Source organism: Ranitomeya variabilis, chromosome 4 (assembly GCF_051348905.1).
Source record: "Ranitomeya variabilis isolate aRanVar5 chromosome 4, aRanVar5.hap1, whole genome shotgun sequence".
NCBI classification, from domain to species: Eukaryota; Metazoa; Chordata; class Amphibia; order Anura; family Dendrobatidae; genus Ranitomeya; species Ranitomeya variabilis.
In genome coordinates, this window is record NC_135235.1 from 655208705 (window position 1) to 655352883 (window position 144179).

General features: G+C 45.7%; 2 protein-coding genes across 2 annotated transcripts; both read left to right on the plus strand.

The window, feature by feature from the left end:
- Positions 1-10770: 10770 nt before the first annotated feature.
- Positions 10771-98730, plus strand: LOC143767494 (gastrula zinc finger protein XlCGF66.1-like). Its single transcript, XM_077255883.1, has 7 exons — positions 10771-12052; positions 49517-49666; positions 49796-49972; positions 50046-50169; positions 50272-50369; positions 55058-55148; positions 97582-98730. Exons 2-7 carry the CDS (start codon positions 49589-49591, stop codon positions 98490-98492), a joined length of 1479 nt encoding a protein of 492 aa, XP_077111998.1. The 5' UTR covers positions 10771-12052; positions 49517-49588; the 3' UTR covers positions 98493-98730.
- On the plus strand, positions 72879-74478 carry LOC143767050 (uncharacterized; the record flags this gene model as incomplete). Its single annotated transcript, XM_077255072.1, has 1 exon — positions 72879-74478. A coding segment is annotated over one exon (819 nt), but the record flags the coding sequence as incomplete, so codon positions are not given.
- Positions 98731-144179: the final 45449 nt, after the last annotated feature.

Consider the following 144179-nt stretch of genomic DNA (forward strand, 5'->3'; position numbering starts at 1 on the left):
GCATGTTCAGGCCTCGAACCTCACCCTGCCTCCTGTTACAACCCTAAGCTGAAAACCTCTGCCCTCCACCCAGTGAATGTAATACACCAATACCCACAGTTAGCACAGACAAGGATAAAGGAAAATATACACCACGCCGCAGTCACTCAGGAATACACTATAAATGTGCAGGGCAAAATAAACACAAATATAGGAAGGAGTAAATAAGACAAAGGAAAATACACCACCAGCAACGATTCTCCAACAACCAGCTCTCCACTCCAGACCGAGATAACAACGCAAGACAGAAGCTATAATCGGCAACGCCCAATGATCAGGAAAGCTATTTAAAGGCAATGGGCATGGCCCACCTTCCAATCCGAATATCAGGTAAATTAACCCCAGAACAGCTAGACAAAATCTAGCCGACGCCAATGAGCAAATAGTGGTCAAAAGCGGAACTACCGCTGTCTGTCGGACGACCTGGTCTGAACAGCGTCCGACATGACACGTCAGCAGCGTGATTACATGATCTGATCACGCTGCTCGCGTCGCTCTGACCCAGCAGTCAGAGCCTCATTTGTACTCACTTCTGTAAGATGCGAGTACAATTGATCCCTGTGCAGGGGCAAACACTGACAGCTTAGGGCCCCTGTGCAAGAAATGTGTCTGGGCTATGACTATGAAAATTGTACATTCACGCGGAAGGCATAAAAACTACGAATTAACACATGTGGAATTATATACTTAACAAAAAAGTGTGAAACAACTGAAATTATGTCTTATATTCTAGGTTCTTCAAAGTAGCCACCTTTTGCTTTGATGACTGTTTTGCACACTCTTGGCATTCTTTTAATGAGCTTCAAGAGGTAATCACCGGGAATGTTCTTCCAACAATCTTGAAGGAGTTCCCAGAGATGCTTAGCACTTGTTGGCCCTTTTGCCTTCACTCTGCGGTCCAGCTCACCCCAAACCATCTCGATTGGGTTCAGGTCTGGTGACTGTGGAGTAGCACCCCATCACTTTCCTTCTTGGTCAAATAGCCCTTACACAGCCTGGAGGTGTGCTTGGGGTCATTTTCCTGTTGAAAAATAAATGATGGTCCAACTAAACGCAAACCAGATGGAATAGCATGCCGCTGCAAGATGCTATGGTAGCCATGCTGGTTCAGTATGCCTTCAATTTTGAATAAATCCCAAACAGTGTCACCAGCAAAGCACCCCAACACCATCATACCTCCTCCTCCATGCTTAACGGTTGGAATCAGGCATGTAGAGTCTACCCGTTCACCTTTTCTGCGTCGCTCAAAGACACGGTGGTTGGAACCAAAGATCTCAAATTTGGACTCATCAGACTAAAGCACAGATTTCCACTGGTCTAATGTCCATTCCTTGTGTTCTTTAGCCCAAACAAGTCTCTTCTGCTTGTTGCCTGTCCTTAGCATTGGTTTCCTAGCAGCTATTTTACCATGAAGGCCTGCTGCACAAAGTCTCCTTTTAACAGTTGTTTTAGAGATGTGTCTGCTGCTAGAACTCTGTGTGGCATTGATCTGGACTCTAATCTGAGCTGCTGTTAACCTGCAATTTCTGAGGCTGGTGACTCGGATAAACTTATCCTCAGAAGCAGAGGTGACTCTTTGTCTTCCTTTCCTGGGGCCGGTCCTCATGTGAGTCAGTTTCTTTGTAGCGCTTGATGGTTTTTGCCACTGCACTTGGGGACACTTTCAAAGTTTTCCCAATTTTTCAGACTGACTGACCTTCATTTCTTAAAATAATGATGGCCACTCGTTTTTCTTTACTTAGCTGCTTTTTTCTTGCCATAATACAAATTTTAACAGTCTATTCAGTAGGACTATCAGCTGTGTATCCACCAGACTTCTGCACAACACAACTGATGTTCCCAACACCATTTATAAGGCAAGAAATCCCACTTATTAAACCTGACAGGGCACACCTGTGAAGTGAAAACCATTCCTGGTGACTACCTCTTGAAGCTCATCAAGAGAATGCCAAGAGTGTGCAAAGCAGTCATCAAAGCAAAAGGTGGCTACTTTGAGGAACCTAGAATATAAGACATCATTTCAGTTGTTTCACACTTTTTTGTTAAGTATATAATTCCACATGTGTTAATTCATAGTTTTGATGCCTTCAGTGTGAATGTACAATTTTCATAGTCATGAAAATACAGAAAAATCTTTAAATGAGAATGTGTGTCCAAACTTTTGGTCTGTTATTATGCATATTGCCGTCCCTTATTATACAGTGTGTTGTGATTCGGTTCGTGGGCTCCCCCGGTGGTCTCTTGTGGTACTGGTGTCCTGCAAGCTTTGCCTTCTCAGTTCACCTGTTCCTATCAGGAGGTGGGAGTATCCTATTTAACCTTGCTCCTCAGTCATTCTAATGCTGACCATCAATGTATCCAGAGTGATTCTGTTGCATGTTCCTGCTCCCAGTTTTCTGCTCAGCTAAGTTGGACACTTTAGTCCTTAAGTCTATTTTTGTATGTTTTGTCCAGTTTGCACTTATGTGAATCTCTGCAGCTGGAAGCTCTTGTTGGGCTGAAATTACCACTCCGGTGTCATGAGTTGTCACATGAGTTAAGGTAATTTCAGGATGGTGTTTTGAAGGGTTTTGCAGCTGACCGCGAAGTCCTCTGTTGTATCTTTCTGCTATTTAGTTAGCGGGCCTCTCTGTGCTAAATCTGCTTTCATACTATGTGTGTCTTTTCATCTGCTCTCACCGTTATTATATGTGGGGGGCTGCTATCTCCTGTGGGGACATTCTCTGGAGGCAAGCCAGGACTGTGTTTTCTTCTACCAGGGGTAGTTAGTTCTCCGGCTGGCGCGCGGCATCTAGAGACAATGCAGGAATGCCCCCTGGCTACTTCTAGTGTGGTGTGTAGGTTTAGCATCGCGGTCAGCTCTAGTTTCCATCACCCGAGAGCTTGTCCATTTATTCTATGCTTCTGATGTTTCCTTGCCATTGGAAACCATAACAGTATGGCCAGCCTGAATGTTTAATCTATAGGCTGAAGCAGGAGAGAAAAGGAACTGTGTGAAACCTTTTTTTTTTTTTTTTTTTTTCCCTTCCTCTGAAGTTGCACTCCAGCTCTAAATGCAGTCTCCTGTTTTTCTCTCCTCTTAACCCCTGAATGGCTCAGACTTTATCTGTTGAAATATGGATCCCCAGAGTCTGGCTACCAATTTGAATAATCTTGCCTCTAAAGTTCAGAATATACAAGATTTTTTGTTACATGCTCCTCGGTCTGAACCTAAAATTCCTATACCGGAGTGTTTTTCTGGAGATCGATCTTGTTTTCTAAATTTTAAATACAATTGTAAATTGTTTCTTTCGCTGAGATCTCATTCTGCTGGAGATCCTGCCCAGCAAGTAAAAATTGTTATTTCTTTACTGCGGGGTGACCCCCAAAATTGGGCATTTTCATTGGCACCAGGGGATCCTGCGTTGCTCAATGTGGATGCGTTTTTTCTGGCTTTGGGGTTGCTTTATGAGGAACCAAATTTGGAGATTCAGGCTGAGAAAGCCCTAATGGCCCTCTCTCAGGGGCAAGATGAAGCCAAAATATATTGCCAAAAATTTCGAAAATGGTCTGTGCTTACTCAGTGGAATGAGTGCGCTCTGGCGGCAATTTTCAGAGAAGGTCTCTCTGATGCTGTAAAAGACGTCATGGTGGGGTTTCCTGCGCCTACTGGTCTGAATGAGTCCATGACAATGGCAATTCAGATTGATCGGCGTTTACGGGAACGCAAACCTGTGCACCAGTTGGCGGTGTCTTCTGAAGAGGCACCACAGAGTAGGCAATGTGATAGCTTTCTGTCCAGAAGCGAACAACAGATTTATAGGCGCAAAAATCATTTGTGCTTCTATTGTGGAAATTCTACTCATGTTATATCAGCATGCTCTAAACGAACAAAGAAAGTTGATAAATCCTCTGCTATTGGCACTTTGCAGTCCAAGTTTATTTTGTCTGTAACTCTAATTTGTTCGTTATCTTCTATTGTTGCGGATGCGTATGTGGATTCTGGCGCCGCTTTGAGTCTTATGGATTGGTCCTTTGCCAGGCGCTGTGGGTTTGATCTAGAGCCTCTGGAAGTTCCTATACCTTTAAAGGGTATTGATTCTACACCATTGGCTAGTAATAAACCACAATACTGGACACAAGTGACTATGCGTATGACTCCAGACCATCAAGAGGTGATTCGCTTCCTTGTACTGTATAATCTACATGATGTGTTGGTGCTGGGATTGCCATGGTTGCAAACTCATAACCCAGTCCTTGACTGGAAAACAATGTCTGTACTAAGCTGGGGATGTCAGGGAAATCATGGGGACAAATCTTTGGTCTCCATTGCTTCATCTATTCCCTCTGAAATTCCTGAGTTTTTGTCTGATTATCGTGAGGTTTTTGAGGAATCTACTCTTAATTCTCTTCCTCCTCACAGAGATTGCGATTGCGCCATAGATTTGATCCCTGGCAGTAAATTTCCTAAGGGTCGTCTATTCAATCTGTCTGTACCTGAACATGCTGCCATGCGAGAGTATATTAGGGAGTCCTTGGAAAAGGGACATATTCGTCCTTCTTCGTCTCCTCTTGGAGCGGGGTTCTTTTTCGTAGCTAAAAGCGATGGTTCTTTGAGACCTTGTATTGATTATAGACTCTTGAATAAGATCACAGTCAAGTATCAGTATCCTTTGCCATTGCTGACAGATTTATTTGCTCGCATTGAGGGGGCGAAGTGGTTCTCTAAGATTGATCTTCGCGGTGCGTATAATTTGGTGCGAATTAAGCGGGGGGATGAGTGGAAAACCGCATTTAATACGCCCGAGGGCCATTTTGAGTATTTGGTGATGCCTTTTGGTCTGTCAAATGCCCCTTCGGTCTTTCAGTCTTTTATGCACAATATTTTCCGTGAATATCTGGATAAATTTATGTTTGTGTATTTGGACGATATCTTGATTTTTTCGGATGACTGGGAATCTCATGTTCAACAAGTTAGGAGGGTTTTTCAGGTTTTGCGGACCAATTCTCTGTTTGTTAAAGGTTCAAAGTGTGTTTTTGGGGTTCAGAAGATTTCTTTTTTGGGGTACATTTTTTCCCCCTCTTCTATTGAGATGGATCCTGTGAAGGTTCGGGCTATTTGTGACTGGACGCAACCGACTTCTCTTAAGGGCCTTCAGAAATTTTTGGGCTTTGCTAACTTTTATCGTCGATTCATAACTGGTTTTTCTAGCGTTGTCAGGCCTTTGACTGATTTGACTAAAAAGGGTGCTGATGTTGCAGATTGGTCTCCTGCTGCTGTGGAGGCCTTTCGGGAGCTTAAGCGCCGTTTTTCTTCTGCTCCGGTGTTGTGCCAGCCTGATGTTTCTCTTCCTTTTCAGGTGGAAGTTGATGCTTCCGAGATCGGAGCGGGGGCGGTTTTGTCGCAGAAAAGTTTAGATTGTTCAGTGATGAGACCTTGTGCGTTCTTTTCTCGAAAATTTTCGCCCGCCGAGCGAAATTATGACGTCGGTAATCGGGAGCTTTTGGCGATGAAGTGGGCATTCGAGGAGTGGCGTCATTGGCTTGAGGGTGCTAAACATCAGGTGGTGGTCTTGACTGATCACAAAAATTTGATTTATCTTGAGTCGGCCAGACGTCTGAATCCTAGACAGGCGCGCTGGTCGTTGTTTTTCTCCCGGTTTAATTTTGTGGTTTCGTATCTGACAGGTACTAAGAATGTGAAGGCGGATGCCCTTTCTAGGAGTTTTGAACCTGATTCCCCTGGTGATTCTAAACCTACGGGTATACTTAAGGATGGGGTGATATTGTCTGCTGTCTTCCCAGACCTGCGACGTGCTTTACAAGAGTTTCAGGCGGATCGGCCTGATCGTTGTCCGCCTGGTAGATTGTTTGTGCCGGATGAGTGGACCAATAGAGTCATCTCGGAGGTTCATTCTTCTGCGTTGGCAGGTCATCCGGGAATTTTTGGTACCAGAGATTTGGTGGCTAGGTCCTTCTGGTGGCCTTCCCTGTCTCGGGACGTGCGTACTTTTGTGCAGTCTTGCGATGTTTGTGCTCGGGCCAAGCCTTGTTGTTCTCGGGCTAGTGGGTTGTTGTTGCCCTTGCCTGTTCCTAAGAGGCCTTGGACACACATCTCTATGGATTTTATTTCTGATCTCCCTGTTTCTCAGAAGATGTCCGTCATTTGGGTGGTGTGTGACCGCTTTTCTAAGATGGTTCATTTGGTGCCCTTGCCCAAGTTGCCTTCCTCATCTGAGTTGGTGCCCCTATTTTTTCAGAATGTGTTTCGGCTGCATGGTATTCCGGAGAATATCGTTTCCGACAGGGGATCCCAGTTTGTGTCCAGATTTTGGCGGGTGTTTTGTGCCAGGATGGGCATTGATTTGTCTTTTTCGTCTGCATTTCATCCCCAGACAAATGGCCAGACGGAACGTACTAATCAGACCTCGGAGACTTATTTGAGGTGTTTCGTGTCTGCTGATCAGGATGACTGGGTCTCCTTTTTGCCGTTGGCTGAGTTTGCCCTTAATAATCGGGCCAGTTCTGCCACTTTGGTCTCCCCTTTCTTTTGCAATTCAGGGTTCCATCCCCGTTTTTCATCTGGTCAGGTGGAGTCTTCGGATTGTCCTGGAGTGGATACCATGGTGGATAGGTTGCATCGTATTTGGGGGCAGGTGGTGGACAATTTGGAGTTGTCCCAGGAGAAGACTCAACGTTTTGCTAATCGCCATCGTCGTGTTGGTCCTCGTCTTCGTGTTGGGGACTTGGTGTGGTTGTCCTCCCGTTTTGTCCCTATGAGGGTCTCTTCTCCTAAGTTTAAGCCTCGGTTCATCGGTCCTTATAAGATTTTGGAAATTCTTAACCCTGTGTCTTTTCGTTTGGACCTCCCAGCATCCTTTGCTATCCATAATGTCTTCCATCGGTCATTATTGCGGAGGTATGAGGTACCACTTGTGCCTTCTGTTGAGCCTCCTGCTCCTGTGCTGGTTGAGGGTGAATTGGAGTACGTGGTGGAGAAAATCTTGGACTCCCGTGTTTCCAGACGGAGACTTCAATATCTGGTGAAATGGAAGGGCTACGGTCAAGAGGATAATTCTTGGGTTACAGCTTCTGATGTTCATGCTTCTGATTTGGTCCGTGCCTTTCATAGGGCTCATCCAGATCGCCCTGGTGGTTCTTGTGAGGGTTCGGTGCCCCCTCCTTAAGGGGGGGGTACTGTTGTGATTCGGTTCGTGGGCTCCCCCGGTGGTCTCTTGTGGTACTGGTGTCCTGCAAGCTTTGCCTTCTCAGTTCACCTGTTCCTATCAGGAGGTGGGAGTATCCTATTTAACCTTGCTCCTCAGTCATTCTAATGCTGGCCATCAATGTATCCAGAGTGATTCTGTTGCATGTTCCTGCTCCCAGTTTTCTGCTCAGCTAAGTTGGACACTTTAGTCCTTAAGTCTATTTTTGTATGTTTTGTCCAGTTTGCACTTATGTGAATCTCTGCAGCTGGAAGCTCTTGTTGGGCTGAAATTACCACTCCGGTGTCATGAGTTGTCACATGAGTTAAGGTAATTTCAGGATGGTGTTTTGAAGGGTTTTGCAGCTGACCGCGAAGTCCTCTGTTGTATCTTTCTGCTATTTAGTTAGCGGGCCTCTCTGTGCTAAATCTGCTTTCATACTACGTGTGTCTTTTCATCTGCTCTCACCGTTATTATATGTGGGGGGCTGCTATCTCCTGTGGGGACATTCTCTGGAGGCAAGCCAGGACTGTGTTTTCTTCTACCAGGGGTAGTTAGTTCTCCGGCTGGCGCGCGGCATCTAGAGACAACGCAGGAATGCCCCCTGGCTACTTCTAGTGTGGTGTGTAGGTTTAGCATCGCGGTCAGCTCTAGTTTCCATCACCCGAGAGCTTGTCCGTTTATTCTATGCTTCTGATGTTTCCTTGCCATTGGAAACCATAACAACAGTGCCCTCTCTTGTTATGTACAGTGCCGTCCCTTACATATTGGACTATATAGAGCCCTGTATTTTTATTACATACCGTCCTCTCTTGTTAGCTGTATAATGCAATGATGGCTGCTGGAGCATGGGAAAGCTTCTTTTCAAATGGAGGAGCTGATGGACTGATCGTCAGGTCACCGGCTCCTCCATCAGCAGTCATTTTATATCTAAAAAGAGAGGGGACTTTTTAAAAAAAGAGGGCGCTGTGAATAACAAAATAACAAGACTACACTATGTAAGAGACAGCACTGTACATAACAGCAGAGGAAGCTATATAATAAGGCACCATATATAACTAAAGAGAATGGTCTGTAATAAGGGACAGTGTTATACATGATAAAAGAGGAAACTGTGTAACTAAGGATGGTGTTATACAGAATTAGTGAGTACACTAAATACTAAGGGACTGTGCTATACATAATAAGTATGTACGCTCTATACTAAGGGACTGTTAGACATAATAAGCGATAATGTCTTCCTCCACCTCCTCCTGTTCCTAAGTTTGTTATAAGTCCCCATTCCTCCCATCCTAATCCCCAACACCCCTCATTGTCCTCCTCCTCCCACATCCTATTATTGTCCTCTAGCCCACCCCATCATTGCCCTCTTCACCACCTCCATCATTGCCTTCTCCACCATCATCATTGCTTTCTCCCCCACTACCCCATATCATTGCCCATTCCACCATTTCCTCCTCCCTCACCACCCCATCATTGTCTTTTCCCCCACCACTCCCATCATTGCCCATTCGACCACCTCCACCATTTCCTCCTCCCCCACCATCCCCATTATTGCCTTTTTCCACCACCCCCATAATTGTTCTTTCCACCACCTCCATCATTGCTTTTCCCCCACCACCCCATCACTGCCCTTTCCACACCTCCATCATTGCTTTCTCACCTACCACCCCATCATTGCCCTCTCCATCACCCCCATAATTGCCCTTTCCACCACCTCCATCACAGCCTTCTCCACCATCCCTATCATGGCCTCCTTCCCCAACATTTCCATCATTGTCTTTTCCACTACCACCATCATTACCTTCTCCCCACCTCCATCATTTTCTCCTCCCCCACCATCCCCATCATTGTCCTTTCCACCACATCCATCATTTCCTCCTCCCCCACCATCCCCATCATTGCCCTTTTCACCGCCACCATCATTGTCCTTTCCTCCACCACTACCATCATTTCCCCCCTCCACCATCATCATTGTCCTTTCCACCACCACCATCCTTGCCTATTCCAATACCTCCATCATTTCCTCCCCCCTCCACCCCCATTATAGCCCTTGCCCTTTAGACCACCTCCATCATTTCCTCCTCCCCCACCACCATCATTGCATTCTCCCCTCACGACCATCATTGCCCATTCCACCACCTCCGTCATTTCCCATTCCACCACCTCCATCATTTCCTCCTCCCCATCATTGCCCTTTCCACCACTTCCATCATTTCCTCCTCCCCCACCATCCCCATCATTGCCCATTCCACCACCTCCATCATTGCCATTCTCCTCTCACCCCCATCATTGCCCATTCCACCACCTCCATCATTTCCTCCTCCCCCACCATCCCCATCATTGCCCTCTCCATCACCCCATCATTGCCCTCTCCTCCCCTACACACACACCACTAACCTCTCTGCACATTCCCCTGCAGCGCTACGCATGCACGCACGCACACACACACACACGCAACATGCGTACACACACACACAGCACCTCTCACCTGTCATGCTTTCCCGCAGCTGAAGCATCACCGTCGGCAGCTTGTTGTACTCGGACCACTCCACCTTCTCATTCTCAATCTCACTGTCACATATCTATAGCTGATAGATGCTAGAAAAAAAAGATAAAAAGAGACACCACCCCTCCTAGAGAAACAAAATGGCACAAGATGGAGATATAGAGAGATTGGTGGGTGATGTGATCATCTTCTGGGGCCGTACAATAAAATCTTACCCAATCTCCTTTTTTCTCTCTCATCTCTTCCAAGTTCCTTTGTTACCTCTCTCCACTCATCTTTCTCTGGCTCATTATATCCTTCCCTCCTCTCATCTTTTCTTAGTTTCTTTTCCCTCTGTCCACCCTTCTTTCCCGTGCTCCGTCCTTTGCTTTCTCCACCCATCTTTCTCTGACTCCTTCATTCCCCTCCCTCCACCCATCTTACTCTCATTGCCCCCAACTTTCGCCAAGCCCTTTTATCCCTCTCTGCACCCATCTTTCCCTAGTTCCTTCTTTCCCTCTCTCCACCCATCTTTCCCTTACTCCACCCATCTTTCTCTGGTTCCTTCTTTCCCTCCCTCCACCCATCTGTCCCTGGCTCCTTCCTTCCCTCTCTTCACCCATCTTTCCTTGGTTCTTTCTTTCTCTCTTTCCACACATTTTTCCCTTTTTTTCCCCTACTTCTAACCATCTTTCCCTAGCTCCTTCTTTCCATCTCTCAATTCATCTTTCCCTAGCTCTTTTTTTCCCGGGTTCTTTTTCTCCCTTTTTCCACCCATCTTTCCCCAACTCCTTCTTTCCCTCTATCTCCACCCATCTTTCCCTAATTCCTGCATTCCCCTCCCTCCACCCATCTTACTCTTTCCACGCATCTTTCCCCGGGCCCTTTTTCCCTCTCTCCACCCATCTTTCCTTAGCTCATTTTCACCCAGGTTCCTTTTTTCCCTTCTCTCCGCCCATCTTTCCTTAGTTTCTTCTTTCCCTCTCTCCACCCATGTTTCCCTGGCTCCTTCTTTCCCTCTCTACACTCATCTCTCCCAGGCTCCTTTCCCTCTTTCCACACATTTTCCCTCTCTCCACCCATCTTTCCCTAGCTCATTCTCACCCAGGTTCCTTTTTTCCCTTCTCTCCACCCATCTTTCCCTGGCTTCTTCTTTCCCTCTCTCCACCCATCTTTCCCAGGCTCCTTCTTTCCCTCTTTCCACACATTTTTCCCTGTTTTTTTCCCCCTCTTTCCACAAATCTTTCTCAAGCTCCTTCTTTTCCTCTCATCATTTATCTTTTCCTAGCTCTTTTTTCCTGGGTTCCTTTTTTCCCCTCTTTACCCATCGCACCCAGGCTCACTCTTTCTCTCTCTCTATCCACCCATCTTTCCCTGACTCCTTCATTCCCCTCCCTCCACCCATTTTACTCTTTCCACACATCTTTCCCGGGACCCTTTCTCCTTCTCTTCACCTATCTTTTCATGGCTTCTTTTTTCCCTTCCACCTATCTTTTCCCAAATACTTATTCCCTTTCTCCACACATCTTTCCCTGGCTCCTTCTTTCCCTTTCTCCACCCATCTTTCCCTCTTTCCACCCATCTTTCACTGGGTTTTTTTCCCTCTTTTTTTCACCCATCTTTCTTTTTGTCTTTCCATACATTTCCCCTCTCTCCACCCATCTTTCCCTGTTTCTTTTCTTCTCTCCACCCATTTTTCCTGTTTTTTTTCCCATCTTTACACCCATCTTTCCCTGGCTCCTTCCTTTCCTCTGTTCACCCATCTATTCCGGGCTCCTTAATTTCCTCTCCACCCATCTTTCCCAGGCTCCTTCTTTCCCTCTCTCTACCCATCTTTCCTGGGATCCTTCTTTCTCTCTCTCCACACACCTTTCCCGGGCTCTTTTCTTTCCCTCTCTTCACCCGGCTTTCCTGGGCTCCTTCTTTCCCTCTCTCCACCCATCTTTCCCTGGCTCCTTCTTTTCCTATTTCTAACCAACTTTCCTGGACTCCTTCCTTTCCTCTCCCCTCTTATCTTTCCTGGTCTCACTCTTTTTCATTTTGCACCCACCTTTTCCTGGCTCCTTTTTTCCCTCTTTCCACTGCTTTTTCTTTCCCTCTTTCAATTTATCTTTCCCCAGCTCTCTTTTTCACCCTCACCACCCATCTTTCCCAGCTCATTTCCTCACTTCTTGCAGTCACTATACTGGCTCCTCCCACACACGGGTCTGGTCACATGGGCATGACATCATCAGAAGTCCTTTAGCCTCTAGGGATCAGCCTCCTCCCTTAGGACACCTGTGTGCTGCTGTTAGTTGGGGAGAGCACCTCATCCCTCTCAGGTGCGGCTCTGCAGGTGGAGGTATGTGGAGATTTCCCATTACTGGCCGCAGGCGCTAGTCACTTATTACAGAGCTTTGTTTTTAGGCTATGTGCACACATTGTGGATTAGACTGTGGAATTTTCTGTGCCGATTCTGCATCTCTTGGCAGAAAACGCAGGTCAAAATCCGCACTTTTTTTGCAGATTTTGTGCTGTTTTTTTTTTTTTTGTGGATTTGCTGCTGATTTCATACGTTTTTTACCCCTGCGGATTTCTGTTATGGAATGGGTGCAGAAACGCAGCAGATCCGCAAAAAGAATTGACATGGTCCTTTTTTGAATCTGCCACGTTTTCTGTGCGGATTTTTCCACACCATTAGCACAGCATTTTTTTTTTCCCATTGATTTACATTGTACTAAATCACTTGCGGATCTGCAGCGAATCTGTGCGGAAAAAAACGCTGTGGATCGGCAGGAAATCTGCACTGTGTGCACATAGCCTTGGAGTTTTCTGTCACCACAGATTAAGATGCAGAACTTTTTTCTCACATACAGGATTGTGCAGAAGTTGTAGGCAGGTGTGGTAAAAGTATTTATGTTGTTGCTTTCCATGAGCTGAAACTGTTTTTATTTTTTTTCTGGCTGCCATGACAAATCATCGTCCTTCGATGAGATAACAAGATGCTGATGCCCTGTATAACCGTCTAGATAACACTGTCCCCATTGACCGCAACATCTAAGGGACAAACTGCCTCAACCTCATTATGTATAGTTTGGGTTTGATTCGGGAAGGGTTAAAGGGAATTTTCAGACAATCACTTGGAGCCAGTGCTGGACTGGACATCAGGCAATTCCGGCCATGAGTGACATCGATTGTGGCAGAGCTTTAAGCCACCGGCTCTGCGCTCCGTCACTAATGCAGGACACAAACTACTTCCGTTTTGTGACTGCGATGGACAAGAAGCTGAATATGGTGAGTATAAGTTTTTCTTTCTTGTGGCCTGTGGGAATATCGTCATAGTGTATGGGAGGGGGGGGACCATGTTACTGTGATGGGGCAATCATACTGTATGGGGGGCACGCTGTGGTATGAGGGGCTTTGGTGGCCCATCATACTGTTTGGGGCTGTGGGGGTGCCATAATTCTGTGTGTGGGGTGGCTGTGGGGGAATCGTCATAATGTCTGGGTGGGTTGTGGGGGAACCATTATATTATGTGGTTGGACCATCATACTGTGTGTGAGGAACGTGGATATGGTCATATGGGGAATCGTCATAATGTCTGGGTGGGTTGTGGGGGAACCATTATATTATGTGGTTGGACCATCATACTGTGTGTGAGGAAAGTGGATATGGTGGGGACAATCATACGGTGGTGGTGTAAGCAGGATGCGAGATGCAGTGATGGTCAGGAGGCAGAGCAAGGGTTAACAATTTTACTTAACAGGGGAATACTCCACACAGGGAGGTACAGGGTTAAATGGGGAGCATAACAGTCCAATGGTAAAGGATATGCAGAGTTAGGGTATGTGCACACATTGCGGATATGGCTGCGGATCTGCAGCTGTTTTCCATGCGGTTTACAGTATCATGTAAAGCTATGGAAAACCAAATCCGATGTGCAGATTATTCTCTGCACCAAATGTGAAAGGGTAAGTTCACACCAGGCGTTTTTTCTGCAGCAAAATATGATCTCTTGGCAGGAAAGAAGCTGCCGAAAAAAAAAGTGTGTTTTTTTGGCTGCGTTTTTTAAGAGGTTTTTGCTGCAGTTTTGGCATGCTAGATTTGTCTCTTGTACAGGCTGATAAAGTTTAGCGTTGCAAAAAAAAGTCCTATTCTATAGAATCAGAGTTTTGGCACAAAAAAAAGCAGCAAAACCTGATACCTGAGTGTTTGGTATGTATTGTCAGCGTTTTTTCACCACCCATTCATTTCAGTGGGTGAACAAACAGTGAAAGTAGTGACATGCTCCATTGTGCAAAAAACTGTGCCAACACAAAATCCTGATGACAAAAAAACCAATGTGTGTGCATGAGATTTCTGAAAACTCATAACTTTGCGGATACTGTAAAACGCAGCTGAAAATTTGCATTAAAAAAAGCATCAACATACATTGCAAAAACGCCCTGTGTGAACTTAGCCTAGGTCAAAAATACTCAACACCAGCATGACACTTCAGGTTTCTCATTCACTTTGTGGCATCAGGTTTTGCTTCAGGTTTTGTTAACAAATCCGGTCAGAAAAAACATGGCAAATACACGCAAGTGTGAACATGGCCTTATACTTTGTGTATAGACATGAGATGTTATACAGTATACACACTGTCATGTATACGTATCTACAAATATATGTGCAGTGCCCCAGAGTCCTGGTCGTTGCAGTATTGTCGCTCTTCCACCAGGGGGAGTGATGGTACGTCTGATGGCACTAAGAGTTCACCTGACCAGGTATCAGTCACACACTACACTTCACACTCCAACCACCAGGGGGAGCAAAGGGTTCTATCTATTAGGCCACTCCTCACACTCGGGTAAAACTGGGGGTTGGATAGGAAGTTAGTCAGAAAGCTGCCTGGGTTTGACCCAGAGAAGACCTGTCAGGCAGACAGGGAGAGAAGGAGGAACATCTGAGCTGCAGACAGAGGTCCCTGTCAGGGGTGGGATCCTGACAGAGACTTAGCAAGAGATAGAACATTACGGAGCTGCGCCTGCACCTCATTGCGGCAGCATCCTAAGAAAGGACAAGAAGCGAAGTATATTGTGGAGAGTGAGAAACGAGATCACAGCACAAGGAGATAATACCAGGAGGAGTCCTGCCTTAAGATCGGCAACATCCTACTGAGGCGCGTAGCCGGTGGCTGGAACACCGAGGGAGTAATAGGCTCTACGCATTACTTCAAACAACAGCAGGACAGTTAATTCCAAGTTGGCTGCCTGACCTTTAACCTAATGAAGACAGCGGAGTTCCGGCCGCGCATGTGTGGTCGGAAATGGCGGTCCGTCGGCAGCAAAAAATGTTACATGTAACGTTTTTTGCAGCCGACGGTCCGCCACAACACGGCGCCACGGTCGCACGACCGTTGCGACGTGTGGCAATGCGTCGCAAATGTGGCAGTAATGTTAGTCAATGGGGAAAAACGCATCCTGCAAGCACTTTTGCAGGATGCGTTTTTTCGCCAAAACGACGCATTGCGACGTATTGCAAAAAACGCTAGTGTGAAAGTAGCCTTACTGGGAAGCCCTGGGGACATACTTCACCTGTGGGAAGGTATTCCATCTAGCTGCCATAACATCACCCCAGCGGACCCCTAAGCAGCGTCGGTCACCCTGACCGAACACCACAGGTGGCGTCACGAACATTTGACAAACTACACCTTTAATTGGGCGCCCCTTAGCAGGGCCACGGACTGGGTCGGGCCACTGTGACATCCCCAGAACCGAGACAGAGGGACCCGGTACAGAGTACCCCACTGCCCTGCGCCGATCCATATACATGTGTATACTGTATAACATCTGATGTTTGTATAACAGTGTTTCATGTGCAAGTAATATATTATCCTGTATGTGTAAGGCTATGTTTCCACGTGGTGTAATACATCAGGATTTGCTGCGGATTGGACGCTGCGTACAGCCGCAGTGTCCAATCCGCAGCGTCCAGATGTTACAGCATAGTGGAGGGGATTTTATGAAATACCATCTCCACTATGTGTGCAGGGACACCCGCAGCTTCCCTGTGTATATGCCCATGTGGCGCGTCTTTCTAGACCGCAGCATGTCTATTTATCTTGCGGAGATGCTCATTCTTCGCAACATAAATAACCCGGTCTATGAATACACTGCGGTGATTCCGCATGTGCTCAATGAACACAGGCGGAATCACCGTGCGTACAAAGGGGGGCGGCGCTTTGGGCGGAGCGGGGTATCCGCTGCATACAAAGCGCTATGTTTCCTGACCGTGGAAACGTAGCCTTATACTATGTGTACAGACATCAGATGTTATATAGTAGATAATACTGTATGTGATGGTCAAATATCTAATGTCTGTACTCAGTATAATATATACCAGTCACATACTGTCCTGTATATGACATCTGATGTTTGTGGACATATCACACACCAGTCACATATCCAGGAAAGGCCGTATTGGGCCCCTGGCCCTCAAGGGAGGCCTGCATGACGGGGTCACGGGGAATGGCAGAGCCTCAGGGTGGGCAAGGGCAAGTCAGGGTTAAATAGTTTGCTTGGGCTGTGTACTTTTGAATTTGGACAGAGGGGGGGCGGGGTTTGGATGAGTCAGAGAGGAGCAAGCAGGGGGAGCTTACTGAGGGGGTGATTTGGATAAGAAACTGACAATTTCAACCTCAGCAACTGCCACGCTCACCTGCTGGTCCGGCGGTGGCTGAAATCAATCTCCAGTGATGGATGTGGAGGCCTAATTTCAGAGACTGCGCGAACAGGCCAGCACACAGGGCACCAAATGGCTGCAGCAGTCCATCAGCAGCCTTCTGGACTGAGCGGTGACAGGACCAGCCCAGGTACCTGCAGAGGGATGCCGGCCGCGGAGGTCCAGGCCTCCGGTGCGCTTGAGCCCCGACGTTACCCCTCGGGCCCGGCGCCGTATCAGGAGCCCCTCTAGGGACCCTCCGGCAGGAGACGCGAGGGGTGGTGCAGCAGCGGTCCGCGGCAGAGCCAGGAGGAATCGGAATCCGGCAGCACGGCGGGGCCTGCAGCAGTGGGAAGTGTCGGCCTCCTCCTCGGCGCGTGTGACTCACCAGGTGTCGGGACTAGGGTTGAGCGAAACGGATCGGTCATTTTCATAAGTCGCCGACTTTTTGAAAAGTCGGGTTTCATGAAACCCGACCCGATCCCTGTGTGGGGTCGGCCACGCGGTACGCGACTTTCGCGCCAAAGTCGCGTTTCAATGACGCTAAAAGCGCCATTTCTCAGCCAATGAAGGTGGACGCAGAGTGTGGGCAGCATGATGACATAGATCTCAGTCCCCACCATCTTAGAGAAGGGCATTGCAGTGATTGGCTTGCTTTCTGCGGCGTCACAGGGGCTATAAAGGGGCGTTCCTGCCGACCGCCATCTTACTGCTGCTGATCTGAGCGTAGGGAGAGGTGCCGCTTCGTCAGAAGCAGGGATAGTGTTAGGCAGGGTACATTCACCCCCAAACCGCTTGTGCTGTAGCGATTTCCACTGTCCAACACCACCTTTTGTTTGCAGGGACAGTGGAAGCTACATTTTTTTTTTTCCTCAGCGCTGTAGCTCATTGGGCTGCCCTAGAAGGCTCCCTGATAGCTGTGTTGCTGTGTGTACACCGCTGTGCAAACCAACTGCTTTTTTCAAAGCACAAATCCTGTTGTTCCTTCCTTTCTGCACAGCTATCTTGTTTGTTTGTCCACACTTTTTTGTTTTTTTTTGTGCAGCTGTCCACTCCTTGTTATTGCTGCCTGCCATACCTTGCTGAGATTACTGCAGGGAGATAGTAATTGTAGGACAGTCCCTTTTCTTTTTTTTTTTTTTTTTTTTTTTTTAAATTCTCCCTGAAAACAAAAAAAATAGTGGGAGATTAAGATTGGCATTTCAGCTTGAGTGCCGGTCCTGTGTGTGCCATCTGTCTCAAATTATTGGGGCACAGAAAACCTAGTGTGTAACATTGGGCCTGATTTTCCTTTCAGTGTCAGCCACCTATAAAGGTATATATAAATCCTACAGAAGTTTGAGTTCACCTTATAAGTTGTTTTACAGTAACAAATACCATTACTTTGGTTACGTTTTGCAAACAATGAGGAAGTCTGGTGGAAGAGGTCGTGGGCGGTCATTGTCAGCTGGTAATGATGGTAGTGGTGGTGGAGCATCAGGTGGTCGTGGTAAAAGCAGTACAGCACCTAAAGGCCCCGTCTCACATAGCGAGATCGCTAGCGAGATCGCTGCTGAGTCACAAGTTTTGTGACGCAACAGCGACCTCAGTAGCGATCTCGCTATGTGTGACACGTACCAGCGATCAGGCCCCTGCTGTGAGATCGCTGGTCGTGTCAGAATGGCCTGGACCTTTTTTTGGTCGTTGAGGTCCCGCTGACATCGCTGAATCGGTGTGTGTGACACCGATCCAGCGATGTCTTCTCTGGTAACCAGGGTAAACATGGGGTTACTAAGCGCAGGGCCGCGCTTAGTAACCCGATGTTTACCCTGGTTACCAGCGTAAATGTAAAAAAAGCCAAACAGTACATACTCACCATCTGTTGCCCATCAGGTCCCTTGGCGTCTGCTTCCTGCTCTGACTGCCGCCGTAAAGTGAGAGCACAGCAGTGACGTCACCGCTGCGCTCTGCTCTCACTGTACGGCGGCTCAGTCAGAGCAGGAAGTAGACGCCAAGGGACCTGATGGGCAACAGATGGTGAGTATGTACTGTTTGTTTTTTTTGGTAACCAGGGTAAACATCGGGTTACTAAGCGCGGCCCTGCGCTTAGTAACCCGATGTTTACCCTGGTTACCCGGGTGCTGCAGGGGGACTTCGGCATCGTTGAAGACAGTTTCAACTATGCCGAAGTCGTTCCCCTGATCGTTGGTCGCTGGAGAGAGCTGTCTGTGTGACAGCTCCCCAGCGACAAAACAGCGACGCTGCAGCGATCAGCATCGTTGTCTGTATCGCTGCAGCGTCGCTGTGTGAGACGGGGCCTTAAGTCTCGAGTTGTTGAGCCAGGTTCGTCGTCTGGCTACACAAGGCCTCGAACGCTCCCTTTTCTGGGAGTAGGAAAACCGCTTTTAAAGCCAGAGCAGCAAGAACAAGTTTTGGCTTTCCTTGCTGACTCAGCCTCTAGCTCTTTTGCCTCCTCTTCTGAAAGTGCTAAATGTAAAAGCAGCGCGTCGTTAGTGGATGTTCACCGTCAGGGACAAGTCGCTTCCTTGTCTTCTTCACCCAGAACAAGAGAGAAGGATGCGTCAGGCAACACAACGGGTTACTCCATGGAGCTCTTTACACATACCATTCCTGGGTTAGACAGTGAAACAGTTAACAGGCCATGCCCATTAGAAGTTGAATTGGACATGGAGTGCACAGCCACAGCCAGATTACTATGCTGTTCCTTTGACTCAGACCAGAACATTGCCCTCGCAGTGTACTGAGCCAGAATCAAACCCAGCTGAGACTATGGTGCCCCGTCACGAACGCTATACCCATCGGCTTACACGGTGACACAGACGAAGTTGCACACGAGATAGAAGAGGAGGTCATAGATGACCCAGTTGTTGACCCCGATTGGCAGCCATTGGGGGAACAGGGTGCAGGCGGCAGTAGTTCTGAAGCGGAGGAGCCGCAGCAGGCATCAACATCACAACAGGTTCCATCTGCCGGGCCCGTATCTGGCCAAAAACGCGTGGGAAAACCAAAACCAGTTGGAGGACAGCGTGGCCATCCGGTTAAAGAAGCTCAGTCTGCAATGCCTGAAAAGGTATCCGATAGTAGAAAGAGTGCAGTCTGGCATTTTTTTTAAACAACATCCAAATGATCAGCGCAAAGTCATCTGTCAAAAATGTTCAACTACCTTAAGCAGAGGTCAGAATCTTAAAAGTCTAATTACAAGTTGCATGCATAGACATTTAACCACCATGCATTTGCAAGCCTGGACTAACTACCAAACGTCCCTAAAGGTTGCAGCGCCCTCGGCCAATGAAGCTAGTCAGCAACGCTACATCCCTTCCCTCACTGTAAGCCCACCATTTCCCGCACCACCTGCAGTATCTGTGCAGCTTTCGTCGCCAGGCCAAAGCAGTCAGGGAATCACCAGGTTCGTAGTAGGAAACACTGCATGTAGGGCACCAGCAAGAATACCATCTCCAACCCTCTGTCTGCCATGTCCACCGGCACCACCGCTAGTTCCACGATCTCCAGCTCTCCAGTCCAGCTCACCCTACATGACTCTTGTTAGAAAAAGGAAGTACTCATCCTCGCATCCGTGTACACAGGGTTTGAACACCCACATTGCTAGACTAATCTCATTAGAGATGATGCCCTACCGGTTAGTTGAAAGCGAAGCTTTCAAAGCGCTGATGGACTACGCTGTACCACGCTACGAGCTACCCAGTCGACACTTCTTTTCGAGAAAAGCCATCCTGTCATGATCTCAATGGCAAGAGAACATAGCATCAGCATATATATGAACTAGCTCTTGGAAGATGGGAACTGAGCTGACCATGAGCTAAACCTAACGCACAACTAGCAGTGGCCGGGTAGCATGCCTACGTTGATTCTAGATGCCCAGCACCAGCCGGAGGACTAAATAAAGCTAGCAGAGGAAAATATTAGTCCTAGCTCACCTCTAGAGAAATACCCCGAAAGGAGACAGAGGCCCCCCACATGTATTGGCGGTGAGTTAAGAAGAAATAACAAACGTAGTATGAAAATAGGTTTAGCAAATTTGAGGTCCACTTACTACATAGCAGAAGACAGAAAGGACACTTTCATGGTCAGCTAAAAACCCTATCAAAACACCATCCAGAAATTACTTTAAAACTCTGGCATTAACTCATAACACCAGAGTGGCAATTCCTGTTCACAAGAGCTTTCCAGACACAGTAACGAAACTACAGCTGTGAACTGGAACAAAAATGCAAAAACAAACATGGACAAGAGTCCAACTTATCTAGTAGTTGTCTAGGAGCAGGAACAAGCACAGAGAGGCTTCTGATAACATTGTTGACCGGCAAGCAACTAACAAAGCAGCAAGGTTATATAGCGACTCCCACATCTTGATGGGAACAGGTGAACAGAGAAGATGAAGACACCAGTTCAATTCCACCAGTAGCCACCGGGGGAGCCCAGAATCCAAATTCACAACACCATCCCAGCCCTCCACCACCATGTTAAAGAGCGCATCGTCCATGCACTCAGGCAATCTGTGACTACAAAGGTGCACCTGACAACAGATGCATGGCCAGGGACGTTACGTGTCCATCACGGTACACTGGGTGAATGTGGTGGATGCAGGGTCCACAGGGGACAGCAATATTGGGACAGTTCTTCCTAGCCCACGGTCTAGTAAACAGTTGGCTGTAGGCGTTCGCCCCCCCTCCTCCTCCTCCTCATCCTCCTGCAGAAACGAGAGCTCGTCCACAGACCGCAGTCGCACAACCACTCCATCCGCAGCTGCCACTGTTGCACACCAGGTGTCCCATTATGGGACAGCTAGTGGCAAGCGTCAGCAGGCTGTATTGGCAATGAAGTGTTTGGGCGACAACAGACACACCGCGGAAGTTCTGTCCGAGTTCTTGCAGAAAGAAACTCAGTCATGGCTGGGCACTGTACATCTTGAGGCAGGCAAGGTAGTGAGTGATAACGGAAGGAATTTCATGGCTGCCATAGCCCTTTCCCAACTGAAACACATTCCTTGCCTGGCTCACACCTTAAACCTGGTGGTGCAGTGCTTCCTGAAAAGTTATCCGGGGTTACCCGACCTGCTCCTCAAAGTGCGCAGACTTTGCTCGCATATCCGCCGTTCGCCCGTACACTCCAGCCGTATGCAGAACTATCAGCGGTCTTTGAACCTTCCCCAGCATCGCTTAATCATCGATTTTGCAACAAGGTGGAACTCAACACTGCACATGCTTCAGAGACTGTGCGAACAGAGGCGTGCTGTTTTATGTATTTGTGGGAGGATACACATACACGGGCAGGCAGTTGGATGGCAGACATGGAGTTGTCTGCTGTGCAGTGGTCGAAGCTCCAAGACCTCTGTCAAGTCCTTCAGTGTTTTGAGGAATGCACACGGCTGGTTAGTGCAGACAACGCCATAATAAGCATGAGCATCCCCCTAATGCGTCTGCTGATGCAAAGTTTGACGCACATAAAGGAGCAGGCGTCTGCAGCCGAGGAAGAGGAAAGCCTTGATGAGTCAGCCATTGTCTGGTCAGGGCAGTCTACAGGACGAGGTAGCGGGCGAAGAGGAGGAGGACGAGGAGGATGATGGGGATGAGTATTTTTTAAATGAGGAAGCTTCTCCGGGGCCAATGGAAATTGGTGGCGTGGCAAGGCCGGGTTCAGGTTTTTTGAGGGAGACAAGTGACGTAGATTTGCCTGTAACTGCCCCTCAAACCAGCACAACCGCAGATTTGCCAACTGGAACTTTGGCCCACATGGCGGATTATGCCTTACGTATCCTCAAAAGGGACCCACGCATTATTAAAATGATGACCGATGACGATTACTGGTTGGCCTGCCTCCTTGATCCTCGCTATAAAGGCAAATTGCAAAATATGATGCCACATGAGAACCTCGAACAAATATTAGCAACCAAACAAGCAACTCTTGTAGACCGTTTGATTCAGGCATTCCCAGCACACAGCGCCGGTGATGGTTCTCACACGAGCTGCAGGGGGCTACAGGGCAGAGGTGTTAGAGGTGCACAAATCAGAAGTGGCGTTGGACAGAGGGGTTTTCTGACCAGGTTGTGGAGTGATTTCGCAATGACCGCAGACCGGACAGGTACTGCAGCATCTATTCAAAGTGACAGGAGACAACATTTGTCCAGTATGGTTACTAACTATTTTTCAGCCCTTATCGATGTTCTCCCTCAACTGTCATTCCCATTTGATTACTGGGCATCCAAATTAGACACCTGGCCTGAATTGGCAGAATATGCATTGCAGGAGCTTGCTTGCCCAGCAGCTAGTATGCTATCAGAAAGAGTATTCAGTGCTGCTGGTTCAATATTAACCGAAAAAAGGACTCGTCTGGCTACCCAAAATGTTGATGATCTAACCTTCATTAAAATGAACCACTCCTGGATTTCAAATTATTTTGCCCCACCTTTCCCGGCTGACACCTAGCTTTCCTATAAAAAGGTCTTGCTTGTGGACTGGTCTTACTGAGTGTTCCAATCTCTTAATTTGCAGCAGCTGTTTGTCCAGCATACGACATGTTTACACCTCCCTAAATGGGAAAACTCCCCCCACGGGGCCGTGGTCTCGCCACTTGGCGCAAGCACCCGTTAGAGTGCCGTTTGTCTGAAGAGGTGGGTGTGCCCGCTTTTGGTCGACGGCACTGCCACTGGGTCCCTCATAGTACAATAAAGTGTCTCTGGCGGTGGTGGCGCGCACCCAACGTCAGACACACCGTTGTAACATGAGGGGCCCTGGGCCTGTACCGCCGGCCACAAGAGAGTTCACCCCCCCAGCTCAAACTGTGCTCTACCACGTGCAAAATTATCTCTCACAGCTCCAACAATGTTTATTCTATGCGCTGACATCCTTCAATGCCTGGCACTGACAATACCAATTTCTTGACATGTATGATGCTAGTTAAAATAGTCAGGGTCAGTGTCCTATATTGACACCAGTAAATACTTAGTGCCAAATTACTATGTCTGAAACTCAGCAGAGGAGCCCACCCCTGTACCTAAGTATGCCACACTTTTGTTTTGTTGTTTTGCGAGACATTAACATCTATTTATTTTTTGGGAGTACTAACTGTGTCAGACACTCCTTCCAATCGTCCTCCGCTGACCACACCAATGCTGCCTGTGTGCCCATGTAACCTATTTAAAACTGCATAGAGCCTGCTTTTTTATTTTAGGCCTAGTAAGTCTGTCTGCGGTCCCTCCTTGCAATCGTCCTCCGCTGACCACAACAATGCTGCCTGTGTACCCATGTAACCTATTTAAAACTGCATAGAGCCTATTCTTATTTATTTTAGGCCTAGTAAGTCTGTCTGCGGTCCCTCCTTGCAATCGTCCTCCGCTGATCACACCAATGCTGCCTGTGTACCCATGTAACCTATTTAAAACTGCATAGAGCCTATTCTTATTTATTTTAGGCCTAGTAAGTCTGTCTGCGGTCCCTCCTTGCAATCGTCCTCCGCTGACCACACCAATGCTGCCTGTGTACCCCTGTAACCAATTTAAACTGCATAGAGCCAACTTTTTTAGTTAACACATACTACCTTTGTCTGTCTGCGCCCCTAAATCACGCTGTCCTCCACTGAAAAAGCTGAGCTTCAGGCTCTCATTGAGTATTTTTTTAATGTCACACTGCAGTTGCCCTACTACTTTGGTTGTGGCCTAGTAACGGTGTCTGCCGCTCCTTGGTGTTCTCCTCCAGGTTTCCTTGTCTGAGCTTCAACCTTCAGGCTCTCATTGAGTATTTTTTAATGTCACACTGCAGTTGGCCTACTACTTTGTTTGGGGCCTAGTAACTGTGTCTGCCGCTCCCTGGTGTTGTCCTCCACTGAAAAAGCTGAGCTTCAACCTTCAGGCTCTCATTGAGTATTTTTTAATGTCACACTGCAGTTGGCCTACTACTTTGGTTGGGGCCTAGTAACGGTGTCTGCCGCTCCCTGGTGTTGTCCTCCACTGAAAAAGCTGAGCTTCAACCTTCAGGCTCTCATTGAGTATTTTTTAATGTCACACTGCAGTTGGCCTACTACTTTGGTTGGGGCCTAGTAACGGTGTCTGCCGCTCCCTGGTGTTGTCTCCACTGAAAAAGCTGAGCTTCAACCTTCAGGCTCTCATTGAGTATTTTTTAATGTCACACTGCAGTTGCCCTACTACTTTGGTTGGGGCCTAGTAACGGTGTCTGCCGCTCCTTGGTGTTCTCCTCCACTGAACAAAGCAGTGCCGCCTGTTTACTCCTGTTACCAATTTTGAACTTCATTTGGCCCACTTAATTACTTGGGCCTACTAACTGTGTCAGCCTCTCATTACAGTTGTCCTCCACTGAACAAACCAATGCCGCCTGGTTAGTCCTGTTACCAATTTTGAACTGCATTTAGCCTAGTTTATTCTTTGGCCCTATATCTGTGTTTCCTCCTCATCCTGCCCATTGCCCAGCCACTGCTAGATGAGTCTGCTGGTACATTGACCCAGACCACTACATTCCCCTTGCACTCTACACAGCCAGAATCTGACCCTGTTGAAAGTAAGGTTCCCCTTCCCGCATGCTATACCACCTTACACGGGGACAAAGAGGAAGGTGCAGATGAAAGTGCAGGTTCCTTCATCAGGTGGGGGCATACTCGTTGGCGACGTCACTGGCACAGGGCCCCTCATAGTACGCAAAAGTGCCGCTGCCGGTGGGAGGCGCCCCCGCCGTGCAAGCAAACCGCCGTACGTTGAGGGGCCCTGTGCCAGTGCCAATGCCAAAGAGTGGGCCCCCCCTGCTTGCTCAGGATCACAGCACTTGCAAAGTTGAAATACTTACCTCTCCCTGCGCCACTGCCGTGACGTGGTCCAGATTTCCTGGGCCCACAAAATACTTGAACCAGCCCTACCCCCAACAACTTTAGCCAAATGACCCCCAATTTCCAATGCCTAACTATTATTATAAGTGAAATTAAGATTGACAAGCTTCATTAACAAGAATGGATGTTTTTGCCATTAAAATGGGCACTCTAGGTGTTTTCCTGGCCCCCACTCACTGCCGACTATGCTGCCCCATTGACTTGCATTGGGTTTCGTGTTTCGGCCTTTCCCGACTTTACGAGATAATCGGCCGATTTCACTCGACCCGACTTTTGAGATAGTCGAGTTCCGCGAAACCCGACTCGACCCTAAAAAAAAGTCAAAGTCGCTCAACCCTAGTCGGGACCTGAAGTAGCGGGCTGCGCCAGGTCAGGTGAGCCTGCTCGGCGCGGAGGAGCAGGTGCTTCCAGGAGACGGGGGCCTTATTCCCAGGCCTCTCGGCGTGTGGCATCTAACAGGCGGCGTTCTGCTGGCCCTGTCAGCAGCGCTCTGCCTGGGACGGGGCAGGGAGCTGGAGGGCTGACTTCCTCTAGCCAGCGCAGTCCGGGGCTGAGTCCATCCAGGGGGTCTGGCCATGTGACAGCTGCAGATAGGAGCACTTCCCAGCACGGGCAGCGTTACACTGGCTCAGGCATCTTCACAGCGGCGGCATCAGCAGCAAGGGACCCTGCACCTTCGGATGGGGTGTCACAGGATGGCAGTCGGCCGTCTGACTTACCCGGGGACCAACGGATGGAGAGTTCAGGAGAGGAGCACGTACGTCTGGCTTCAGGATCTTCGGCTGACGGGTCCACAGCGCTCGGGCAGCTAGGTGAGAACAATCCTTTTCTTTCATGTACCCCTGTGTTAGCTCCCTCTGTCAGTGTTAATAGGGATGTATTTTGGGGGGGAGTCGGGGGGTGGTGGTTAGGGCTTATCATGCACGGGCTTAGAGATCTGGCGGCGCTATGGGGATCGGGGGGTTCAAACCTGGGGACTTCTCCTTCTGCGGCATGGCTTGGGAATCCGGGGGAAGTTTCGGGTTTGAGGGGTTCTCTGGGGGGGTTCACTGATATGAGTTCTAGGAGTATGTCGTCAGATAACGTGGGGAATGATGCTGCGGCGACGAGTGCCGCCGTACCTTCAGTTAACGTGTCAGTTGCCAGTCAGGCAGGGGAAGCGGAAAAAGATACCTCAGTGCGTTTGGATGACGCGGCCCGTGGGGAGGTATACGTTTGTTTCGAGGGACCGTTGGGGGCACACTTAAAAAGTGAAACTAGGGATAAAATTTGGAAAGGGGAATACGTGGAAATATTCTCCTTATTACCATTAGACCGTTTTCAGTTGGACAGGCTGCGCAAAGATGATTTAAAAAAAGAGGAGGAAGAAAAGAGGTGTTTTAGGCTGATTCCTAGGACGTTTTCTAATTGGTTACAGGCATTCACCATTTTGGCGAGTGTGATTGGTGAGAGGTCCCCCGAGAACTGCTTGGGGCTTTTTTGTTACATGGATGCGATTGGGGAAGCTTATCGGACTTACGGGGGCCAAGGTTTGCTCAGATATGATGAGTAATTCCGGCAACGGAAGGCCATTAGGCCCAGTATTCGGTGGGATCACAAAGATATAGCTTTGTGGATGAAGGATATGGTCCCATCACGCTTCGGGTCAGGCAGCCAGTTGTTTCTTGGAAGCGCTGGGGGTTCAGGGCAGTCGGGACACTCAGCGGCAATGCAGAGAGGACTGTGCTTTGCATTCAATGAAGGGTCATGTAAATTTGGGGGAAAATGCAAATTCAAGCATGAATGTGCAACTAGCGGGGGACCGCACGGGTCATCCAAATGTTTTAAGGGTGGCAGACAGAGAAGCGGAGACGGTTCTGAGAAAAGGAATGACGCCAATTCGTCTGGACGTGATGGTGCCATTTCTAAATAGGTACCCTGATTCACCAGCTGCAGTTTTGTTAGAAGGAGGTTTTCGGGATGGTTTCCGTATTCCATTCGTGGATGCGGAACACAAATTTTCCACAAAAAATTTGGAATCGTCTTTGCAATTTCCTGATGTGGTTGCTAAAAAGCTGGAAAGCGAAGTTAAATTGGGTAGGATGGCCGGCCCTTTTCCAGTGGCGCCTATGCGCAATCTGAGGGTTTCCCCGTTGGGCGTGGTACCAAAAGAGGAACCCAATAAATTCAGATTGATTCATCATCTGTCCTTTCCGAAAGGGTCTTCAGTAAATGACGGAATTGACCCTCAGTTATGTTCGGTGATTTACACTTCATTTGATGCGGCTATGGATTGTGTGCGGGTATGTGGGGGTGGCGCACTGTTGGCGAAAACGGATATCGAAGCGGCTTTCAGGCTACTACCAGTTCACCCGGAGAGTATGCATCTCCTGGGTTGCTATTAGGATGGAGGTTTTTACGTCGATCGCTGTCTCCCCATGGGTTGTTCCCTTTCCTGCGCGTACTTTGAAACTTTTATCACCTTTTTGGAGTGGGTGGTGAAAGACGTGTCGGGCTTGAAATCCTGCATTCACTACCTGGATGACTTCCTGATTATAGGCCCGGCTCAAAGTACCGATTGCTCGGTGCTATTGCACACTATGGAGAGAGTGTGCAAGATTTTCGGGGTTCCTTTAGCTCCGGACAAAACTGTGGGTCCAGTCACTGTTCTGAGTTTTCTGGGTATAGAAATCGATACCTTAGAAATGGTGTGCAGGTTGCCTGGAGAGAAGGTTAGTGCTCTGAGCGAAGAGGTGTCTAGGGCATGTAGTGCTAAAAAATTGAAGCTGAGGGAGGTACAATCTTTGCTTGGCAAATTGAACTTCGCTTGCCGTATTATGCCGATGGGAAGGGCATTCTGCCGCAGGTTGTCTTTGTCGACCAGGGGCGTTCGATATCTGGTTCATTTTATCAGACTAAAGAAGGAATTGCGTGAAGATTTGGCAGTATGGGCAAATTTTTTGGAGAATTACAACGGAAAGTCTATTTGGATAAAACCGGTTGTGAATTCAGATGATTTGGGTTTCATCACTGCCGTGGTGGATGATCGTGGTTTTGGTTTGTTTTTTCAAGGCAGTTGGTTGTTGGCTGAATGGCCTGGTTTCTGGCGGGAGCAAGGTTGGCTACAAAATCGGGTTCTTCCTCATTTGTTCCCTATCGTTGTTGCGTTGTCGTTATGGGGTAACAGTGTGCGAGACAGGAAGATTCGTTTTCCATGTGGGTCCGATGCGGTTGCCGTGGCGATAAATTCAGTCTGCCGATTCACCGGCGGTAGTAAAAATTTTGCAGCGTTTGGTGTTTTTGGGCTTATCTTTGAATTTGTGGATTGTGGCGGAGGTCAGGTCGATGGCTTCTAACCCTGTCTCTGTTGCTCTTTCTCACTTGCAGGGAGATCGTTTTTGAGAATTGGTACCTCAGGCGGAGTCAACAGGCCGGGAGTGCCCAGCGGAGTTATGGAAACTTCCTGGCGGGCAGTAGATTATCTGTTTCAGAATTCATCGGCTATGTCTTGGAGTCAGTATCAGCAGGCATGTGGTATTTGGGAAGAGTGGGGTGTTTCTTTAGGGGCGGGACTACAGGATGAGAGCAGATTATTGTTGTTGATCGGGCATTTTAAAGAGTCGGGTTGGTCCGTGTCTAGACTGAACAAGTTGTTGGCGGGCATTGCATTTGGTTTCAAGGCTCGGGGCCTTAAGGACGTCACAAAGTCTTTTTTGGTAGTTCAGATGTTAAAGGGATGGAGAAAAGGTTGGGCGGTGAGCGATAAAAGATGCCCGGTATCATACGAGGTATTGTTAATTTTGGGCAATCAGTTGGCTTCGGTCTGTTCATCGCAATGGGAAATAATTATTTCCAGGTCACCACCTGACAGCACACTGGAGGACGTCCTTCTTATCCATGATGGGACAGGAAACACGAGAGGTTAAAAGGACCCTCCCCCTACCACCCTTCAGTGTTTTTCCTGTCCCATTATGGATAGGAACGGCGAGAGGAAGTTACCGTTCTGTGCGGGGGGGTTGTGGATCGGGGGGGCTTTGCCTCACCCTTCCCTCCATGAGGCACCCGCTGGCTGACACCCGCCCGAGGGTCCCTCTGCCTACCAGTGTAGCGCTGCTCCTGGTATGAGGATCGCTTCCCCCTGCCGGGGGCTCTCGATCCTTCCGTCACGCCCCCTGGTGCATGCGATCCCGCCGGTGGCCTCTGCGGATGTCGGCGTCTCCATGCGGCCGGCATGGGGAAGGAAATCCGCGCTGCACCATCCTCTCTTTCCGGCCGCGCATCACTTACGGTTTGCGGCTGAGGGGGGCGGGCGGCGTCTCCGAAACAGGAAGCGGTAGTGAGCGCAGGAGCGCTGTACAGATGAACAGACGAGCAGAAATATAAGGTATGTGCAGTAAGCGATCTCCGGTGCATCATGGAGGACGCAGCTAGAGAAGGGCAGGAGTCCACGGCGCTAGTAAGTAGGCAGGGGGCCGGTACCATGGATACTAAAAAAAAAAAAAAAAAAAATGGGGCATTATCCTAGAGTTTGTTATTTTTCTATAGGCGGCCTCATTGCCAGAAAAATCGCTAAAGAAGCTGGGCAAAAGCAAAAAGTGTCCTATTTGTGCAGCCAAGCTGAAAGATACCTGGCAGAAACCCCTATGTGAAGCGTGCACCTGCAGAATCATAGGAGAGGAGCAGGCTTCTCTTATGTCAAATATGAGAGCCATGATAAGAGAGGAGGTCCAGGCTTCTGTATCAGGTCTGGTGCTACCCCAAGCCTCACCTTCGGAGAGACCGAGCAAAAGACAGAGGGTCGATTACTCTTCAGGAGACTCGTTATCTGCTGTATCGGATATAGAGGAGGAAGAGGAGAGCAGAGACCCTCCAGAGAGAGGGAGAAAATACTTATTCTCCGCAGCAGACACAGGAGAATTATTGGAGGCGGTGAGGCATACTATGCAAATTGAGGATCCACAACCATCTTGTTCGGTTCAAGATGAAATGTTTGGTGGCCTGCGCTCACAGACTGCGAAGGTGTTTCCAGTAAATTCCCATATCAGATCCATGATTTTGGAGGAATGGGAAGAGGCGGAGAAGAGATTGACTATCCCTAAAGATTTCCGACTCCGCTTGCCGTTTGACCCGGATGAAGTTAAAGAATGGGTCGATATTCCTAAAATAGACATTCCATTGGCTAAAGTGTCCAAAAGAACCTCAATCCCTTTTGAGGACTCTTCCAATTTAAAAGAGCCCATGGACAGAAAGGCAGATGGACTTTTAAAACGGGCCTGGGAGAGTTCTTCGGCAGTTATCGGAGCTAATATTGCAGCAACATCAGTGGCTCGCTCCATGGACCTGTGGCTAAATGATCTTCAGGATCAATTAATAGCCAAAACTCCTAGAGATACTATCCTGAAATCTCTGCCTCTGTTAAAATTGGCAACCACCTTTTTGGCAGACGCGTCCGCGGAGACTGTTAGATTTGCGGCTAGAGGTCAATCTCTCTCTAATGCAGCCCGAAGAGCTATCTGGCTCAAAAGCTGGTCGGGTGATATGCACTCCAAAAATAAACTATGTTCCATACCCTTCTCTGGGGGCAGGGTCTTCGGACCGGTCCTCGACGATATCTTAGAGAAAGCCTCAGATGTAAAAAAGGGGTTCCCCGAAGAAAAGCCTAAAAGATTCCAGCCCTTTCGGAGACCCCGCTATAATCAGAAACAGGATTACAGGGGTAAAGGGAAGCAAGGTAGATGGAGCTACCAGAAAGGGGGAGACAGTAGACCCAAAACCAAAGACTCGAGTTACTCAGGTCAGAGGTCTAGCTACCATAGAAAATGACGCCATCAGAGTAGGGGGTCGTCTAGCCGGATTCCTAGAAGGTTGGAGGGAAATAACAACGAGTCCTTGGGTGTTACAGGTGGTGTCCCAGGGGTACAAAATCGAATTTTCCTCCCTTCCGCCCGAAAGATTTCTGGTGTCCAGCACACATCTAAAATCATCTTCCCCCATGTGGTCGGATATACAGGACCTCCTAAAAATGGCGGCAATTGTTCCGGTCCCCTCTCAAGAAGAGTACAGAGGTCATTACTCGAATCTCTTCTCGATAACAAAACCATCGGGAGAGTCGAGAACGATAATAAATCTGAAGCACCTAAACAACTGGGTGGTATACAAAAGATTCAAAATGGAGTCGATTCGATCGACCATTCCTCTGTTGGGAAGGGGTATGGTGATGTGCACTCTAGATCTAAAGAGTGCATATTACCATGTTCCCATTTACTTAAACCACCAAAAGTTCCTGCGGTTCGCGGTAAACATGGAAGGGAAGATCTATCACTTTCAATTTCGCTGTCTCCCCTTCGGCCTGGCGTCGGCTCCCAGGGTTTTTACAAAACTTATGGTAGAGGTAGTTGCATATCTGAGAAATCAGGATTTGATGGTAATCCCTTATCTAGACAACTTTTTGGTAGCGGCAGAGTCAGTAAACCAGCTCAGGATCAACTGTCAGTTCCTCATCTCCACACTAGAGAGTCTCGGATGGATCATAAATTGGAAGAAATCAGATCTAATACCGAAATCCAGAATAAAATTCCTAGGAGTCATGCTCGACTCAGAAACAAGAATGTCCTACCTTCCGGAAGACAGGCTAAAGGGTATAGTAAAAAAGGTCCATCATTTCTCCCGAGGCCGAAATACGATCAGAGACGGGATGATAATACTGGGGCTAATGACGGCTTGCATCCCTTGCGTGAGATGGAGCCAGTTTCATTCCCGACAGCTTCAGCAGGGAGTTCTGAGGAGCTGGAACAGAAGACAAAACTCTCTAAATCAAAGACTGAATCTTTCTTTTCAGATCAAGAGATCTCTGGTGTGGTGGACTCTCTCCAGGAATCTCCGGCTGGGAGTACCATGGCTTCAAACCCCGAGTGTGTCAGTCACGACAGATGCAAGTCAGGAAGGTTGGGGAGGTCATGTCCTGGGAAGATATTTCCAAGGTCGTTGGGAAAGAAAGGACAGCAAGAAGTCATCAAACCACAGGGAGTTGCATGCGGTTTGGAAGGTCTTAACGGCGGCACAACATTTGCTGAAGAACAAGCATGTAAAAATCTTCTCGGACAATACGACGACCGTAGCCTTCCTTCGACATCAGGGGGGCCCAAGACATCTGGCATTACAGGATCTGGCGGAACAGATCTTCAAGTGGGCAGAGAAGTCGGTGCGGTCAATCTCGGCTGTACATCTGGAGGGATCCAAGAACCAGTTGGCGGATTTCTTGAGCAGGAAAAGTGTATCCCCTACAGAGTGGGAACTAAACAGCGAAGTGTTCAGAGATCTTTGTCATCGTTGGGGGAAGCCGACTGTGGATCTATTTGCTACAAAGCAAAACGCAAAAGTCAAAACCTTTTACTCCCTAAACCCCTGGGAAAGCCCAGCTGCGATCGATGCCCTGTCACAACCCTGGAACGACGGTCTTCTGTATGCGTTTCCACCTCTGGCATTGATTCCAAGAACACTCAGGAAAATCTGCGAGGACGGAGCCAAAGTCATCCTCACTGGCCGAAACGAAGTTGGTTTCCATTGTTAAAAAAACTATCGGTGGAAAAACCCCTCCTGTTACCAGAGAGAGAGGATCTTCTTCTACAAGGTCCAGTTCTACACCAGAACCCAGGAGCGCTTCAGTTGGCAGCCTGGATCCTGAACGGAAGGTCTTGAGGGCAAAAGGTCTTTCAGATGACGTCATTTTTACCCTTCAAGCCAGCAGAAAGCCGGTGACATCTGCCATCTACACAAAAATATGGAAAACATTCTGTGGATTCTGTGGGAAGATGACAGTTGATACTGACCATCCAGATATCCCAAAAATTCTTGACTTCTTGCAGTCAGGATTTCAAAAAGGTCTTAGACCAAGTACATTAAGGGTCCAAATAGCGGCCCTAAGTGTATTTTTTTATTTTTCTCTATCTACCCACCCCTGGATTAGTCGATTCTCTAGAGCAGTCCAGAGGCTAAGGCCATTCATTAGGAAATCAGTCCCGCCGTGGGATCTTAATCTGGTCCTGAATTTTCTGTGTGATCAGTCCTGGGATATAACGGGAGACATAGACATTAACAAACTCTCTCTTAAAACCGCATTTTTAGTTGCGATCACATCGGCAAAAAGATTGGGGGAACTACAGGCTCTTTCGGTACAGAACCCGTATTTACAGATCTTTGATGATAAAATAGTACTAAGGCTTGATCCGGCCTTTCTCCCTAAGGTCGTTTCTGATACTAATATGAATCAGGAGATTATTTTACCGTCTTTTTGCCAATTCCCTAAAAATCAAAAAGAAAGATTTTTTTCATAACCTTGATGTAAGAGAGTCAGTACTTAGGTACCTTGATTTATCTAGACCCTGGAGACAGGACAATAACTTGTTCGTTCAGTTCAGGGGTTCAAATAAGGGGAAAAAAGCGTCTAAAGCGACTATTGCACGGTGGATAAAATCTACAATTGATTTAGCCTACAAAGCTAAAGGTCTAAATTCCCTGGTTAATCTTAAAGCCCACTCATCTAGGGCCATGGCCACATCATGGGCGGAGAAAGGGGGGGCTACGGCAGACCAGATCTGTAGAGCTGCATCATGGTCTAATCTTAGTACCTTTTCTAAACACTATAAGTTAGATGTAGTTTCGCCTCAGTTGGCCTTTGGTAGAAAGGTACTTCAAGCAGTGGTCCCACCCTAAATACCATTCTCCTTTGGTATTTCTCCAGTGTGCTGTCAGGTGGTAACCTGGAAAACAGTAATTAGACTTACTGGTAATTGTATTTCCAGGAATCCATCCTGACAGCACTGTTAGTTCCCTCCCTATTGTTTGATCTTTATACTTATGTGATGTAACATTTGTATGATTGATTATTTTGTTGTAATAAAACTTGTTTTTGCATCCATCCAGATGTGTTACTTTGGAAAAACACTGAAGGGTGGTAGGGGGAGGGTCCTTTTAACCTCTCGTGTTTCCTGTCCCATCATGGATAAGAAGGACGTCCTCCAGTGTGCTGTCAGGATGGATTCCTGGAAATACAATTACCAGTAAGTCTAATTACTGTTTTTTAAGGCGGCCTTCGCATTAGCGTTCTTTGGAGCCTTTTTGTTAGGGGAGTTGGTCAGCCCCTCTAAAAGAACCAAAGGGGGTTTGAGGGAAGACGTGGACGTGTATAATGATAGGGTAGTTATTCGGCTTCGATTTTCTAAGACAGACAGTCAAGGTAAAGGCTGTAAAGTGGTGTTATTTAAGGTGGCCGGTTCCCCGTTATGCCCGGTCCTGTGTGTCAATGCTTTCATGGGGATGGGCGGAAGATTGTCCAACCCCCTTTTGGTCCATGAGAACGGTTCCTTTTTATCTCGATTTCAGTTAATAGCTGTTTTTAAGAAATGTTTGATCGCAGGGGGAATTTCACCGGGGGATTACAGTGGTCCCTCATTTAGGATCGGCGCAGCGATGGAAGCTGCCAGGAGGGGCCTGGGCGAGGAGGTGGTAAAAAAGATCGGTCGGTGGGAGTCGAGGAGATTCACTTCCCATATCCGCCCGAACTTGGTCTAATGGTTTAATAGTTGAGTTGTTTTTTTCTTGTTGTGTTATCTATTTCTGGCCGCGAGCATCGGCTGGTGTGGATCATGGGCCACTCTTTCGTTTTTTTGGGCGGCTTTGCGGGCCGCAATTCGGCCGGACGGGCGGCAACTGGGGTTATCAAGAGAGACAGCGATTCTGCGGTGGATCGGGAAACGCGGAATGATATGGAGCCAGCTTTTGCCGGAGTTGCACCAGTTTGTTCGTTTGGATCGAGCTCCGGATGTGGTAGTAATTCATTTGGGCAGCAATGACTTGGGCAAAAGGCCCTGTAGGGAATTGATAAAGGACATAAAGTTCAACATTTTAAGACTTTGGGCGGCGTTTCCGAAGTTGTTGTCTGGTCGGATATTTTCCCAAGGAAGATGTGGCGAGGTGCTCGCTCAATTGAGGGGATAAATAAGGCCAGAATATAAGTAAATAGGGCAGTATCTCAGTTCATGGCGTGGAATGGGGCATTGGTAGTGCCTCATGTAAATTTGGAATCCGGAAAGGGCGAATATTGGAGGGCAGATGGCGTGCATTTAAATGCAATCAGGGTTAACATGTGGTGTCTCGCTGTTCAGGAAGGAATTGAGACGGGTTTGAAGGTTTGGAGGAACACAAATGTTTGAGGTGTCAAAACATTTATGTTGGTGGCGGGGGAGGGAGGTCCTCAAAGTTGGTGGAAAGAGGGGAATGGCGGATTCTAAGGGCGGGGGACCTCTAGTGGTCCTGGACTCCCCCGGAGTGGATTGCGAGTGGATGTGGTAGATCAGCCCGTGGAGGGGCTGATTAAAGGATTTGGTAATCGGTTGGTTTGGCCGGGTTGGTCATTATCTGCCTCCGAGCTGGTGCTTAGCGGCTGTAGGCAAGACTAAGGCCGGCGTCGCACTCAGTGTATGTAAATACGGTCGGTTTATTACGGCCGTAATACGCAGAAATGTTCCCAAAATAGTGATCCGTATGTCATCCGTAGGCAGGGTGTGGCAGCGTATGGCATCCTCCGTATGTAATCCGTATGGCATCCGTACTGCGATATTTTCTCGCAGGCTTGCAAAACCGACATCTAATGGATTTATGTGCTCAAATGTTCGTTAAAACATATATACAGTGTGTATGTGTGTGTGTGTATATATATATATATATATATATATATATTCTGTATTTATATTTCATTTAGCGCGAGATATGTGAAAAGCCGGTAATTCAATTGCCGGCTTTTTCTTTCTTCTTCCCAAAGCCGACAGGATATGAGACATGGTTTACATGCAGTAAACCATCTCATATCCCTTTTTTTTTGCATATTCCACACTACTAATGTTAGTAGTGTGTATGTGCAAAATGTGGGCACTCTAGCTTGTAAAATAAAGGGTTAAATGGCGGAAAAAATTGGCGTGGGCTCCCGCGCAATTTTCTCCGCCAGAGTGGTAAAGCCAGTGACTGAGGGCAGATATTAATAGCCTAGAGAGGGTCCATGGTTATTTGCCCCCCCCTGGCTATAAACTTCTGCCCCCAGCCACCCCAGAAAAGGCACATCTGGAAGATGTGCCTATTCTGGCACTTGGCCACTCTCTTCCCACTCCCGTGTAGCGGTGAGATATGGGGTAATGAAGGGTTAATGTCACCTTGCTATTGTAAGGTGACATTAAGCCAGATTAATAATGGAGAGGCGTCAATTATGACACCTATCCATTATTAATCCAATAGTACGAAATGGTTAATAAAACACACACACATTATTTAAAAGTATTTTAATTAAATAAAGACACAGGTTGTTGTAATATTTTATTATACTGGTAATCCACCTGAAGACCCTCGTTCTGTAACAAAGGAAAAATAAAAAAACAACAATATCTCATACCTTCCGAAGCTCAGGCCAAGTCCCATAAATGGTAAATCCATCTGAAGGGGCTAAATCATTTTACAGCCAGGAGCTGTGCTAAAGCAGTGCTCGTGGCTGTAAAACCTCGTAAAAGTTCCCACGCTCGAGTTCATATGAGGACATCCAGCAGAGGGCGCCTCACCGCAAATCAAGGTAACTACAGGTCATTCCCCTGCAATCCATTCATTCCCGGGGGTTTCACAGCCACGAGCACTGCTTTAGCATATATGCTTTAGCAAATAATGTGTGTGTGTGTGTTTTATTAACCATTTTGTACTATTGGATTAATAATGGATAGGTGTCATAATTGACACCTCTCCATTATTAATCTGGCTTAATGTCACCTTACAATAGCAGGGTGACATTAACCCTTCATTACCCCATATCCCACCGCTAGTAGTGTGGAATATGCAAAAAAAAAAAAAAAAAAAGGGGATATGAGATGGTTTACTGTATGTAAACCGTGTCTCATATCCTGTCGGGTTTGGGAAGGAGAAATGAAAAGCCGGCAATTGAATTAATTTTCTATAGAACACCGCTGCGTATTTCTCGCAAGTCACACTGCTGGTCCGTGTGTAATCCGTATTTTTCTCGCCCCCATAGACTTTCATTGGCGATTTTTATGCGCATTACGGTGACAAACGCAGCATGCTGCGATTTTGTACGGCCGTAGAAGACCGTATAATACGGATCAGTAAAATACCGCTGATAGGAGCTGGGCCATAGAGAATCATTGGGCCGTGTGTTATGCGTATTTTACGGGTGTATTTTCTGCGCTCATACGTCCGTAAACCTCGCCAGTGTGACGCCAGCCTAAGCCTGGAGGCCAAGGTACACAATTTGAATTTCTGCAAGGTTATTTTTGAGGCTTCGAGGACCACCACTCCCTGGGGGGATATTGTTTACATGTTGTGTTTATGTTTAATAAAAGGCTGCTGTGGCCATTTAATCCAAATCTGGTGTAATGTCGTTATTCAGGAGGGGATCTTACGATAAGGCAGTTTACGAGAGATCCGTTGCAGTAAGTAATTAAGGTTAGGCATTTAAGTTAGTAAAGGCTGTCATGAGTCACGTGTACCCCTTACGTCATGTATACTGTATGTAATATTCTACATGCACAGATATCTGTGTATAATATACACCAGTCACATACTATCCTGCATACACAGTGGTACGGAAAGTATTCAGACCCCTTTAAATTTTTCATTTTTTGTTTCATTGCAGCCATTTGGTAAATTCAAAAAAGTTCATTTTTTTTCTCATTAATGTACACTCCGCACCCCATCTTCACTGAAAAAAAACAAAACAGAAATGTAGAAATTTTTGCAAATTTATTAAAAAGAAAACCTGAAATATCACATGGTCATAAGTATTCAGACCCTTTGCTCAGACACTCATATTTAAGTCACATGCTATCCATTTCCTTGTGATCCTCCTTGAGATGATTCTACTCCTTCATTGGAGGCCTGCTGTGTTTAATTAAACTGATAGGACTTGATTTATAAAGGCACACACCTTTCTACATAAGACCTCACAGTGCATGTCAGACCAAATGAGAATCGTGGGGTCAAAAGAACTGGCCAAGGAGCTCAGAGACAGAATTGTGGCAAGGCACAGATCGGGCCAAGGTTACAACAGAATTTCGACAGTACTCAAAGTTCCTAAGAGCACAGTGGCCTCCATAATCCTTAAATGGAAGAAATTTGGGACCACCAGAAGTCTCCCTAGACCTGGCCATCCAGCCAAACTGAGCAATCGTGGGAGAAGAGCCTTGATGAGAGAGGTAAAGAAGAACCCCAAGATCATCTCTGGAGCTCAGCCACAGTGCATTAGGGAGATGGGAGAAAGTTCCACAAAGTCAACTATCACGGCAGCCCTCCACCAGTCGGACCTTTATGGCAGAAGCCTCTCCTCAGTGCATGACCTATGAAAGCCCGCATAATTTGTTAAAAAAAAAAACACATGAAGGACTCCCAGACTTTGAGAAATAAGATTCTCTGGCCTGATGAGATGAAGATAGACCTTTTTGGTGATAATTCTAAGGCTATGTGTACACGTTGCATATTTGACTGTGGAATTTTCTGTGCAGATTCTGCATTTCTTAGCAGAAAACGCAGGTCAGAATCTGTGCCTTTTTTTGGTATGTGCACACATTGCAGATTTTTGTGCAGATTTCTTCCTTTTTTTCCCCCTGCAGATTTCCATTATGAAATGGGTGCAGAAACGCAGCAGATCTGCACAAAGAATTGACATGGTCCTTTTTTGAATCTGCTGCGTTTTCTGTGCAGATTTTTTTGCACCATCAGCACATCATTTTTTTTTGCCATTGATTTACATTGTACTGTAAATCACTTGCAGATATGCAGCATTTCTGCGCGGGGAAAAAAAACCCTGCAGTTCTGCAGGAAATCTGCAGCGTGTGCACGTACCCTTAGTGGTATGTGTGGAGAAAACCAGGCACTGCTCATCACTTGCCCAATACAATCCCAACAGTGAAACATGGTGGTGGCAGCATCATGCTATGGGGGTGTTTTTCAGCTGCAGGGACAGGACGACTGGTTGCCATTGAAGGAAACATGAATGCGGCCAAGTACAGAGATATCCAGAATGAAAACTTCTTCCAGAGTGCTCTGGACCTCAGACTTGGCTGAAGGTTCACCTTCCAACAAGACAATGACCCTAAACACACAGCTCAAATAACTAGAGTGGCTTCAGAACAACTCTGTGACCATTCCTGACTGGCCCAACCAGAGGCCTGACCGAAACCCAACTGAGCATCTCTGGAGAGACCTGAAAATATTTGTCCACCAACGTTCACCATCCAACCTGACAGAACTGGAGAGGATCTGCAAGGAAGAATGGCAGAGGATCCCCAAATCCAGGTGTGAAAAACTTGTTGCATCATTCCCAAGAAGACTCATGGCTGTACTAGCTCAAAAGGTGCTTCTACTCAATACTGAGCAAAGGGTCTGAAGACTTGCAGTACAGACCAAAAGTTTGGACACACCTTCTCATTTAAAGATTTTTCTGTATTTTCATGACTATGAAAATTGTAAATTCACACTGAAGGCATCAAAACTATGAATTAACACGTGGAATTATATACTTAACAAAAAAGTGTGAAACAACTGAAAATGTCTTTTATTCTAGGTTCTTCAAAGTAGCCACCTCTTGTAGTAGTTATGGTAGTGGACATTGTGTAGTCGTATTATTTTAGCACTTTATAGCAGTAATTTTATAATATTGGTCTTCGCATTGTATGTTTTTGGTCAGCAACAGTGGTATACTGTATTATACATGTATAGATGCTATTTTAAATGGCCATAGGTGGGTCGTATGGGGAGACATGCACTTTGGGGCTTGGGTCCCTGATCTTTCATGACCCTAGCAATGCCCCTGCCATACTGTGTGTTTTACATGTCCGTGTTTCTGGAGTTGTATGTATGTTTATAAATAAGCTCAGTTATGGTACCATATGTAAACAGTAACCTTGGTTCTGGTACTGTATCAATGTAGTAATCTAGATTCTGGTACCATATGTTTGCTGTAAGCTTGGTTCTGTTTCCAAATCTATGTAGGAGGCTTGGTTTTGTTGCTCTATCGATGCAGTAGACTTAGTAAGCGAAAGCTTGGCTCTGCTCCCTTATCTCTGTAGTTACCTCCGTTCTTTTCCCATAGCTTTGTAGTAAGCTTGGTTCTGCTCACACATCTCTTTAGTAAGCACCTTTCAGTTCACGTATATATGTAGTAATCTTAGTTCCATTCTCGTGTCTATGCAGTCAGCTTGCTTCTGTTGCAGTATCTATGTAGATAGTAAACTTGCTTCTGTTCCCATATCTATGCAGCAAGCTCCGTTCTGTTCCCATATCTATGTACCATCTTGTTTTTAAAGCTTATCACCTCTGCTGCTTTAAAGGGAATCTGTCACCTACTTTTTTCGTATATAAGCCACCGCCATCAGGGGCTTATCTACAGCATTCTGTAAAGCATTCTGTAATGCTGTAAATAAGCCCCGGATGTAACCTGAAAGATAAGAAAAACAAGTTATATTATACTCACCCATAGGCGGTCCGGTGCTTTCCGGGTCCGGCACCTCCCATCTTCATGTGATGACGTCCTCTTCCTTGCTGCTGTCGTGGCTAATGTGCAGGCGTAATTTATCTGTCCTGTTGAGGGCAGAGCAATGTACTGCAGTGCGCAAGCGCCTGGAAAGGTCCGAGAAGCCCAGCGTCTGCGCACTGCAGTACTTTACGCTGCCCTCAACAGGACAAAGTACGCCTGCGCCGCAGCCGCTACAGAAGCAAGGAGGATGACGTCATCGCATGAAGATGGGAGGCGCCGGACCCGGACCGCAGCAGGAACGCCCCTGGGTGAGTATAATCTAACTTGGTTTTCTTATCTTTCAGTTTACATCAGGGGCTTATCTACAGCATTATCGAATGCATTACAGAATGCTGTAGATAAGCCCCTGATGATGGTGGCCGAAGCTTATGTACGAAAAAGTAGGTGACAGATTCCCTTTTAATGCAGCGACCGGAGATAAGCAGGGCGGGGGTGGCCCACCGCAACTCGTGGGCCACTGCCTTGTGATTGCCCCCCAGGCTGAAAAGTGCCAGCCTGCCCTTGAGCGTGGGCCACGGCACTGTCTGAGCCAGACGTGGCCCGGCAAATATACCCTGGTGAATGGGTGTGCAGATGGCAGTCCTGCACCTGATCTCTCTCTGACAGCACACAGGCAGTACTCCCTAGCCCGGAACATTCAACACCTCACTCCGTGATGACCAATGGGCACACTGCACGTCTCTTCTCAGCGGTGGCGGGGAAGCTCAAGCGCGGGCCAGAGCACTCGCATCCCCCTGCTGCGCAATGTCTCTTCCTGGCAAGTCTCTCTCTAGGCCACTGGGTCTGTCTGCTGCAGTCCATCGCAGCGCTGGCATTTCGAATGCGGACCGCGCGGCCTGCCCTGCTGCTCGCATGCTGACAGCGGGGGCATCTCTGCAGCTTCGTGTGCTTTCCACCTCCGCTTCTGGCTGGGTTCTCTCTCTAAACATGCCCTCTCTTCCTGGGTCATGGAGCCTGTCTGGTACCCTATTCCTTCCCCAAGGAAACAGGGGATGCAGCCTCAACAGTTCCGGACTCGGCTCAATACAGGCACTTGCAGCCTGGTCTTCCTCCTTACAGTGGTAGGGAATTATCATAGAGTGTGTGTGTGTGGAGACCATCATACTGTGGGGGAACCATTACATTGTGTGGTTGGCACTATGGGAGACCTTTTAATATTGTGTGGAAAGCACTGTGGTTGGACCACCATCCTGTGTATGGGGAAAGTGGCTGTGGTGGGACCATCATATTGTGTGGGGATTATTATATTGTGTATGTGTGTGGGAGGACCATCATACTGTGTAGGTGAGTTGTGGGGGAGCCATTAAATTGTGTGGTTGGCATTGTGTTGGACCATCATACTCTATATGAGGAAGGTGGCTATGGGGGGGACCATCTTACTGTGGGGGAATTGTCATAGTGTATGGGGGCACCATCTTACTGTGGGGGAATTATCATAGTGTGTGGGGGGACCATCATACTGTGTGGGGGGAACCACTTATATTGTGTGGTTGGCACTGTAGTGGACCATTATACTTTGTGCGTGGGGGGGAGATCATGCTGTCTAGGTGGAGAAATGTGGGATATGGAAGGGGGGGTATCAGTGGGTGAGAACACTATGGGCCTTCAGTAGTTTTTCATGCTTCCTGGTGTATGGTTTTGACAGAAGTAATGTGCGGGTGGCGTGGTGTTTTTTTGTGGGAGCTTAACCCCTTAACGACCGCCGATACGCCTTTTGACAGTGGTCATTAAGGGTACTTATTCCTCAGCACTGCTTTTTAACGGCGCTGAGGAATAAGAATAGCGATTCACGCAGATGTCAGTTGTACAGCTGACACCCTGCAGTATCGGACCCGACCGGTTTTGAGACCGATCGGGGACGATTAACCGCTTAAATACTACTGTCAATAGTGACAACGGTTTAAGTTGTCACAAGTAAGGTATTTAAGTAAGTCACAAGACTCCCTCAGTAACAATCAGGCCTCCTGCAATGACAATCGCGGGTCCCGATGGTTACCATGGTACTCTGAGGTCACGTGATGACCCCAGGGTACGGTGGCCTGTGAGATCCAGCAATAACTGACTGCTCTCATGTTCTGCTGTACATGGGTACCACATTGTATGAGACCAGTGATCAAAGTAAAAATTATACATGTCCCATAGTGAAAGTGTTAAGTGGAAAAAAAAAACACAAAAATGCGCACACAAAACACAAATTTGTTTTGCCACTCAAAACGCAGTCTTTCTGATGAAGCACTAATAACCCAAAAAAATGAACACAAAATTGTTGTCGCTGCATCCATAACAACTGCCCTATAAAACTGGCACTTTATTTATTCCATTTGGTGAATGCCATAAAAAAAATTAAAAAAAATAAAAAAAATGTTGCTTTTTCATCATAGTGACTCACAAAATAGTGAATAAAAAGTGATCAAAAAGTCATATGTAAAAAAAAATATGATCTAAGTGAAAACGCCAAACCGTTTTGCAAAAAACAAGCACTAATATTGGCAAAAAAAAAAGTTACAGCTCTCAGAATAGTAAGATTCAAATTGCTAAAATATCGTTTTTAATGTGTAAAAATAGCAGATCTGGTATCGCTGTAATTGCACCAACCCAACGAACCAATCGGTCTTAGCACTTTTACGGCCTGGTTAATGGCACAAAAAAAACCATTAACTGAATTGCTGGTTTTTATTCTCTGTGTCTGAAAAATTTTAATAAGAAGCGATTAAAAAATATTATGCTCCCAAAACTGGTACTCAAAAAAATCTGCAACTCGTCCCGCAAAAAATAAGCCCTCATACAACTCAGTTTGCTGGAAAATAAAAAAAAATTACAGCACTTATAATATGGCGACAAAAAAAAACACTTTTTTTTTATAAATAAGCATTTTTATTGTGTGATAGCAGCAAAAAAAGTAAAAAAAAAAAAACTATATAAATCTGGTATCGCTGTAATCGCCCCAAACTGAAGAATAAATCGGCCTCATCACTTATACCGCACGATGAATGGCACAAAAATAAAAATAAGAACTATTCTTGTACTGCGGTCTATTTGATTATTCTACCTCCCAAAAATCGGAATAGGGCTGGGCTCACATTTATCCTGTGCTCCCTCCTTAGCGCTTACATTGGGGTTTCCATGTAAGTTCTCCAAAACCGCGATTCTGCCAAAACCCCTGACAGAACCACTCACTTATGAGGCAGATGGGGTCACTTTGGACTGGTCTAAGTTGCGGCGGTGTCCCATTATTTTAGGCATCTTTTCAAGCACAAGTGTGGGTGACCACAGTTCTGTGCCTGCCTAAAAAGATGTTGACCACCGGAGCAGATGCCAAACCGAGTACAAAGTGTCTCTGCAGCGCACCAGGGTCCTGGTCGTTGCAGTAATGTCGTTTTCCTCTAGGGGGGAGTGATGTTACGTTTGGAGGCAATAAACGAGATCTCTTTACCAGGTACCACAAGCATACAACACATGTCATACTCCAGTCCACCAGGGGGAGCTATGCTCCTATTTATTAGTACCCTCTTCACATTTAGGTAAAACTGGTGGCCTGGAGAGGAAGTCAGGCAGTTGCTGGCTGAGCTTCGCTCAGGTAGTTGGTCCCTGACAGGGGTGGGAGCCTGTCAGAGGCCTAGACAGAGTGTCACGGACCTGCGCCTGCCCTAAGAGCGGCAGTTCCTAAGAAAGGACACGAAAAGAGAACTGTCTTGTAGAAAGTGAGAAGAAGTCATAGCAAAGGAATGGATACCAGAAGGAGTTCTGCTCTGCATAGGCTGCCTCCTTCTGAGGCGCAGGATCCCGGTAGCCGGAACACCGAGGCAGCAACAGTTCTTTATGCCTTGCTCCAGAGACAGGCAGGACAACTAATTGCAAGTTACTGATCCGCCCCATACCCAGGAGGCAAGGTGGCACCCACTAGAGGCCGGGGCATGATAGAGTCCCTGTAAAAAGCCTCAAGCCACCAGTCATACGGGTTTGTTTTATCCATCTGGGGGACAGGGAGAGAGATAACATCTACAACATCTGTGAGGACCTTATGAGAGGCTTAGCAGTAAGGTACTACAACACCAAGGTGCTAGAGGAAGGCTACTAATTTCCACTTGGTTAAGGGGACTCTGGATTTGCCTCCAAACCGGCCGGACTCTGCCTACCCTGTGATCTGGTGCTCTGGGCTGTGGATGCTGAAGCCTTCAGTAAAAGGTAGAGACTGCAACCTTGTGTCCTCGTTCTTCACTGCGCCTCACACCATCTACACACTGGGAAACCCTGGGGACACACCACCTGTGGCAAGGTATACAATCTAGCTGCCATAATTTGCAGCAAATACAAAAATTACACTTTTACCACTAAAATCTAATATTTCCACGTCTCAATGTCATAAAATTCTGAGAGGCACCTATTTGCACAAAAATACTTACTACACCCCTAGATGAATTCCTTTAAGGGGTCTAGTTTCCAAAATGGGGTCATTTGTGGTAGATTTCTTCTGTTTTCACATGTCAGGTGCTCTTCAAACGTGACATAGCATTCACAATCTATCAAAGGCAAAAATGAAAATTTTCAATATGACTACCTAATGTCATCAAATTCTGTAGTACCTGTGGGTTCAAAATGCTCACTGTACCACTGGATAAAATCCTTGAGGGGTGTAGTTTCCAAAATGGGGTCACTTGTGTTTTTTTTTTTCACTGTTTAGGCATATCAGCGGCTCTCCAAACGTGACATGCCTTCAAAAAGTCAAGTGGTGCTCCTTCCCTTCCAAGCCCTGCCGTGCGCCCAAACAGTATATTTCCGCCACATATAGGGTATCTGCATACTCAGGAGAAATTTCACAACAAATTTTAGGGTCCATTTTCTCTTGCTACCCTTGTGAAACTAACAAATTTGGAGCTAAAATAACATTTTTGCGCAAAAAAAGTGGTCTTGAGTACTTTGGGGGGTGCAGTTTTTAGAGTGGTGTTACTTTTGGATATTTTGTCATATAGGCCCCCAAAGTCAATTTAAATGTGAAGTGGTCCCTAAAAAAATGGTTTTGTAAATATTGTTGTAAAAATGAGAAATCGCTAGTCGCCTTCATACAGTATGATAGGCACAAAAAATCCTCCATACAGTACAATGGATCCACATAGTCCTCCATACAGTACAGTGGGCCCCACATATTCCTGTATAAAGAGTAATGGGCCCTAAATAGTGCTCCGTACAGTATCACAGGGCCCTGTATTGACTTCCATACAGTAATGGCCCCAGATAGTGATCCATACAGTATAATAGACCCCCGCATAGTGCTCCATACAATATAATGGCCCCACATAGTGCTCCATGCAGTATAGTGGCCCAACATGGTGCACCATACTGTACAATGGCCCCATATCGTGCTCCATACAGTATAATAGCCCCATATCCTGCTCCATACATTATAATGCATTATGCACCCCACATAGTCCTCCATAAAATGGCCCAATATAGTGTTCCATACAGTAGAATGGCCCGCATGATGCTCTATACTTTATAATGGCCCCACATAGTGATCCATACAGTATAATGCATTATGCACCCCACATAGTGCTCCATACTGTACGCGCCATCTCCTCAATACTAGCGCCGCCACCACTCTCCTCATCCCACGCACTATCCCCCTCATTACTAGTGCCACCAACCTCACCCTCCTCATCACGCGCGCAGACTGATGGGAGGGCACTTTTGCAGAGGAGAGTAGCTGCAGCGCTAGTAATGAGGAGATGGCGAGCGGGCTGTGGAGAGTGGTGGCGGCGCATGTGCCCAGCAGGAGGGCTCTACATGTCTTCTCTGGCACACGTGCCATAGGTTTGCTACCGCTGGACTAGAATGACAGTCCATACAATGAGAATACAACATCTACACATAATATCTAATATATAATTGCCTAGAATACTACTTCCTGCAATTTGTGCCAACTTCCGTGGCTTTGTCCGGAGCTAATGTCCGGAGATAATGTCCGGAGCTAATGTCCGGAGCTAATGTCCGGAGATAAGTGACGTCACCAGTGTCCTACACCCAGGCAGAGCACAGGGGCCCCAGGCAGCATATGGGGCCCCAGGCAGAGCACAGTGGCCCCAGGCAGAGCACAGGGGCCCCAGGCAGCATATGGGGCCCCAGGCAGAGCACAGTGGTCCCAGGCAGAGCACAGGGGCCCCAGGAAGCCTATGGGGCCCCAGGCAGAGCACAGTGGCCCCAGGCAGAGCACAGGGGCCCCAGGCAGCATATGGGGCCCCAGGCAGAGCACAGGGGCCCCAGGCAGCATATGGGGCCCCAGGCAGAGCACAGTGGCCCCAGGCAGAGCACAGGGGCCCCAGGCAGAACATGGGGCCCCAGGCAGAGCACAGGGGCCCCAGGCAGAGCACAGGGGCCCCAGGCAGCATATGGGGCCCCAGGCAGAGCACAGGGGCCTCAGGCAGAGCACAGGGGCCCCAGGCAGCATATGGGGCCCCAGGCAGAGCACAGTGGCCCCTGGCAGAGCACAGGGGCCCCAGGCAGAACATGGGGCCCCAGGCAGAGCACAGGGGCCCCAGGCAGAGCACAGGGGCCCCAGGCAGCATATGGGGCCCCAGGCAGAGCACAGGGGCCCCAGGCAGCATATGGGGCCCCAGGCAGAGCACAGGGGCCTCAGGCAGCATATGGGGCCCCAGGCAGAGCACAGTGGCCCCAGGCAGAGCACAGGGGCCCCAGGCAGCTTATGGGGCCCCAGGCAGAGCACAGTGGCCCCAGGCAGAACATGGGGCCCCAGGGAGAGCACAGTGGCCCCAGGCAGAGCACAGGGGCCCCAGGCAGAACATGGGGCCCCAGGCAGAGCACAGGGGCCCCAGGCAGAGCACAGGGGCCCCAGGCAGCATATGGGGCCCCAGGCAGAGCACAGGGGCCCCAGGCAGCATATGGGGCCCCAGGCAGAGCACAGTGGCCCCAGGCAGAGCACAGGGGCCCCAGGCAGCATATGGGGCCCCAGGCAGAGCACAGTGGTCCCAGGCAGAGCACAGTGGCCCCAGGCAGCCTATGGGACCCCAGGCAGAGCACAGTGGCCCCAGGCAGAACATGGGGCCCCAGGCAGAGCACAGGGGCCCCAGGCAGAGCACAGGGGCCCCAGGCAGCATATGGGGCCCCAGGCAGAGCACAGTGGTCCCAGGCAGAGCACAGGGGCCCCAGGCAGCTTATGGGGCCCCAGGCAGAGCACAGTGGCCCCAGGCAGAACATGGGGCCCCAGGCAGAGCACAGTGGCCCCAGGCAGAGCACAGGGGCCCCAGGAAGAACATGGGGCCCCAGGCAGAGCACAGGGGCCCCAGCCAGCATATGGGGCCCCAGGCAGAGCACAGTGGCCCCAGGTAGAGCACAGGGGCCCCAGGCAGCATATGGGGCCCCAGGCAGAGCACAGTGGTCCCAGGCAGAGCACAGTGGCCCCAGGCAGCCTATGGGGCCCCAGGCAGAGCACAGTGGCCCCAGGCAGAACATGGGGCCCCAGGCAGAGCACAGGGGCCCCAGGCAGAGCACAGGGGCCCCAGGCAGCATATGGGGCCCCAGGCAGAGCACAGTGGTCCCAGGTAGAGCACAGGGGCCCCAGGCAGCCTATGGGGCCCCAGGCAGAGCACAGGGGCCCCAGGCAGCATATGGGGCCCCAGGCAGAGCACAGGGGCCCCAGGCAGCATATGGGGCCCCAGGCAGAGCACAGTGGCCCCAGGCAGAGCACAGGGGCCCCAGGCAGAACATGGGGCCCCAGGCAGAGCACAGGGGCCCCAGGCAGAGCACAGGGGCCCCAGGCAGCATATGGGGCCCCAGGCAGAGCACAGGGGCCCCAGGCAGCATATGGGGCCCCAGGCAGAGCACAGCGATATTTTGGACCACTGTGCGGTGTTTCAGACCCCCTGTGTGATGTCTGGGGCCCTGTTCTTAAGTATATTAAAGATTAAAGTAACGTATATTAAAGTATATTATAGATCAAATTTGACACGTTTATGAGCACCATTGAGTGATATACTCAAGAATGACATAATTTTTCAACATTTTATGGTTTCAAACTGTAAACACTCAGAGTTTTTTTTACTTCAACCAGAAAACCTTAACGGTTCATAAAAAACTTGACTGTTCAGGATATGATAAAAGTCATAGTATTCTGAATCTTTAACTTATAAAGATACCTTTACATGGGGTGATTATTGGTTCCAGAGAGGCTTTCGGCCGATAATCGTACACATGGCTGGTGACAGGACAATACAATATAAACGTTCAAAGGTAAACACTGATAACATTAAAATCTAATATATAATTGCCTAGAATACTACTTCCGGCAATTTGTGCCAACTTCCGTGGCTTTGTCCGGAGATAATGTCCGGAGATAAGTGACGTCACCAGCGTCCTACACCCGCTCAGGGTGGACAAAGATATATGCCTTCGTGGTGCGCGGCACTTTTCTGATTGGTTGCCGCCTGCCGCGAGCGACCAATCAGAAATGTGCCGTACTGTCAAGAATTGTCAAGAGCTGGTGAGTGCAGCCATTTTTTGTTCTTTCTTTCTATTATTTATTAATTGTATTATTCTTACATTTGAATAAATAAAGTATATATGGATTCTAGACTCCCGATTCTTTAGAATCGGGCTGCCATCTAGTACACAATAATCTCCTTATGTTTCCCCTTATCTCCAGTAATTGTGTTATTACATGGGGACTTTATGATGTAACATCATCATCTTCTCCCCATTCAGGTCCCTACAATATCAGATCCTCTCAGTGGAGATCTTCTATATAAGACAATTTTTCTGATTGACCTGTCAAGGATGGATAGGGACAGGGACCAGATGGTGAAGCGGATATGGCACCTAACCCTAGAGATCCTCTTCCGGCTTACTGGAGAGGTGAGCGATTCTGATGACGTCACATTACATCATTCTTATCTATGGGAATAACAGATGGACAGAACTGGAGAGGTGAGGACTCTGGAAATGTCTGTAGTGAGATTTATTAATGTGTCTCTCCATAAACAGGATTACACAGTAGTGAAGACCTCTAGTGAGCGCTGTCAGTCCCCTGTGTCTGAGGTACGGGGAAGAATCCTGAGCCCAATCATGGGGCCTCCACCTCACCCCCTGATACATGAGGACATCAATAACCAGAAGATCCTAGAACTCACCTACAAGATGATTGAGCTGCTGACTGGAGAGGTGACACTGCTGGGAAATTATTCAGTAATGCTATGAAAAGATTGGGGGATGACGATATTCTTGTATGTGTCAGGTTCCTATAAGGTGTCAGGATGTTGCCATCTATTTCTCCATGGAAGAGTGGGAGTATTTAGAAGGACACAAAGATCTGTACAAGGACGTCATTGTGGAGGTTCCCCAGCCCCTCACATCACCAGGTAATAGACAGGACTAAATACACAGGGCCTATAATTATATATATATATATATATATATATATAATGAAGCATGAATTCAGTCCCTCTATGTGTTTCCTTCAGTTCTATCCAGTAAGAGGACTACACCAGAGAGATGTCTCCATCCTCTTCTTTCAGAGGACTGTAAACAAGAAAATCCCAATGTTCCTCACGATCATCAGGTAGATGGAGAGATGGTGTCATGAGATCTCAGCTATGATGTGTACCAGAGGCATAGCTAGGGATGGGGTTCAGGGGGCAAAAATTCCGAGTGAGCCTCTATCCAGGTAATCCTGTTTACAACCATGGTGGTGCATCCTAATAGTGAATGTAGGAGAACTTCAGCAGATAACTTGGCTGCAGCCAGGCCGCAGAAATAACAATAAACACATTTGCCTTCTCACATTATCAGAATCGCCACCATCTATTCCCAACCTGCACAAACTCCTCATCCTACTGATACCATCAGCAGCGGCTCAGCATTGGGGTATGTGTTCTTATTACTGCACCTACTGTGTGCCCTCTAGATGTGGAGACTATTTTCTAGGGCACTAACATTTTGCTCCCCCTGTGTACCTCTTAGACCAGAGGTCTCAAACTGCATTCCTTGAGGGCCTCTGACCAGGGCCGGCTCCAGGTTTTTGAGGGCCCCGGGCGAAAGAGTCTCAGTGGGCCCTCCCCCCGTCCTTTAACACATACCAAGATTCATGATGCCCAGATACAGCAGAGAAGTATAGGTATAGTACAATGCCAGATTTCACTTCTTACATGAGTGGTTGCTATTGTAAATTCTGCAGTGTATATATACAGGACAGGAGGAGTGGTACTGTGCAGTGTATATATACAGGAGGAGCAGTACTGTGCAGTGTATATATACAGGAGGAGCGGTACTGTGCAGTGTGTATATATACAGGAGAGAGGTACTGTGCGGTGTGTATATATACAGGAGAGAGGTACTGTGCAGTGTATATATACAGGGGAGAGGTACTGTGCGGTGTGTGTATATATACAGGGGAGAGGTACTGTGCGGTGTGTGTATATATACAGGGGAGAGGTACTGTGCGGTGTGTATATATACAGGGGAGAGGTACTGTGCGGTGTATATATACAGGAGGAGTGGTACTGCGCAGTGTATATATACAGGAGGAGCGGTACTGTGCAGTGTATATATACAGGGGAGAGGTACTGTGCGGTGTATATATACAGGGGAGAGGTGCTGTGCGGTGTATATATACAGGGGAGTGGTACTGTGCGGTGTATATATACAGGGGAGAGGTACTGTGCAGTGTATATACTTCAACAGCCGCCCAGCCCAGGCCCCCAGCACCAGTACTGTATATATATGATATACACTGTATCCATACAGGCTGTGCTGGGGGCCCGGGCTGGGTGGCTGCTGTAGAGTGTGTGTGTGTATGTATGTGTATATATATATATATATATCAGCATATATCAGCTGTGGCCGCCCAGCCCATGGCCGCCCCAGGTCACCCAGACTGTCAGAATATACAGCAATATAGCATGGCACTCACTCAGGTGCTGGTAGGAGCTCCTCCGGAATCTGGCTGTGCCTGATAAGTTCAGCACTGCACGCAGCCAGCGGCAGGAGAGCAGAGCAGGAGAACGTGCTCTCTCCGCCCACAAAGTCACGCTGGCTGTGTCCTTAACCCCGATGTGCCTGGCCCTGCACTGACTGAGAAGATGCTTGTGCCAGCGCAAATTGGAATCTATGACTGTGTGAGTGGGCCCCCCCGTCTCGCCAGGGCCCCGGCACTTGCCCGGGTGCGCCGGGTGCTGACTCCGACCCCGCCTCAGACCATGCGTGTTTTCAAGATTTCCTTATCATTGCACAAGGTGCTGGAATCATTCTGTGCAGGTGATTAAATCATCACCTCTGCAATACAAGGAAATCCTGACAACATGACCTGTTTGCAGCCCTTGAGGAATGCAGTTTGAGACCTCTGTCTTAGATGATCACAATAACCTGAGTTCCCCTATAACAATAAGGGCTTGTGCCCACGCTGCAGATTCCATTGCAGAATTTTCCGCAGCGGATTTGATAAATTCGTATTGCAAAACCGCTGCGGTTTTTACTGCGTATTTATTGTGGTTTCCCCTGCGGGTTTACACAAGCAGTTTTCTATTGGAGCAGGTGTAAACCCGCAGCAGAATCTGCAAAAAGAATTGACATGCTACGGAATATAAACCGCTGCATTTCCGCACGTTTTTTCCGCAGCATGTGCACTGCGGATTTAGTTTCCCATAGGTTTACATTGTACTGTAAAATCATGGGAAACCGCTGCGGACCCGCAGCTGCAGAAACGCTGCGGTTCCGCAGCAAAATCCATCCGCAGCGTGTGCACATACCCTAAGGGCCCACTTAACATTTAATAATGTCCCGAGTCTCCCCCTTGTACAGAATCCCTCTACACAGTATGATGCTGTCTTATAAATGGTATAATGCCCCCTCACTGTATAGTACACCCCACACAGTATACTGACCCTTTAGTAGCCCCCTAAATTGTTTGATGGCTTCAACACTGTATGATGGCCCCCACACTGTACAAAGACCCCACATTAGCGCCCACACTGTGGGAGAAAATACAGATATCACTTACAGTGAACAAACTCCGGTACAGAGGGAAGAGGACCCTGCCCTTGTGGACTTATATTCTACAGGATGATTGCGAAGAAGACAGTAGGTGGGGGGTTGCAGCAGCTCCGGTGTTGGTGAGGCAGTAGCTCTGGTAGTGGTGATGAGGCATCGGGAGTAATCATTGCAGGCTGTAAGCTTTCTTGGGGAGATGGGTTTTCAAGTTCCATCTGAAGGAGATCCGAATGTGGTTGATAGTCAGACATGTTGAGGCACAGAATTTCAGAGGATGGGGAATATTCAAATGAAATATTGGAGGCAATTGGGTGAGAAACGAATAAGCTTGGAGAAGAGAAGGAGGTTTTGGGAGGACTGGAGATTGCATGAGAAAAGATATCAGGAGATTAGTTTGGAGATATACAGAGAAGATAGATTAAGAAGGAAAACCACATGGAGGATGTTGCAGTAGTCAAAGGGGGAGATGAGGGCATGCGCAAGCATTTTAGTGGATTGAGGGTTAAGGAATGGACTGATTCTGGAAATACTTTTGAGCTGGAGGCGACATGAGGTGGAAAGAACTTGGATGTGTGGTTTGGAAGGACAGGGCAGAGTCGCGGGTTACTCTGAGGCAGAGATTTCTGGTACGGAGAAAAGTGTGATGTCATTTATTGTGATAGATCAGCTAGGGATAATCTGTGAGATGGAAGAAAGATGATGAGTTCAGATTTGTCCACATTGAGTTTGATGAAGCGAAAGGGGGAGGAGGAGGCTATAGCTGATAGACACTCCTGGATTATAGACAGCAGAGAGGTAGATCGGAGCATCCTCAGTAGTGCTGAGCATTCCGATACTGCAAGTATCGGGTATCGGCCGATATTTGCTGTATCGGAATTCCGATACCGAGTTCTGATATTTTTGCGATATCGGAATCGGAAGTGTGCGGTGCTTATGGTTCCCAGGGTCTGGAGGAGAGGAGACTCTCCTTCAGGCCCTGGGATCCATATTCATGTAAAAAATAAATAATAAAAATAAAAAATATTGATATACTCACCCCTCCGGCGGACCCTGGCGCTTAGCAGTGCCTCCGTTTCTAAGAATGCAGGGAGTGAATGACCTTCGATGACGTCGCGGCTTGTGATTGGTCGCGTGAGCGGTCACGCGACCAATCACAAGCCGCGACGTCATCGAAGGTCCTTCACTCTGCATTCTTGGGGAACGGAGGCAGACGCTTGGACCGGTGAGAGCCGGGGCCGTCAGAGGGGTGAGTATATCAATATTTTTTATTTTTATTCTTTATTTTATACATGAATATGGATCCCAGGGCCTGAAGGAGAGTTTCCTCTCCTTCAGACCCTGGGAACCATTCCGATATTTTGTGTCCAATTGATATGCATTGGTATCGGGTATCGGTGACATCCGATATTTTTTGGGTATCGGCCGATCCAATCCGATACCGATACCTTTGCATATCGGAAGGTATCGCTCAACACTAGTCCTCAGCAAATAGGTGGTACTGGAAGCCATAGGACTTTGAGTTGTCCCAGGCCAAGGGTATAGATTGAGAATAGTAGGGGTACTAGGGCAGAGCCTTGAGGGGCTCCAATAGAAAAAGAGGGCAGGATGAGGAGGTAGTGTGTAAATAGCCTCCGTGTAGTATAATGCACACCCCGTAGACCTCCATGTAGCAAACTGCATGCCGCATAAAAAAATACAATACTCGCCTCTCATTCTCGTTCCCCGCTGATCGGAGCACCCGCACATCTTTCGCACAGCGGGCGCCATATATTGACGTCATCGCGCCCTCTGTCAGTCTCTGCATCAGTGACATCAGACGCAGAGGGGGAATGATGAGCGCAGGATTCACTGTATCGGCATCTAGCAGATATAGTTGATCTTGTGATGATGGGCGGGAGGCCTCGCCCTCCCCCACCCACGGGCCCCATAGTGACCAGATAGCAGTGCAGGGAGATTCTAACTGTTTCAACAAGCTTCATATGCCAATATGCGTAACAGTAGCTAAGGGTGGGCCCCTAAGAGCACAGGGCCCAGGGCAACTGCCCCCTCTGACCCCCCGCTAGCTACGCTACTGGTGTAGATGGCTGTGAGATCTCCTCTTTGATGTGTAGAAGGCTGTGAATGTCTTGTGCTCAGTCCTGTTTTATCAACCAGTACTATGTTTTATACTTGTGTAATGAGAACAGTGGATATGGCAGGATTAGAGCTGATCATAGATGTGACTTCTCCATCTGTCTGTGACTTTTACAATATTTGTTTCAGGGTAAAGATCTGACCCATATTAATACTACAGAGGCATATGTGAGGAGTGATGTGTGGTGTAAAGAGGAGATTCCTACAGATGACTACCCTGGTGAGTAGTAACCACTAAATGTGTTTGTACAGAGAGTTAGGAAATATGAAAGAATCATGTTTAGAAGTAAAGCTCATTTGCAGAGAGCATGTAGAGGCGATATTGGGAATATTTTTATTTTACATTTTCCTTTGGGTAGAATAAGTGTGTATTTGAGATGAGTGGATCAATCTGTGGAGTATCAAACTTTTGTTGAATTACTTGATATTCACAGTTCCACGCGAACTTGAACCATCTTTGAGACTATTTTTACTATGCCCAGGCAACGTCGGGTTCTTCAGCTAGTGTGTATATACACTCACCGGCCACTTTATTAGGTACACCTGTCCAACTTCTTGTTAACACTTAATTTCTAATCAGCCAATCACATGGCGGCAACTCAGTGCATTTAGGCATGTAGACATGGTCAAGACAATCTCCTGCAGTTCAAACCGAGCATCAGTATGGGGAAGAAAGGTGATTTGAGTGCCTTTGAACGTGGCATGGTTGTTGGTGCCAGAAGGGCTGGTCTGAGTATTTCAGAAACTGCTGATCTACTGGGATTTTCACGCACAACCATCTCTAGGGTTTACAGAGAATGGTCCGAAAAAGAAAAAAAATCCAGTGAGCGGCAGTTCTGTGGGCGGAAATGCCTTGTTGATGCCAGAGGTCAGAGGAGAATGGGCAGACTGGTTCGAGCTGATAGAAAGGCAACAGTGACTCAAATCGCCACCCGTTACAACCAAGGTAGGCCTAAGAGCATCTCTGAACGCACAGTGCGTCGAACTTTGAGGCAGATGGGCTACAGCAGCAGAAGACCACACCGGGTACCACTCCTTTCAGCTAAGAACAGGAAACTGAGGCTACAATTTGTACAAGCTCATCGAAATTGGACAGTAGAAGATTGGAAAAACGTTGCTTGATCTGATGAGTCTCGATTTCTGCTGCGACATTCGGATGGTAGGGTCAGAATTTGGCGTAAACAACATGAAAGCATGGATCCATCCTGCCTTGTATGGAGCATCTTTGGGATGTGCAGCCGACAAATCTGCGGCAACTGTGTGATGCCATCATGTCAATATGGACCAAAATCTCTGAGGAATGCTTCCAGCACCTTGTTGAATCTATGCCACGAAGAATTGAGGCAGTTCTGAAGGCAAAAGGGGGTCCAACCCGTTACTAGCATGGTGTACCTAATAAAGTGGCCGGTGAGTGTATGTATGTGTGTGTGTGTGTGTGTATATATACACTCACCGGCCACTTTATTAGGTACACCATGCTAGTAACGGGTTGGACCCCCTTTTGCCTTCAGAACTGCCTCAATTCTTCGTGGCATAGATTCAACAAGGTGCTGGAAGCATTCCTCAGAGATTTTGGTCCATATTGACATGATGGCATCACACAGTTGCCGCAGATTTGTCGGCTGCACATCCCAAAGATGCTCCATACAAGGCAGGATGGATCCATGCTTTCATGTTGTTTACGCCAAATTCTGACCCTACCATCCGAATGTCGCAGCAGAAATCGAGACTCATCAGACCAAGCAACGTTTTTCCAATCTTCTACTGTCCAATTTCGATGAGCTTGTTCAAATTGTAGCCTCAGTTTCCTGTTCTTAGCTGAAAGGAGTGGTACCCGGTGTGGTCTTCTGCTGCTGTAGCCCATCTGCCTCAAAGTTCGACGCACTGTGCGTTCAGAGATGCTCTTAGGCCTACCTTGGTTGTAACGGGTGGCGATTTGAGTCACTGTTGCCTTTCTATCAGCTCGAACCAGTCTGCCCATTCTCCTCTGACCTCTGGCATCAACAAGGCATTTCCGCCCACAGAACTGCCGCTCACTGGATTTTTTTTCTTTTTCGGACCATTCTCTGTAAACCCTAGAGATGGTTGTGCGTGAAAATCCCAGTAGATCAGCAGTTTCTGAAATACTCAGACCAGCCCTTCTGGCACCAACAACCATGCCACGTTCAAAGGCACTCAAATCACCTTTCTTCCCCATACTGATGCTCGGTTTGAACTGCAGGAGATTGTCTTGACCATGTCTACATGCCTAAATGCACTGAGTTGCCGCCATGTGATTGGCTGATTAGAAATTAAGTGTTAACAAGAAGTTGGACAGGTGTACCTAATAAAGTGGCCAGTGAGTGTGTATATATATATATATATATATATGTAGCAGGCTTAACAACAGACATGCAAATGGTGTTGGGGTATGTCTTAATTCACACTGCCCGCATTCTCCACCATATGTGATGTAGCGATGTCCTTGCTATGCAGTGAATAGGCAGTGACCCATATAAAGTTCAAATAAAGTCTTGTTTATTTCACAGCATACTCACAAACCGGACAAATAAGCAAACAAGTCCTTCGGTATGCAGCCGGGAAAAGTAAAGACAGTCCACAATCTGTTGCCGTGAACGTAATACACCACCGTGTACGCTGGGGTGTCAGGCTTTTCAGGCTCTGCCAGGCCCGTGTTGCACCGCACGGACAGAGCTCCTCATAAAGCTCCTACTAGGTCTGACTCCCAGACCAATACTGACACACCCAAACTCTCTTGCAGGGTTTTTTTTTTTTCTTTGCTCCAGATTCTATGGCCATGGGCCACTATAAGATCTGGGCTGGAGGAAACGGACCAGCCCCACTGCCTTCCTGCAGTCCGTTTCAAAAATAAAAGCCCATACCGGGTTTTCCTGAATAATTTCTGGGTCAAATAACTTGATCCAGTTCACACTCACTTTTATTCTTCCCTGTGTCTCACAGGCAAACCTGCTGTGAGCACAGGGCACTCCAGCGGATCTAAAATGCTTCTAAGCACATCCTGGGGGATACATAGCGACCCTCGCATATGACACCGGTCACTGCCTTACAATATATACACACACTAGCTGAAGAACCCGACGTTGCCTGGGCATAGTAAAAATCTGTGGTTAGTTATAGCACCTCACTTCTCTTATTTTCCCATCAGGCCTCTCGTTTAGCACCTCACTTCTCTCATTTTCCTGTCACGCCTCTCATTTTCCCCCACACTCCTCTTATTCCCCCCTCACTCCTCTCATTCCCCCTAACACTTGTCATTTCGACCTCACATCTGTCATTTTCCGATCACTCCACTATTTTCTCTCACTTTTTGCACTTTTGCACTCACACCTTTTCATTTTCACATCACACCTCTCATTTTCACCTCCGTATATACATGTTTGTCATCTCCCTTATATATGGTATACACCTGTATGTCATCTCCTGTATATAGTATATACCTGTATGTCATCTCCCCTGTATATAGTGTATACGTGTATGTCATCTCCCCTGTAAATAGTATATACCTGCTGTATGTCATCTCCTGTATATTGTATATTCCTGTATGTCATCTCCTCCTATATATAGTATATACCTGTATGTCATCTCCTGTATATATTATATGCCTGTATGTCATCTCCCCTGTATATAGTATATACCTGCTGTATGTCATCTCCTCCTGTATATAGTATATACCTGTGTCATCTCCTCCTGTATGTAGTATATACCTGTATGTCATCTCCTCCTGTATATAGTATATACCTGTATGTCATCTCCTCCTGAATATAGGATATACCTGTAAGTCATCTCCTCCTGTATATAGTATATACCTGTGTGTCATCTCCCCTGTATATAGTATGTACCTGTATGTCATCTCCTCCTGTATATAGTATATATCTGTGTGTCATCTCCTCCTGTAGACCTCGATCACACGTTATTTGGTCAGTCTTTTTACCTCAGTATTTGTAAGCTAAATTGGCAGCCTGATAAATCCCCTGCCAACAGGAAGCCCTCCCCCCTGGAAGTATATATTAGCTCACACAAACACATAATAGACAGGTCATGTGACTGACACCTACCGTATTTCCTATATGGTACATTTGTGGTACGTTTTGAGTATGTGCAAGTTTTGTGTGAGGCAACTTTTGCATGTGTTGCAACTTTTTGCATGTGGCAATTTTTCCGCGTGTGCAAGTTTTGCCTGTGGCGAGTTTTGCATGTGTCCAATTCTGCGCGTGGCGAGTTTTGAGTGGCGACTTTTGTGTTTTGACTTTTATGTGGGGAGGTTGGTGTATGTGTGGTGAAATGTGTGCTGAGGGTGATATGTATGTTCAAGCACGTGGTAGTGTGTGGCGCATTTTGTGTGTGTGTGTTCATATCCCCGTGTGTGGTGAGTATCCCATGTCGGGGCCCCACCTTAGCAACTGTACAGTATAGACTCTTTGGCGCCATCGCTCTCATTCTTTAAGTCCCCCTTCTTCACATCTGGCAGCTGTCAATTTGCCTCCAACACTTTTCCTTTCACTTTTTCCCCATTATGTAGATAAGGGCAAAATTGTTTGGTGAATTGGAACGCGAAGGGTTTAAAATTTCGCCTCACAACATAGCCTATGACGCTCTTTGGGTCCAGACGTGTTACAGTGCAAAATTTTGTGGCTGTAGCTGCGGCGGTGCAGATGCCAATCCCGGACATTCACACATACATACACACATTCAGCTTTATACAGTGGGGCAAAAAAGTATTTAGTCATTCAGCAATAGTGCAAGTTCCACCACTTAAAAAGATGAGATGCGTCTGTAATTTACATCATAGGTAGACCTCAACTATGGGAGACAAACTGAGAAAAAAAATCCAGAAAATCACATTGTCTGTTTTTTTATCATTTTATTTGCATATTATGGTGGAAAATAAGTATTTGGTCAGAAACAAACAATCAAGATTTCTGGCTCTCACAGACCTGTAACTTCTTCTTTAAGAGTCTCCTCTTTCCTCCACTCATTACCTGTAGTAATGGCACCTGTTTAAACTTGTTATCAGTATAAAAAGACACCTGTGCACACCCTCAAACAGTCTGACTCCAAACTCCACTATGGTGAAGACCAAAGAGCTGTCAAAGGACACCAGAAACAAAATTGTAGCCCTGCACCAGGCTGGGAAGACTGAATCTGCAATAGCCAACCAGCTTGGAGTGAAGAAATCAACAGTGGGAGCAATAATTAGAAAATGGAAGACATTCAAGACCACTGATAATCTCCCTCGATCTGGGGCTCCACGCAAAATCCCACCCCGTGGGGTCAGAATGATCACAAGAACGGTGAGCAAAAATCCCAGAACCACGCGGGGGGACCTAGTGAATGAACTGCAGAGAGCTGGGACCAATGTAACAAGGCCTACCATAAGTAACACACTACGCCACCATGGACTCAGATCCTGCAGTGCCAGACGTGTCCCACTGCTTAAGCCAGTACATGTCCGGGCCCGTCTGAAGTTTGCTAGAGAGCATTTGGATGATCCAGAGGAGTTTTGGGAGAATGTCCTATGGTCTGATGAAACCAAACTGGAACTGTTTGGTAGAAACACAACTTGTCGTGTTTGGAGGAAAAAGAATACTGAGTTGCATCCATCAAACACCATACCTACTGTAAAGCATGGTGGTGGAAACATCATGCTTTGGGGCTGTTTCTCTGCAAAGGGGCCAGGACGACTGATCCGGGTACATGAAAGAATGAATGGGGCCATGTATCGTGAGATTTTGAGTGCAAACCTCCTTCCATCAGCAAGGGCATTGAAGATGAAACGTGGCTGGGTCTTTCAACATGACAATGATCCAAAGCACACCGCCAGAGCAATGAAGGAGTGGCTTCGTAAGAAGCATTTCAAGGTCCTGGAGTGGCCTAGCCAGTCTCCAGATCTCAACCCTATAGAAAACCTTTGGAGGGAGTTGAAAGTCCGTGTTGCCAAGCGAAAAGCCAAAAACATCACTGCTCTAGAGGAGATCTGCATGGAGGAATGGGCCAACATACCAACAACAGTGTGTGGCATCCTTGTGAAGACTTACAGAAAACGTTTGACCTCTGTCATTGCCAACAAAGGATATATTACAAAGTATTGAGATGAAATTTTGTTTCTGACCAAATACTTATTTTCCACCATAATATGCAAATAAAATGATAAAAAAACAGACAATGTGATTTTCTGGATTTTTATTTCTCAGTTTGTCTCCCATAGCTGAGGTCTACCTATGATGTAAATTACAGACGCCTCTCATCTTTTTAAGTGGTGGAACTTGCACTATTGCTGAATGACTAAATACTTTTTTGCCCCACTGTATATTAGATATATATTTAATCTCTTTCACTCACACACGCACATATGATGGAGGCCACATGCTATTGCATCGGGAGGACAGTAAAGTCACAATGGGGGCAGGCATGCGGCGCTATTGTTTCCTAATGGCATCCTGTGATAATCTAATGACTTTTGCATCAGGGGACTCGTGCTTGATGCCTACGCTTATATGCATTGTTTTTTTCCCAGCGATGCTGTTGCTCAAGAGTCTCATTTGCCCTGTGTTGTCTTCGATGTTTTGCCTTTGCTGCTTTCCTTTCTTTGTCATTGGCGTACTTTTTATGAGGAGCCATGTTGGCGTTGATATTTGCTTTTTGAAGGGGGTTTTTCCACAAACAAAACTTGATTTTAAAAACTGTCTGTGTCTGACTGTGTACCGAACATACCATAGCTCCTGGGCAGGGGAGGAAGCAAAAGATAACACTGACATTACAGCAGGGGATCACAGTGGAATCATTGTGTGAGGTAAAATATTTTACTGACTGTTTTTAAAAAATATTTTACCTCGCAAAATGTATCCTCTGCGATCTCCTGCTGTAATGTCAGTATTACAGTATCTTTTGCTTTCTCCCCTGCCCAGGAGCTGTGGTATGTTTGGTACATGGTCAGACACAGTCAATTTTTAAAATTAGGTATGATAAAATGTAGGTCACCGCGCTACCTAACTCAAAGAAGAAAGGCTGAGTATATAGTGCCCCCAAAAAGGAATAAAAGACTTACTTAAACGCTGTGGGTGCCGAGGATAAGTCTGTGGGAGCGGGTCTTGGTCGAGGTGGAGCTAGGAGAAAGTGGCTGCTCCTCCGTGCATGTAGAAGAAAGGATCCGATCAGCGGTGTGGGATGGCAGGGCTGCGGGGAGCGTCCTCCCCTGTTGGCGCCTAGCCACCACGCGCACCGGAGAGGTAAACAGGTGGCGTCTCAGGCAGAGAACGCCGCTACGCTGCAGCGGGGGATGAGGGGGCGTGGTCTGGGTGACGTCACCCGGAGCTGCAGAGAATGAGCAGGAGACGGATGCCGAGCAGGGCCTCAATTGCCTACGCGTTTCGAAGGTCTCCGGACCTTCTTCGTCAAGGCTAGAGGTACATATATGCCAATAAAGATAAAAATGGATATGAGTATAAAAATAAAAAATCTAAGAAAATCTACAAAGATATATCTATATGCACTAAGAAACAAGAAAAAAAGGAAAATGGTGGCCCTATAGTCCAAGTGGCCCCCAAGGACAAATATGGGAAGAATAGAAAGGATTAGGCAAGGAAAAAAGAGGTTGCTAAAATTTAATACATGGATAAATAATTATTTAAAAGCGTAGAGCTCTAATTCATGGTTGAGACCCCTAGGGGCCATACTATCCAGCAAAAAAATCCACCTGGATTCGGTACGTGACATTAGTTTAATGTAGTCACCTCCCCTCCAGTTCTTATGTACTAACTGAATGCCACAAAATATTAACCCCTTTGTAGATCTACCATGATGCTCCCTGAAGTGCCTTGAGAGAGGATGACCGACAAAGCCTTTTTCTATGTTATTAAAATGTTCTTTAAGTCGGTCCCTTAATTTACGCTTGGTACGGCCTACATATATTTTGCCGCAGGGGCATAAAATCCGATAGATGACTCCCGACGTCCAGCATGATATATAGTCCTTAATTAAAAACTCCTGGGTGCCATTCGAATTAAAAAATTTTTAATTGTTTTGTTTTTTTGAAACTTGTGCGTATACAACAGGAGCAGGTACCACAAGGTACAAAACCTGGACTCTGTGAGGGTATACTCTTAATGGGGCCCCTGTTGGTTGTTGTGGCTATAATGTTACCTATTGTTTGTGATTTTCTAAAAACTAATTTTGGGTGTTTAGGTAGCAGTTCCCCTATCACTTTGTCCAACTGCAGAATTGACCAGTGCTTGTGGATTATTTTTGTAAAATATTTATACCCATGATGGAATTGCGTAATGATGGGTAGCTGGTAAATTTGTCTAGGAATGTCCGTTGGACTAGATTCATCCCTCATTGTTTTTTGGATTAGGGTATCTCTTGGTATTTCATATATTTCTTGGTTAGCCACATCTAACGAATCTTTGGAATACCCTTTTTCTAAAAACTGTCCAGTTAGGTACTCTGCTTCTGTCAAATAGTCCTCAATTTTAGTGCAATTACGTCTTACTCGGGTGAATTGACTTTTGGGGATATTAGTCAACCAGATGGGTAGATGGCAACTATTAATATCGATAAATCCATTGGAATCCACTGTCTTACGATGGCACTTAGTTAATACCCGGTTGTTTTCAATGAAAATATTCAGGTCCAAAAAGTTAATTTCGGTTTGGCTGGTGGTGGCCGTAAATTCCAACCCAAAGTAATTAAAGTTGAGGCTGGTAATAAATGCATCTAGTTCGTTTTGTGGACCATTCCAGATAAATAGCACGTCATCAATAAATCTCCTCCACATAATCAGACCAGTTTGAGGGCTTTTGGTAAGTGTAATGTGTAGCTCCTCCCATTTGGCTACGTAAATATTTGCGTAACTGGGGGCAAAACGAGTGCCCATGGCCGTTCCCCATGTTTGAAGGTAGAACTGGCCGTCATGAATAAAATAGTTATGTTCCAAAATGAACAAGATACTCTCCACAATAAACTGAATCTGTGTTTCTTTATAGATGGCTAATTTATTTAAATAGTGTTCTGCCGCTTGGCACCCTTTTGCATGGCCAATCACGGTATACAAGGATTTAATATCCAGTGTCCCCAAAATAAAGCCACTTTCCCATTGTATTTTTTCCAATATTTGCAGTACCTGACTGGTGTCTTTGAGGTAGGCTGGGATAATGGGCATGCATTTTTGGAGATGTGTATCAACATACCGTGATAGGTTAGATGTCAAGCAATTGATACCAGAAATAATCGGTCGCCCTGGTGGGTGCCTTACATCTTTGTGGATTTTCGGAAGGTAGTAGAACACTGCTACACTCGGGGTTTTGTTCATGATAAAAAGGAGTTCTTTTTTGTTTAAAATACCTAAAGTTTTGCCCCGTGATGTTAAAATGTTTAGGTTTTTCACATAACGTTCAGTGGGGTCATTGTTAAGTTTCCTATAGGTAATTTAATCATTCAGGAGTCTCCCACATTCCTCCTGATATGCATTGTGATTAAGAATAACAATCCCACCCCCTTTGTCTGCTGGGCGTATAATGATGTTGTTATTTTCTTGAAGATCAAGCAGTGCCTTTCGTTCAGAATTATTTAGATTTTGGGAGATGTATTTTGGGTTTTTACTCTTCATTTTCCTGATATCTTGTGTAACTGCAGTTTCAAATGATCGAAAGGCACTTGAGTATTCTTGTACGGGGTGAAATGCAGATGGATTGGAACGTGAGGTCTGTATATATTCATGTGAAACAAGGTTAGGAACTTGTGGTCCTTTTTTGAGAAAATATTTTTTAATGGCCAGATTGCGTAAGAACTGCTTCATACTAATGTATAGGTTGAAGGGTTTTGCTAATGTGGTTGGTGCTAATTTGAGTCCCTTTTGTAAAAGGGATGTTTCGCTGTCTGAAAGTTCATAAGAACTCAAATTGAATATCTTTTGGGTGGAGGGGGTTTTTTTTACTTTCTTTTTTATACATATTCCCTTTTTAATGTAATTTAATAAAAAGTATATATTTTTAACAATAGCACATTGCCAGTCAAATGTGCTCATATTTGATTTAAGGGATTACGTGCAAGCCATTTTCCAACCACCCTGCATGGATTATGTAGAATTAGTTCCTCAATAATCCCCTATTTGTTTTTTCTTTTGGCTTCCAGACACACTCACATGGAAGCACTGTCAGTCACATACACATTGTTACTCTGTTACTCTTTCCAAGTAGCAGTGGGTGGTGCTTTTTCTTTATATACTGAGCAAGAGACCGCCGGGACCTCTAGCCCTGACGAAGAAGGTCCGGAGACCTTCGAAACGCGTAGGCAATTGAGGCCCTGCTCGGCATCCGTCTCCTGCTCATTCTCTGCAGCTCCGGGTGACGTCACCCAGACCACGCCCCCTCATCCCCCGCTGCAGCGTAGCGGCGTTCTCTGCCTGAGACGCCGCCTGTTTACCTCTCCGGTGCGCGTGGTGGCTAGGCGCCAACAGGGGAGGACGCTCCCCGCAGCCCTGCCATCCCACACCGCTGATCGGATCCTTTCTTCTACATGCACGGAGGAGCAGCCACTTTCTCCTAGCTCCACCTCGACCAAGACCCGCTCCCACAGACTTATCCTCGGCACCCACAGCGTTTAAGTAAGTCTTATTCCTTTTTGGGGGCACTATATACTCAGCCTTTCTTCTTTGAGTTAGGTAGCGCGGTGACCTACATTTTATCATACCAAGTTTTTCCCCCTATATGACAGGCTTGGCACAGTGGCCGTCCAGGCACCAGCAGCTTCGCTCACCCTCACATTTAAACATCTTTTGGAGCGCCGGTGTATTTTACTATATACATTTTTAAAATTAGCCAATCACAAGGGCTATCACAGGCAAAATAAAAGATAGGGGCTGGCCAAGGAATGCCATCTAATACATGTACGGTGTTGGAGCTCAGAGCACACATGATAGGGATAGATAAAGGCGTGATATTATTGTGATGTACTACTTCAGTGCTGATGTACAGGATTGAAAATGGGGGTGATAGTCTGTGAAAAGAAATCTAAGATTCAAGTGATATACAGTAACCTGTTGTAGATCTGTTTGGTTTTGGTTTTCACACACAGGGGTAGTATTAAACCACTCACTGCAGATTTTGCAACCAAATTCTGAATTCAAGCTTGTTTCCGTTTGCTAATGAAAGTGTGATACCTGGTACATCTCAAAACCCATTTTTTTTTCTTTTTTTAAAAGTTTGTATAATTATGAAGCTTAACTACTTCCTGCAAATGGATGTGTTATTCACATCCTGGAAAGGGGTCCTCACGTGTGGAGGGGGTTCAGAAGCGGAGTTTCCTCCACACGCAGCAGATACTGTAATAAATGGTCCACACCTGCTTCTTACTGCCACATCATCGATGAGGTACAGCTGCATTAGCCCCAGGTGATGCAGTTGTGGAGGATTGATGGGTTATATGACAGTTGAGGTTCTGCTGAAGTCCCCTATAGCGGACATATCTGTCTTCGTGTAAAGCTCAGTGATAGGCTGAGGTCAATAGGAGACCATGATAATCACTATATACTGCAATATGTTTAAGACTCCTTAGGGACTAAAAATATACTTTTTTTTTTTTCTTTTTTTTTTTTTTTTTTTTAATGAAAAAATATAATTAAAGTATAAATATATATATATTTTGGATTGCTACAGTGGGGCAAAATATAAATCTTCTCCAGATCTTTCAGGTTTCAGGACTGTCGCTGGGCAACATTGAGTTGCAGCTCCCTCCAAAGATTTTGTATTAGTTCAGGTCTGGAGACTGGCTAGGCCACTCAAGGACCTTGAAATGTTTCTTAGTGTCACTTCTTAGTTGCCCTGGCTGTGTGTTTCCACGACCCATCTTCAATGCTCTTATTGAGGGAAGGAGGTTGTTGGCCAAAATATTGCGATAACTGACCCCATCCATCCTCCCTTCAATACAGTGCATTCATCCTGTTCCCTTTGCAAAAAAAAAACACCCCCAAAGTATGATGTTTCCCTCAACGTGCTTCACAGTTGGAATGATGTCCTTTGGGTTGTATTCATCCTTCTTCCTCCAAACACGGTGAGTGGAGTTGATACCAGAAAGTTTTATTTTGATCTTATCTGACCACATGACCTTCTGCCTCCTCCAGATGGTCATTGGTGAAATTCAGAGGGGCCTGTGCTGATGTGAGCAGGGGAGCCCATGACGATGTAGTGTGTTACTAATGGTAATGTTTGAGACTGTGGTCCCAGCTCTCTTCAGGTCATTGACAAGGTCATCCGGTATAGTTTTGGGCTAATTCCTGACTTTTCGCAAAATCATCCCTAACCCCATTCAGCGGTTGACGCAAGCAGCAATAGCCATTTCACACGCAGAGGCACCTGTCAACTATTTCATGGATGATGATTTTGTGCTTATCAAAACCTGCCTCGGAACCAGACAAGGTTTATGAAGCGTTGAGGTAATTAGAGGAGAATGTTGCTGGCATCAGCGATACACAGCACAAGCAACTTAAGTTAAAAAAAAAAAAAAAACATCTTCTGGGGGCAAATCAGCTTTTCTTGCTGTCAGCTCTGGAGCAGATAATGCCATACATGTTGTTGGAGCAGGCTTAACAAAGCCTGCAAGATCTTGCTGTGGTGGTGAGACTTTTCGTGCATGGGCCTTCTCTTGCTCGATGACCAAAGACAATTTCTTGGCACCTTACAGCCTCTGCATGAGGAAAATAAGCTGTGGATGTCCCGGTTCTTACAGACCAGAAACTATATCTCTCCATCAGTACATGAAGCGACATCACCTGCGTATTTGTCAAAGTCAAACCAGACAGCAATCCAAGAAAGCCTCCAGTTTTCCACCCTCCTTCTCACCTCTCTCATCTTTCGGTCAGCCAAGTCGCACCTTTCGGTAGCGCCTGTACGGTGATGTCATTACCTCCATCACTGTCATACTTTGTCATATTCTAATCCTTTCTTTTCTTTCTTTATGCTATTATTCTTCAAAAGCCAAATGGCGATTCTTCCCTTTTGAGCCATTCTCTGTCCACAAACAGTAGTTTTCTGAGCACATATTGAATTTTGCCACATTCGGGAGAAAATGCTTTATAAATGTTAGGGATGTGTTTGACAAAATCTGGAAACCAGGCAGGGGTGACGAGGAGTTGAGGGCATCAGAGGAGGTGGTTGCTGGCATTGGTGATACGCAACACCATCAACGTGCACCTAAAACATCTTTTACCACAAATATGGTTTTCCTGAAGTTGGTTCTTGAGCACGTATTGCGCTGTTGATGTAGGAGGCTATACAGTAGTGTTTCCAAAACTCCAGTCCTCACGATCTTCAACAGATTATGTTTTCAGGATTTTCTTAGTATTGCACAGCTGAAAGACCCTGTGGCAATTTCTGATGCTTTGATTATAATTATATCACCTGTACAATACTATGGAAATCTTGAAAACAGATATGTTGGGGGGACCGTAAGGGTAGAAGTTTGGTCAAACACTACTATACAGCATCTGAAATTTCTCAACACAGTGGTGGCAAGTTGTACGTGCAAGCTTTTTGTGTGCGTAAAATCTTTTGGAAGGCGAATTTTGAGCATTATGCAGGCTGTACTGTTGGAAAATAAGCTATGTACATCCCTCCAACCAACACATGAAACTAGCACAGTGAGTTCAAAAATAATCTGTTGTTAAAAAAAAATCACAGTAATAAGCAACTTGCTTATTACTGTGATTTGATTTTTTTTTTTTTTTTTAACAACAGAGTATTTTTGACCTCACTGTGCTTTGCTTTTTTTTTTTTTTTATGTCTTCAAGTTTTCTGGTGGTGTGAACAGGTTCCTACAGACTTGTTCAATGTGCAAGTAGCCCATGTGTTTCTGGTTCAACACATGAAACTGCATCAGCTGCTCATGTAGAAAAAGCAAATTGACCGGCAAGATGAGCAAGGCTCAAGCTGTCCTCCTTCCTCTTCTTGGGATTATCTTTTTGGTTGCCAGTGTGCATCGGCAAGTAGCCTTGTCATTGTCATCTGTTCCATCCTCACCTACAGCTTTCCATACATTTCCTCCTCTACCTCCATTGCATCATCAGTTCTCCCTTGTGTGCCCAAGAATCATGCATTCAATCGTCCAATTACAAGGATTGGGCTTAATAGATGATACCTAGCAACTATTATTTATTGTACCAAACAACTGATTTGGGGAATAGGAATTTAACATTTTTTTTTTTTAACCAAAATTTTAAATTTTGTGCATCAATGATCGATATAACCAGGATTGTGGGAGACCAATTGTTGCAACTTATCTGACTAAAATTCCTTCAACGTCATAATAAGTAAATTTTCTTTTTTTTAAATTCTCATATTTTTCCAAAATTGTTCAGAAATTTTTGGAGTGATGGAATTGGCATATTAACGTGAAAATCTGTGTTCCTTGTTTTGGTAAAGTATTTGCACAGTGGACGGTTACCGATGGCATGTGTGACCAGGTGACCACTGTGCTCTTCTTGCAGAGTAAACAATGCCCCGAGTGTTCATCCCCGGATCAGGGTAGGTCATAAAGGGAACAGTTATCAGAAAGGGACAAATTGTTGTACATTTTAAAAACCACTTTTTTTTTTTTTTTTTTTTAATCCCATATGTACATTTTTATTTGATAAAATTAACAATTTTACTAATATCCAAGGCAGCAACAGCACCAATTCCTATAGTTTATCTGTCGATGCACATCAGCAAACAGTCAAGTGCAGTCATACCTAGAATATATAATTTCTCAAGCAGATACCCTGGACCTCGAACCCATGGATTTATCTGTCAACAAATTGGACCAGTGGCAAGAACTGGTCCAGTTTGCTATGGACATAGCGTCATGTTGTCTAGCCTCCAGTTCTTTGTCAGAGAGGGTATTAAGCATGGCCACTTTTGTTTGTCCCACAAAAGTGGACCAGGTTATCTGCCACAAGTGTGAAAAAGTTAATATTTGTCCAAATTATTTCAGTAGGTATCTTTGCACTGGATCATGCACTGTTGGCTGATGCCAATGATTAGATCGGGCAAACCATCTGTCTGCCTGACTGTCATCTACACCGTTCTGCTGATGGATCTCACTCTGCTGGGCATCTATTCCCTCTCCTTCATGTCTTCCATAGTTAGCACTACTGTTGCTCTTGATGACCCTGTACTTCCAAACCTCTTCAAACCTTCAAAAAAATGAGGATAATTTTTGGACAGCTGGATAGACTTTCTAAGTTTCTAATTATTTGCTGATTGGTAAACCAGTAGCTAACCCCAACAAAGGGATATTTTATTTTACTTCAAGTTGAGAAGCCATTACTACTTCACATTAAAAACAGTACAGGTATACCTGTCTTGTCTTCAAAATAGTTTAGATTGCTTATGAAAAAAGCTATGACTTCTTCATTTAGCAAAGTTCAAACTCTTTATAATCTTTAAACCGGAACAATTGGCCCACCTAACTGTGTGAAAATGCTTTTGTTTGCACCACCTGTCTATATAAATAATAGCTGCATGCATCCCCCCCCCCCGGATCATTTTTAGACTGCTAAGCAATTTTTGTCTCCTAAACGCTCTGATACTGTAGTGTCTTGTTAAATACGCTGTTGGTTACCTTTGCACCCATATATTGTTTCCTAGCCATATAGAATGAAGTCATTTGAATATTTAAAAAGGCAGTGCTTGTATTACAGAGCTCAAAAGGTGTTCAATTGACTCCAAGGTAAACTCTGTGCTCTGTAATTAAGCGCTTTTTAATTATGCAATTCATGCTAATTTATTCCCAGTAAGTCAAAATTTGACAAATTCTGCAAATCTGGCAAATTCAAATTTCTTAGGATCCACTCATCTTTTAGATGTTGCTAAGTGAATATTCCTAATATGCCATTTTAGTGCCCAAACTAAAGTCTGCAGATGGTGCTTCTGGAGGCACACGCATCATAAATAATGAGGATTCTACAGAAATGCTAAACAAAAACTAGGGAATGTGGCTTTGGGAGTGCAGATTTTGCTGGATTGGTTGTTGGTCTTTAAAAGCCTTTGACCAACTACTGATGTGAAAACTTCCTAGATTTTCTATGACATATAATATATCTGAGTGAGGGCTTCTTTTTGCGGATGAATAGATGTTTTTGCTACATAACTTGTAATTTTCATGGACATTTATTCTAGAGATGTTGTAAAAATAAAAGTTTTATGGTTATTTAATGAAAAAAAACTGGCTTTACTCTTGGCAGATGACAGTAACAGGAGATCAGAGGGACAACTGACATCTTACATTTCTAAAGCAGATGACCTTGATATCACACAAGATATAACTGAAGTGAATGCCATTACTCCATATACAGTGGGGCAAAAAAGTATTTAGTCAGTCAGCAATAGTGCAAGTTCCACCACTTAAAAAGATGAGAGGCGTCTGTAATTTACATCATAGGTAGACCTCAACTATGGGAGACAAACTGAGAAAAAAATATCCAGAAAATCACATTGTCCGTTTTTTTTATCATTTTATTTGCATATTATGGTGGAAAATAAGTATTTGGTCAGAAACAAAATTTCATCTCAATACTTTGTAATATATCCTTTGTTGGCAATGATGACAGAGGTCAAACGTTTTCTGTAAGTCTTCACAAGGTTGCCACACACTGATGTTGGTATGTTGGCCCATTCCTCCATGCAGATCTCCTCTAGAGCAGTGATGTTTTTGGCTTTTCGCTTGGCAACACGGACTTTCAACTCCCTCCAAAGGTTTTCTATAGGGTTGAGATCTGGAGACTGGCTAGGCCACTCCAGGACCTTGAAATGCTTCTTACGAAGCCACTCCTTCGTTGCCCTGGCGGTGTGCTTGGGATCATTGTCATGTTGAAAGACCCAGCCACGTTTCATCTTCAATGCCCTTGCTGATGGAAGGAGGTTTGCACTCAAAATCTCACGATACATGGCCCCATTCATTCTTTCATGTACCCGGATCAGTCATCCTGGCCCCTTTGCAGAGAAACAGCCCCAAAGCATGATGTTTCCACCACCATGCTTTATAGTAGGTATGGTGTTTGATGGATGCAACTCAGTATTCTTTTTCCTCCAAACACGACAAGTTGTGTTTCTACCAAACAGTTCCAGTTTGGTTTCATCAGACCATAGGACATTCTCCCAAAACTCCTCTGGATCATCCAAATGCTCTCTAGCAAACTTCAGACGGGCCCGGACATGTACTGGCTTAAGCAGTGGGACACGTCTGGCACTGCAGGATCTGAGTCCATGGTGGCGTAGTGTGTTACTTATGGTAGGCCTTGTTACATTGGTCCCAGCTCTCTGCAGTTCATTCACTAGGTCCCCCCGCGTGGTTCTGGGATTTTTGCTCACCGTTCTTGTGATCATTCTGACCCCACGGGGTGGGATTTTGCGTGGAGCCCCAGATCGAGGGAGATTATCAGTGGTCTTGTATGTCTTCCATTTTCTAATTATTGCTCCCACTGTTGATTTCTTCACTCCAAGCTGGTTGGCTATTGCAGATTCAGTCTTCCCAGCCTGGTGCAGGGCTACAATTTTGTTTCTGGTGTCCTTTGACAGCTCTTTGGTCTTCACCATAGTGGAGTTTGGAGTCAGACTGTTTGAGGGTGTGCACAGGTGTCTTTTTATACTGATAAGATAACAAGTTTAAACAGGTGCCATTACTGAGTGGAGGAAAGAGGAGACTCTTAAAGAAGAAGTTACAGGTCTGTGAGAGCCAGAAATCTTGAAATTTTGTTTCTGACCAAATACTTATTTTCCACCATAATATGCAAATAAAATGATAAAAAAAACAGACAATGTGATTTTCTGGATTTTTTTTTCTCAGTTTGTCTCCCATAGTTGAGGTCTACCTATGATGTAAATTACAGACGCCTCTCATCTTTTTAAGTGGTGGAACTTGCACTATTGCTGACTGACTAAATATTTTTTTGCCCCACTGTACACCATCATCCCTTCAAAGTAAAGATCTTCCATCTGATTCTGGTAAACGGGTCCGATCTTCTGATTCATCACAGACTATTAAGAAAAATAAATGTCACAAAAGGGGCGTTAAAAATCTAAGTGATCTTAAAACAAAGAAGCAATTTTTACATTCAAAAAGCTTTTCATCTAAAACACCTATTGTTGTATATCTAAAAAATCACACAAAAGAGCAAAGCTTTTCTTGTACAGAGTCTGGTAAATATTTTGACTATGACTCCGATGTTCTGAAACCTGATAGAAATCACCCAGGCGAAAAGACGTATTTATGTTCAGAATGTGGGAAATATAGTGTAAATAAATCAAAGCTTATTAGACATCAGAGAACTCACACAGGCGAAAAACCATTTTCATGTTCAGAATGTGGAAAATGTTTTGCAGAGAAATCAAATCTTTTTGCACATCAGAGAACTCACACGGGGGAGAAGCCATATTCCTGTTCAGAATGTGGAAAATGTTTTGCAGAGAAATCAAATCTTTTTGCACATCGGAGAACTCACACAGGGGAGAAACCATTTTCATGTTCGAAATGTGAAAAATGTTTTACTCAGAAATCAAATCTGGTAAGGCATCGGAGGAGCCACGCAGGGGAGAAGCCATATTCCTGTTCAGAATGTGGGAAATGTTTTATTCAGAAATCCTTTTTAGTTACACATCAAAGAACTCACACGGTGGAGAAACCTTTTTCATGTTCACAATGTGGGAAATGTTTTAATCAGAAATCTAATCTGGTAAGACATCAGAGGAGCCACACAGGGGAGAAGCCATATTCATGTTAAGAATGTGAGAGAGGTTTAACCCATAAAACGTACCTTCTTAAACCTCTAAAATCTCACATGGCGGTATAAATCTAAATGGCAATGCATGGAACTTGTGAAACCCTGAAACGGACATGGAAATTCAGATTTCCTAATCATCCTTCTTTTGTAGCCTTTGGGAGATTAAGCATTTTCAGTATCTGCTTTTTACCTGTTCAGACAAAGTTATTGAACTCATTTTCCGTGATTTTTTTTTTGTTAGTTTGTTTTTTCTTTTATCCAAATTCTGCCGTTGAAAAATTGAGCACATATAAAATGATGGGAAGAAGAATCATTTGTTTTTTTTGTCGGACATTTTTATCTCCCCTCCAGAATGCTTGGGTAAGACTATCAATAAAGAGATGCCCTTTACAGCTCTTTTAGAGCAACAGCAACATCATATTTTATACAGAAGAATAGCGCAATCTCCATAGTTCTTTATACAATGACATAGATCAGACAAGGTCCTCATATTTAGGCAGTTTCTATTTTACTCAAATGCTCTTTATATTCATAAGATCAGGGAGTCTCATTATACTGAGTGGAGAAGTTTCAGGGACAAAACCCTGTCTCGTACCAACACGCTGGAGGCCAGGCCCAACGTATCCAGCCATGGAGCCCAGATTCTCTCATTTTTGGCTCCAGTGTTTTTTTTTAGAATAAACCCCTTACTCATACTGTCCGGTAGCAATTACTTAATCATGTTTTATAGAAGGGTTCATCTGAATCCATCAAAATGTTCTCAATTTATGTGCAAGAAACAATAAATGTCCTACTGCAGTTTTACCATGTGTGTCCAGTGTCAGTTCTTCTTCATGTCCTACTAGAAAACTGGTGTCTCCAACCAAACCTGCTGATTATGATTTAATTACAATGGTAATAACTTTGCCCCCAAAGTTTTTAATTATCTCACTGTGTTTCACAATGCTAGACACAATACTGTTGCTACTTTGGCTGCCATCGCTAGCCCTAAACTGCCAAGCATCATCTTGTCTGTTTTGCCTTGACTCTCTAATTCGCTGCTCCTACTGGAACCACAGCCATGCCAGCCACATGCCTCCTTGCTGCCCACTGTGTTTTCTAGTGCTAGACAGTACTACTGATACTGGAAAATATACTCCTGTTTTCATATCCTCAAGAAACTACTGAGAATATGAAAATAGGGCTATTTTTTATTTTAAAGGCTTGATGACCACAAGCCATTACTGATTCATGTTTAAAACAGAATAATTGTTTTCTCTACAGAAAAAAGGGGATAATTTCTGGACATCTAAAGACTTTACTGCCTAATCATTTTGGGATTCACAAACCAGTTGCGGAATCCCAAAAAGGATGATTTTTTTTTTTTTTTTTTTCCACTTCAAGTTAAAAAGCCTTTACTTTACATTCAAAATGGTACAATACACCTGTTTTGTCTCTCTAATTATTTGGACGATGTATCATGCACTAACACTCCCACCTACACCGCTTGAGACACACGTGCCTCAGATGCTTACGTACAGGTGAACTGCACTTTCTACACTTGTTTGTCCACTCACCTATCGCAATAGACTGACAGTGAGCTAACCTTACCCCACAAACAATTCTCACAACCACATCACACTTTTCACTGCTACCACTCACCATTTTGATAGGCCAGTGAGAAGCTTGCACTTCGTCACACACTAGGACACATGCCATCCAACTTTCCTGATCATCCAATTACTCCTCTTCTTGCATACACAGGGTAGCCCAACCAAGCTATGCTCACCATCTTCAGAATCTGTGGGTACGTTTAGAGCAGCAACGAACAAACTTATTACATTTTAGATTTAATATGCAAAAGTACCTACTTTTTTTGCCTCTTTGTATCTGTAAGAGGGTACCGAAATGGTTCCACACTCTATCCCTTCCCCTTTAAAGGAGAGTACTAATTATCCACTGCTGTTAAGGTGCGTACTTTCATGTTAAATAGGGAAAGCATAGTACTCTTTTCCGTGCACTAGATGGAGCCCATGACACCGTTTCATAAGTAGTGGTGTAAATAGTTATACTGTGTTCCAAATTATTATGCAAATTGGATTTAAGTGTCATAGAGATTTAATTGTTTTCTTTTTCAAATAAACTCATGGATGGTATTGTGTCTCAAGGCTCAATGGATCACTGAAATCAATCTTAAACACATGTGATAATTAGTTTTCCAGGTGATTTTAATTAAAGGAAAACTACTGAAAAATGATGTTCCACATTATTAGGCGGGCCACAGGTTTCAAATAACATGGGAAAGAAAAAGGATCTCTCTGCTGCCGAAAAGCATCAAATAGTGCAATGCCTTGGACAAGGTATGAAAACATTAGATATTTCACGAAACCTTAAGAGTGATCATCATACTGTGAAGAGATTTGTGACTTGAAACAGAGCACAGACAGAGTTCATGCAGATAAAGGCATAATGAGGAAGGTTTCTGCCAGACAAATTCATTGGATTAAGAGAGCAGCTGCCAAAATACCATTACAAAGCAGCAAACAGATATTTGAAGCTGCTGGTTCCTCTGGCATCCCATCGAATCTCAAGGTATGGGATCCTTCATAGGCTTGCTGTGGTGCATAAACTTACTATTCGGCCACCCCTAAACAGTGTTCACAGCAGAAACGGTTGCAGTGGGCCCAGACATACATAAAGACTAATTTTCAAACAGTCTTGTTTACTGATGAGTGTCGAGCAACCCTGGATTGTCCAGATGGATGGAGTAGTAGATGGTTGGTGGATGGCCACCATGTCCCAACAAGGCTGCGATGTCAGCAAGGAGGTAGAGGGGTCATGTTTTGGGCCAGAATCATGGGGAAACAGCTGGTAGGGCCCTTTAAGGTTCCTGAGGGTGTGAAAATGACCTCTGCAAAGTATAGAGTTTCTGACTGACAACTTTCTTCCGTGGTATAAAAAGCAGAAACGTGCCTTCAGGAGCAAAATAATCTTGCACAATGCACCATCTCATGCTGCAAAGAATACCTCTGAGTCATTGGCTACTAAGGGCATAAAAGGAAATAAACTCATGGTGTGGCCACCATCTTCCCCTGACATCTTTCCCTGACCTCAACCCTATAGAGAATCTTTGGAGTATCATCAAGCAAAAGATCTATGAGGGTGGGAGGCAGTTCACATAAAAACAGCAGCTCTGGGAGGCTATTCTGACTTCATGCAAAGAAATACAAGCAGAAACTCTCCAAAAATTCACAAGTTCAATGGACGCAAGAATTGTGAAGGTGATATCAAAGAAGGTTTCTATATTAACATGTAACTTGGCCTGTTAGGATGTTTTGGAGTTAAATAGCTTTTTTGTTCAGTGAATGTGGCCTCCTAATGCTGCAAATTCAACAAATGAGCATTTTCAGTTCTTTAAAACACATCAAATGTTGGGGGGCGTGCCCAGCATCCGGAGAAGGACGCATGGTGGAGAGCTCCTCCAGAAAAGAGGAGAATTAGGCATTTCCCTGGCCTTATTCGGCTTATAAAGAGCCCGATACTCCTCAGCAATACACCTGAGGTGAAGGGGACCCTTGGCCAGGGACTCCCTGAGACGTGGAGTCGGCGCCCCGGATCCACGGACATGAGGCGGCCTTACAATTCTGCCGCGCCAGTTGCAAGCTGACATAGCGAGGATACCACGGACCTCGCAGAAGGCACAGAGCAGGCCGATAAATGGCTAACAGAGTGTGGAAGGTAGCACGGCAACACAAACGACTGCAGGCTCTTCACTGAGCCGAGAGGTTGGTGGGGGAGCGGTGAGAGGGGCCCTCCCGCCTTTGGACCCTGTATACTTACCGCGCGGTGCGTACTACGGACTCGCTCAGCCGGAGGACGTCGGTGGTGCCTGGCCTGTGCTTCGGTGAGGTGGAAGGTGACCGGGGAGAGATTGGTGAGAGTGGGTGAGGAGGCTCCTGGAGCGCTTGACGTTGTGTCCCCTGCCCCAGCCGTTTTCCCGCCCTGGAGAGGAGGGCGCCATCTTGGAAATATAATCTTCTGAGAAGATGCACTCTCGTGGCATGAACTTATCTGGGGCTTTTAGAAAACCCTCTTACTGACTTCTTCATCTTTCCTGAAAAAGGGGCGAAGCTACGCTTTACTACTGCAATTCACTTGGATGTTCTGCTGTATTTGTGAAGGTCCCATGTTTGCCTTTTGCTAATCGGTTGGACCTCCTGGGCGGGTTATTGTTCTTTGTTAACATACATGTGGGTCATCTCGCCGTTATGAGGGTTACTATTCTATTCTGTTGTGATAATATATGACCATAAATCTTTGTCATTGGGACCTCTCAAAATATTAGGGGACGTGGGGGGGGCTGCTGCTTCTCCTCGGCTTCCTACCTCATCACAAGGTGTTTAGGCAAATAGTTGCCTCAGTTATACTGATGCAACAACAGATTTGGCGCATTTGCTCCAATGTACTATTTTTTATGTTCTTTGTGTTCTATTTCTCCCTCTTTGCTCTGCTCTTCTTTCCTATCTCCCCTCATCATCCCCTTACCGCACATGGCTGTCTTGTGGTTGCATGGATCGGTTACATGACGTTAAGAGTTACTATCAAAATTCTAGATAATGGATAAAATTAAATTCTGCTCCTTTAATGTAAAAGGGCTAAATATCCCTGAAAAACGAAGACAGGTCCTATCCGATAGCCACAAACAACGGGTCTCTGTTGCGCTCCAAGAGACACATTTCAAAACCGGAGTAGTGCCACATTGCATCACGGAACATTATCCTAAATGGTAACCTAGCCCAAATCCATATTCCAAATCCAAAGGTGTTTCAATGGCCTTTCACAAATCTTTTCTACCTGAGATCCTGGGTTCTCTAATAGACAAAGATGGTAGATATATTTTTCTGCTCGTCACTTGGGCAGCGCATAAACTCGTGATAGCTAATGTGTATTTTCCAAATGAAGGACAACAGAAATTTGGAGCTGAATGTAAGAGGCGTCTCGAGGAGTTTGCTGGTTCCTCTCCTGTGATACTTGGAGGCGACTTCAATTTCCCAATGAACCCTGTAGTGGACGTCTCTTCTGGTAAGTCTTCATGCTCTCCATCTTCTATTAACAAAATAAGATCCCAATTGCGTAGTTTGAGATTGGTAGACGTCTGGAGGGTCCTCAATCCTGTAACTAAGGACTTTAGCTTCTTCTCCAAAACTCATAATATTTATAGCAGAATAGACTACTTCTTCATCTCACATAAGTTACTTGACTTGCCAGTGGAAGCAGACTTGGGGTCGATACTTTGGTCAGACCATGCACCTATTTACTTTTCAATTTCACTACATAATGCCCTGAGACTGGGTTTCTCTTGGCGCCTGAATGAAAATTTACTACAAGATCCCATATGCAAGTCTGAGATTGATCAGACAATATCGAACTTCATGGTGGACCATGAGGAGGACACCACGTCTCCCACTCTGAAATGGGAAGCTTTGAAATGCATTGTGAGAGGTGTACTTATGTCACATGGTGCTCGGCTGAAAAAAGATAGAATAGCGGAAATAACTAATCTCACAGAGCAAATTTATAAGCTAGAAAATCAACAAAAACGAGATCTTGAGGCCAGTACACTGGCACAGCTTTCAACAGTTAGACAGAGACTGCTAGTCATACTAGACCAAAAATCTAGATGTCTTAGGGAGAGACTTAAGGTACCTTCACACGAAACGACTTTGTAACGATATCGCTAGCGATCCGTGACGTTGCAGCGTCCTCGCTAGTGATATCGTTTAGTTTGACACGCAGCAGCGATCAGGATCCTGCTGTGATGTCGCTGGTCGCTGAATAAAGTCCAGAACTTTATTTGGTCGTCCGATCGCCGTGTATCGTTGTGTTTCAAAGCAAAAACAACGATACCAGCGATGTTTTACACTGGTAACCAGGGTAAACATCGGGTTACCAAGCGCAGGGCCGCGCTTAGTAACCCGATGTTTACCCTGGTTACCAGCGTAAAAGTAAAAAAAACAAACAGTACATGCTCACCTGCGCGTCCCCCAGCGTCTGCTTCCTGACACTTACTGAGCGCCGGCCCTAAAGTGAAAGTGAAAGCATAGCGGTGACGTCACCGCTGTGCTGTTAGGGCCGGAGCTCAGTCAGTGTCAGGAAGCAGACGCTGGGGGACGCGCAGGTGAGTATGTACTGTTTGTTTTTTTTACTTTTACGCTGGTAACCAGGGTAAACATCTGGTTACTAAGCGCGGCCCTGCGCTTAGCAACCCAATGTTTACCCTGGTTACCCGGGGACCTCGGCATCGTTGGTCGCTGGAGAGCGGTCTGTGTGACAGCTCCCCAGCGATCAAACAGCGACGCTGCAGCGATCGGCATCGTTGTCGCTATCGCTGCAGCGTCGCTTCGTGTGAAGGTACCTTTAGGAGTCGCTTCTACCAACTTGGCAATAAAAGCGGTAAACTCTTGGCCAGAGCTCTCAATAAACGGAACCCTAATACCTACATTCCTTTTGTCAAACACAAAGAAGGGAAAAAAGTGTTCAATACGAGACATCCTTTCTAGTTTTAGCGATTATAAATCCCTATACAATATAGCAGGGCACTATAAAGATGCGCAACTACAATCATTCCGTAACAAAATTAAATTTTACCTACAACAAAACAAACTACCCTTTATTATCTGAAGATAAATTAACCGATCTTGGAATTTTCAGTGGAAGAAGTCTCTGAGACTATCAATGCCTTAAAACAGGGGAGGAGCCCAGGCCCTGATGGGTTCTCGGCAGGCTTCTACAAGAAATTTAATATGCTATTAAGTCCAATATTCCTGAAAGCATGTAACTTTGTTTCCCTGGGAGGCTCCTTTCCTCCACAGGCGCTTACTGCTCACATCACGGTACTCCCTAAACCCGGTAAAGACCCCTCCACATGTAACAATTACCGTCCGATATCTGTAATAAACATAGATATTAAAATTTGTGCAAAAATGTTAGCAAATAGGTTGTGTCCCCTCTTGCCAAAATTGATAAATCAAGACCAGGTAGGCTTTGTTCCAGGGCGGGAGGCGAGAGACAACACAATCAGAACTATCTCCTTAATTGCCAGAGCGGGCAGGGAAGGGGATCCCTTATGTATCCTGTCGATCGATGCTGAAAAAGCGTTTGACCGGGTTCACTGGGAATTCATTTTTCAGACCCTAGAAGGAATTGGCCTTAAGGAAAATATGTTGTGTAGGATCACTGCCTTATATACCTCTCCTAGTGCCCAAGTCAAGGTTAATGGTGCACTCTCAAATATGTTCCCTGTCAGAAACGGTACAAGACAGGGGTGTCCACTCGCTCCTCTACTGTACATACTAACAATGGAGCATCTGGCTATAGCACTACGGAATAATCCCTCAATCAAAGGAATACAATTACTGTCTGAAGAACATAAGTTAGCACTCTTTGCAGACGACATTCTTCTATATATCACATCCCCATCTACGAGCCTGCCAAACAGTATTTTGGAACTACATCAATTTGGGGTCTCAAGTAATTTTAATATGAATTCCCATAAATCAGAAATCCTAAACATATCAATACAACTTCCCTTAGTCGACCAATTGAAGACGGCCTTCCCATTCAAATGGCGTTTCGATTCCCTCACTTAGGTGTCAAAATTGCAAGTAAAACAACTCAATTGTTTGAAGCAAATTTTAAAACACCTCTGCAGAAAGCCGAATCAGATCTGGAGAAGTGGCATAGGCGCCAGTTATCTTGGCTAGGCAGGATCAATGCGGTTAAAATGGAACTTTTGCCACGCCTCTTATACTTCCAAACAATACCCTTACACCTGCCAGCTAACTTCTTCTCCCGCCTGAAACAAATGATCACTCGATTTATTTGGTCTCATAGCCGGGCACGTACCTCGTACATGCTACTGAGCAGATCTAAGTTGACAGGTGGTCCCTTACTTTGCGATCTATAGTTATGCGTCAATAGGAACATGTATCTTGGACCTCTACCATAGCAGAAACAACAAGAAATGGGTTGACCTGAAAAATGATCTTAACGGCCAGGTAGTTCTTTGGTCGCTTGGTAGGGGGTAGAGATAGGTACTTTCTTACCCTTTTCTCACAAGAAATATGATATCTCTTATTAAAAGCAGAAGCAAGGACCTTCAGATCACAACATTCCCAAGCCTATTGATTCCAATTTATGACAAACCTACCTTTCCCGTGGGATTGGGCAGAGAGATGAATCTAAATAGGAGGAGGGATTCTAGACCCATTATTCATGATTACCTAAAAGAACCGGGGTTTAAGTCTCTCCAAGAAATTTTCTCAGAGGAAGAGACACCTCTAGGCGCATGGTTCTTTTATGAACAAATAAAGAGCTTTATCCAGACAATATTCAAACAGACCAATGTTGGTAGACCGTTAACTCCCTTTGAAACGCTTTGCATATCAACAAACCCCCCGAATCACACTGTCTCACTGCTGTATAAAATCTTTCAGGAAGGGAGGACTCCACTGCAGGGTTCTCTAACATTTTTTTTCTAAATGGGAAATCGATTTGTGAAAGTCCCTATCACCTGAGGACAGAGCAAAAATTATTTTCTTCACGTTCAGGTCGTCTCCGTGCGGTTTCACAGGAGAGGAGCTACAAGGTCCTGATGAGGTGGTATAGATGTCCCTCCACGGTTCATGAGGTGTTTCCTACGACCCCTGATACGTGTTGGAGATGCTTGAGAGAGGCTCTTATGTGCACGTATGGTGGGAATGCCCCCCAGTTAATGACTTGTGGCTAGCTGTCTTTGAACTCCACAATAAGTTGTCAATTACACAAATTCAACCCTCAGCGAGTTTAGTCACTGTTGTTTCCAGGTATAAGAGGGGTATTCTTAGACACTTCCTTACTGCTGTTAGGAATTTAATCCCAAGATTTTGGAAACAAGAAAAGTATCCCTCATGTGCAGAGTTTGTGGCGGAATTCAACAATATTTACAGAATGGAGCAATTGATAAGCCAGACCTCAGGAAACATTGATAAAACATACAATACATGGGCTCCCTGGATTACTTTAATGGAGACACCCGATTTAGATTGTTGGCTTTCTGGTACCTGAAGAACTACACGTTTGCCTGTTTTTGGACTTCTAAGTTAATCCGTGATCCGGATGTTGGAGCGATATGACAGTCGTGTTTCCTACTAAGTATACCACATACTCTTTCCACACTCTCTCCCTTTTCCTATTTCCTCTCTTTTCCTTCTCTTTACTTTCTTTGTGTGTCCTTTTCTTATCCAGATTGAACTTGTGTTATGATTCTTGATTAACCACAATGGATCGTAAAAAGGTGTTAGTAAATATCTTAATCTTTTATTATTAAGTATTAACATAATCAATAATATCATTTGAAAATATAAACCTGTGAGATTTACGGAGCTGTCATAATGTAACACCCGACTAGTTTGTAATTATCATTTGATATTTGCCGACTTACTTAATTGTACTTATGTGTGATTTGTTTCAATAAACTTGATTAATGCAAAAAAAATATCAAATGTTTAGAAATTCCACTGTGCTTAATAATTTGGAACTGTGCATTTTGAGGTTTTTTTTTCATTTTGGAGATTATACTGTTATCTTTGGGAGGTTTCTTCAATAGAATTCGATGTACACTCCCTGACAGAAGTTATGTTGCTAATCCATGTCATGTAAATAAAAGCTTATAACCTGACGTTAAATTCATCCATTGGTTGTATAAATTATTCTTTTGAAAGCTGAAACCCTCCGAAATGTGATTTAGGTTAAGCAAATAAATTGGCATCAATCCAGAAATATTGATCAGTTAATGAACACAGAATGGTCAGATTTTGGCAAGACAAAAGTTTTGTCGCCTGGTCATATAATGCACCCAATCCTAGTTTATAGCCTCACCTGTGCTCAGTAAATGATCGGTTAATTAGTGTGTGTGTATAAAAAGAAACCCAGCACCCCAGACCTTCACATGAACTGCAACTTGAGCTCTGACAACATGCCAAAAATCCACCCTGTGACCAAAGCCTGGATTATCAAGAGGCTGAAGACCAGATCCACTGCAGAGGTGGCTGGCACCTTTAATGTGTTTCAGCATCAAGTACAAAAAATTAAAAAAAGATTTGAAGAGACTGGAGATATGTTTGACAAGCCCAGGTCTGGCAGACCCCACAAGACAGCTGCTCAGGAGGAATGTTTGTTGATTCGAAAATCCAATGCAAACACCTCTTCCACTGCAGCAGAGCTCCAACAGGCCTGGTCACCTCAAGTCCCTGTGTCAACTAGAACAGTTTGTAGGATTCTGTCTCAAAATGGCCTCCATGGTCGAATCAGTGCCCAGAAGCCAGCACTAAACAAAAGGCAAATAAAAAACCGTGTGGCATTTGCAAAGTCCCACAGCCTGTTAAACGGAGAGATGCTGGAAAAGTGTCAGAAGGTGGATTTCTCTGATGAATCGTCAGTAGAATTACACCACAACCACCGTAAATACTGCAGGAGACCTACTGGGGCCAGTATGGATCCAAAATACACCCAGAAAACAGTTACATTTGGTGGTGGAAAGATCATGGTCTGGGGTTACATTCAGTATGGGGGTGTGCAAAACATTTGCAAGGTGGAAGGCAATATCAATATTCTAAAATATCAAGAAGTATTAGCTAGCTCTTATATTCCAAATCATAAAAGGGGTCAAATTCTGCAGCAGGATGGTGCTCCATCTCATACATCCATCTCTACAACAAAGTTCCTCCAGGCAAAAATGATCAAGGTGCTCAAGGACTGGCCAGCCCAGTCACCAGACATAAACATCATTCAGCATGTTTTGGGTAGGATGAAGGAGGAATGTTATGGTTCTCAATGGCAAGAGAACATAGCCCAGCAAACATAAGTACTAGCTCTTGGAAGGATGGAAACTAAACTGACCATGAACTAAACCTGCCGCACAACTAACAGTAGCCGGGTAGCGTTGCCTACGTTTTTATCCCTAGACGCCCAGCGCCGGCCGGAGGACTAACTAATCCTGGCAGAGGAAAATATAGTCCTGGCTCACCTCTAGAGAAATTTCCCCGATAGGCAGACAGAGGCCCCCACATATATTGGCGGTGATTTTAGATGAAATGACAAACGTAGTATGAAAATAGGTTTAGCAAAATTGAGGTCCGCTTACTAGATAGCAGGAAGACAGAAAGGGCACTTTCATGGTCAGCTGAAAACCCTATCAAAATACCATCCTGAAATTACTTTAAGACTCTAGTATTAACTCATAACATCAGAGTGGCAATTTCAGATCACAAGAGCTTTCCAGACACAGAAACGAAACTACAGCTGTGAACTGGAACAAAATGCAAAAACAAACGAGGACTAAAGTCCAACTTAGCTGGGAGTTGTCTAGCAGCAGGAACATGCACAGAAAGGCTTCTGATTACAATGTTGACCGGCATGGAAGTGACAGAGGAGCAAGGTTAAATAGCGACTCCCACATCCTGATGGAAACAGGTGAACAGAGGGGATGATGCACACCAGTTCAATTCCACCAGTGGCCACCGGGGGAGCCCAAAATCCAATTTCACAACAGTACCCCCCCCCTCAAGGAGGGGGCACCGAACCCTCACCAGAACCACCAGGGCGATCAGGATGAGCCCTATGAAAGGCACGGACCAGATCGGAGGCATGAACATCAGAGGCAGTCACCCAAGAATTATCCTCCTGACCGTATCCCTTCCATTTGACCAGATACTGGAGTTTCCGTCTGGAAACACGGGAGTCCAAGATTTTTTCCACAACGTACTCCAACTCGCCCTCAACCAACACCGGAGCAGGAGGCTCAACGGAAGGCACAACCGGTACCTCATACCTGCGCAACAATGACCGATGAAAAACATTATGAATAGAAAAAGATGCAGGGAGGTCCAAACGGAAGGACACAGGGTTAAGAATCTCCAATATCTTGTACGGGCCGATGAACCGAGGCTTAAACTTAGGAGAAGAAACCCTCATAGGGACAAAACGAGAAGACAACCACACCAAGTCCCCAACACAAAGCCGAGGACCAACCCGACGCCGGCGGTTGGCAAAAAGCTGAGTCTTCTCCTGGGACAACTTCAAATTGTCCACTACCTGCCCCCAAATCTGATGCAACCTCTCCACCACAGCATCCACTCCAGGACAATCCGAAGATTCCACCTGACCAGAAGAAAATCGAGGATGAAACCCCGAATTACAGAAAAAAGGAGACACCAAGGTGGCAGAGCTGGCCCGATTATTGAGGGCAAACTCCGCTAAAGGCAAAAAAGCAACCCAATCATCCTGATCTGCAGACACAAAACACCTCAAATATGTCTCCAAGGTCTGATTCGTCCGCTCGGTCTGGCCATTTGTCTGAGGATGGAAAGCAGACGAGAAAGACAAATCTATGCCCATCCTAGCACAGAATGCTCGCCAAAATCTAGACACGAATTGGGTTCCTCTGTCAGAAACGATATTCTCCGGAATACCATGCAAACGGACCACATTTTGAAAAAACAGAGGAACCAACTCGGAAGAAGAAGGCAACTTAGGCAGGGGAACCAAATGGACCATCTTAGAGAAACGGTCACACACCACCCAGATGACAGACATCTTCTGAGAAACAGGAAGATCCGAAATAAAATCCATCGAGATGTGCGTCCAGGGCCTCTTCGGGATAGGCAAGGGCAACAACAATCCACTAGCCCGAGAACAACAAGGCTTGGCCCGAGCACAAACGTCACAAGACTGCACAAAGCCTCGCACATCTCGAGACAGGGAAGGCCACCAGAAGGACCTTGCCACCAAATCCCTGGTACCAAAGATTCCAGGATGACCTGTCAACGCAGAAGAATGAACCTCAGAAATGACTTTACTGGTCCAATCATCAGGAACAAACAGTCTACCAGGTGGGCAACGATCAGGTCTATCCGCCTGAAACTCCTGCAAGGCCCGCCGCAGGTCTGGAGAAACGGCAGACAATATCACTCCATCCTTAAGGATACCTGTAGGTTCAGAGTTACCAGGGGAGTCAGGCTCAAAACTCCTAGAAAGGGCATCCGCCTTAACATTCTTAGAACCCGGCAGGTAGGACACCACAAAATTAAACCGAGAGAAAAACAACGACCAGCGCGCCTGTCTAGGATTCAGGCGTCTGGCGGACTCAAGATAAATTAGATTTTTGTGGTCAGTCAATACCACCACCTGATGTCTAGCCCCCTCAAGCCAATGACGCCACTCCTCAAAAGCCCACTTCATGGCCAAAAGCTCCCGATTCCCAACATCATAATTCCGCTCGGCGGGCGAAAATTTACGCGAGAAAAAGGCACAAGGTCTCATCACGGAACAATCGGAACTTCTCTGCGACAAAACTGCCCCAGCTCCGATTTCAGAAGCGTCGACCTCAACCTGAAAAGGAAGAGCAACATCAGGCTGACGCAACACAGGGGCGGAAGAAAAGCGGCGCTTAAGCTCCCGAAAGGCCTCCACAGCAGCAGGGGACCAATCAGCAACATCAGCACCCTTCTTAGTCAAATCAGTCAATGGTTTAACAACATCAGAAAAACCAGCAATAAATCGACGATAAAAGTTAGCAAAGCCCAAAAATTTCTGAAGACTCTTAAGAGAAGAGGGTTGCGTCCAATCACAAATAGCCTGAACCTTGACAGGATCCATCTCGATGGAAGAGGGGGAAAAAATATATCCCAAAAAGGAAATCTTTTGAACCCCAAAAACGCACTTAGAACCCTTCACACACAAGGAATTAGACCGCAAAACCTGAAAAACCCTCCTGACCTGCTGGACATGAGAGTCCCAGTCATCCGAAAAAATCAAAATATCATCCAGATACACAATCATAAATTTATCCAAATAATCACGGAAAATGTCATGCATAAAGGACTGAAAGACTGAAGGGGCATTTGAAAGACCAAAAGGCATCACCAAATACTCAAAGTGGCCCTCGGGCGTATTAAATGCGGTCTTCCACTCATCCCCCTGCTTAATTCGCACTAAATTATACGCCCCACGGAGATCTATCTTAGAGAACCACTTGGCCCCCTTTATGCGAGCAAACAAATCAGTCAGCAGTGGCAACGGATATTGATATTTAACCGTGATTTTATTCAAAAGCCGATAATAAATACACGGTCTCAAAGAGCCATCTTTCTTAGCCACAAAGAAAAAACCGGCTCCTAAGGGAGATGACGAAGGACGAATATGTCCCTTTTCCAAGGACTCCTTTATATATTCTCGCATAGCAGCATGTTCAGGCACAGACAGATTAAATAAACGACCCTTAGGGTATTTACTACCCGGAATCAAATCTATGGCACAATCGCACTCCCGGTGCGGAGGTAATGAACCAAGCTTAGGTTCTTCAAAAACGTCACGATATTCAGTCAAGAATTCAGGAATCTCAGAGGGAATAGATGATGAAATGGAAACCACAGGTACGTCCCCATGCGTCCCCTTACATCCCCAGCTTAACACAGACATAGCTTTCCAGTCAAAGACTGGGTTATGAGATTGCAGCCATGGCAATCCAAGCACCAACACATCATGTAGGTTATACAACACAAGAAAGCGAATAATCTCCTGATGATCCGGATTAATCCGCATAGTTACTTGTGTCCAGTATTGTGGTTTATTACTAGCCAATGGGGTGGAGTCAATCCCCTTCAGGGGTATAGGAGTTTCAAGAGGCTCCAAATCATACCCACAGCGTTTGGCAAAGGACCAATCCATAAGACTCAAAGCGGCGCCAGAGTCGACATAGGCATCCGCGGTAATAGATGATAAAGAACAAATCAGGGTCACAGATAGAATAAACTTAGACTGCAAAGTGCCAATTGAAACAGACTTATCAAGCTTCTTAGTACGCTTAGAGCATGCTGATATAACATGAGTTGAATCACCGCAATAGAAGCACAACCCATTTTTTCGTCTTAAATTCTGCCGTTCACTTCTGGACAGAATTCTATCACATTGCGTATTCTCTGGCGTCTTCTCAGTAGACACCGCCAAATGGTGCACAGGTTTGCGCTCCCGCAGACGCCTATCGATCTGGATAGCCATTGTCATGGACTCATTCAGACCCGCAGGCACAGGGAACCCCACCATAACATCCTTAATGGCATCAGAGAGACCCTCTCTGAAATTCGCCGCCAGGGAGCACTCATTCCACTGAGTAAGCACAGCCCATTTACGGAATTTCTGGCAGTATATTTCAGCTTCGTCTTGCCCCTGAGATAGGGACATCAAGGCCTTTTCCGCCTGAAGCTCTAACTGAGGTTCCTCATAAAGCAACCCCAAGGCCAGAAAAAACGCATCCACATTGAGCAACGCAGGATCCCCTGGAGCCAATGCAAAAGCCCAATCCTGAGGGTCGCCCCGGAGCAAGGAAATCACAATCCTGACCTGCTGAGCAGGATCTCCAGCAGAGCGAGATTTCAGGGACAAAAACAACTTGCAATTATTTTTGAAATTTTGAAAGCAAGATCTATTCCCCGAGAAAAATTCAGGCAAAGGAATTCTAGGTTCAGATATAGGAACATGAACAACAAAATCTTGTAAATTTTGAACTTTCGTGGTGAGATTATTCAAACCTGCAGCTAAACTCTGAATATCCATTTTAAACAGGTGAACACAGAGCCATTCCAGGATTAGAAGGAGAGAGAGAGAGAGAAAGGCTGCAATATAGGCAGACTTGCAAGAGATTCAATTACAAGCACACTCAGAACTGAAGGGAAGGGGAAAAAAAAAATAAATCTTCAGCAGACTTCTCTTTTCTCTCCTTTCTCTGTCAATTAATTTAACCCTTTTTGGCCGGTCAAACTGTTATGGTTCTCAATGGCAAGAGAACATAGCCCAGCAAACATAAGTACTAGCTCTTGGAAGGATGGAAACTAAACTGACCATGAACTAAACCTGCCGCACAACTAACAGTAGCCGGGTAGCGTTGCCTACGTTTTTATCCCTAGACGCCCAGCGCCGGCCGGAGGACTAACTAATCCTGGCAGAGGAAAATATAGTCCTGGCTCACCTCTAGAGAAATTTCCCCGATAGGCAGACAGAGGCCCCCACATATATTGGCGGTGATTTTAGATGAAATGACAAACGTAGTATGAAAATAGGTTTAGCAAAATTGAGGTCCGCTTACTAGATAGCAGGAAGACAGAAAGGGCACTTTCATGGTCAGCTGAAAACCCTATCAAAATACCATCCTGAAATTACTTTAAGACTCTAGTATTAACTCATAACATCAGAGTGGCAATTTCAGATCACAAGAGCTTTCCAGACACAGAAACGAAACTACAGCTGTGAACTGGAACAAAATGCAAAAACAAACGAGGACTAAAGTCCAACTTAGCTGGGAGTTGTCTAGCAGCAGGAACATGCACAGAAAGGCTTCTGATTACAATGTTGACCGGCATGGAAGTGACAGAGGAGCAAGGTTAAATAGCGACTCCCACATCCTGATGGAAACAGGTGAACAGAGGGGATGATGCACACCAGTTCAATTCCACCAGTGGCCACCGGGGGAGCCCAAAATCCAATTTCACAACAGAGGAAGCTTGGAAGACAAAACCAAAGAATCTAGATGAACTCCAGGAGGCATGTAAGACTGCATTCTTTGCTATTTCTGATGACTTCATTAATAAGTTGTATGAATCATTGTTGAACCACATGGATGCAGTCCTTGAAGCTCATGGAGGTCACACAAAACATTAAATATGACTCTAATAGCACCACAACTTCATTCACCAATGTCATGCAACATATATTTGTATTTTAAGTTAATTATTTGTTTGAACATCACATTACTTTGTGGGCGACAAAACTTTTGTCTTGCCAAAATCTGACCATTCTGTGTCGATTAACTGATCAATATTTCTGCATTGATGCCAATTTATTTTCTTAACCTAAACCACATTTCGGAGAGTTTCAGCTTTCAAAAGAATAATTTATATAACCAATAGATTAATTTAACGTCCGGTTATAAGCTTTTATTAAGATAACATGGATAAGCGACATAACTTCTGTCAGGGAGTGTATACTCTAATGGGTGATGACTTTAATTAGACTGACTGTCATTTGCACCGACCATTTAGGAAAATCGGAGAACAATGTAATTTGCATAATAATTTGGAACATGTTGTAATATTAGGAGGAGTTATCTGGGGTAGGTTAGTAAGGGTTTCCTAGGGAGAGGAAGCTGGGGCTAGGGTACCCAGGCCGCTTGGTTGGGCACCAGAGTCCAGGCTACCCAGCAGCTGCACAACATTGAAGTGCAGTGCCCAGCCATCCAGGGAATACCGGCTAGAAATATAGCAGTGCAGTGGACTGGCAGCGATAAAGAAACTGAAGATGAAAGCAGGGCCAGGACAGTACGGGGAAGCAGGTGGCTCCATAATGTGGCAGCTGGTTGCATGGGCTGTTGCTTTTAGATTCGTTGTGAAATGGCTAAGGGAACCCCGTCACAATGAGCTTGGACAGGGAGAACGCTGCGTTACCGCAAGAAGGGGTACAACCCGGGAACGTACTTAAGGCCGAAAGAGAAGAAGCAGGGAAAGTGAGAAATATGAATGTTTGAAACCCACTGCTATAACTGTAACTGAGAACGATGTGCTGCGAACAGTAACAAAGTTTTATGTTTGAAGTTAAAGCTGGACTGGACTCGATTTGTGAGCATTTGTGTGAACGGAGCCTGCAACAGCTGGGAAGGGTTCCGGAAGGTTCAGATAAGAGAGGCAAGTACTCGCATAAAAGAACCTTGTTTGTATGTGAAAGGAGACCAGGGCGCACAAGAGCCATTAGCCTCAGCCATGACTACGGCCCTGGTGCTCCCTCACACTCGGCGTAGTTGGCAGGATGCCGTAACCGTGCCGTGGGGAACCACCTCGAAAGATATTGCTGAAATAGAAAAAAGTATGAAGAGAATGTGGATGTGCTTCAAATGCTGGACTTGACTAAAACTTTGAATGTGAATGATACTGTGGTGGCCAAAATGGCAGCTTAGCAAATGACGGAGGATAGCGAGCAAATAAACGATGACCGCTCTAATCCCACCCTTCGTGGGTGAGAAATGGCACGAGAAACTGTCTGGCAAAGACTGATGATGGCACCCGCCCGCTATGACAGATAGCTAGGAAATGGGTGTAGTGTTAGGACTTGACCCCACCTTGGAACAGGCAGGGCCCAGAAGAAAACCCTGCGTGATGCTGCATGGTGCCATTACGAGACACGGCACCGGCAGCAATGTACCACTCTTGTACTCATCATTGCAGAGGCATAGGTCGCGTGGAGATAAAGTGGCAGCAGGAAGAGGAAATGCCAGACCCGGATGACAGAAAGGAGTAGCGGACGAGTTCTGGACTGACCATTTTCTGGAGCTTCTACATTACCAGGAATGGTGGGTGCCGGAGCCAGAATGTCACTGGGAGATGGAACAACCTCAATGGGAGCCAGACCCACTTTACCGGAAGACATCATCGAGAGCTGGAGGCCAATGGACCGGAAACACCAACCGCCCCGGAGGAACCCGCTCTGGAAGTGAAGGCCAAGCCAGGACTACAACCTCCGGACCCAGACTGCGCAGTCACCGGGGAAGAATTGGACGATTGCGGGATGGGCCATTGAGACCAGGGGTGGTGACCTCATTTTACAAACTACACTCCCAAATGAATTCATTTAGGGGTGCTGTGATCATATTGAAACCACATGTGCCTCACAGAACTTAAAACTATTGGGCGGTGAAGAAGGAATAATTACATTTTTACCACTAAAATGTTGTTTTATCCTCAATTTTTTTATTTTTCTAATGGCTAATAAGAAAAAAATGGACTTGTTTGTTGTAAAAAAAAAAATTCTCCTAAGTGCGCAAATACCCTACATGTAAATAGGAAATGCTTTTCAGGCACAGTGCAAAACTGAGAAGGGAAGGAGCGTCATATTATAGTGCAGATTTTACTTTGATGGTTTGCAGTTGCCATGACTCACTGGGGGATCCTCTGAGGTCCAAGACCTGCAGAACTCCTCAAAAGTGACCCCATTTTACAAATGTCACCTCTCAACGAATTCGTCTAGAGCGGTTTTAATGAAATCCTGAAAACATGACTCGTTGGTGGCTCTTGAGGGCCGGAGTTGGGGAACACTGCTCTAGACTGATGACCCGGATGTCATCATGACGACATCGGGTCACCATGGCAATGATCGGGCCGATCAGAGTGCACAGGGGGCTCCTTACCTCTGCATGCCTGCTAAATGCTGTGATTGCAGTATTTAGGGAGCTAAAGTGCTGGGAGCAGTGCGAGTACCGCTCCTGAATGGAGTTATGGGTACCGTTCCTGAATGGAGTTCTGGGTGTCAGATGTCAGAATCAGCTGATACCCGGCAGCGACTGCTCATGCACAGCCTCTGTACGTGCAAAATTGCCTGAACTTAGTACGTCCAAGTTAAGTAAAGGATTATGCTGTATGATTGTAACTATTTTTGACAGACAAGCTATTAAAAAGTTGTTTGTTCATTTAGCAAATTTTTTATAATCTCCAAACAGCAATACTTGTTGAACCCAACTGTGTGAAAATGTCTCCACAGGTTATTCTGTCTGCATCACCTGTCTATAAATAATAGCAATGCATCTGTCCCCTCAAAAGGGATAATTTTTAGACCGTTTCTACAATATAGGTTGCCTGAAAGTGTGATACTGCAGTGTCTGGTTATATTTGCTGACGGTTACCTCTGTTAATTATTTGTTAGCCAGATAGGATAAAGTCTTTTAGAGATTAACCCCCATTTTCAAAATCCAATCTATGTAGCAATAACTCTGGAATGTTTCAACATATCAATGAGTGTTCACTTTTTTTGGGACACATAATACTTTGCTAATGGAAACATTTAGGTTGATATGTCTTGCATTTATTTAAAAAAAATCAGAAATGTTCAATTTTCAAGCTTTTATTATCCCTTTAATCTGGATAGTCATACCACACAAAATGGTTAATAAATAACATATACTTCATGTCTGCCTTACCATCTTACCATCAGCACCATCTGTAAAAGGTTATTTTATTTAGTTTTGATGTTAGAAGCTTTAAAATTGTAGGACTATTTTTAGTATTTTTTTATTTTTTTTTCTAAATAGTGACCTATTTAGTCTTGAGGTGACTTTATAGGACCTATACACTGGGGAAAAAACAAACAAAAAAAAGTGATACCATTTTAAAAACCGCGCCCCTCAACATATTCAGAACTGCCGTCATGTAGTGTATTAACTCTTCATATGCTTTTCAGGAATTAATGCGAAGTGGCATGACAGGAATGAAAAATGTTTTAAATGTGTTATGAGCTTTATTTCTTGTATACATTTCCTAATCTCGAAAAGTACTGGCCACCGCATATATGCTGTTTATCTTCTGTTAGGTTTCTGAATGGTTTAAAAAACAGTTCACATCATATGCCATTTGCCATTCTGATGGTTTTGAAGGAACCGAAGGACCATTTAACAGATCGCAATTTATGCTTAACAAACAGTAAAGGAATCACAATCGCATCTAAGATACTGTTAATTACCTCAATTTCCCATCTGCAATTAGGCCTGTTTTACATAGGGAAGAGATTCCTGTACCCAAGTGTCCAGATCCTGTGACCGTGAGAGCTTTGACTCTGACCTTACTCATTCTGAAGAGGAAGCATACAGCAATATGAGGAGTGATGCTACTTTAAAAGCAAGTTGTTCATAAGAACCTCACTTCTAATCTCAAGAAGGTCTGAAGGACTTTATCTGTGATTTGTCGAAACAACAATCGGAGCTTCTACGTTCCAAGCTCAAAGGATGGAATCTACTCTGTAAAGAAGTGAAAATATGCAAGTATCGTAGCTGACAGTGATTTTAAAAACTTTCTCTGGAGAAAAAGGTGTAGTTTTTAATGATGTTTGTTCTGGTATGGAGGCCCTTGGACATAAACACTGGGCAGATGTGGCGATTGTTCATAGACTCACAAAAAAATAGTTTGAAGGCCGTTCTTTTGCATAATTGTTTTAGCCTCCCTTTGATACCTGTTACACATACTGCTGATTTGAAAGAGACATATGAAAATATGAAACTGCTGTTCGAAAAAATCCAGAATTAAAAATATAACTCTAATATCTGTGGAGATTTGAAGGGTTATTGCTTTTTGGTTGGATTGCAACCTAGGTACACTAAGTTCTGTTTTTTCTTATGTGAATGGTAGGGTAGAGATGAGAAGTCTATCACTACTACGGATGAGCGAACCTGTGGAAGTTCGGGTTCTGGTACCCTACCAAACTTTAGTCCAAAGTTCGGGTACCATTACTGTACCTGAATGTCACGATTATGTAAAAATGTCAGAATGTGAAATTAGTTCTAGAAGGTACATGGCACTGAGACACACACTGCGGGCCTCCTCTTCTCTCTCTGCCTGCTTGTATGTGTGTAACTCGAAACCCCCACTAGAATCACTGAAGTTTTATGGTTTTACCCTGCAAATATCAGACTGTGAACTACTCATCCCTCCTCCCATGTAGTACTAGTTGGAACTGGTGTAAAGCCCTGAGTTTCTTTGTTTGATTAAAGTTATATATATCACGGCACTGATTTTGGCTAGAAAGTTAAAAATTATATATTCCGGATGTCCATCGGTAGATCTAGCACCCGCTGAAAGCGCGAGCAGCTAAACGCAACGAGTGCAAAGTGCGGATTTCTCAGTAAGCGGTTCGTGTAATTGCTCCGTATTTACACTTAAAGGAACGCCCCTGACTGGGGGAACATCATGAGCATGGTGTCTTGCTTATGCGAGGTTCACACAGCGAGTTATGCATGAAAATCGTTACCATAGATGTAAGAAAAGAGGAGGTTTCAGCTTCTAAGTGATGTCACCATAGGGGAAGTGCCTGGGTTTTGGGCTGTGAGATATATTAGCGAGACAGGATTCCAGCAGCATCTTGTGTCCAGGGTCCTGCTGCTGATGCAGAGGGGTGCTATGCATCTGGATGTATTTATTCTCCTAAACCACAGGCCAGCCAAGATGATACCATGACACAACGACCTGTAAGTTTTCTCTTTTCAATGTTAATCCTATTTTATTTGTAATTCGTAATGTACACATGATTTTGTCTACTTTATAATATCTTTTATACTTTGTAAACACTGCCTACCTTTTTTATGGAGTAAAATATATAATTTGCTAGCCTATCTCTGTGCTTTATAAATTAACTGTCACTTCCTCTGAAGTGAATTACGCTATAGATTTGGGTTGGCTCTGGACCCGTTAACCCTTGTGGAATCTGAGCTGGAGGCAGCATACTCTGTTCTGTGCAATTGGGAATCTTTGCAGCGCCGGCAGCATTGATAATTATTGTTCCCGCCTGTGTGGGAGTAATTATATCACCCTCGCTGCAGCATGCCCAATAGCCAGTACATAGCAGGCAGCCTTTCTGGCGACTAATTACCCTAGGTGCAGTACCTAATCTGACCTGAGGGCAAAGGGGGCGCCAGAGAGCTGCAAGTTCCAAACCGGAAGTGGGATATATATAAATCTCCTTCAGAAGGAACCAGGGGCAACCAAACAACCCCAGTTTGTGACAAATTGCTGTGAGTGGTGGGGACGATACAGGTATCCTCCCCGGGATCCATGACATATTGTTGGCAGCATAGTGTGAACCGTGACACTGAACTTCAACCTGAATCCTATTGAAACCAATAAGGACCCTCCAGTTGCTGGAAAATTCCTCTCTAGCGCTCTCTCAAACTGTAACAGTGACTTCTAGGAGATGTCTGTGTTCGGAATTCGCCACCGGACACTAGGTGTTCAGTATGAAATTTACATTTCTGGTTTTCTCATCTCTACTCACTACATTTGAAAACAATGGCCTAAATCTGAATCTCTTGTTCCTTAAAAAAAAAAAAAAAGAAAGAAACAAAAAGTAAAATGTACATTTAGTGAATTCTGACAAAGTATATTTACTTCCACTGTATATTCAACTAGGATTGATGACACAATTCCTATAAGCACTTAATAAAAATTTCTGCTGCGTTTATACCGTTGAAATCTACATTTCGCAAAGTTAGTGATGCGAAACTGAATTAAGGCATTTTTACAGGGACGCAAATAAGATCAGTGATGGATGATGAATAGTTTCAGGAACTGTTAAATCCATTTTAAAAAGCAGATTGGCAATCCTTCAAAAAGTTTTCCCTTTCTTTTCCTGGAGATCATAAATCTAAAAACAACATTGATATAGTGAGTGATCTTGTGAAAGTATACTACGCTATTGGACACAGCATGTTCTTTAAAATTTAATTTCTTGGACTCCCACCTGGACTTCTTCCCAGGTAATCTTGGGGCTGTCAGTGACTAAGACAGTGAACGTTTTCATCACCAGATTTCTACAATGGAACAGATGTTCCAAGATGAGGGGAGCCCCAGCATGCTGACTGACTATTGCTGGACCTTGAAGAGAGAGACCCCAGAAGCAAAATATTCCTATGAATCATCAAAAAAAAATTTCACGTGTACTGTATTTCATATAATGTTGACTACAATATTTTTTTTTTTTTTTACGATTTCCATAAAACTTGAAATGTGTCACAAACAAGCCCAACCTGATGGAAACATCTGAAAGCATATTAGAGTTCAGCACAAAAATATATTTAAATCCAGTTAATTTTATTTTTCTGAAGGAAACTTTTTTTTTTTTTATGTCAACCAGTGTGATAGACCTGAGTGAGGGCATCTTTTTGCGGATGAATAAAAGCTTTTGCTAGATAACATGCAATCTTTGTGGACATTTAATTTAAAAATATTGTAAAAATATATTTTTTATGGTGATTTTATTTAAAAAATATTTTTTTTACTTTTGACAGATGACCGTAAAAGGAGATCAGAGAGACAAGTGACATCTTCAATATCAAAATCAGATGTCCTTGAGATCACACATGATATAACTGAAGTGAATGCCATTATTCCAGATATTTCATCGTCTCTTCTAGGCAAAGATCTATCATCTGATCCTGGTAAACAGATCCTATCTTCTGATTCATCACAGACTGTTAAGAAAAAGAAAAGTCACAAAAGGGAAGTTAGAAATCGAAGTGATTTTAAAGCAAAGAAGCAATTTTCAAGTTTAAAATATGGAAAAAGCTTTAAAACCTCTCTTGTTCTGCATAAAAAAATTCACACAGATGAAAAAAGATTTTCTTGTTCACAGTGTGGGAAATATTTTAACCAGAAATCAGAGCTTGTGAAACATAAGAGAATTCACAGAAGGGTGAAGCCATATTTATGTTTAGAATGTGGGAAATGTTGTTCAGATAAAACAAAGCTCATTAGACATCAGAGAACTCACACAGGAGAGAAACCATTTTCATGTTCAGAATGTGGAAAATGGTTTGCAGATAAATCAAATCTTCTTGTACATCAGAGAAATCATACAGGGGAGAAGCCATTTTTATGTTCAGAATGTGGGAAATGTTTTAATCGGAAATCATGTTTAATTGCACATCAGAGAACTCACACAGGTGAAAAACCATTTTCTTGCTCTAATTGTGAGAAACGTTTTAACTACAAATCAAATCTATTAAGACATCAGATGATCCACACAGGGGAAAACCCATATTTATGTTCAGAATGTGGGAAAGGTTTTAATCAGAAATCCATTTTAGTCCGCCATCAGACGACTCACTCAGGGGAGAAACCATTTTCTTGTTCAAAATGTGATAAATGTTTTAACCTGAAATCAAATCTGGTAAGACATCAGAGAAGTCACACAAGGTAAAAAACATATTTATGTTCACAATGTGAGAAATGCTTTACCCATAAAACGCAGATTCTTAAACAAAAAATCTCACATTGAGGAGAAGCCACTATCCTATCTAGAAGAAGTGAACTAGAAAAAAAGTATTGTTTTGATCACAAAAAGCTCACACAGAGAAATCATGTATTTTGCCAAACTGAACTAGAAAACACCTAACAGACAATCCCAATTAAAGACAAAGTAAAAGAATGAAAAGAAAAATAGCGTAAACAATTTAGAACTCATATTAGAATTAACACATACAGCTACTAAGGCTAGTTTCACATTTGTGGATGAGGGCTTTGCGGAGGGCTGCGTAGTTCCTCCATTAAGCCCCACCCACTGCCGCACCTCTTCCATTCAGCTCCGCCTACATCGGCATGCGTCCTGCGTACCTATCTCTAAGGGCTTGTTTCCACTTGCGAGAAACACGTCCGTGTCTCGCATGTGGAAACCAAGCTGTGGCACCGGGACTTTGGAGCAGAGCGTGCAGCTCCATGTGTTCCTATGCGGCCGCACCAGAGCTTGGTTTCTACATGCGAGACATGGACGTGTTTCTCGCAAGTGGAAACAAGCCCTAACATTGGGTACCCAGGCCATGCAGATGTATGCGGATGCCTCCGCATGCGTCGTTTTGACGCTGCGCCGACCGCAACAAAATGCAACATGTTGAGTTCGGTGCAGGTCGGCGCAGCGTCAAAACAATGCATGCGGAGGCATCCACATGGCCTGCATACCCAATGTTAAAGAGAGGTACGCAGGACGCATGCCGACGTAAGCGGAGCTGAATGGAAGAGGTGCGACAGTGGGCAGGGCTTAACGGAGGAACTACGCAGCCTTCCACAAAGCCCTCGTCCGCAAATATGAAACCAGCCTAATAGACATTTTGTTATCTATAAAGCAAATAAAAATAAATATTCCTTGTGTGTTGAACATTTCACATTGTTACATATTTACTTTATTTTTCAGACTATAAGTCCCCCCACCTCCCCAATTTGGGTGAAGAATGGGGGGCGCGTCTTATAGTCCAAATGTAGCTTACCGGGAGTTGTGGTGGTGTTGGAGCGGGATCACAGGAGTTTCATGGGCTGCAGGGAAATGGATGCCAGAGGCGGCGTTTGCACGGATTAAGATCTCAGCTGGGCCAAGATCCCAGTCTGCACATGCGATGCCAATGGTGGCCCACAGCTTCAGGTTAATAGCTGCCGGGAAAGCAGGGAAGGGCACCCTCTTCTGCCACCCAGGACCCGTAGCCCCACTTCTGCCTCTGCTGTTTCCTGAGGAAGGGACCATGCCTCCTGTGACTCCGCTCCATCGCTGCCACCCTCCAGGTAAGATACCTTTAAATTCTGACTATAAGATGGACCCCATCTTATAAAATAATAATCTTTTTTTTCCTATTTTCCTCTCTGAAATTTGTTGGGCGTGTTAGTATAGTGTGTCTTATAGTCTGAAAAATACGGTATCTTATTAACTATATGGACAACAGTATTGCAACTCCTTCTGACCCCAAAATAAATATCCAACATTTCCTCCTCCCTCTTCTTCCTAACTCCCAATCTATGATCTGCCATTCATTAGTTTCTTTCAGTCCACAATATCCATGTCTGTCTGAACAAATCTATCATTTTTCTATATTAATATAGTAAATAAGCTTACATTGCAAATTACTATTTATATCCACAATCCATTCCTTCTTTATAGGAACATCTTGTATGATCCATTTTTTAAATCCCTTTCCGTGCTAAGTTTAGTACTTTTTATATCTGCTCCATTGGGAACGAACTCTCTTCTCTATACCCCCATAAACACATTCTTTGATCTATGGGGACATTGATGTTAAACACCTAAATTGTATCGGTAATGTGACCACACAAATTTGCAATGTAAAGCATAATCATATCATATGATAAGTGTCTCCCAATTTACTTAGGACACTCAGGGTCCCTTTTGGTATCCATCTTTGACAATCCCTCTGGAATCAAATTAATCTTATATGTAATGAACAATTACAAAAAACAGTATTATACAATGGATTTTTCAAATAGAAAGCAAAGGTACCTGTCCAAGTATTCTAGACAACTGTCCTTCATTTATTGGTTATACTTCTTTCTCCCATTTATCGCTTGCTGGAGCAGAGGTCTGCCCATCCTGTGCTATAATTATTGTACAGGGTGGGCCATTTATATGGATACACCTAAATAAAAAGGGAATGGTTGGTGATATCAACTTCCTGTTTGGGGCACATTAGCATATGGGAGGGGGAAAACTTTTCCAGATGGGTGGTGACCATGGTGGCCATTTTGAAGTTGGCCATTCTGGATCCAATTTTATTTTTTCCAATGGCAAGAGGGTCATGTGATACATCAAACTTATTGAGAATTTCACAAAAAAAAACAACAATGGTGTGCTTGGTTTTAACGTAACTTTATTCTTTCATGAGTTATTTACAAGTTTATGACCACTTATAAAATGTGGTCAAAGTGCTGCTCATTGTCTTGGATTGTCAATGCAACCCTCTTCTCCTACTCTTGACACACTGATAGCAACACAGCAGAAGAAATGCTAGCACAGGCTTCCAGTATTTGTTGTTTCAGATGCTGCACATCTCATATCTTCACAGCATAGACAATTGTCTTCAGATGACCCCAAAGATAAAATTCTAACGGGGTCAGATTGGGAGACCTAGGTGGCCATTGAACTGGCCCACGACGACCAATCCACTTTCCAGGAAACTGTTCATGTTGAAATGCTTGGATCGGACAGCCATAATGTGGTGCACTACCACATTATGGGTGTCAGGTCTGAGCATTCTTACATGAACAGTTTCCTGGAAAGTGGATTGGTTGTCGTGGGCCAGTTCAGTGGCCACCAAGGTCTCCCAATATGACCCCCTAAGACTTTTATCTTTAGGGCCATCTGAAGGCAATTGCCTGTGCTGTGAAGATGAGATGTACAGCATCTGAAACAATGGATACTGGAAGCCTGTGCTAGCAACACAGTAGAAGAAATGCTATCAGTGTGTCAAGAGTGGGAGAAGAGGGTTGCATTGACAATCCAACACAATGGGCAGCACTTTGACCACATTTTATAAGTGCTCATAAACTTGTAAATAACTCATGGAAGAATAAAGTTACGTTAAAACCAAGCACATTATTGTTTTTCTCGTGAAATTCTCAATAAGTTTGATGTCACATGACCCTCCTCCGATTGGAAAAAATAAAGTTGGATCCAAAATGGCTGACTTCAAAATGGCCACCATCGTCACCACCTATCTTGAAAAGTGTTCACCCTCCCATATACTAATGTGCCACAAACAGGAAGTTGATATCACCAACCATTCCCATTTTATTTAGGTGTATCTGTTAAATGGCCCTTTATTATATAACCTAGATATAAGTATTTTACTAACAAAACTATACCCATTTGTTTATTTTTCCAAAAATGTATTCCTGTTTCCCTCTTTAAGGCCTGATGTAACAATTTAAGCCTTAGCCAATGGTTTTTCTCAAACATGAATATGACCTCCTAACTCATCCACTGTGTCCTCCTCCTTCAATTTTGCTTCTCCAACAATTGTAATATTTTATATGAACCTTTTGCAACTCAAAATTCAAAGTCTCTCAAGGAAAAGTTTTAAAATTCCAATAAATCATTTTGAAAGCTTTCAGTGTTTAAAATTTTAGAAACCGAAAGACTTGGGTTTTCAGAAATGACTTTTTTCCGAAAACAATATTTGTGGGAAGGCAAGGAACTTGATGAGTCACCAAAGTTATCCAAACCTGACCATTTCATACGTTTTCAATTACCCAGTTGCGAAACCATGAAATAGACAAATTCAGAATTCCCAATCCTAATTCTTGTCATAGACTTCTGGAGGTGGAGCATCTTCATCTATTAACCTCTCCAAAAAAGTCCCTTGAATAAAGTTTCTTGTGATTTTTAAATGTTTTTTTTATGATATCTAAATTGGGCTATTTGAGAGCACTTATAAAATTGAGGGAAGAAGAATCATTTTATTTTTTAATCAGATATTTTTAATTAGTCTCCCCTCCCTTCTCCCTTTCTGGAATGATGGGCTAAGATTGTGTTTGCAGAGATCTCGTGTACAGAAAGATTAAGGCTACAGCAACATCACCTATTTTATACAGAAGAATAGCGCTATGTTTATAGGTCTTTGACCTATAGCTCAGACAAGGTCTTTGTATTTCACAATCTTCTATTTAAAAAAAAATGAACTGGGGCAGAAGTTGATATGTATGCATGTAACATGTAGGCGCATGTTCACGCTGATCACTAAATAGAAAAAACCTAAGAGAGAAGCAAAATGAGCAAATACCCTGCAGTAAATAAATAGCATTAGTGCATGAAAGTAGCATAGGGTACTTAGTTAACATTGTTTTAATTAAAAAAATAAAATTGTAAAGGGCATCCCACCTTGTCAAAGTGACCCTATTCGGGTTGGTCCTAACCTCTAGTATTAAAACCTTACCATTTGTCAAATGATGAAAATGTGAATAAGGGCTGAGCAGGACCAACTTATATTCCAGTTCATTTCTTTTGGTTTTGTTTTAGGTTTTTGCGCTCCCTTTTCTTTCAGTTTGACATTGTTTATATAGCTTCCCATGACTGGGTGTCCACTAGTCAGGGTCTCAGTCCTGCTCGGCCCTTATTCACATTTACGTCATTTGACATGTGTTAAGGTTTTAATACTAGAGGTTAGGACTGTCCCGAGTAGGGTCACCTTGACATGGTGGGACGGCCTTTACAATTTTTTTTATAAAAAACAATGTTAACTTAGTAACAATCGTGATACATCCATACATCAAAGCCTCCTGATGATCCGTGAAGGTGAAACGCGTAGAGGCGCACCATGACATCTTCAGAATGATGAGTATTATTCCTAGCTCACTGCTCCACTGAAATTTGTTCCTCATACCGTGAAATCGCCAGGGGGGCAGGTCTTTCCCCCCTTATCCAGACGCCTCGCAGCCGTCACTCATGGCCTCTGCGTGCCGAGCGCCGCCTCCTCTTCCTTCATTAGCATCCCCGGCACCTGTGCTGTTATTTTTTTTCGGGCATGCGCAGTTGCGCTGCCCTTCGAACTCACAGCGCAGGCGCCAGGGATGCTACTGAAGGAAGAGGAGGTGGCGCCTGGCGTGTAGAGGCCCTGAGTGATGGCTGTGAGGTGTCTGGATTAGGGGGAAAGGCCTGCCCCTGGGATGATTTCACGGTATGAGGGACAAATTTCAAAAGCGATTATTGCAGCAGTGCCAGGGACCAGAACTAAAAGAGCCACCTTGTCAGAATGCAGCATTAGTGCAGCACAAGGTGGCTATTTTAGTTACAAATGCCTAGGGGGAGTGACAGGTTCCCTTTAATCTTTTGCCAAAACCATTCAAGTCCTAAATGTCTAATGGGAATCTACTGACTCCAAGCCTGAGATATTTAATATTATTGTATGTATTTGGTATGATCACCAGTAAAATGATAGCCAAAGTTTTCCCACAGAAATCAAAGTGAGGCCTTGTTCCATTCGCCTTATGGGCAGTACAGTTACATCTAGGAGTTCCCACCTTGCCTCCATTCGATATTATTGCATCAAGTACTCCATCCACACTATTGCTTCAAGCAAACTTGTAACTGGTCATCCAAATTAGAGAAAGGTGGACCCCTGGATGTTCGGATCTGGCGGGTTCAGCCGAACAGTAAAACAAAAAAAGGTTTGGGTCCGGGTACTGTTCTGGTACCCGAACTCAAACTTTTTTTTTTTTTTTTTTACTGTTCAACCAAACCCTGTCACTTGAATGGGGGGCCCGAACATCCAGTGTTTGCCACACTGTCATGTGCATGACGGCGTGGCAAACACTGCTTCTGATTGGCTGTAAAATACTTACAGCTGGTCAGGCAGTTGCGGTTCCCATGCTGTCAAATGACAGCGTGAGAGACTACTGCTCCCAACCAGCCTAGCCCTGCTGCTGCTAATAAGTGAGAGAAGGCGGCTGATATGAGTATTCATCACTCATCTACTGCGCTATAAATAAATTAAAAAAACTGAATGGGTTCCCCTGTATTTTTGATAACCGACAGGCAAAACTGACTGCTGGGGGCTGCAACCCTCAGCTGTCAGGATTGCTAGTTTCACATTTGCGTCTAAATCCGCAGCGTTTAAAACGCATCCGCAAGTGGTGGAAAAAACGCATGTAAACGCGTACAAACGCGGCGTTTTTTTGACGCATGCGTTTAAAAAAACGCCGCGTTTGTACGCGTTTACATGCGTTTTTTCCTGCGTTTGCGTTTTTGGTGCGCATGATGACAAATTTCAGAAGAGAAAAATAAAGATAACCAGACACCGCCAATGGGACTACAGAGGGCGTGTGTTATGGAATCTCTATATATAGACCCTAGGGCTACTGAAATTTTTACAGTTTGCTACTGTATCCTGTGTCATGATGGATCTTCGCATGGAGAGCTTTTATTTCAACCTGGATTTCAGCTTCAAGCTGTTTCTTGCCTGTGCTTTCGCTTGGGAGCAAGACAGAAATCGCCAAAGATGGAGAAGAGACAACGTAGGCGTTTTTGGAAGCACCCCATTATTGAACTACATGAGAGCCGTGGAGCCTACCACACGCTCTATGCCGAGCTTAATGCCAACCCGGAGAAATTCCAGGAATACACACGAATGTCGCAAGACTCATTCCTGGATTTGTTGTCTCGTGTCCAAGGAGCCATACGGCTCCGTAAAGCTATTCCAACCGAGGAACGTCTGCTGGTTACATTAAGGTACGTTCAAAATCTAAACCAATGACAGTCCAAATTAAGTGTTTTCTGACATGTATTTTTTGGGTATTTTCCTTTCTTTCTTGAGCGTAACCACACCATAAAAAGAATAGATTGTAATGGTTTTTGTGTTTGTTTTTCTTACAGATTTCTGGCCACCGGAGAGGGTTTATCATCCCTCCACTTCCAATACCGGCTTGGAATATCCACCCTGTCCGGAATAGTTGCGGACACCTGCCGGGCTTTATGGAATGTACTCTGGGAAGAATTTATACCCCTACCCACCTTGGACATGTAGCTAGAAATTGCAGAGAAATTCTGGAGTGTGTGTGATTTCCCCAACTGTTTAGGAGAGGTGGATGGAAAGCACATTCACATTATCAAACCAGCCAGAACAGGATCGGAGTACTTCAATTACAAAAAATATTTTTCTGTTGTGCTCATGGCAATAGCCGATGCGAACTGTCACTTCATCGCCGTGGACATTGGAGCTTTTGGCCTTGGCAACGATTCCCAGACTTTCAAGAACTCGGATATGGGCCGCCGTGTGTATGGCAAAAATTTCAATTTTCCCCCACCACAACCTCTTCCCAACACTCAAGGACCACCGATGCCATTTGTTATGGTTGGGGATGAGGCCTTTCAGATGTGTGAAAACCTACTGAAGCCCTATTCCAGTCGGGATTTGAACCACACTAGAAGGATCTTTAACTACAGACTGACCAGGGCCCGAAGAACTGTAGAGTGTACCTTTGGCATTCTGGTCGCTAAATGGCGCATTCTTGCATCAGCCATAAATCTAAAAGTGGAAACAGTCGACGAGGTGGTCAAAGCCTGTGTGGTTCTGCATAATTATATAATGGTTAAGGAGCAACCCCACATTGAACTTGATGAACCAGTTGCACACCCACTGCCCGATTTCCAGCATCACCCGTTGCGGTCAACAGCGGGGACCAATTTGCGGCCTTTTTTGATTCAGATATTGGACGTGTGTCATGGCAGGACAATGTAGTGTAAATGTCCTGTTGTAATTCGATCTGTACCAGTTATTTTCTACAATGATAATATTTCTCATTAATAAACTTTAGTTTTGGTTGAGTTGACCGTGTCTCCTATCTTTTTCCTCTCCAAACCCAGAGTGTCCTAAACTTCCAATATTTGATCTGTATGTAATATCAGTTTTTATAATCCAAAACCAGGAGTGGGTGATAAAAGCAGAAGTGCTAGTTATTATGTTAATATCATAATTTAACTCTAATGGTTCCACTCCTTGTTTTGGCTTACAAATACTGATATACAACACTGGCCACATACTGCTAGTAGTGGCAGCCATGTTGCTTTATTGGTAAGCTTGTTGACGTCATTGCGTCATGATTCTCTTCTCCTGTATCCATTGGACACAGGATGAAGAGACAATCACTGTCACACAATCTATACTCATCAAGTCAGGTGTCAGAAATAATTAATTCATGATAAACATATACAGGCTCATGAATTCACTATTTCTGACACCTGTGCAGGTGAGCATAGACCACCATTGTCCCTCAAGTTGTGTGTAATATAAGAAGAGAAAATGGTGGTTATACAAGGTATTTCTCTAATCAACAGGTCAGGTGTCAGAAATAAAGAGTTTTTGACACCTGACCTGTTTAGTAGAGGTCTGCACTGTATTTCCACCATTTTCTCTTCAGAGTGGCACACTAAGCACAGACCAAAAGAGATTATGGAGATACATGTAATATTTTCTGGGCCACCTCATATCTGTATACTAAAGACACATAAAGCTGCAGTCTTTTTATTTTTAACTAGTGGAGATATGATGTGGCCCAAAAAATTAGTGTGTGGCGAAGTTTCATGGCGCACGGTGTGTGTTGCCGGCGGCAGAAGACACAATAAACCAAACATAATTGTGGGAAATCAAACTTTTTTTTATTTTGTTAACAACTGAAAAAATTTTTTTTTTTACTGCGCCGGCTTGGGGTAGAGTGATGTAAACGGGGGTGTGTGAAGTACTGAGGCCTGGCTAACCGTGGACGACGCAGAGGTGGCAGGAGAAGGGGCAATGAAACTAGAAGGGTCTGGAAGGAAGTTCGGGGATGGGGCTTGACACATGAGAGGCTTCAGACGCACTGGAAGGGTGAGACAAACCTGACATTACAGACACATTGGGAGGTGAAGGGAGAGGAATGCTAAGAGTCCTCGGTTTTTTAGTTTTTGGTCCTTTTTTTGGCTTGCCTGGTTGTGGGAGGTCTTGGTGGGCTCATATGGCGTGGTGGCGGGTGACCTGTCAGGGTCTGGCTGCACTGTGCCAGAGTTTATACCGCTCGTAGAGGGTGCAGCCATGCCAGAGTGCATAGCGCTCGTAGAAGGGATGGACATGCCAGGGTCCTGCTGCATCGTGGAGGAGGCAGTACGGAATGCCATGCCAGGGTCCTGCTGCATCAGGGAGGAGGCGGTACGGAATGCCATGCCAGGGTCCTGCTGCATCGTGGAGGAGGCGGTACGGAAGGCCATGCCAGGGTCCTGCTGCATCGTGGAGGAGGCGGTACAGAAGGCCATGCCAGGGTCCTGCTGCATCGTGGAGAAGGCGGTACGGAATGCCATGCCAGGGTCCTGCTGCATCGTGGAGGAGGCGGTACGGAAGGCCATGCCAGGGTCCTGCTGCATCGTGGAGGAGGTGGTACGGAAGGCCATGCCAGGGTCCTGCTGCATCGTGGAGGAGGCGGTATGGAATGCCATGCCAGGGTCCTGCTGCATCGTGGAGGCGGTACGGAAGGCCATGCTAGGGTCCTGCTGCATCATGGAGGAGGCGGTACGGAAGGCCATGCCAGGGTCCTGCTGCATCGTGGAGGAAGTGGAGGAGATCCAAGCAGGAGCAGCGGATGTCATGGTAGTGGCGGTGGGATGTCCAACTGCACTCGGCATGGTTGTGGTACTGTAGTGGTGTCCGGCTGTGGAAGGAATTGAGGTGGCGGTGCAGTGGGATGCAGCAGAGGTGGACATCAAGCGTGACAGTGAAGGCACAGGTGGATATGCCCCCACTGTCTGCTGAAAATACCGACTCTGCTGCATAGCCTGCACGTAAGCAGCATTGCAGGCCTGCATGACACTCAGCTGGAGATCAGGAGTAAGGTGTTCCGACATGCCCTGCTCAATTTGATTAAAAAAATGATGTGCTGGCCTCTGGAGATCGGCTTTCACTTGATCAAGGCTTTTGCTGACCTCCTGGATACGTGCATTTAAGAGGTTATGCGAAGCATCCATTCTGTCACCCAAAGCCTTGATCGCATCGTGTAAAACCGAGCTCAAGTGCAAAAACTCGGGCATGAGTGACCTGTCCGAAGCCCTCTGCCGCTGCCGGGATGAGCCCAAAAAAAGGGGGCAGTGGAAGAGGACTGCGAAAGGGGAAGACCTGATGGACCAGCTCCCTGGTCTCCAGTTAGTGTGGAAGGCCCACTTGCTGCTGCGCTGGTGGATGGCTGGGACGGGTCCATGGCTGTCGGATGAAGGACCGCTCCAGAACCTGGGCCGACAGTCGTGCTGTATGTGCTGTGAAAAAAGGAAAAAGATAATTAATATCAAAAAAATTACCAGACGCAATATTCTGTGGAATTAAAAAATACAGATTATGGCAATACAATACAACCTAATGCACGTGATAAATACTTACGTTCTCTGGGCAAGGACTGGTCTTAAAAATGCCAGAACTCGATGGTATTTGTAGCGTCTGATCCTTGCTCCTGAACCACTGGGAACACGGCTCTTTTGACGCAGGTCCTTGTTGAAGCGGTCCTTTATCGAACGCCAACGTGTTTTGACTTTGGCTACTGTTAAAAAAAAATATTGTGGTCAGAAAAAGTACTTTTGGCCGTGCTCACACAACTGTGTGTGATGAGAGAAACTCCTGAGAGTTTCTTTCATCACACACAGTGGAGTGAGCACGGCCAAGGTCTCTGCTACTTCACACTGCAGTGCAATACTTACCAAATGCAGCTCGGAGCCGTGTCGGGGCGTTGTCCCAGCCATCCCACATCGCTTGGACCACCTCATTCCATAACCGCCGGATCGTGACGTTGTTCGAGTGCAGTGGATCCCGGGTGTCCCACAACGGTACTCGCTCCTGGACCAGGGTGATAAGGAGGTCATTCTCAATTAGGTCATCCTCCCGTTGTGAAACCTAAAAATGAAATAGTCATTAACCCCTTCATGACCCAGCCTATTTTGGCCTTAATGACCTTGCCGTTTTTTGCAATTCTGACCAGTGTCCCTTTATGAGGTAATAACTCAGGAACGCTTCAACGGATCTTAGCGATTCTGAGATTGTTTTTTTGTGACATATTGGGCTTCATGTTAGTGGTAAATTTAGGTCGATAATTTCTGAGTTTATTTGTGAAAAAAATGGAAATTTGGCGAAAATTTTGAAAATTTTGCAATTTTCACAGTTTGAATTTTTATTCTGTTAAACCAGAGAGTTATGTGACACAAAATAGTTAATAAATAACGTTTCCCACATGTCTACTTTACATCAGCACAATTTTGGAAACAAAATTTTTTTTTGCTAGGAAGTTATAAGGGTTAAAATTTGACCAACGATTTCTCATTTTTACAACAAAATTTACAAAACCATTTTTTTTAGGGACCACCTCACATTTGAAGTCACTTTGAGGGGTCTATATGAGAGAAAATACCCAAAAGTGACACCATTCTAAAAACTGCACCCCTCAAGGTGCTCAAAACCACATTCAAGTAGTTTATTAACCCTTCAGGTGTTTCACAGCAGCAGAAGCAACATGGAAGGAAAAAATGAACATTTAACTTTTTAGTCACAAAAATGATCTTTTAGCAACAATTTTTTTATTTTCCCAAGGGTAAAAGGAGAAACTGGACCCCAAAAGTTGTTGTCCAATTTGTCCTGAGTACGCTGAAACCTCATATGTGGGGGGGAACCACTGTTTGGGCGCATGGCAGGGCTCGGAAGGGAAGGAGCGCCATTTGACTTTTTGAATGAAAAATTAGCTCCAATCGTTAGCAGACACCATGTCGTGTTTGGAGAGCCCCTGTGTGCCTAAAGATTGGAGCTCACCCACAAATGACCCCATTTTGGAAACTAGACCCCCCCAAGGAATTTATCTAGATGCATATTGAGCACTTTGAACCCCCAGGTGCTTCACAAATTGATCCATAAAAATGAAAAAGTACTTTTTTTTTCACACAAATTTTATTTTGCCTCAATTTTTTTCATTTTCACATGGGCATCAGGATAAAATGGATGCTAAAATTTGTTGGGCAATTTCTCCTGAGTACACCGATACCTCACATGTAGGGGTAAACCACTGTTTGGGCGTACGGCAAGGCTCGGACGGGAAGGAGCGCCATTTCACTTTTAGAATTAAAAATTAGCTCCAATCTTTAGCGGACACCATGTCGCGTTTGGAGAGCCCCTGTGTGCCTAAACATTGGAGCTCCCCCACATGTGACCCCATTTTGGAAACTAGACCACCCAAGGAACTTATCTAGATGCATATTGAGCACTTTGAACCCCCAGGTGCTTCACAAATTGATCCATCAAAATGAAAAAGTACTTTTTTTCACACAATTTTTATTTTTGCCTCAATTTTTTTCATTTTCACATGGGCATCAGGGTAAAATGGATGCTAAAATTTATTGGGCAATATCTCCTGAGTACACCGATACATCACATGTGGGGGTAAACCACTGTTTGGGTGCACGGCAAGGCTCGGAAGGGAAGGAGCGCCATTTGACTTTTTGAATGAAAAATTAGCTCCAATCGTTAGCGGACACCATGTTGTGTATGGAAGGTATGTAGTGTATGTCAGGTTGGTGTGTGTGGTGTAGTATTCACCACACACACACACACACCAACCTGATGTACACTATACCACACTACACACCAACCTGACGTACGCTACGCCATACACACCAACCTGACACACTATGTCAGGTTGGTGTGTGTGGTGTAGTGTATGTCAGGTTGGGGTGTGGTGTACTGTACGTCAGGTTGGGGTGTGTGGTGTAGTGTACACCACACACACACACCAACCTGACGTACATTATACCACACCACACACCAACCTGATGTACACTACGCCGCACACACCAACCTGACACACTACGTCAGGTTGGTGTGTGTGGTGTAGTGTATGTCAGGTTGGGGTGTGGTGTACTGTACGTCAGGTTGGGGTGTGTGGTGTAGTGTACACCACACACACACACACCAACCTGACGTACATTATACCACACCACACACCAACCTGATGTACACTACGCCACACACACCAACCTGACACACTACGTCAGGTTGGTGTGTGTGGTGTAGTGTATGTCAGGTTGGGGTGTGGTGTACTGTACGTCAGGTTGAGGTGTGTGGTGTAGTGTACACCACACACACACACCAACCTGACGTACATTATACCACACCACACACCAACCTGATGTACACTACGCCGCACACACCAACCTGACACACTACGTCAGGTTGGTGTGTGTGGTGTAGTGTATGTCAGGTTGGGGTGTGGTGTACTGTACGTCAGGTTGGGGTGTGTGGTGTAGTGTACACCACACACACACACCAACCTGACGTACATTATACCACACCACACACCAACCTGATGTACACTACGCCACACACACCAACCTGACACACTACGTCAGGTTGGTGTGTGTGGTGTAGTGTATGTCAGGTTGGGGTGTGGTGTACTGTACGTCAGGTTGGGGTGTGTGGTGTAGTGTACACCACACACACACACCAACCTGACGTACATTATACCACACCACACACCAACCTGATGTACACTACGCCGCACACACCAACCTGACACACTACGTCAGGTTGGTGTGTGTGGTGTAGTGTATGTCAGGTTGGGGTGTGGTGTAGTGTACGTCAGGTTGGTGTGTGTGTGTGGTGTTGTGTATATCAGCCTGGTGTGGGTGAGTTCTGTAGTGGAATATCAGGATGTGGCTAGTCCACGGACGTGTGATGAATTCTGAAGCATTCATTCAAACACAGTGCAGGTTTGTCGGGACACGTTTCACATTGGAAACGAGATTCCCTTCTTATCCCCCTTTTATAGCACACCCGACACCTTTTTTTTGCTCTCCCCTCACAGGGAAAATGTTGCCCTGGTACCATACGGGATCCTTGAGTTCCAGGGGTGCTGGGGCCCGCTCCTTCCACGCCTCCAATCAGGGCCTTTATCACCGCCTCCTGGAACTGAAGGAAGGTGTTGTTGGTCTGACCTGCACATCGTGATAGCACGTATGCATTATACAGTGCCATTTGTACGATGTGCACAGCCAGTTTTTTATACCACACCTTCGTCTTCCGCATGGCACTATAGGGCTGGAGGACTTGATCAGAAAGATCAACTCCCCCCATGTGTTTGTTGTACCCCAGGGCACAGTCCGGTTTGTGGACCTGTGCTGGGGTACCTCGAACGGTGGTGGCCGTGGTGCCGGGACCATGGATTGTGGTCAAGAAAAAGACGTCCCTTTTGTCTTTGAACTTGAACGCAAGCATGTTGCCGCTACATTGGGCCCGGCTCTCACCCTTTGGGAGAACCTGCTCAATTAGCGACAAAGGGAGACCCCTCTTGTTTCTGCGCACAGTACCGCAAGCGACGGTAGCTCTGGCAGAGAGGGATTGAAAGAGTGGGATGCTTGTATAAAAGTTATCAACGTACAGATGGTAACCTTTATCAAGCAGTGGGTGAACCAAATCCCACACTATTTTCCCACTCACCCCCAGAGCGGGTGGACATTCTGGGGGCTGGATACTGCTGTCCTTTCCTTGATAAACTCTAAAGCTGAGAGTGTACCCTGAGGTACTCTCACAGATCTTGTAGAGCTTTATCCCGTACCTCGCCCTTTTGCTTGGCAGGTACTGACGGAACTGAAGCCGCCCTTTGAAGTGGACGAGGGATTCATCCACACAAATTTCTCTTTGGGGAATGTACACTTCAGCAAACTTGTTGCTGAAGTGTTCGATGACCGGCCGAATTTTGAACAGTCTATCAAAATTCGGGTCACCGCGGGGAAGGATGTCAGTGTTGTCCCTAAAATGAAGAAATTTATGAATCGCCTCAAAACGTTTGCGATTCATAACCATGCCATATATTGGAGTTTGATATAAAATATCAGTACTCCAGTATTGGCGAATTTCTGGTTTCTTCACAATCCCCATGTGAAGGACCAGTCCCCAATATTTCATCATTTCTACGGAGTCAACGGGATTCCAAGTAGTAAATGATGAACTTGGGTTTTGGGCAAAAAATTGCAGGGCATATAAGTTTGTTTGCTCCACCATGAGACTGACAATTGACTCCGAAAAAAAGACTTTGAAAAAGTCTATTTCCCTGAGGTTGGCAGTCTCAAATTGGATTCCTGATTGGGGAATGAAATCAGGAATCCGTGGAGCAAAATTTTCAGGGACGGGGGTCCAGGTGGGGGCACTAGTGCTAGGTTGGGCGTGACTAGCACTAGGTTGGGGGTTACTTACCCTTGGCTGTGTGTCTTCTCCCCTGGGCTCCGGCTCTCCTCCGCTGGGCTCCGGCTCTCCTCTCCTGGGCTCCGGCTCTCCTCTTCTGGGCTCCGGCTCTCCTCTTCTGGGCTCCGGCTCTCCTCTCCTGGGCTCCGGGCGATTTCTCGTCCTGCGACATCTTGTGGGTGGCGAGTCCGTGTCACTGGAGGAGGAAGAGGGGGAGGAATACAGAAAAGTGGGGTCCTCACCCTCACTATCAGCGTCGGAGGCAAGAAAGGAATATGCCTCCTCAGCTGAGTACAGCCTTTGTGACTGGGATGACTGGGATGAGCGGGACATTGTGTGTGTGGTGTGTGTGCGTGTGTAAAAAAAATCCAAACTTTATTATAGTGTTGCGTGTGCGTGTGTATGTGCGAGTGTTTGGTGAAACTCTTCTGCAGGAGGAGGCTGTCAGGCGCGCGGGGGGCTGTCAGGCGCGCTGGGGGGGCTGTCAGGCGCGCGGGGGGGGGCTGTCAGGCGCGGGGGGGCTGTCAGGCGCAGGGGGGCTGTCAGGCACGGGGGGGCTGTCAGGCGCGGGGGGACAGGAGGGGACTGAGGAGATGCAGCGTCAGATGGAGATGAAGCTGGCAGCAGCAGGTGATCAGGGGGGGCAGGGGGTGATCAGGGGGGGCAGGGGGTGATCAGGGGGTGATCAGGGGAGCAGGGGGTGATTAGCGGTGATCACTGAAAAGGGTGATCACCAGGGGAGGAGGGGCTGACAGACTCAGGGGGCGGTAGGAGAGATGAAAACGCAGCAGCAGCAGCAGGTGATAAAGGGGGCAGAGGGGTGATCAGGTGGACGGGGGGGGCAAGGGGTGATCAGGGGGGGGGGGCAGGGGGCGAACAGGGGGGGCAGGGGGTGATTAGCGGTGATCACTGAAGAGGGTGATCACCAGGGGAGGAGGGGCTGACAGACGCAGGGGGCGGTAGGTGAGATGAAAACGCAGCAGCAGCAGGTGATAAAGGGGGGCAGAGGGGTGATCAGGTGGATAGGGGGGGGGGGGCAGGGGGTGATCAGGGGGGTAGGGGGTGATTAGCGGTGATCACTGAAGAGGGTGATCACCAGGCGAGGAGGGGCTGACAGATTAAGGGGGCGGTAGGAAAGAAGAAAATGCAGCAGCAGCAGGTGATAAAGGGGGGTGATCAGGTGGACAGGGGGGGCAGGGGGTGATCGGGGGGGGTAGGGGGTGATCAGGGGGGCAGGGGGTGATTAGCGATGATCACTTTAGAGGGTGATCACCAGGGGAGGAGGGGCTGACAGACGCAGGGGGGCGGTAGGAGAAAAGAAAGTAGAGCAGCAGCAGGTGATAAAGGGGGGCAGGGGGGGTGATCACCGGAGCAGGGGGTGATCAGGGGGGAGGGAGCAGAGGTTGGGGGGAGTGGAGGACAGGAGAGTGGAGGTACCTGTCCTCAGCAGCAGCGGTGGTGCTGGCGGTAGCAGTGGGGGAGGCGGCAGCAGCGGCAGCGCTCGGAAGCGGTATGCAGCAGCGGCGGCAGCGATCGCGGTGTCTGGGGGGGCAGGTGAACAGTCGGGCACCTCGCTCCTCAGCTTCCACGGATGGGATGAAGCTGAGGAGCGAGGCAGACACTGTTTTTCTCCGCCCCTCCACATCTGATTGGAGTGCAAGCGTCACATGGACGCTAGCTCCAATCAGAGCTGGAGGGGGTTAAAAAAAGGTCGCCAGGAGCGATCGTAAACCCGGGGGGGCAAAGCCACCCCCCCGGGGTGAAGTACAGGTCCCCCTGCACCTGCGGGTACGGTGACATTTGAATGACCCCGGTCACCGGACCCGCAGGGAAGCATTCCCGCCATGACGCCACATAGGCGTCATGGGTCGGATTGGCACTGACTTTCATGACGCCTACGTGGCGTCATGGGTCGGGAAGGGGTTAAAGTTTGCTCAAATTACATAAGGAAAAGAAAGAAAAAAGATTTTGAGAAATGGCATGAATAGGAAAGTAAACATACAAAAGGATTCCAGAAGAAAAAAGTTAAGAAATACGAATGGAAAGAAAGGAAGATTCAAGAATAATACACTGAAGACAGTCAGCCTTGTAAACGTACCCGCTGCCGTCTTTCCACCAGACCTTGACTCCGCTGCTCCTGCCCTGTCTCATCCGCAGTAGAAGAGCTCTAAAAAACAGAAAAAAACAAATTGTCACATGTGTCAATGTGACAGTGAATACTTACCAATCTGACGAGGCAAGTACTCACCTCAATGACATGCTCCACTTCCGACTGTTCTGGCCCGAAACTCCTCACCAGATGAAGAATCTGAAGAGGACATTCTGATGCATGAAGAAAGAAAGAAATGGCAGAAATTAGTACATGTAGAGACAGAAAATAGAAAATGAAGGCATTGGCTAGGATATACTCACATTGTTCAGGGTCTTGTTTTCCTCCAAGATGTAGCCTGCCTGTGTCCCGTCTGCTTCAGAGTCTGGTGAGAAGTGACCTGCAACTGTCCACACCCTCCCTTTTATCACCTTGATGGTGGGGGGTGGCTTATCAGTGTCTAGACATGTTTTTCTCAATTGAAACACATGCGTTCAAAAACGCAACCAAACGCATGTGCAAAAAAACGCATGCGTTTACATAGGCAGCAATGCGTTTTTTTGCCGCAATCCTTGCGCAATCGACCGCACGCATTTCTTGGCGGCAAATAGACGCCTCTAGAAATTACTACATGTTGCATTTCCGCGCCAAGCCGCAACTGACGAGACGACGCATGCGTCGTCAAACGCGGCAAAACGCGAACAAAAAAAACCGCATGCGTTTTTAATGTTAAATATAGGAAAACACGACGCATGCGTTTATATGCGGTACAAACCCTGCGGCAACAAACGCAAATGTGAAACCAGCCTTAACAAGGTTGATTATCAAAAATAGAGGGGTCCCAACTCTGTTTTTTTTTTAATTAAAAATTTTAAATAACGACATGGGGTCCTCCCAATTTTTGACAACTAGCTTTGTTAATCAGACAGCTTGTTACTGTTCTGGTTTGCCCATCTCTAATCCTAACCAGTAATTATCCTATTACCCCCACACCCAGAATGTGTGCATTCAGATCTGGCAACAAACAAAAGTTATGATCTGGAGACGTTCTCTTCATAAATGTATCCTAGACCTGGTGCTAATGCGCCAAAGCTGGCAGGCATCTGTGAGCCAAACATGGGCCTGTGAGCCACATGTACCTCCTGAAACACAGGACACAGGCACAGGTTGGGGATCTCTGTTCTAGTAGTTAAATTGGTATAGAACTGATTTGTGCCAATTTTTTGTCAGCCCAGAAAACTTTCCAAAGCAATTTAGCAATGACATAGTACAATGAGAGAGGGCCCCGTATCCCACAGAAAATGCCAAGTAACAGGTGTGGGCATTATGACAATCACACCTGAAGCCAGTTAAAATTGGGAGAAGTTGACTCAATCTTTGCATTGTGTGGCAGTGTGCCACACTAAGCATGGAGAACAGAACTGTCTGAGGACTTGTAACCTTGAGATTGTTGATATTCTTTAAACAATTTTGGTTCTCAAGTTCATCTCTAGAGATCTTGATGTTCCTTTGTCCATGGTGTGAAACATAATCAAGTAATTTACAACCAATGGCATAATAGTTAACCCCTTCACCCCCAAGGGTGGTTTGCACGTTAATGACCGGGCCAATTTTTACAATTCTGACCACTGTCCCTTTATGAGGCTATAACTCTGGAACGCTTTGACGGATCTTGGCGATTCTGACATTGTTTTCTCGTGACATATTGTACTTCATGTTAGTGGTAAAATTTATTCGATATAACTTGCGTTTATTTGTGAAAAAAATGGAAATTTGGCGAAAATTTTGAAAATTTTGCAATTTTCCAACTTTGAATTTTTATGCCCTTAAATCACAGACATATGTCACGCAAAATACTTAATAAGTAACATTTCCCACATGTCTACTTTACATCAGTACAATTTTGGAACCAAAATTTTTTTTTGTGACGGAGTTATAAGGGTTAAAAGTTGACCAGCAATTTCTCATTTTTACAACACCATTTTTTTTTAGGGACCACAGCTCATTTGAAGTCATTTTGAGGGGTCTATATGATAGAAAATACTCAAGTGTGACACCATTCTAAAAACTACACCCCTCAAGGTGCTCAAAACCACATTCAAGAAGTTTATTAACCCTTCAGGTGTTTCACAGGAATTTTTGGAATGTTTAAATAAAAATGAACATTTAACTTTTTTTTCACACACAATTTATTTCAGCTCCAATTTGTTTTATTTTACCAAGGGTAACAGGAGAAAATGGACCCCCAAAGTTGTTGTACAATTTGTCCTGAGTACGCTGATACCCCATATGTGAGGGTAAACCACTGTGTGGGCGTATGGCAGAGCTCGGAAGGAAAGGAGCGCCATTTGACTTTTCAATGCAAAATTGACTGGAATTGAGATGGGACGCCATGTTGCGTTTGGAGAGCCCCTGATGTGCCTAAACACTGAAACCCCCTACAAGTGACACCATTTTGGAAAGTAGACCCCCTAAGGAACTTATCTAGATGTGTGGTGAGCACTTTGACCCACCAAGTGCTTCACAGAAGTTTATAATGCAGAGCCGTAAAAATAAAAAATCATATTTTTTCACAAAAATGATCTTTTTGCCCCCAATTTTTTATTTTCCCAAGGGTAAGAGAAGAAATTGGACCCCAAAAAATGTTGTGCAATTTGTCCTGAGTACGCTGATACCCCATATGTGGGTGTAAACCATTGTTTGGGCGCATGGCAGAGCTTGGAAGGGAAGGAGCGCCATTTGACTTTTCAATGCAAAATTGACTGGAATTGAGATGGGACGCCATGTTGCGTTTGGAGAGCCCCTGATGTGCCTAAACATTGAAACTCCCTACAAGTGACACCATTTTGGAAAGTAGACCCCCTAAGGAACTTATCTAGATGTGTTTTGAGAGCTTTGAACCCCCAAGTGTTTCACTACAGATTATAACGCAGAGTCGTGAAAATAATTTTTATTTTTTTTCTCAAAAATGATTTTTTTAGCACCCAGCTTTGTATTTTTACAAGGGTAACAGAATAAATTGGACCCCAAAATTTGTTTTCCAATTTGTCCTGAGTACGCTGATACCCCATATGTGGGGGGGAACCACTGTTTGGGCGCATGACAGAGCTCGGAAGGGAAGGAGCGCCATTTGGAATGCAGCCTTAAATGGATTGGTCTGCAGGCGTCACGTTGCATTTGCAGAGCCCCTGATGTACCCAAACAGTACAAACCCCCCACAAGTGACCCCATATTGGAAACTAGACCTCACAAGGAACTTATCTAGATGTGTTGTGAGAACTTTGAACCCCCAAGTGTTTCACTACAGTTTATAACGCAGAGCCGTGAAAATAAAACATCTTTTTTTTCCCACAAAAATGATTTTTAGCCCCCCAAATTTTTATTTTCCTAAGGATAACAAGAGAACTTGGACCCCAGAAGTTGTTGTTCAATTTGTCCCGAGTACGCTGATAACACATATGTTGGGGTAAACCCCTTTTTGGGCGCACGGGAGAGCTCGGAAGGGAAGGAGCACTGTTTTACTTTTTCAACGCAGAATTGGCTGGAATTGAGATTGGACGCCATGTCGCGCTTGGAGAGCCCCTGATGTGCCTGGACGGTGGAAACTCCCCAATTCTACCTGAAACCCTAACCCAAACACACCCCTAGCCCTGACACACCCATAATTCTAATCCCAACCCTAATCCAAACGTAAATGTAATCCAAACCCTAACCCTAACTTTAGCCCCAACCCTAACTTTAGCCCCAACCCTAACTTTACCTCCAACCCTAGCCCTAACCCTAACCCTACCCCTAACCCTAACCCTAAACGTGACTGAAATACGTGGCACTGAAATACGTGGCACTGAAATACGTGGCACTGAAATACGTGATACGTGGCACTTAAATACGTGGCACTCAAACACGTGGCACTGAAATACGTGATACGTGGCACTGAAATACGTGGCACTGAAATACGTGGCACTGAAATATGTGATACGTGGCACTTAAATACGTGGCACTGAAATACGTGGCACTAAAATACGTGGCACTGAAATACGTGGCACTGAAATACGTGGCACTGAAATATGTGATACGTGGCACTTAAATACATGGCACTGAAACACGTGGCACTGAAATACGTGATACGTGGCACTGAAATACGTGGCACTGAAATACGTGGCACTGAAATACGTGGCACTGAAATACGTGGCACTGAAATACGTGCAACTGAAATACGTGGTACTAAAATATGTGGCACTGAAATACGTGATACGTGGCACTGAAATACGTGATACGTGGCACTGAAATACGTGATACGTGGCACTGAAATACGTGGCACTGAAATACGTGGCACTGAAATACGTGATACGTGGCACTTAAATACGTGGCACTGAAATACGTGATACGTGGCACTGAAATACGTGGCACTGAAATACGTGGCACTGAAATATGTGATACGTGGCACTGAAATACGTGGCACTGAAATACGTGGCACTGAAATATGTGGCACTGAAATACGTGGCACTGAAATACGTGGCACTGAAATATGTGATACGTGGCACTTAAATACATGGCACTGAAACACGTGGCACTGAAATACGTGATACGTGGCACTGAAATACATGGCACTGAAATACGTGGCACTGAAATACGTGGCACTGAAATACGTGGCACTGAAATACGTGCAACTGAAATACGTGGTACTAAAATATGTGGCACTGAAATACGTGATACGTGGCACTGAAATACGTGATACGTGGCACTGAAATACGTGGCACTGAAATACGTGGCACTGAAATACGTGCAACTGAAATACGTGGTACTAAAATATGTGGCACTGAAATACGTGATACGTGGCACTGAAATACGTGATATGTGGCACTGAAATACGTGATACGTGGCACTGAAACACGTGGCACTGAAACACGTGGCACTGAAATACGTGGCACTGAAATACGTGGCACTGAAATACGTGGCACTGAAATACGTGGCACTGAAATACGTGGCACTGAAATACGTGGCACTATGACTGTCAGAAAATGTTCATTAAACGGTTAGGGGTGAGGTTAGGGGTAGAGTTAGGGTTAGGGTTTGGATCCCTTTATCACCTTGATGGTGGTGGGTGGCTTTTCAGTGTGTTTTCTGTTTTTTTTCGAAAAAATGCATGCGTTTTTAACGCAAACGCATGTGCTTAAAAACGCAAGAAAATACTGCAGGTTGTATTTCTGAAAATGAACGCATGCAGAAAAAAACCGCATGCGTTTGAAAACGCGACCAAACGCGTACAAAAAAACCGCATGCGTTTTCAATGTTAAATATAGGGAAAAAACGCATGCGTTTTTTTGTGCAAAAAACGCTGCAGACAAAAACGCAAGTGTGAAACCAGCGACGCTTTTTATTGCAAAAAAGTTTTTGCGTCTCCACATTTTGAGACCTATAATTTTTCCACATTTTGCTCTACAGAGTCATGTGAGGTCTTGTTTTTTGCAGGACGAGTTGACGTTTTTATTGGTAACATTTTCGGACACGTGACCGTTTTTGATCGCTTTTTATTCCGATTTTTGTGAGGCAGAATGACCAAAAACCAGCTATTCATGAATTTCTTTTGGGGGAGGCGTTTATACCGTTCCGCGTTTGGTAAAATTGATAAAGCAGTTTTATTCTTCGGGTCAGTACGATTACAGCGATATCTCATTTATATCATTTTTTTATGTTTTGGCGCTTTTATACGATAAAAACTAAAATATAGAAAAAATAATTATTTTGGTATCGCTTTATTCTCAGGACTATAACTTTTTTATTTTTTTGCTGATGATGCTGTATGGCAGCTTGTTTTTTGCGGGACAAGATGACGTTTTCAGCGGTACCATGGATATTTATATCAGTCTTTTTGATCGCGTGTTATTCCACTTTTTGTTCGGCGGTATGGTAATAAAGCGTTGTTTATCGGTCGTCCATGACAGCACTACGGAGAGAGGGGATCCGCCCTTCAGGAACAGGAAACCTACAGATACATAAGGGCGGCACCTCTCCCACGCATCAGTTGGTTTCCTGTTCCTGGAGGACAGGATTCCCTGCAGATACGACTTCGTTTCTCCTATCAATACCCAGGCCGGCTGTCCGACCCAGGTAGCGAGGGGGTCTCCTACCTCGGGCAGTGCGGGTCCCTGGAAGCGCCACGGTGGGTCCGGGTAGGGCTCCACGACAGTGAGCGGTGCAGTGTGGAGCGACGTCCGGAGGAGGTCCATCCCCAGTGGTCAGCAGGTGAGTATGTCCCCCCCCGGGGTCCGCTCTCCCCCCTGGGCCTCGGTCTTCCCCACTCTCCCCGTCGGTGCGGTGCAGCGCGGCGTCCTGTGTGCTCCTTTCGATTCGGGACCGGAGCTGGGGGTCGGACGCCGGCCTCTGCCGCGGTCACCGCTGGGCTGCGGCCGTGGAAGCGGCGGTGGCGTAGCGGGGGGGCGGCTGGGGGGTCCGGCGGCGCCGTTCCCAGGCTTCCGGGCACGTTTCTGAGTGTTCTGCCCGAAACCGGAAGTGACGCGCAGGGGGCGGGGCCAAAACCGGAAGTCAAACGCCGGCCGGTTTTTTTCTAAAAACGCCGCTGTCCTGCATGCGGCGGGGGCGGGGGGGGGGGCGTTTGGGTGCAGGGGGGGGTGGAGCAGTCACCTGCAAGTCGGGGGGGTGGATTTGGCCACACACCTGCACTGATTCCGGATCCGGGGGAGGGCTATTTATAGCCAAACAAAATGCTGCAGCACTGCTTGTGAGCCCATCTGCAGCTATGGATGAGCCGGAAGCTGCCGTCGGTCTGCTGGAGCAGGAGCAGGATGGATCCTCGGAGAAGTCCCATGCGAACCCCCAGCTGAAGACCCGCGGACGCAGTAACCAGACCAGTCGCAGATCTAAGCAGAAGGATCTGGACCGACCCCCCAGTAATCCGGTACCTACCGCTACTGCCTGGGTAAGAGATCTTCGTGAATGTACCCTGATGCAGTCTTTTCCTATGTTTATTTCCGTAGGGGAAAAAATGCGCTGGTAAATCAAAAAACAAGGAGTGCGCGCTATGCGCTTGCCCTTTGCCAGACGCCTACCCTAAGAGACTTTGTCAGTCGTGTGTACGGCAGACGGTAGGAAATAAATTGATGGGAACACTGATAGCGGTAGCGCCAGATAAATTACATAGCCTTTTTTCTCCGCTCCCATAGGTGGCGGAAGAGTCTCCTGATTTCACATCAAGCCTTAGGGAGATTATCAGGAAGGAGGTGAAAGATTCCCTGAAATCCCTGTCCCGGGGGGAGTCTTCCAAAAGAAGAAGGGAGCCTAGCGCCTCAGAGTCGGATTTGTCCGCTGGCCCTAGTAGGGAGAATGAGTCAGACGCCTCTGTCTCCTCAGCGTCCTCTTCGGAAGAGGAGTCTAACCGGTTCTGTTTCCCATTGGACCAAATGGACAAACTTATTAAGTCAGTTAGATCCACCATGGGGGTGGCTGATGAAAGGCCAGAACTCTCTACACAGGACCTAATGTTTGGCGGTCTAGACCCTAAAAAACGTAGGTCTTTTCCGCTCAATGACAAGGTCCAGAACCTCATCAAAAGGGAATGGAAAAAACCGGAGAAGAAAGGCTCTTTTCCACCTGCCTTTAAACGCAGATATCCCTTTGAGGACCCCATGGTGAATACATGGGATAAGGCGCCGAAATTGGACGCAGCGGTGTCTAAGGCGTCTAAAAAATCATCTATCCCCTTCGACGACATGGCTTCCCTAAAGGACCCTCTCGATAAGAAGGCTGACTCATTCCTTAAAGGGACATGGGAGATGTCGGCGGGTGCCCTGAGACCTGCTGTAGCTGCGACATGTGCAGCCAGATCGATGATGGTCTGGCTGGATCAGCTAGGGTCTAAGTTGGAAGGCGGTGTTTCCAGAGACTCTATGTTGAAATTCCTGCCAACAATTCAGAATGCCGCTGCCTTTCTCGCGGACGCATCTGCGGATTCGGCAAGAATGGCGGCTAGGGCGGCCGGACTATCAAACGCAGCACGCAGGGCCCTGTGGCTGAAATGTTGGCCAGGTGACCTTCAATCCAGATCCCGTCTGTGCTCTATCCCATGCGAAGGGGAATACCTGTTTGGTCCAGTCCTAGACGAACTGCTGGAGAAAGCTGGAGACGAGAAGAAAAAGTTTCCCAATCTACCAGCTACCTCTTACAGGCGTCCCTTCACAGGGAAAAGATTCTTTCGGAGGAGACCAGCCAGAGACCAGAGCAGATGGGATGAGAAAAAGAAGAAAGGTACTGGATTTATGTTTGGAGGTGGAGGACGTCAGGAGCCATCCCGTGAGGTCAAAAAACCACCCCAATGACTAGTCGCCCCGGTGGGAGGTAGACTATCTGCCTTCTACCCGGCCTGGTCCAAAATCTCCAGTAGTGATTGGATTTTGGGGTTAATAGCTACGGGTCTGCGGCTAGAGTTCTCCTCCATCCCTCAGAACTTCTTCAGAGTTACCCCACTCAGGTCCTCTCCAGCAGAACAGGCGGCCCTGGAAGCAGAAGTTCACGACCTGCTCAGTAAGAATGTCCTGTCAGAGGTTCCGGAAGGAGAACAGGGTAGAGGATTCTACTCTCCTCTATTTCTAATAAGTAAACCTGATGGCTCCTTCAGAACAATTATTAACCTTAGGGCTCTTAATAATTTCCTGACCGTCCAATCATTTAAGATGGAAACTATTAACACCGCAATAAAGCTGCTGTTTAAAAACTGCTTTATGGTAGTATTGGATTTGAAGGACGCCTATTACCATATCCCCATTTATGCAGGTCACCAACGATACCTGAGGGTGGCGGTAAGGTTGGATGGGGTAATCAGACACTTCCAGTATAGGGCCCTCCCCTTTGGTATATCGGTCGCCCCTCGAGTGTTTACCAAAGTTATGGCGGAGGTTATGGCTCACTTGCATGAGTCCAACATTCTAATAATCCCCTACCTGGACGATCTCCTTATCGTAGGTAAAACGGCGGATCACTGTCTGGAACAGTTACATAAAGTGATGTCTGCTCTGGAGCGTCTGGGGTGGATGCTAAATGTCAAAAAATCACGCTTACAGCCCATGACGGTGCAGCGATTTTTAGGCCTGACCCTGGATTCCCAGGTTCAGGAATGCCGTTTGCCTCAAGAGAAAATTGATCGCTTGCACCTTCAGGTGCTGAATGCCTCTAAAAACCCCACCATGTCCCTTAGAAGAGCCATGTCTCTGTTGGGCTCTCTCTCGTCCTGTATTCCAGCGGTCCGATGGGCCCAGTATCATACGAGGATACTTCAGGGCGAGGTGCTGTTACAACAAAAAAGGTTGGGGGGATGTCTGGAGAGCCTGATGACCCTATCCCAAGACGCTATTATATCCCTCGGATGGTGGCTAGTCCAAGAGAACCTGTCCACAGGGGTCCCCTGGGAATATAATGTAACTCGTATAGTCACCTCGGACGCTAGCCCTTCTGGATGGGGGGCTCACATGGGGGATACATTGATCCAGGGGCTTTGGGATCGGGATCAGATAGAAATGTCTTCCAACCTAAAGGAGTTAACGGCTGTGGAACAGGCAGTTAAATCACTCCTTGTCTATCTACAGGGCCACCACGTGCGGGTATTCTCGGACAATCGGGTCGCCGTGGCATACATAAATCACCAAGGCGGGACTCGTTCCAAATCCCTAATGTGCGTAGCAGATCGTCTATTCCATCTAGCAGAGCAACATCTTCTCTCATTGACGGCTCTTCACATAAGAGGGGCAGAAAACACTACAGCGGATTTTTTAAGCCGCAACACATTGAGGCAGGGGGAGTGGTCCCTGAACGACTCCATCTTCAACCTCATCGTGGAAAGATGGGGTCAACCAGAAATAGACCTGTTTGCCACAAAAGAAAACAGGAAAGTGGCACAATTCTGCTCTCTCAACCCCAGAGAAAATCCTCTGTCAGTAGACGCCCTCCTCATAGACTGGAACTTCAGGCTAGCCTACGCCTTTCCTCCCCTGTCTCTACTTCCTCTGGTGGTGAGGAAAATCAGGAAGGACAAAGCCACAGTGATAATAATTGCCCCCTTCTGGCCCAGAAGGACGTGGTTTCCATGCCTGAGGGCTATGTCGATATCCGACCCATGGGTCTTGCCAGACATCCCGGATCTCCTGTCCCAGGGCCCAGTCTACCATCCTCGGGCGGTTGGCCTTCATCTGACGGCGTGGATTTTGAGCGAGCGCTGTTAAAGGATAGGGGGTTCTCTCCGGGCCTCATTAACACTCTGCTGAAGAGCAGAAAAATAATCACCACAAAGATTTATGTTAGGATCTGGAAGAGGTTCCTTCAAAACTCGGGGGTAATAGCTGGTCAGTCAATACCAATAGACCAGATTTTAGAATTCTTACAGAAAGGGTTAGATATGGGGTTATCCCCAAATACACTTAAAGTGCAGGTATCAGCCTTAGGGGCCCTCTTTGGCTGCAACATTGCTGAGAATCACTGGGTCAGCAGATTCATCAGAGCGACAAAACGGTCCAGGCCAATGGTGAAGAATAGGGTCATGCCATGGGACCTGAACCTAGTCCTCTCAGCCATGACAGAGGCCCCATTTGAGCCAATTGCATCAGCCTCTATTAAAAATGTATCCCTTAAAGTAGCCTTCCTGGTGGCCCTAACATCGGCGCGTAGGATAGGCGACATCCAAGCATTATCCAGGGTTCCCCCTTACATGCAGCTTAGGGATGATAGAGTGATACTATCCCCTGATCCAGCATATCTTCCTAAAGTAGTGTCCAGGTTCCACAGAACACAGGAAATAGTTCTTCCATCCTTCCTCCCCAATCCTACTAACGATAAGGAAAGGAAGCTACACACTTTAGATGTAAAAAGATGTATCCTGGAATATCTGGCAGTAACTGATCCCTGGAAGATAGATAACGCCCTATTCGTGTCCTATCAGGGTAGTAGGAAGGGTCACAGGGCATCAAAATCTACTTTAGCTAGATGGATCAGGGAGGCTATCTCGCTGGCATACATCTCAAAGGGCAAGCCGGCGCCTGAAGGTCTGAAAGCGCATTCCACTAGAGCTATGGCGGCTTCGTGGGCAGAAAGATTGGAGGTGTCGATCGACCAAATTTGTAAGGCTGCTACTTGGTCTTCTCCACACACATTCTATAACCATTATAGATTGAACTTGGGTGCCTCTTCTGACCTTTCGTTTGGTGTAAGGGTGCTGCAAGCTGTAGTCCCTCCCTAGTTAGTTACTCTCTGTAATTCTCTCCGTAGTGCTGTCATGGACGACCGATAAAGTCTTAGTTACTCACCGGTTAACGGTGTTTTTCGGAGTCCATGACAGCACCTGTACATACCCTCCCGTCTTCTTAAGTTCTGGGTGTACACCTCTTCCTTTATTTATATAATTCACGGGTAGTGAATAGTTAGTTATTTGTATCATTGTTTATTATGTATGCTATTAACCTTGGTGGTCCTCTTGTGCTCTGTAAACCAACTGATGCGTGGGAGAGGTGCCGCCCTTATGTATCTGTAGGTTTCCTGTTCCTGAAGGGCGGATCCCCTCTCTCCGTAGTGCTGTCATGGACTCCGAAAAACACCGTTAACCGGTGAGTAACTAAGACTTTTTTGCCTCGTTTTTTTTTTTTTTCTTACGGTGTTTACTGAAGGGGTTAACTAGTGGGGCAGTTTTATAGGTTGGGTCGTTACGGACGCGGCGATACTAAATATGTGTACTTTTATTGTTTTGTTTTTTTTATTTAGATAAAGAAATGTATTTATGGGAATAATATAATTTTTTTTTTTTTTATTTATTTAGGATTTTTTTTTTTTTTTTTTTTTTTTTTACACATGTGGAAAAATTTTTTTTTTACTTTGTCCCAGGGGGGGACATCACAGATCATTGATCTGGCAGTGTGCACAGCACTCTGCCAGATCGACGATCTGCTGTGCAGGGCTGCAGGCTTACCAAGTGTCTGCTCTGAGCAGACACTCGGTAAGCCACCTCCTTCCCTGCAGGACCCGGATGCCGCGGCCATCTTGGATCCGGGACCTGCAGCCAGGAAGGAGGTAGGAGACCCTCGCAGCAACGCGATCACATCGCGTTGCTCCGGGGGTCTCAGGGAAGCCCGCAGGGAGCCCCCTCCCTGCGCGATGCTTCCCTATACCGCCGGTACACTGCGATCATGTTTGATCGCGGTGTGCCGGGGGTTAATGTGCCGGGGGCGGTCCATGACCGCTCCTGGCACATAGTGCCGGATGTCAGCTGCGATATGCAGCTGACACCCGGCCGCGATCGGCCGCGCTCCCCCCGTGAGCGCCGCTGATCGGTGATGACGTACTATCCCGTCGGCGGTCATACGGGCCCACCCCACCTCGACGGGATAGTACGTCTGATGTCAGGAAGGGGTTAATATACAGTTAGGTCCATAAATATTTGGACAGAGACAACATTTTTCTTATTTTGGTTATAGACATTACCACAATAAATTTTAAACAAAACAATTCAGATGCAGTTGAAGTTCAGACTTTCAGCTTTCATTTAAGGGTATCCACATTAAAATTGGATGAAGGGTTTAGAAGTTTCAGCTTCTTAACATGTGCCACCCTGTTTTTAAAGGGACCAAAAGTAATTGGACAGATTCAATAATTTTAAATAAAATGTTTATTTTTAGTGCTTGGTTGAAAACCCTTTGTTGGCAATGACTGCCTGAAGTCTTGAACTCATGGACATCACCAGACTCTGTGTTTCCTCCTTTTTGATGCTCTGCCAGGCCTTCACTGCAGTGGTTTTCAGTTGCTGTTTGTTTGTGGGCCTTTCTGTCTGAAGTTTTGTCTTTAACAAGTGAAATGCATGCTCAATTGGGTTGAGATCAGGTGACTGACTTGGCCATTCAGGAATATTCCACTTCTTTGCTTTAATAAACTCCTGGGTTTCTTTGGCTTTATGTTTTGGGTCATTGTCCATCTGTAGTATGAAACGACGACCAATCAGTTTGGCTGCATTTGGCTGGATCTGAGCACACAGTATGGCGGCTCTGAATACCTCAGAATTCATACGGCTGCTTTTGTCCTGTGTCACATCATCAATAAACACTAGTGACCCAGTACCACTGGCAGCCATGCATGCCCAAGCCATCACACTGCCTCCGCCGTGTTTTACAGATGATGTGATATGCTTTGGATCATGAGCTGTACCACGCCTTCGCCATACTTTTCTCTTTCCATCATTCTGGTAGAGGTTGATCTTGGTTTCATCTGTCCAAAAAATGTTCTTCCAGAACTGTGCTGGCTTTTTTAGATGTTTTTTAGCAAATTCCAGTCTAGCCTTTTTATTCTTGATGCTTATGAGTGGCTCGCACCGTGCAGTGAACCCTCTGTATTTACTTTCATGCAGTCTTCTCTTTATGGTAGATTTGGATATTGATACGCCTACCTCCTGGAGAGTGTTGGTCACTTGGTTGGCTGTTGTGAAGGGGTTTCTCTTCACCATGGAGATTATTCTGCGATCATCCACCACTGTTGTCTTCCATGGGCGCCCAGGTCTTTTTGCATTGATGAGTTCACCAGTGCTTTCTTTCTTTCTCAGGATGTACCAAACTGTATATTTTGCCACTCCCAATATTGTAGCAATTTCTCGGATGGGTTTTTTCTGTTTTCGCAGCTTAAGGATGGCTTGTTTCACCTGCATGGAGAGCTCCTTTGACCGCATGTTTACTTCACAGCAAAACCTTCCAAATGCAAGCACCACACTTCAAATCAACTCCAGACCTTTTATCTGCTTAATTGAGAATGATATAACGAAGGGATTACCCACACCTGTCCATGAAATAGCCTTGGAGTCAATTGTCCAATTACTTTTGGTCCCTTTAAAAACAGGGTGGCACATGTTAAGGAGCTGAAACTCCTAAACCCTTCATCCAATTTTAATGTGGATACCCTCAAATGAAAGCTGAAAGTCTGAACTTCAACTGCATCTGAATTGTTTTGTTTAAAATTCATTGTGGTAATGTCTATAACCAAAATAAGAAAAATGTTGTCTCTGTCCAAATATATATGGACCTAACTGTACCTGCACTAAAACGGCAGAGAAAAATTGATGAAAGGCTGCAAAGCAGGATAGTCCGGATGGTAGATAAACAGTGTCATTGCAAAGTATCCATCAATATTAGAATGACATAAAATGCTATAGCAGGAGACCCAGGAGGGCGCCACAGCAAAAACAAAAACATAAAATAGCTAGATTGCAGTTTGCTAAAATGTCCATGAGTAAGTCAAAATCCTTCTGGGAAAGCGTCTCGTGGATAGAGCTTTTAGGTAACGCATATCAGTCTACTGTTTACTGAAAACTTAATGAAGCCTACAAAGAAAAGAACACTATACCTACAGACAAATATGGTGGAGGGTCAAATATGTTTTCATATTGTTTTGCAAGGCATTATGAAATCTGAAGATTGCCAAAATATTTTGGGTCATAATGTAGTGCCCAGGGTCAGAAACCTGGGTTTGCGTTGTAGGTCATGGGTCCTCCAGCAGGACAATGAACCCAAACATACTTCATAAGGCACACAAAAATAGATGGAAACAAAGCACTGGAGAGTTCTGAAGTGGCCAGCAATAAGTCCGGATCTAAATCCCAGAGTGGACAGATCTTTAAATATGTGTTGGAAGAAGGCATCCTTCAAATAAGAGAAACCTGGAACAGTTTTCAAAAGAGTAGATGTTGATGGTTATAGGAAGCGATTGATTGCTGTTATTTATTCCAAAGGGTGTGCAACCAACTATTAAGTTGAAGGTGCCAACAATTTTGTCAGGCCCGTTTTGGGGGTTTTATGTGAGTTTATGTCCAATTTGCCATTTTTTTCCCTTTTTTTGTGGTGTTCCAATCCACCCAAAAGAAAATAAACATGTGAGCTTGATGTCAGCAGACATAACCCAAAACCATTACCCCACTTGCCAACGCACCCCGACAAGTGGGAAGGGCTGAAGTAAGTGCCATAATTGGTGCACCTAATGGATGGGACATTTATGGGGCAGCTGAGGGCTGATGTTATTAGTCTGGGTTGGGGTCCTTTCTCAGCTTAAGATGAGCCCACAGCTGTCTGTCTAACCTTTTAACCTTTGCTATTTATTAAAAATAGGGGAGACCCCATGTTGTTGTTAGTCCCCTTTTTACTAACCAGTAAACGCTACGCAGACCGCTGTGAGCTGATATTTATATCTTGGGAAGCCTCATGGATATTGGTCCCTTCTCAGAATAATAACACTAGCCCCCAAATGGCTGCTTTTCAGCTGGATAGTAAAGATAAGGGGGACCCCACGCCATTTTAAAGTTATTTATTGGGGCGTGACATGGAAAGCAAAGAAGATGGACGCATGGTGATCCTGCTCCCAGTCCCAGGCTTCAAAACTTCCCAGAAAAAGGCCACCATGGCAGCAAAACATAGCAGCAAACCCCCGCCTCCCACCTGGACAGCAATTAGCAAAGCTTTCACTGGCTTCGGTGAGACCCAAATCTCTGACTCACCACATGTGCGCACGGAGGCCTGGTGTGTGAGGAGATCCTCCCTGGATGCTGCCGCTGTGGCCCCGCTGCTCTCTCACCTGTAGGTGACTTTCGCCGGCTGCGCTTATCTGTCCCGAAGGTGCTCCGGCTCTGTCAGCGGACGGTGCCTTGGTTCAAATCCCACGTGACCGTGGTCGAGTGAGGGGTAGTGAGGATGTGAGTGCTCTGGGGGGATACCTGCTGCTGCATGCTTGTCCTGCTCCATTACTGACTGAGGTATGGGTGAGGAGAATTGGAGGGGCCGGTGACCCCCTGTTCCCAGTATACAGTGTGGGGCAAAGTATAACTCCCCCCCCCCCCCCCCCCCTTCACCAGTGCATCCATGTGGCAAGTGCCATCTTGTGATCTCTCTCTCCCTCCCTGAACTGTTGTGGGCACAATCGTCTTAAAGGGAACCTGTCACCACGTTTTTGGAAGATGGGATAAAAATAGCGTTAAATAGGGGCAGAGGTGGGCGTTACATTAGTGTGTGTGTTATGCGTTTATTACCCACCTAAGTTGCCGAAATAACTTTGCAAAGTCTCCGTTTTCGCCTGTCAATCAGGCTGGTCAGGTCACATGGGCGTGGTGTCTTCACCCAGATTTGGCGTAGTTTTCCGTTGGTGGCGTAGTGGTGTGCGCATGCCCAAAGTCTGGAATCCTCTTCCAGGGGATTTAAAATAGCGCGGTGTTCGTTATTGCATTGGTGATCGGTGGGCGCGGCCATCTTCCTTTGGCCGCGCGTGCGCAGAAGCGGCGCTCTGCTGGCCGCGGCTTCAGGAAAATGGCCGCGGGATGCCGCGCGTGCGCAGATGGATATCGCGGCGGCCATTTTCCTGAAGCCGCGGCCAGCAGAGCACCGCTTCTGCGCACGCGCGGCCAAAGGAAGATGGCCGCGCCCACCGATCACCAATGCAATAACGAACACCGCGCTATTTTAAATCCCCTGGAAGAGGATTCCGGACTTTGGGCATGCGCACACCACTACGCCACCAACGGAAAACTACGCCAAATCTGGGGGAAGACAACGCCCATGCGACCTGACCAGCCTGATTGACAGGCGAAAACGGAGACTTTGCAAAGTTATTTCGGCAACTTAGGTGGGTAATAAACGCATAACACACACACTAATGTAACGCCCACCTCTGCCCCTATTTAACGCTATTTTTATCCCATCTTCCAAAAACGTGGTGACAGGTTCCCTTTAAACTTCCTCTCCTCGCACAGCTCCTATCCTTGGAGGAAACCCCGAGACCTGGTCAATAAATATACTATCTGCTCCTACCTATTATTTTGACAGCATTTCCGCATTTCTTTTTTTCTGAAAACTGCTATTAATTGTTCTATAAATGCAAACAAATCAATTTGCTGCTACAACAACAACATCTAGTGGCCATTCCATGCAATTGCACGAACTCCAATACAATGTATAGATAAACACTCCTCCATATGTCCAAGTTGTGATCATAGCCTGCAACGCTAAAATAAGCCTCACCATAGTCAAGTCACAAAAAGAATGTGAAAAACAAGTGACTAAGACTGCAGTAGATGAACAGAAATGAAGTACCCATGGAGACCTTGACAAATATCTAAGGAAAAAATCAGACTCTTCTCAAACCCCCTCAAGGCGAGGTTCTAAGAAACCTAACTCCCTGGACAACGTAGATAAGTCTGACCTCAGCGGAGATGACTCTGACAGTGACTCCGCACTAGAAGATTCAGCGGCAATTTCCAGAGCCTTCATGAAAAAATGAATGGCCCAGAATATGAAGCCCCTTCTTGAAGAGCTATTCGGAATGCACCTGGATCAACAACACCTGGGACAAAAAGTTGAAGTTTTTAAGTCCGCAAATACTGAATCAAGTTGATGCTATAACTTGCCTCCATGATCAAGTATTACAACAGTAGCACCATCTCAATGTAGCCCTACTGGCCGCTGAGGACCAGGAAAACAGGAGTACGAGGAAAAATATTCGATTGAGTGGCATAACTGAGTCCTTTAGGCACTAATTCGTAGAAAAAGTCACCAGGGAGATTTTCTCTAATCTTCTTGGTCAAGAAAGAGCTGCCTCAATTACCATCAAAAGGGTGCATCATGCCCTCAAACCTTAACCAAAACTCGATGAACCCCCCAGAGATGTAATCTGCGGTCTCCTCAGCTATGTTGGCAGGGCCACCATTCTAGCAAGTGCCAGAGAACAAGATAAAATCTTGTAAGACAACTCTCAACTTCAACTTTTCCAGGGCCTGGCCTACAAATGGTTGTACCAGTGCGGCCTCTCAGTCAATGTAGGAGGCCGACAAATCTCAGTGAGCATTCCGGATGACCTTAACAATGCTTGTGAGACACTAGGCATTTCGCTAATTGATCTACCTTCCTGGCTGCCGTTCGATACGAGCTGAAGTCTACCTCCGCTAACGAAACCGCAAGAATGGTCTCTAAGGAAGAAACACACTTCTCCTAAAGTCAAGAAGCAAGATCCCAAGAAGCATCTATCATGAACTCATGTAATGCTCTGGTCTACTTTTTTTTAGTGTTTTGCCATGGTGAGAGGGCCCCCTGAACATCGGGAGTTTTGGCATTTTTCTGTGGTCCTCTTGGTAACCTACCGTTCTCTGTTCCCCACTCTTCCCTTCCTGCAGTGCCCCCTAGTTAAATTTATGAAGTTTCACTTCTATTATCCCAGGGTATAAGAGAGGCGGCGATCACAGAGAGTTTTTTTTGGAGGCCCCTCCCGATAATGGGTCTAACACGACTTGTTTCACTGAGTTCTGTCTACCTGGTCTTCGGACTAATTTCTTTTGCAGATTTGTGGTTATTCTTCTTTATTACCTGCTTTTAGTTCACAACTTGGACTACCTCGCCTATGTTTGGGACTGCAAATCCCCCTCCCCTGCGATGGGCGAGTTATTGTTTGTAAAATGTTGGTTGTTTACCCATTTCCCTTTTTTTCAGGTACACTGATGAGACAGGAGACTATGCTGGGCATTTCAGATATGACTAGTCGGGTGAGTCCCGGCATCTTTTAATGTCAAGGGAAATAATTCCCCCTCAAAGCAGAACCAAATTCTTACGCTTTTAAAGAAGCATCTCCCCACCTCATTGTAGATTGTAAGCTCTCACGAGCAGGGTCGTCTTATTTTGCTTTATTGCTGTATTGTTAACATTGTTACCTATGACTGTTGTGTTTGAAACTGTTAAACTGTAAAGCGCTGCGGAATATGTTGGCGCTATATAAATAAAGATTATTATTATTATTATTATTAAGCAAAAAACACAAATGGCTTTTATTCAATAATACCCACTTTAAACTTGGCAGGGTACCCAATATGTCTTTTTCCTCCTTTCCCACTTGGTTTAATAGCTGCAGTCCATCTACCTATAAGGGAGTTAGTGTGGCACTCCGAAATGGCCTCCCATTTTCACTCAGATAGTTTAAGCCATCAAGAGGGAAGATACTCTCCTAACACTCATCAGGTGCAATGGATTAGGCTAGTTTCACACTAGTGTTTGTAGGAGCTGCGGACTTCCTCCGTGAAGCCCCGCCCTCGGCCGCACCGCCGCCGCTAGCTCCGCCTACTTCTGCATGCGGCCGGCATGCGGCCTGCATACCTATCTTTAACATTAGGTACGCAGGTTGTGCGGCTGTATGCGGATGCTTCCGCATGCGTCGTTTTGACGATGTGGAAAAAAAAAAGAAATTGCTACCAGCTGTGTCCTACACTGGTCGCCGCATCGTAAAAACGACGCATGCGGAAGCATCCGCATACAGCGGCACGACCTACGTACCTAATGTTAAAGATAGGTATGCAGGCCGCATGCCGGCCGCATGCAGAAGTAGGCGGAGGTGCGGCCGAGGGCGGGACTTCACGGAGGAAGTCTGCAGCCCTCCGCAGCTCCTACAAACGCTAATGTGAAACCGGCCTTACAAAAACTCTTGATGCGCTACACCTCTTTAACCCCTTTCTGACATCTGACGTACTATCCCGTCGAGGTGGGGTGGGCCCGTATGACCACCGACGGGATAGTACGTCATGCCCTTTAATGCGACACCGCGACTTAAGTCGCGGTGATCGCATTAAAATTCCGACGCCATCTTACCTTACGGAAGATGGCCTCGGCATCTTGGGGTATGGCGCCGCCCCCCCGGCCTCCCGATCGCTGTGATTGGCTGTTCAATTCTGAACAGCCAATCACAGCCTTTCTCATTGTTTCAGCCAATCAGATTGGCTGAAACAGTGAGGTCCCAGGCTAGGATCGAGTACCGATGTACTCGATCCTGGGGCCAGTGCCTGGCAACCGGCCAAAACCCCCTGCATTGGCGCGATCGACGATCACATCGATTGCGCCAATCGCAGGGCACAGCGGCGGTGTTACCACGCTGTGCCCTGCCTGTAACTACATGCTCCGCAGCCCCCTCTGTCCTGCCCTGCCTCCTGTGCCATGGCTCCGGATCCTGCAGCTGATTGGCGCGATCGATGTGATCGTCGATCGTGCCAATCACAGGGCACAGCAGCGGTATGACCGCGCTGTGCCCTGATGGTGACCTGCCGGTCACTTGCTGGTGACCTGCCGGTGACCAGCCTATGACCGGAGCTGTGAGCTCTGATCATAGACTGATGGCTAGGAACACCGGCATCACCAGGGCCTCCCCTGATTGGTGGGATCGATGTGATCATTGATTGGTGACGCAGTTCACCGATCAACACTCGTGCTCGCTTTTCTTTTTCACCCCCCTTAGTGCCGCCGAGCGTTGATTGGTGATGCAGTTCACCGATCAACACTCGTGCTCACTTTTCTTCTCCACATCCCCGTCCACGCACCCAGCCGCTGCGTCTAAACCCGTGCCTTTCGTTTCTTTTTTTTTTTCCCACATCCCCGTCCGCGCACCCAGCCGCTGCGTCTAAACCCATGCCTTTCGTTTCTTTTTTTTTTTTTTTACCACATCCCCGTCCGCGCACCCAGCCGCTGCGTCTAAACCCCTTGCCTTTCATTTCTTTTTTTTTTTCTACATCCCCTTGCACGCACCCCGCCGCTGCGTCTGAACCCGTGCCTTTCTTTTCTTTCTTTGTTTTTCATATCCCCTTGCGCGCACCCCGCCGCTGCGTCTGAACCCGTCTTTCTTTTCTTTTTTTTTTCCACATCGCCTTGCGTGCACCCCGCCACTGCGTCTGAACCCGTGCCTTTCTTTTCTTTCTTTTTTTTTTCACAGCCCCTTGCGCGCACCCCGCCGCTGCGTCTGAACCCGCGCCTTTTCTTTCTTTTTTTCACAGCCCCTTGCGCGCACCCCGCCGCTGCGTCTGAACCCGCGCCTTTCTTTTCTTTCTTTTTTTTTTTCACAGCCCCTTGCGCGCACCCCGCCGCTGCGTCTGAACCCGTGCCTTTCTTTTCTTTCTTTTTTTTTCCACATCCTCATCCGCGCACCCAGCCGCTGCGTCTAAACTCGTGCCTTTCCTTTCTTTTTCGTTTTTTCTACATCCCCTTGCATGCACCCTGCCGCTGCGTCTGAACCCTTGCCTTTCTTTTCTTTCTTTTTTTTTTCACAGCCCCTTGCGCGCACCCCGCCGCTGCGTCTGAACCCGTGCCTTTCTTTTCTTTCTTTCTTTTTCCACATCCCCATCCGCGCACCCAGCCGCTGCGTCTAAACCCGTGCCTTTCGTTTCTTTTTTTTTTCCCACATCCCCGTCCGCGCACCCAGCCGCTGCGTCTAAACCCGTGCCTTTTGTTTCTTTTTTTTTTTTCCACATCCCCGTCCGCTCACCCAGCCGCCGCTGCCGAACTTTGATAAGTGACGCGGTTCACTTATCAGAGCTCTCGTGCCTGCCGTTTTTTTTCACATCCCCGTTCACACACCCAGCAGCCGCCGAACTTTGATAAGTGACGCAGTTCACTTATCAGAGCTAGGGCCTGCTGTTTTAGACTTTTCCTTTCACAGGTATTTTTTTTCCCTATTTGCTTTTTTTCCTTTAGCTTTTTCTTTTCAGAATAGTTTGCACCAAACACTATCCCCCCCCCACACGTACACATAGTTACCAATAAATTACACCCAAGCACCATACTCACAAAAAAAATGTCCCGTTCGTCCCAGTAGTGCTATTCAGCGGAGGAGGCATATTCTTTCCTTGCCTCCGACACTGATAGCGAGGGAGAGGATCCCACATTCCTTTACTCTTCAGATTCTTCATCCTTTTCCTCCTCCTCCTCCTCATCTTCCTCCTCGGGTCCTGTGGAACCGCCAGGCAGACGCCCCAGGAGAGAAGATGACACAGCGCCCACTCCTGAAGATGAACCAGCGCGCCCTTCTTCGGACCCCATATGGACCTCGCCCCCTGAAAATTACGAGCCACTGATTCCTGATTTTGTGGCAGAATCAGGAATCAAGTTTGACACCACCGGCCTCACAGAAATAGACTTTTTTAAAGTCTTTTTCTCTGAGGATTTTGTTAACCTCATGGTGGAGCAAACTAATTTGTATGCTCGGCAATTTTTGGAGCAAAACCCCGGTTCATCATTTTCTAACTGGTCTCCTGTAGACGCAGTTGAAATGATGCAGTTTTGGGGCTTGGTCCTCCACATGGGGATCGTGAAGAAGCCAGAAACTCGGCAATATTGGAGTGTAGATATTTTATATAACACTCCAGTGTTCCGAATGGTCATGGTTCGGACGCGTTTTGAGGCCATCCATAAGTTCCTGCATTACAACGATAATGCACGGTGTCCCGCATGAGATGACAACAATTTTGACCGTCTGTTCAAAGTTCGGCCGGTCATCGAACACTTCAGCAAAAAGTTTGCTGAAGTGTACGTGCCCAAAAGGGACATCTGCGTGGATGAGTCCTTGGTTCATTTTAAGGGGCGGCTCAGATTCCGTCAATACCTGCCCAACAAAAGGGCCAGGTACGGAATCAAACTCTACAAGCTGCGTGAGAGTACCTCAGGGTACACCCACAGCTTTAGAGTTTACGAAGGGAAGGACAGCAGGATTGATCCGCCTGAGTGTCCTTCTATCCTGGGAGTGAGTGGGAAAATTGTGTGGGATTTGGTGCACCCACTGCTGGATAAAGGTTATCACCTCTAAACCAATAACTTTTATTCCAGCATCCCACTCTACAAATCCCTCTCTGCGCGAGGTACCGCAGCCTGCGGTACTGTCCGCAAAAATCAGAGAGACGCTACTTGGGCAGATGCTCAGAAAAGGTGAGAGCAAAGCCCAATATAACGACCTCCTGCTGGTGGTCAAGTACAAGGACAAGAGGGATGTCCTTCTCTTGACCACCATACACGGTGATGGCAGTGCCCTCAGCAGTGTATGGAGTACCTCTACACAGGTCTGCAAACTGGACTGCGTACTGGGGTACAACAAAAACATGGGGGGTGTTGATCTCTCCGATCAACTCCTCCAACCGTACAGTGCTTTGAGGAAGGCCAAGGTGTGGTACAAAAAGCTGTCGGTGTACATCGTACAAATGGCAATGCTTAACGCTTTCCTGCTGTCACGATGTGCACACCGCACCGATACGACGTACCTTCAGTTCCAGGAGGTAGTGGTTAAGGCCCTGATGTTTGGCACGAGGGAAGGAGAGGGCCCCAGTACTTCCGGAACTGAGGGTGCTTGTATTGTACCAGGTCAGCATTTTCCGGGGGTGGTCCCGCCAACTGATAGAAAAGGTAAGCCGCAAAAAAGGTGCCGAGTGTGCTACAAACAAGAAGTACGCAAGGACACCATCTATCAATGCGACCCCCTGCCCCGACAAACCTGGCCTGTGTATGAAGGACTGCTTCAAATTGTACCACACCTCCATGCACTACTAATTTACTTAACAGGAACCAGTAGATTAGTTCCAAAGAGGGGGCACATCTAAGTAAGTTCCATGGGGGTCTAGGTTCCAAAATGATGTCACTTGTGTTTTTTTTTTTTACTGTTTAGGCACATCAGGGGCTCTGCAAACGGATCATGACGTCCTCAGAACCAGTCCATCAAAGTCTGCATTCCAAATCGTCACTGCTTCCCTTCTGAGTCCCGAAGTGCCCAAACAGTTTTTTCCCACATATGGGGTACCAGCGTACTCAGAACAAAATTGACAGCAACTTTTGGGGTCCAATTTCTCTTGTTATCCTTGGGAAAATAAAAAATTGGGGACTGAAAGATCATTTTTGTGAGGAAAAAATAGATTTTTTTATTTTCACGCCGGGCGTCATAAACTTTAGTGAAGCACTTGGAGGTTCAAAATTCTCACCACACACCTAGATAAGTTCCTTAGGGGGTCAAGTTTCCAAAATGGGGTCACTTGTGGGGAGTTTCTACTGTTTAGGCACATCAGGGGCTCACCAAATAGAACATGATGCCCGCAGACAATTCCATCAAAGTCTGCATTCCAAAACGTCACTACTTCCCTTCCGAGCCTCAAAGTGTGCCCAAACAGTAGTTTTCTCCCACATATGGGGTACCAGCGTACTCAGGACAAATTGGACAACAACTTTTGGGGTCCAATTTCTCCTGTTACCCTTGGGAAAATAAAAAATTGGGGACTGAAAGATCATTTTTGTGGGGAAAAAATAGGATTTTTTATTTTCACGCCCGGGCGTTATAAACTTTCGTGAAGCATTTGGGGGATAAAAGTGCTCAAGACACATCTAGATAAGTTCCTTAGGGGGTCTAGTTTCCAAAATGGGGTCACTTTTGGAGGGTTTCCACTGTTTAGGCACATCAGGGGCTCGCCAAACACGACATGGCATCCGATCTCAATTCCAGCCAATTTTAGCTTGAAAATGTCAAACGGCGCTTCTTTCCTTCTGAGCTCTGCCATGCGCACAAACAGTGGTTCCCCCCACATATGGGGTATCGGCGTACTCAGGACAAATAGGACAACAACTTTTGGGGTCCAATTTCTCCTGCTACCCTTGAGAAAATAAAAAATTGGGGACTAAACGATCATGTTTGTGGAAAAAATAGGATTTTTTATTTTCACACCCGGGCGTTATAAACTTTCGTGAAGCACTTGGGGGATAAAAGTGCTCACGACACATCTAGATAAGTTCCTTAGGGGGTCTAGTTTCCAAAATGGGGTCACTTGTAGGGGGTTTCCACTGTTTAAGCACATCAGGGGCTCTCCAAACGCGACATGGCATCCAATCTCAATTGCAGCCAATTTTAACTTGAAAATGTCAAACGACGCTCCTTTCCTTCTGAGCCCTGCCGTGCGCCCAAAAAGTGGTTCCCCCTCACATGTGGGGTATCAGCGTACTCAGGACAAATTGGGCAACAACTTTTAAGGTCCATTTTCTCTTTTTACCCTTGGGAAATTAAAAAAATGATTGCTGAAAGATCATTTTTGTGACTAAAAAGTAAAATGTTAATTTTTTCCTTCCATGTTGCTTCTGCTGCTGTGAAACATCTGAAGGGTTAATAAACTTCTTGAATGTGGTTTTGAGCACCTTGAGGGGTGCAGTTTTCAGAATGGTGTCACTTTTGGGTATTTTCTGCCATATAGACCCCTCAAAATGACTTCAAATGTGAGGTGGTCCCTAAAAAAAAATGGTTTTGGAAATTTTGTTGTAAAAATGAGAAATTGCTGTTCAAATTTTAACCCTTATAACTTCCTAGAAAAAAAAACATTTTGTTTCCAAAATTGCGCTGATGTAAAGTACACATGTGGGAAATGTTATTTATTAACTATTTGTGTCACATAACTCTCTGGTTTAACAGAATAAAAATTCAAAGATGGAAAATTGCAAAATTTTCAAAATTTTAGCCAAATTTCAGTTTTTTCACAAATAAACACAAGTGATATCGAAGAAATTTTACCACTATCATGAAGTACAATATGTTACAAGAAAACATTCTCAGAATCGCTAAGATCCGTTGAAGAGTTTCGGAGTTATAACCTCATAAAGAGACAGTGGTCAGAAATGTAAAAATTGGCCCAGTCATTAACGTGCAAACCACCCTTGGGGGTGAAGGGGTTAAGGGAGGGTTGTTGGTTGTGGGAGGTGACTTCAACCTAACACTCCAACCTCATATAGACTCTAGCGGCTCCTTGTCCATCTCTCAGAGACTAAAATGAAAACTCTTGAATAAGTTGAATTCCCTACACTTGATAGACCCGTGGCATACTCTCCATCCTACCATGAAGGATTACACTTTCTTTTCTCCCCCCACGCCTCTTACTACCGAATAGACCATTTACTAATTAATTCGCAAGCTTTACATTTAATTAGAGCCTCTAGTATAGGATCAATTACAATCTCGGACCATGCTCCTGTTTTTATCGACATTGTTATTACCACGATACCCCGCTCCGCTATGAGCTGAAGACTTAACGCATCACTATTAGAAGACCCAAAGAATATCGAGAGTTTAAAAATCACCATCTCATGGTTCTTTGAAGAGAATATTACAGAGGGTCAGCTGACACCTAACATTTGGGTAGCACATAAGGCAGTAGGGAGTGCTCATTTCCATCAGCTCTTACACTAAGAAACAAAGGGAAAAAGATTGTCACTTCTACATCAAATCAGTATGGCAGAACAGACTCACAAAAAAAACGGGTCACAGAAATCTCATTGAGATCTCGCCTCTCTTCGCAACAAACTTAGACTTACTCAACTTGAGATCAGCGAAATTATTTATGCACTGTAGACATGGATTCTACATACATGGGAACAAAAGCAGTAAGCTTACCTCCCAAATAATTAAAAACCAGAAAGAGTCTGGTGAGGTTGCTGAAGCCTTCAGACAATACTATGAATCTCTTTACAATCTAGAACTGCCCGATTCCATGAAAGACTGTTCGGTGGCAGCTGAGAGGACAAACATTTTTAGCCCCTCTCTCCCTCCCGAAGATCCTTCCCCATGAACAGGTGGCACTTCTCTCTAAAATCACACTTCAAGAAATTAAATACTCCTTACAAACCATCTCAAGTAACAAAACACCAGGCCCGGATGGATTCCCAGTGGGCTATTACAAAACATTTTCGGAAATCCTTCTTCCTCAGTTACCCTTTTTAATTCCTTCCTTGATGGAAACACCCCACCCCATCAGGCTTTAGAGGCTTACATTGCCATTATCCCTAAGGAGGGGAAAGACGACAGTCTTTGCGGTAACTATCGACCTATCTCTTTACTTAACACCGACATAAAACTGTGGGCAAAGATTCTGGCCTCTAAATGGAGTCTTGGAAAGGTTAATCCACCCCGATCAATTTGGTTTCATTAAGGAATGAGAAGGCAAAGATAATTCCACCAAAATTCTTCACACAATTTCTCATGCGAGGCGTTCGGGGATACCCCTGACCATCTTATCAACAGATGGCGAGAAGGCTTTTGACTGAGTCAGTTGGTACTACATGGTATGTACCCTACAAAAATTTCCTTTCCTGCCCCCCCCCCCCATCATGACTCTCTATATGACTTCAACTGCTAAGGTCGGGGTAAACAGAATTTTTTTCGGACCCTTTTGTGAATAGGAATGGCACCAGGCAGGGCTGTCCTCTTTCCCTGTCACTTTTTGTGTTGGTAATGGAAACCCTGATACAGAATATTAGTCAGGACACAGACATCAAAGGTTTAGTTGTTGGTCATTTTAAAATTAAGACAGCGACCTTTGATGATGACCTCCTGCTTCTGATTTCGAACCCCAAAGCAGCTTTTCCAAAACTCTTAGGTCTGTTCGACGAATTTGGAACTGTTTCTAATTTCAAAATAAATGAGCAAGTCAGAAGTTTTGAACGTCTAGGCAATCGACACTGTGGTCTCGACACTCGATCAAGAAACCCCTTTCAAATGGCCTTGTGAGAAATTAAAATATCTTGGGATGTATCTAACGGCAGACCCCTCCTCCCTTTACAAACATAATTTCTTGCCTCTGTTGGATAAGTTACAAACTTTACTTAAATTATACGATCTTCCGTACCTATCCTGGATAGGAAAGACCAATGTCATTAAATCCTATATTCTTCCAAAAATTTTCTACGTTATGAATACGGTCCCTATACCTCTCCCCCAATTCTTTTTTTTCTTGCCGCAAACCAGCTGGTCACAAATTTCATTTGGAAAGCAAAAAGAGGTAAACTTCCCTTTAAAGTTCTTTCCTTACCGAAAGGTGCTGATGGACTCGGTTTCCCTGACTTTATCCCCGAGTGTGGTTTGCACATTAATGACCTCACCATGTTACATGTTAGTTGTAAAATTTCTTCAATATTACTTGTGTTTATTTATTAAAAAAATAAAAATATGGCAAAAAAGTTTAACATTTTGCAATTTTCAAACTTTTAATTTTTATTTTCTTAAATCAGAGAGATATGTCACACAAAATACTTAATAAATAACATTTCCCTCAAGTCGTCTTTACATCAGCACAATTTTGGAACTAAAAATTTTTTTGTTAGGGAGTTATAAGGGTTAAAAGTTGACCAACGATTTCTCATTTTTACAACACAATTTTTTGTTTAGGGACCACATCATAATTTAAGTCAATTTGAGGGGTCTATATGATAGAAAATACCCAAAAGTGACACCATTCTAAAAACTGCATCCCTCAAGGTGCGCAAAACCACATTCTCGAAGTTTATTAACCCTTCTGGTGCTTCACAGGAATTTTTGGAATGTTTTTTTAAAAAAATCTTAATTTTTTTCACTAAAATATTACTTCAGATCCATTTTTTTTATTTTCCCAAGGGTAACAGGAGAAATTGGACCCCAAAAGTTATTGTCCAATTTGTCCTGAGTACGCTGATATCCCATATGCAGGAGAAAA

Excerpts from the sequence above, each read along its gene's own strand:
- LOC143767494 (XM_077255883.1), top strand. The coding sequence starts at position 49,589 with ATGGATAGGGACAGGGACCAGATGGTGAAGCGGATATGGCACCTAACC. Across the intron at positions 50,170-50,271 it reads CCAGCCCCTCACATCACCAG|TTCTATCCAGTAAGAGGACT; the intron begins GTAATAGACAGG and ends TGTTTCCTTCAG. Across the intron at positions 50,370-55,057 it reads ATGTTCCTCACGATCATCAG|GGTAAAGATCTGACCCATAT; the intron begins GTAGATGGAGAG and ends TATTTGTTTCAG.